This window comes from Artibeus jamaicensis, unplaced genomic scaffold, assembly GCF_021234435.1.
Source record: "Artibeus jamaicensis isolate MK-2021 breed Jamaican fruit bat unplaced genomic scaffold, CSHL_Jam_final contig_415, whole genome shotgun sequence".
Lineage (NCBI taxonomy): Eukaryota > Metazoa > Chordata > Mammalia > Chiroptera > Phyllostomidae > Artibeus > Artibeus jamaicensis.
In genome coordinates, this window is record NW_026521823.1 from 23,320,281 (window position 1) to 23,464,459 (window position 144,179).

Sequence of the window (144,179 nt, forward strand, 5' to 3'; positions counted from 1 at the left end):
AGTCCTTTCCTCAACATTATGGGGACTGGAGCTGGGGAAGAAGATGAATCTTGAAGCCAAGAAATGACCCAAGCAAACTGCTGGGCAACAAGGCCCACGGAGCTGGATTTCCCCAGACACTTTCCTTCTCTCCTCATCTGCATTACAGGAATAAGGAACACAGCTCCCCCAGAAATCCCCACCTCTGAAGGCGAAGTGGAGCATCAGCTGCTGGCAAGTCCAGAGAGTCCAGGATGCCTCCTTCCCCTGCTTCTTTCGAAAACTGATGGCCAAGTTGGGAGGAGAGGAGTGAGACAAGAGAACGAGGCGGAGTAATGACTCCGGAAGCCCCACCAGTATGTTTTTTAACAGAAACGACTATTGGACAAACTCGCCAATTCAGTCTAACTGGCTTTATCACATGGTAAAGAATTGTCCCTCCATCTCTTCGTACTTGAACTGGAAATCCAGCCAGACCCACGGCATAAACCACAAAGAGACATAATCGGTCCTTCCACCCTCCACAGGCCTTGGAACTAGCAGTAACGTCGTGTGGATGGCTGTTCCCACACAGAAAGGTGGGCCTGGAGTTGAGGATTGTTTTTTTTTTTTTTTTCCAGTCTGTCTCTAAGTGTATTGAATGCCTTAAGGTGCTATGAGGGGGAAATGCAATAATCCGATTTGGAAGAACCAGTTTGGAAATGGAAGTGAAATGTTAATGAGAAAGGCTCAGAAATTAATGTTTTGGGGAGCGCCTCCCAGATTCGGCAGCCTTCCCGTGGGATTGGTCGTTCACGGGCGCCGCCACACTTCCAGGCTGCAGGCCCCCAGCAAGTTGGGGCAGGAACTCCGCCTCCCCCTCCCGCGCCTCTGCAGCGCTGGAAGTTTGCTGCTCACTAGCGACCCCTCCAGGTCTCAGGGGGCAAACGAGCTGACGCAGGAGCTCACGCGTGACTCACCAGGGAGAGGGGAGCTTCTGCCAGAGGGTCGCCCCAAGGGGACGTCCCACTACCGAGCGCGGAAAGCCGCTCCCCGGGCCTGCGCTGCCTCTAGACCCAGCATCAGTGCCCTGCTCAGGGATCAAGCTCGCGAGCAGCCTGGCAGTGGACTGCGGGAGACAGCGGAGAGAGCACCCCTCCCATTACCACCCTAAAAAAGCCGAAGTTTCCGGCATCCGAGCATAACTGTGCAGGAGACTAAAAACACACGAACACCAAACTTAGGTGGAATGGAAACATATACGGGTGGGGCTTTCGGAGCGGGGCTCCCAGGGAGTGAAACCCAGCGCAGAGTGAGGGCAGAGGCAGCGGGGACTCAGGGGCCCCTCCCCTTGTATTGGCTACGTTGGGCTTAAAAATCTCTCGGATATGAGGTCGAACCACCGCGACGGTTTCAGACACGAACACTCTTAACACTTTTTTTTTTTACATATTTCCCAGTTATTGAATAGCGCGCGCGCGCACGCACACACACACACACACACACACACACACACACACACACACACACACGGGCCCTCCAGCAAGAAAGCAAAAGCAAAAACTAAGCGGGGAGTTGGCTTGTGTTGACCAGGGCCTGCTCCTCCCGCAGCCAAGGCGCTACCCGTCTACACCCACCCACCCCGCCTACCGACAGGGACTGCGTCCACAGGACATACCTTGTAGGAAAAAGCATGCGTTCAGTTGTTCAGGTCTCCGAGGCCTCAGTTAGCCCAGTCACACCACCAGCGGACAGAACTGGCTCTCCAGCCTTGACTCCTGACAATGTCTTTTTAAGCACTTGCCACACCTATGAGGATCCTTGTCGTGTCTCCTTCTCCCACCACTAAACAGGGCAACTAACTCTCCCATGGACTGTGCCCTTGGCCAAAGATTTCAGAAAGATTCCTGAGTCTGAAAGGATATTCACACCCAATGGTACAAGAAGTGCAGGACAAAGACTTTCAAGTAATCTCCAAGCACAGTTACAGTAGAAAATAAAACTAATTCCCTCAAACATAACACATTGTTTCCCTTAACCATCTAATACTCAGGATGGTGATATGGATTTCCTTGGACTTGAGTTACAGTGCGGCAGCAGACTCAGCACTGCAGTCCTGAGACCGAAGTGCCAGCCATGATTTCTCCTGTGTGTGTTGTTCCTGGGGCCCAGATGAAAAGTCCTGCCCACGAGGAACTAGAATACTGGGTGGCGGGGGGGTGTCAGGGGGGAGCCCATCCATGAAGGAACTCTTTTAAGATTTTTTTAAAAGAGTGATTTTAATAAAGTATTACAATTGAGGTTTGTTTCTAAAGAGTGGGTTTGGTATTTTGTGAGTTCTCTCTCTCTCTCTCTCTCTTTTTTAATTCGCGACTAGCAGTTCAGGTTGTTAAGTTTCCAAGCAGGAATCAGCTTAAAATGCATGGATTCTATTATACGTCCAATTTAATCACAAGGTATTTAAAATAGACATTTCCATCTAAAATCCAATCAGAAATCAACACAGTTCCTCCAGGCATTAGATGATCATCTCGATTTTGCATTTGTAAACTGGGAGAAATAAATGTGGCTTGTGGATACCAAGAGGTCAAGTACGGCTGCTCAAATATTTTTCTTACAAAATGACGGATTTATTAGACAAATAAGTAGCCCGGCTGATGCAAAACCCCCAGTGATTGAATTTTGACGTTAAGTCAACAACAACTCGAACTACATCAGTGCTTCAAGATTTAGTTATGATGGTAGAGATTACTGAACAAATAAGAGCCAGAAATGAATACAAATTTCCGAGGATCTGCCCCTGGCACCTCTTCTTGACATTCTCTCCATATGCTCCCCCTATTCAGACTGTATTATAATTAAAGGACTTGCCTATGCCTGGCAATTGGAAAAGAACTTTAAAATAATTAGGCATATTTTCCTGTTTAAAAAAAATAGAACAGGCTCAGAGAGAAAGCCAATTGAGTTTCATTATAAATTCCTTCCTGGCCTGAAAGTCATCCACTCTTACAAGGGAAGGAGCATGCAGTAGGTGTTTAGTTTTTTAAAGATCTTACTTTCATTAAGAGTTTTTGGTAACCTACTCTTCTAACCTTTCTTCTCCCTTTTTCTTTAAAACACCTCTTTTTAAAAGAATAGAGGACTTTGACCAACTTAGGATCCCACTCGCAGGGCGGGGGGGGGGCGGGGATCTGGACCCAATACTAAATAATTAAATTGCCCATAGAATTTCAGGAGTATTTAGATTCCACTTTTCCTGGGTCACAAACTCCCCTCCTCCCCACTGACACCAGCCCCAACCCTCTGTGGAGCTGGCCGTGGTGCTGAAAATCCTGCTTGAATCTTGTGAAAAGAGGACATCACTCATGGAGGCTTTTTGCTTCTCATGAAAGGAGGCTTACATAATCGAGATTACATTTAAGCATAGAGCAGTTCGTTTTTCACATTTTCATGAATAAAGGGGCTAATCTGCTTCTAGAGTGCCTTTATTTATTCTATGTGTGACTTCCTTCCTGTGGTGGAATGGTGACTCAATTTACATTTAAGTCTTGTTGAGCAAGCCAAGAAATCATTCCTTCCACCTTTTTCTCTTATCCGCAATTTTCGGCTACAGTTTAGTTCCTCCCCTAATCTATGGAAATGTTTATTTTGCTATATTTGATTTTAGGTTTTAAGCTGATCAAGGGCTTCAGACAATTTATTTTTGTAGCCAGAGATTTGCTTTCTGGGTAACCAGGCACAGGCCCCTAGAGGCAATAAAATGTACGAGATTTTCTTTTATCCCAGGTTTTATTTAAGTGTAGTAATAATTGCACTCTGTAAAATAAGTTGCCCATCGGGCTTCTCACCCACTTTCTCATATTCCCCTCTCACGTTTGCATATACTCATAATTTCTATAGATGTTTTCAGCATGCTGTTTTTTAAATCATTTATTGTATTAGTTGTTTTCCTTCTGGAAATACAAAATTGCTAACGCTAAAATAAGCAGTAGTAGAACTGATAGGCAGAAAGAGATGTCTCATAATTAGTTTGCCACTCCCCAGGATTAAGTAATAAGTTGTGCGATTGAAGCCCTTCTACCAGGGAGGGGAGTGTATTCCTCTACTCTTCTTCCTTTTTAAATAATGAATAGTACTTTCAGTCCAACAATGCCTCTGTTTACAGTTCGCCTAAATTTGTTTCTGGATTTATATTTCAATATGCTCTTTAGGATGCAAAATTCCTGTCAAATTAAAGAGTGTTCATGTCTTGCCCGCTTCCAGCAAATCACTTGCAGCACCTAATAAATCCAGCTGGGGTTCCTTCTATAGCCCGATGCTGCCGAAATCATTATTGTCCTGCCTTGTTTCATGTCAGAGACCTCTTCGCCTCATCTGTCATGAAACCAATTTCACTTTATTTACATCCATTTGCTAGTTTAATTACTGTGCTGATGAATTGCCTGAAGGAATTAAGTTACGAGTCTTTGGCAACCCAAAGCGACAGATATATGGGCTACCTTTTAACTACAGGGGAAGACATGAAGGCTGGTGCGGCATGCACCAAAATTTAAATGTAATCAGTGTTTCTCTCTACCCACCTACTCCTGAAATTCAGGATGACCCTATCTTTATGCGTTCATCACCTCCTGGACAAAATATAGTACTTAAGGACCCCTCAGAGTTGCAGATTGGCTGCCGTTCTCTACAATACAATTCTTCATTTTTAAAAAGCATTTTGTATTACTAAAAGAGTGACAGATGATTTTCTAACCAAATCAAGTAATCTAATGTACTGGTGTTTTTAATTACAAGTACCTACCAATATTAACCTTTGCTTATAACTGAGAACTTCTATGTAAACAGAAATAGATGCTTTTGTGAAAGTAAAGAATATTTAATAGATACAACCTAACATACAGTACAAAATACTCCACTTCTATATTATAAATAATGTAACAGACGTCAGTTATATAATTTTTATCACTGAGCACAGCTTCACAATTATATTCTTTAATGTATTTTTAAGTCATAAATAAGAACATTCTGCTGCCTCTCTTGGTTACAAGTCCAGCATAACAGAGCACTGTGAATCTGAGTTAATGACAGAAGGTCTGTGATGTGGTTGGATAATCTGTGGCTCTCATATGTAAGTAGTCAATCATCTGCATATATGTGTTTTAAACCTAACATCAATAAATTTTCACTCGTCCCTTTATCCTACAAATGAACTACTGTGATATAAGCCTATTAATCATGACATTAGTAAAATCACACCTACTAATCATGACATTAAAAATATCATGTTCAAATTTCCTAAATGTTGCTAGTGCTAGACTTTAAAACTGATCATTGATAACCAGAAGTTACATTTTTACGTGGCTCATCATTACTCACTACCAATTAAAATGACAATAAGCCTAAGCTGACCTGGGTGTCATATTTTCTCTATCCTCAGGTAGCATCAGGGTGAAACAAATGCAACTTTTAAATCTAAGTGCTACATATTTTCCTTTCCTTGGTGGTTTCTGAGAGTTTCTGACATTTTAAAATCAGCACTTTCATTTGATTTTCCTAAAATGGTGAGTTTAAGGCACATGACAAATAGATTGAACATTTCAAGAAAGAATCTAAATCTTCCCCACCCCCCCCATGTGTCCAAGGCATGAACCAGGCATCTGCACAGACCACAAGCCAACCTGGGATAAACAAGGAGTGACTTTGTCCCTGGCTGATATGAGCCATGCACCACCAAGCCAGGTGCAACTCTCCCCAGATCAGGGACATAAATCTTTTTTTATAGACTTAATGTACTTATTTATACCATGTTGAGCACATAATTACTTCTAAGGTTGTGCAAACTTTTTAAACTATTATCTAATGGAATATTTTTTACACATTCAGGAAAGGGCAATAAATACTTCTAGACAAAACAGAAATTAGAAATATAGGTTTTTAAAAATGTTTTCTCATACTCTTTCTTCCTAAAAGAATTAAATACTTTTTGCACCCTGTAGACTCTGCAGTTTCATTCATATAACCAAGGTTAAAGGAAGGGACAAAAATGTAAACACTTTACCATCAGAAGAACTGCAGGTGCTGAAAACTCTACTGTCAATGTAGATCTATATTAACAAATTACATTTTCATTACAAATCCTCCAGGTGCCTCCCTCCACACCCTCCTTACATCCTCTAAAACCACACACGCCCCACCCCCACTACTTTTAATAAAACTCATGTACAAAACAACCTTCTTTACAACAACAAAATTTTTTTCTTGTATCAAAGAGTCTTGCTTATGAAAGTTTTTCAATAAAGGACCCCTAAACAGGAACCTCCAGGTAAAATTTCCTTCTATTTTAACAGAACCAGATATTATTTCAATTCTTTAGCAGAAATTGATGAACAGCCTTTAACTTGATAGAAAGGAAATCTGTATTGGCTGAGTCTTTTCAGCTATATTTATTCACTTATTGAATAAGTAAATGAGAGTGATGGGGGTTTCAAATGCTTTTTCTTTCCTTCTCCCCCTCCCCCACTGCCCTCATTCTCCCCCCTTTCTAAGACCCTCTTCTCCCTCTCCAGCTCTTTTTGATTAATAGATCCATGTGGCTAACAGCCTGACATATGGTGTGCGAAGCAGCTTGAGATAGTACCTAAGGCATCCCCTACGGCCATTAACATATTAGGGGCTTCTGTGCAGTCAGACAGCCAGACCTCATCCAGAGCAGGGTGTTTCCAGCACCCCAGAGCTGTTTGATGGAGGGTTTCAATAATGCACCCGTCTTCAATTTTAAGGGAGCTGCTTCTGGTGCTGAAACACTGCGACAGAACGAAGTTGAGAGAGACTCAGCTCCCTTCACCAGCAACATTAAAACAATGTGCTTACATCTGTTTGTGTGTGGAGGTGCAGCTTCACGCTCACACACACGCGCCAGCTCCTGAGTACTATCAGTAAACAACTTAAGGCAGCTGCCTGGATTTATTTTGTTTAAAATTTTATTTTGTTTAAAGTCCTCTTTATACAGGGAATACTAACAGTATAATACAGTACAGTTACTGATAGAGATGATTTAAAAGCAAAAACAAAATACAGTGTAATTTAAGAAACTGCTGTGAATCACGTAGCCTGTGTTTCCCTAGTGGACACAATTAAGTGCATTTTTTTTTTACATCTGTAGCCTCAAAATAAGAAAAAGAGGAAGAAAATAATGAGAAGTTTAACTTTAAAAGATTTTATCATATTTTAGATGCATTGGCAGATCAAATCCCTGGAGAGTTTTCTATTTTTTGATCTACAAAAACTGAAAGTTTACAAGCAAATAAAACTCTTGACAACAACTCAGAAAAGTGAGGAAAGCCTCTAGTGTGTACACATATGCCTATATGTGTAATGCACACACACATGTGTTATGTATAAACTGGCAGGGGAGATGATAATTTAAAATCAAAGCGGACATCCCACTTGAAGCTTATTAATTCACTTTAACGTCGTGACTGAAGCTGGAAACTCACTTTCCCCAGCGTTCTCCTTCCAGCCTCCTGCTGATAAACCACTGTACCCCCTTTTGAACTACACTCTGGCTGTTTGCTTGGCAAATAAATGATGTTCCGCCCTATTAAACCTTTTAGGCAGTTTCATCTTCCGGATTTCTCAAACACAGAACTAATAAGGAGGTGCTTTGATGCTGTTTTACTTTCAAACTATAGCCTTGAGGCGTTAAAACGTGCAAAAGGTAAGCGAAAAAGTAAATTGCCACGAGCAAGGCGCACCCTCCCTTTCAAAATCGCTCCGACCCTCTGCAGCGCACTGCGTGGCAGCCGAAAATCGCCTGTTCCTCTGCAGAACTGCGTCCTGTCGGCAGCCTCTGGGGTTCTGAACCGGTGCCACGTTACCAGGGGGATGAAGAGAGAGGAGGCACTTTTAAGTTTAAAAGCCCTGGGATCCCTTGGGGGCGGGTAAAGAGCGGAGGTAGGGAAGGCGAAGCTTCCCAAAAGTTGATTCTAGGCAAACAAGCTACAGATAGAATGTGAGGATTAAGAAATGGCAACTTGTTTAAGCAGCCAATAATGAAACTTCTGCATAAGGCGTGGCGGCGGTGCGGACAGAGGCTCCCCAGCTGAAAGCTGATTTCAAACCTCTGGCTCAGGTTACACTTTCGGAGGGATGACCCTCGCGCTGCGCGCAGTCTCGCCGTGCACACGCTTGATCTCTCCTCCCCGCAGCCCTCTCCGTTCCCCGTCCGCCCCTCCACACACAAGTACCCTTAGTTGAATATAAGCAAATGAAACCACTGAAACGTCTGCTTTCCTTAAAACTAGAGTGATACAGTCTCCCGCTCAAAGGCGTCGAATTTCCTCTCTAGGTACATTTTCAGAAGAAATGCAAAACCCCGGGAGATACCTTTGCCCAGCATCATATGGATCCTACCTGCTTTAAAAAAAAATGCCTGTATTTACATTGCTAACTCATAAAACACATTTTAAGTAAGATAGTTGAGCTCCAATATCAGCCTCAGAGCTCCTTGTCACGTTCTACTTCTCTCTCTTTCCCTTTCATCACAGCGCTTTGGGAAAGTCGCATAAGTGATCAAAATTAACATAAATCATTATTAGTTATTAGGATTTGCTCTAAATTACACTGAATATCGCACCAGCCCCATCTGCCGCCCCTGCTCTCGCAGCAATAGATTGCAGATAAAATAAATGTCCTTACCCCATTAGAAGGTTCCTGTCTCTGTAGCCAAAAGCCAAACAAAAGCAATAAATACCGGGCTTTTCCTCTGCACTATTCAGCTGTGACTCTTTTCATCAGCTCTTCCTCTAGAAAAACTCGATAGCTGCCTGAAAATATTGCATTTTATATCACCAAAGGGCGATTAATATTGCATTAACTGTATTTAACATTTTTAAGCGCAAGTAATCTACAATGAGTTTGTTTCTATTATTAAGTACAGGGGATATCTGAAGTACAGCAAACTACTTAACATATCTGTATGATCCTATTATTTGTCTCACACTTTGCATTTTTTTAAATATATATATATATAATGTTAGAGTGCAGCGCGCCACGTTTGAAGTGGCAGCAGCCCTGCTAATGGTCTGCTTAAACTATTCTGACACTGACTGGAGACAGCCAGGTCCCTGCCTTCATTAAATGTTTATTGTCAACACTGGGGGAGGGGGGAGGGGGAACTGGTGTAAGTGAATTTCCGCGGCTGGAAATTGTCAACACTTTGTTTAATTCTGTTCCTTGCGCACAAAAGTTTGTTTGCGTTACGCTGCACTGAAGCCAGTAGTCAGTGCAGTAGAGCTACCAAACTTTTGTTTGTAATTCATTTTACATAATCAATGCAAGGAGTCTCTTTCTCTTCCTTCCCCATCCCCGCCTTTTCCACTTTTATTTCCAAGCTCTTTTTCAGCTTCCTTTCCTTGGCTCAACTGGAGAGAAGTGACCTCCGGGGGCCTTCCGGCTGGGAGCAACAGCTGGACGCGGGTGCTTTCCACCCCACCGCTGGGTGTGCAGGAGCTGGGTGCTGGCCTCAGGGCTTGTGCGTTGCCAGCTTCTCTCCCACCGAGATACCCCTTCTGCGTTTTGCGATCCAGGATTCTACTGAATTTTGAGGGACGAAAGCCCTGTGGTCAGCCCTCCCCGCGCTCCGGGTATAAAATCCTTGCCTGATAAATTCCAATCCACAGCAAGGCTTTGGTGACGTGCACCTTAACCGCAAGACTATTATTGCTCCAAATTCCTTTTCAAAAATGTAAACCAGTTTCGAAAGTTTTGTGGTGTTTAAGGTGTCTGTTGATTCGGGCAAACTGTCAGGAGAGGAGTATTTTCAACCTCTTTGCAACACTGGTCCCTGCACGCTTCTCTCGGGACATACTCAGAGGCACTTACGGAGTGGGAGGTGACCTCCGCGAGCGCCTAATTAGCAGCTGCGGAACCCCGGCTCACCTCTTGGAGGGGACTCGGCGCACACAAGGCGCATGTGCGGGCTCGGCGCGCTCCCAGTGCTCCGTGCGCGCCCCAGCCGCCCCGCGCCCCTAGGTCCGCGCTCCCGTGGCAACACCTGCGCACGCGCAGGAAGCACGGCTGGGGCGCCTTGACCAGCGTAGGGCTTTGGCTGCTCCGCGGAGTCTTGGCTGAACCCGCAGGCGGGTGGCTGCCTCGCGAGTGGTGAGGAGCTGCCGCCTGGAGCAGCTGAAGCCTCCTAACACGGAGCTTCTGGGCGACAGCGGAGGGGCGCAAAGCGAACACAGCAATGCCGCTTGGCCGTGGTTCAGGCTCTTGGGGCTTTGGGATTCCCCGAGTGGACGGCCCTGAGTGGGTGGGGGTTCCCGTGGTCAAACGAGCACCCTGCGTGGGTCGAAGGAGGGCGGGTCTCCTCCTGGCTGCAAATTCTGACCCAATCAGCTCTGCCTGTGGTTTGAAACGGCACCCGCCAACCCACCCGCCCCCAAGCACGCAGTCTCGTTGGGGAGACTAGCAACCTGCGGCCGCCGGGCGAGCAGCAGACCCACGAGGCTGCCTCCGAAATAACTCCCGGAGCCCGAGCACCGCTTGGCTGCTCGAGTTTCGAGTTTCGAGGCCCTTCCCGGCCAGCGTCTAGCCTTGTAGGTGCACCAGATTTCGGGGAGGTGGAAAGAGAGGGCGCCTGCCCCCCAATCACAGTGACTTGGAAACAATTAGCAAAGTTTTTAATTAGTTTCTTGTTAGCATTCATTTTATTAATTTCCAGAAGTCTCAGGCCATGAATTATTCAAAGGGCAAGCCAACCTGAGCCATGCGGCCGCGCGCCCCGCCGCTCGTTCCAGGCCCGCCCCAGGCCGAGCCGCCCGCCCGCCCGCGGCCCCGGAGGGTGGGAACCAGCCGCAGCCAGCGGTGGTGGCGCAAAGGTTTGATCAAATATTAAATAATGTAATTATTGCGACAAGGCTTATCTTGCAGGTGGAAAGAATCCCCCGCCCACACACACACACACACACAGCCCGTGAGAATTCGAATTTGAATGCGATTTTTTAAAAATCAATTAAGCTTGCGGTCTCCTTTGAAACCTCCCAGACTTACTGGGTAGCTGTCACTGAGGGGGTGAGGCCACGACGGCGATAACACGGATGAGCAGAACCATGTGAGATATTCGCTGTCAACACCTTTACCACCCCGCTGGCCACCAAGGCCAGTTTGGGCGGGGATGGGAGACTGCTTTGCGCCAGGGTCAGAAGTTGCAAATCCAACCTCATGGACTGGACTACGAAAGCCCATCCACGTGAGAGATGGAGCGGAAACGCTTCGCGCAAGGTTGGCGGGGGAGGCTGGGGCCAAGGGCGGGGGCTGATCAAGACAGTCCCGGGCTCAGGGCGACCTGCCCTGTCCAGGCGCAGGCACTTGCAGGAACAGGGCCAAAGTACTTTTTCACAAGAAAGTAAAAATCGATACAATCACGGCAGTGGGTGCCTACGGTTTATTTACGAGAGTGTAGTCGAAATTGAGAGCGATTTCCGAACACGCATGAAACAAAAATCTATCCAGAAGTTCGCAGATGTGTGTCGAGGACACCATTCCTTAGACACACAGAAAGAGCAAGGCCCAGAGTGAGGACTGGGGAAGAGAAAATTTAAAACGAACGGAAGGCACAAACTTGGCAGGTGTCTTTCAAGTGTCTTATCTTTCTTTTGGCTTTCCTACGTTCTTTCGGCCTGGGTTTCCCGAGAAGCTGAAATGCAGACGGAAAATAAGTCTCCCACTTTCTCCAATTTATTTGGAGATTGTTGTTTGAAATAACCGGAGGCACACATGGCAACAATTCCACCCACTGCCTGGTGCTGCGAATCCGCTCAGAGTGTAATTCCACTCTTCAGCACCTGAAAACTTTGAAAGCCTGACTACCTCTGCGTGGCAAGCCTTCACACTCTCCTCCAGGAGGACATCTGGGTGCCTGCTGGTTCGTTCACGGACTGACGGCGTTGCCTTAGACCAGCCGTACTACTCCTGCCGGCGGTATACAGATTCACTCACCAGACAGTGAAGCGTTTACTGTTTTGCACAGTTTCCTACTACAGAAAATAGGAAACTCTGCAAAGCATGTATTCTCATAATCTGTTTTATTGACATAGTGCTGTCTTTTCGTTTGGTAAGGGTTTTACTTAATACAGAACAAATGTTTACATTCTTATTACATACACTGGCCATATTATATAATACAAAGGTATTTGCAACATTTCATTCAGGGGGTATTCTTTTTTAAGCAGCCTTTGTAAATCTTTCCATCTGTTTATTCCTGGTTCTCCAACAATGAAATTGGTCATACTTTTCTATAAAATAACGTGGGTTTTTTTTACAAATACATTTTATTAAAAACTGATGACATTTTGAGTCAACAACAGAAAAAGTCAATTTCGATGGACGAGATCTATTTTTTTAAAATACCTCTAAATGCTTTCTTTAAAAAAAAACATTCACACCTTTAAAAGCACAGCTTTTTAAATGCACTCTTCTTTTTGGAACACCCAGTGTTTGTTTCACAGATTTGCCGGTGAAATTAAAAAGGTCTGGCTAGTGTCACATGACTTCGGAAGACGCACTCCCGGCTCTGAAGAGACTCCGGACACTTGGCATGTGACCCAGGCCTAGGCCACTACAGAATGAATCTCTGGTCCCTTTGGAGCAAGAGGTGGCACACGACCTGATCCAGATAACACAGGCATTTGTCATGGGGGTGGGACAGATTAGTGGGTCGTGTCTGCGTTCACTACCTTCCAGAGAAAAGTCATTTAGTAACATTTTTTAAAGGAATGTTTTTAGGCCAGACAAAACATACAAACCTCCAAAGGTCTCTCTCCCTGAACCTCAATTTAAATATTTTTGGGGGGTGCCTGGTTGTTTCTGAGCTTCCACCACTCTGAAGTGAAGGCTGTAGTTTAAGAGTTTCTGCAGTTAGAAAAAAATGTTTCTGATACACACAGGCCACTAATATAGAATTCATTTTTTATTCAGAGCACCACTTTTCACATGAGTCGTCTGAAAGTGAATTCTGATTCAGCAGAAAAAATACATCATTCTCACCATTTTCCCTCTTTTCATCCCCCTCTTAACAACCCCCCCGACCTGTATTTTTGGTTGAAGGCTGAAGTGAGTCTCCTTTGCTGACCAGCTCTACCAGGACTTGGCCTAACAGACACAAAAATGCACCCAAATGATAAAACTGCTCTTCTTTCAGTTCCGTTTTATTTGTAAGTGTACTGGGACACATCCCCCTGCTGTATTTTGGCTCACAGAAATGGTTCTGATAGAAGTGGGAAGGGGGAAAGGTAATAAGAGCAAAGACGTCGTAACCCAGGAGAAAGCTCAGCAGACACACATGGACAGGTCGATCGATCCATGAGACATTTCAGGAATAACACGGGCGGTCTGTAACCACTGTGTGTGTGTGTGTGTATGTGTGAAAGAAAATATTTACAATAATCTTCCTTTTATTTTTCCTCTAAATACAAGAATATGACAAGAATGCTGTGTTTTCGGTGAAAACAGGCAGTAGACTGTGAAGTCACACCATCCACAAAACGGTCTATCAGAAAGCTCGCCCAGTTTAGTGCTCGGTTTCAAATGCATAGAATGTTTGCGCTGCAAACAATGATATACAACGTAATTAAATAAACAATGTCTAACCAGAGTGAGACCTAATTGTGTTTCTTTCCACACTCTTCAGATCATGCATGATTTTAGTATTGTTAAATGGCAGGGTTTTATTTTTCCTCAGTCATTTCTTCTGTTTTCAATTTTTTAGTTCTTATTAAAGGATGGTAATAAACCATCTCCACATGAGATCAAAAGAGTATCTTGTACACCACGCAGGCATTTTACCTAGCCACCTTCGACTGTCTTTCTCATTTTTGAATCCATCAGCAGTTCATAAAATACCTTGATTATAACTATGAAATACTATACATGATTTCCTATTAGGGGGGCTGGTAGTGCAAATTAAAGTTCTTGCTACCCAACATTTATCCCCAGCAATAAATTACTTTTGAATAATAATAATAATAACAATAATAATAATAATAATGAAATACAGTTATTCTGCTTCCCCCCCAACATGCAGACCCTTTTGAAACAATGGAGGACTTTAAATCTTTCTCTCCTGTGGGACTTGGTTGACTTTCCACACAGTCGAGTCCTGCTGCAGCTGAAAGCAGAAACTTCTCCAGGTGTCAACAATTCCGTGTTCTCCAAGGGAGAAGGAAAAGGGACCTAGAAGCACTCGATGGGCCTTGTTCTGTGGAGTAAAAGGGGCAGAGTCTCTCTCCTAGTGTTTTCCACCCGTCAGTCTATTTGAATCAATAGGAAATAAAATTCAGTAGGTAGTTTAAAATAAATGACACTCAGAGAAATAAATGAAGGGGTTAGCAAGTGCTGAGTGTGGGAGGGGAGCTGGTTTTGAAGTACTTTTCTAGATCTTAGATCTAAGAGCAAAAACAAAAAGAAGGGAAAAAAACCTTGTTAAAAAGTGTCTTACTCTCCTAGAATAAAATGTTTCTTTTGAAGCTCCTAAATCCTGCCTTTTAGTCAACTCAAAGACTATGCCTCCCTCTCCCTAAACACCCACCCAGCTGGACTCAGGCTACAGGAACACAGAGCCCAGGTCACTGGAAAAGGTGGGCTCCGTCTAACAGGTAGTTAAGCTCCCCACACCCTTTCAGCTGTCCCCCCACACCCCCTTTCTGGTAAGGGGAGAGCAGCATCCACTCTCTTTGGAACCCAGAAAATAAATAAAAGAGGACGTGGGGCGGGTAGAGGTGAGGCTCAGAGGGAAAAAATAAACACACACAACTAGCTGCACTTCCCAGCACCTCACCTTCAGTTGGTTCGGGATTTCGTTTCTCAGCTCATGTGTGTGGGGTTGGGTCAGTGGCAGTCATGGTGGTGGCTCTCGTCTCTCTTCCTCAGGGGAGGAATGAAGCTGCAGAATACTGCTCCCTGGAGTTAAATTCTAAAGCATGTTTTATTTGCTTTTGTTCTGTTTTGTTTTAGTTTTTCTTTATGTGTTTAGTTTTGGGTGGTTGGTAGGTTTGTTTTTGTACATCGTTCCTTGGTCCCCGGGAGATTTTGATAAATGTCTCTGGTCCGAAACAGTCCATTTCCCTACCCTTTCCGAGTCTCCCCCCTCCCACCCCAACCCCCAGCACCATCCTGCTCCTCAAAACCCTCCTCCAGTCTCACTTTCCTTCCCCCTAATCCCTGCTCACCCAAATGCTCCCTCTTTTCCCGCTAGCCTCTCCGGTGTCCACACCCAGCACCCCAGTGCTCGAGGCTGGAGGAGGGTGAGCGCAGGAAGAGCATAAAGAGAACGCTGGAAGAGGGATTCTCCAAATGCAAGCAGGATAACGCACACTCCAAATCCGGGGGGGAAGTAGGCCCGCGAAAAGCTCCCCTCCCCGACCCCGCAAGGCCCCTTCAGCTCCCCGATCTGCCCCGCCGGCACATCCCACCCCCCTCAGTAAGTGGCGGAGAATTTCATCCGCTTCTGCTTCTGTCTCTGGTTGCAAAACCACACCCGCACCACGTTCTTTTTGAGGTCCAGTTTCTCGGCGATGGCAGCGATCTTCTCTGAAGAGGGCCGCGGCTGTACTGCGAAGTAGGCCTCGAGGGAGCGCTTCTCCGGCGCTGCGATGGAAGTCCGCTTGCGTTTCTTCTCACCGCCGTTGAAGAGCTCGGGCTTGTTCATTTTCTCCCGCTGCGCACCCTCGGCCTCCTCGAGCCAAGCCTGCAGGATGGGCTTGAGCGCAATCATGTTGTTGTGCGAGAGCGTGAGCGACTCGAACCTGCAGATGGTGCTCTGGCTGAGCGAGCCCACGCCCGGGATCTTGAGGTTGGCCAGCGCCGAGCCCACGTCGGCCTGCGTCACGCCCAGCTTGATGCGCCTCTGCTTGAAGCGCTCCGCGAACGCCTCGAGCTCGCGCGGGTCCGTGTCCGAGTCGCAGATGGACGCCAGGCCCGCTGCGCCCACCACCGCGGCCGCCGCCGACGCCGCCGCCACCTGCCCGGCCGCCGCCGCCGCTGCCGCCGCCGCCGCGCCGTGGTGTGCGGCCGCCGCCACCAGCCCGGGGTGCGGCAGCCCCGACGGCATGTTCATGGCGGCCGCGGCCGCCGGGTGCGACAGGTGGCCCAGGCCGTGCATGTGCGGATGCGGGTGCGCGGAGCCGCCCAGCAGCCCGCCGCCCGGGCCGCCGCCTCCACCCCCCGGGCCGCCGCCGCCTCCGCCGCCACCGGGGCCGCCACCACCGGGGCCGCCGCCGCCTCCCGGGCCACCGCCACCCCCCGGACCGTCGTGGGCGCCACCGCCGCCGCCCGCCGAGCCTGCGCCGCCCGCGCCGGCCATGAGCGCGAGCGAGGGGGACGAGATGTGGTCCAGCAGGTCGCCGGGCTCGAGCGCCTGGTGGTGGTGGTGGTGGTGGTGGTGGTGCGCCAGCGGCACGGTGGACGTGGACGTGCACGGCACGCTGTTCATCGTGTGGTACGTGGCGTCCGGCTTGAACGGGTGGCTCTTGCCCTGGGACACAGCGATGTCCACAGCCGCCAGCGCCTCGGCCCGCGCCAGCAGCGTTTCGTCTAGGCTGGCGAAGAGGTTGCTCTGCAGCTGCAGGCGACACAAACCAAACCAAAAAGAAAAACCACAAAACCGAAAAGCAAAACACAGAACAAAACAAAACCACACACAAGCCGGCAAGCACAACAAGTAAAGAACAAACACAAAGCAACCAAAACAACAACAACGGGGGTGGGGGTGGCAGAAACCGGGAGACACGGAATGGGGACACGTTGGGGACGAAGACGGGGACAGAGGAGCAGGGAAGGGAGCGTGGCGAGGAGTACAGACGTGGGGAGACGGGGACACAGGGATACATTCCGGGAACGAAAAAGGAAGGGAAAGAAGAAGAAACGGAGATGTAACTCGCATCCGGAACCCGCGTCGCGCACCGAGCACGCAGAGATCGCCTCTCCAAGGCGAGAAATTAACAGAGAAAGTGGAACAAAGTCGAGAGCCGTGGCCCCACCGATCCCCACTTTGACCGCAGGTGCCCGACACGGAGGCGGGGGCGACAGGAACACGACATTAAGTGCCACTGTACAAAATGCGCCAAGCAGCGGGATTCCTCTAAAAACCCCTGCCCGCAAGTGCCCGCACCGGGACCTTTGCGCACACCAGCACCCGACATGCAGCGTCTCCGAGACGGGGAGGGGGCGAGTCTGCGGGCCGGGGCCGCGAGCGCGGGGCGCTTACCGGCGGCGTAGGCAGGCAGGCCCGCCGGATGGCCTCGGAGCTGGAGTGCAGCGATGGGTACTTGTGCTCGGGGAGGGTGGGATGCATGGCAAAGTGAGGCTGCTTGCTGTTCATGGACATCATCTTGATGGCTTGGCTTGTAAATCCACAAACACTCCGAAAGTCCCCGGGAAAGTGCGCGCGCCGGCTCCCCCGGCCTCCCTTTGGAGGCTGCAACCGCGGCGGCTGCCGGCTCGGAGGCGGTGGCCGCGCGGGGGCTGCTGCTGCCGCCGCTGCCTCCTGGCGCTCCCTCTGGCCGCGCAGAGCGCCGCGCACCGGCCTCGCGATCCCACTTCTCCAAGAGCTCTAGCCCCGCGCGCGGACGGGATGGACTCCTCTTACACCTGAGCCCCACTTCTCGCGGCCGGGCCGGGGAGCTCTCGCGAGAGCTCGCGGCCCCGCCGCGCTGACGGGCAGCAGTTGTCCTCGTCGGGGTGACGCGCGCCCTCCCGCTCGGCGGCGCCGGGCGACTGCGCGCGCGCGCGCGCGCCAGCCCAGCAGCGACCGGCGCGTGGGAGCCGCTCTTATAGTGACCACCAGCAAGGACAGCGCAGGTGATGCACCTGTGGCTGGCCGGGCATGCGCACTGCGCGCCGCACCTTTCCCACCGCGGGTCGGCGGAGATCAGAAGGGCCAGCTATTGTCTGCGGGTGGCACCTTCGCAGCCGAGCAGGGCGAGAGGTTCGCACGCAGCCGCTCGGGCGCCCCTCTCCTCGCGGACCCCGCCCCAGCGCGAGCCCGGAATATAAGCGCGCTGCTTTGGCACACCTCCTCCCCGGGATGTCTAACAAGCTGTTATATAATGTATACAGCGGGGCATTTGTATGTTAAATTATGCCCGCGCATTCCTCTGTATACAGAATAAATCACAGCACGGGAATGCAGAAGGTGCTGTCTTTGGCTGCAAGAACCTGTTTCTTTCAAGGTTTATAAACACGTTCCCGGAGAATAATCGCGGTGACAGACGTTCGTTTGAAGCAGTCAGACGCTATTGATTTCCATATAATTTAATTTCCTTTGCGCACTTCGTTGCTGTTGTTTCGGTGACTGGAGCCGTGTCAGGCGCCGACAGTGACAGCCACTTAGGAGCCGCAAGGAGCGCGCGCTTCCTCCTCAGGAATGGCTGTTAAAATGAAACTGTGCGTTTCTCTTATTCTTTGTCTCCTTTAACCGAGTTCAAACCCGCGTTTCGAACGAGCTCTGGGTGATCTGAGGCTTCTAGTAAACAAAAGGAGAAACAGTTAACAGGGTGTTGGGACCCTTTCCTCTCCCCCGCGTACACACACACGCACACACGCACACACTTTATCCTGAAAGCTCCAGGAAAAGGAAACCGCTTCAGAGAAAAGGGAATAAGATGCTGAATAGAGAACTTTCTTTTCCTTCCATCGTTTTGGCTTCTCGGCCATGGATGTCATTTTCTTCTGTAGGAGACAGGAGTAAGCCAGTTTACAGAAAAGCGTGATTGAAACACTTATTCAAACCAATTTGAAACAACGGGCCCAAGCCCTGGTCCTGCTTTTACAGTACTTATTTTTGTTGTTGTAAAGTCAAACCCTAAGAAGAAGAATAAATCAATTACCCATTCTATTACACGGCCCTCAAGTGGCGGGCAGATCAAGCGCCTCCGCGGGGACCACGGTTCAGACGCCAGAGTCCCCGGGGAGGCAGCGCCAGCCCGGGGTGATAATACCGGCCCAGATGTTGTCACATCTGGGGCGGGAGAGCTGCAGAGGGGTGAAGCGCTGCTCATGGGAGGCAGGGATCAGACAGATGATTTTTCTGGTCTCTCCCACACCAAAGAGATCTGCATTTCCACCAAAGAGCAGCTCTCGTTTCTACAAACCTAAATTTACGTTGGCGTTTATTTTATCTTTTCTCTGGACAAACCGCCTGTGTAGTTAGTATACCCACTCGCTACTCAAATTCCAAGAAGATCCCACAGGCGTCACCATGCCTTTTCCTTCCTTTCTTTTCTTCTCCCTCTGGCCCCCACCCCCGCCCCCTGCAGCCGGAGAGGGGAGTAAGAGGGATGTTCATTTGCTGGTGCAAGAAGGAGCCGCGTTGCCATCCATTACGCGGTCCCCTGGGAGTGCTAAATGCAACTTTATCTCTACGAGGAATGGACTGCGGGCAGGACATCGCTGGAGGGAGCGAGTGAGTCCCACGTAGTCCTCGCAGCGAGTGCCCAGGCTTAACCTAATCCTTCCTGACACCCTTCGAGGCAGTTCGCTGAGCTCTCCCTTGGGGGGAAGAAAGGGCCGCGCGGAGGGCGAGCCAGCGGTTGGATGCTGTGGAGCGCCCCAGCCCCCAAGGGAAACGCTGGCCTTTAGGGACCCTGAAGAGTGCAGGGGGACAGAAACGCAAACAGTAGAGATTCGGGCCCTGGGACCTCCAGAGCGCGAGGCGAAGCCCAGAGTACCCGAAGCTCGTCTCGGCTTACCTTCCACCGCTTGGAGGGTACCACAGGACCCTGCGGGGAGGCACCTGGCTTAAGGTCAGGAATTTACTGACTCGCGGAGACTCCCATCTTAGCTTATTGGACATGGGATCCCTACTTTTTGCCCAGAATATCTCGCTTTTTCTGGGGCTAGACACATGAGGGCTATGAGTACAGTGTTCAGCTCACTCCCCAACCGATTGATTGGAAGTCCATTTAGGTAGGGCACATCTGTGTTCATCAGGAGGCTTAGCAAGGGGCTTGTCAGGCAGCAAACATGCTCCATAAGACAATGCTCATGTGCAGGAAGGAAGAGAAGGCAGATGGGGAGGGTCAGAAGCAAAACGAGAGACTTCAACAAGCCAAGGCCAATGGGGAGGAGACAAGCAGGAAAATCACTGAAGGGGTCTCCTTTCGCCCTGCAAAGGAAACGGAGACTGGGCCACAGGGGCGTGCTGTCCTCACACAGAGCCGTAAATCTTCAGTCTAGCCAGTTCTCTTTCCAAAGTCAGTGATTGCATCCTTCCCTCATTTACTTTCTACCTTACCCTGCTTCCTGAAATGCATGCTGAGCATCAGTCCCGGCCAGGGCAAGATCGTGGAGTTACAAATGAGGTACAAAATATGGGTATCTGTCCTTCCAGAGGTGGCAGTCCCTGAGAGTGAGGGAGCTACAGGCGAAGAGGTGTTTGTGGTGCAGCGTGACAGGTGCAATGAGGGGGTTGTGGAGGAACATGGAGTGGGGTGGGCATGATGCTTTGGAGAACTGTTCTCCCATGTCCCTGCTGGGCCTCAGACCCGGGCCTGAGGGTGGAGCACTGTGGTGGGGCCGAAGGCAGCTCCTTGGACCCTCCCCAGTACTTACCCCCAAGGCAGTGGTGAAAGGAAGGGGTGGTGGACCGGGGCTGGCCCACCAGTGCGTCACTGCTTTGAGCTCCCTGTTTGGCAGTGCGGTAAGTTGGTGGCCCCTGACCGTACTAATGATGCCCGCATGGGGTGTGAGCCCTGGCATAGATTCCTGGGCAGGTTTTCCCCCTCCTTTTTCCTGTTTAATGACCAACCCAGATTCCTCTCTCCCTCCAATTCCTAGCTTTGCATTTTATCAGGAGGGGATAATGAATGCACAGCTATTGATTTCCAAGGAATTTCTGCCCCCCGGGGATAGAGAGTCTATCATCTGGATCAGAGACACATCTCTTTCCCTTATTAATTAATTCTCTCCTCCTTCGGCAAGCCCACTTAACATTGCCTTTGGCAGAACCTCTTTCACGAGCTCAGGGAGCAGACACTGGGTGGTCGGAGTGAGGACCAGAGACGGAGGCGCTGTGCAAGGGCCCGCACCGTTGGAGGTGACGTTCGCCTTTGACCGTCGAACCTCCCCAACCACACACACACACACACACACACACACACACACACACACACACACACACACACACACACACACACTTCGGGAGAGCGTTCCTGACAGCTGCTGGTCGCTGAGTTTGCCTTTCCCCTTCCAGAGGGACTAGGGGGAAAGTGGCCGCTGGACTCTGGAGCCGCTACCAGACTCTCGACGCCAGGTCCCCTCTGGCAGTTGCCCGGGGTGGGGAGGGGTCGAAACTAGGCATTCACTGCGTGCAGCTGAAGCCCTCCGAGCTCAGAGTCAGCAGGCTTTAGAAGAGGCTAGGTTGTGTTGGGCAGTGGACGGGGGAGGGCAGGAAAGAGAGAGTTTGTGGGAAACGGGGCTCAGTTCTCGGAAGAGGGGCTGCACCTGGGCCGCCCCGGTGCGCACCTGGGTGGACTCTGTCCGAGGGTGCGCTAGCGGAGGGGCTGGTGCGGCACTTTCGTTTCGACCCCAGGCCGCCGGGGCTGCTTTGATTCTCGGTCTCAGCGCTACCCCTTCCTCACCCCGGCCCAGTCCTTCCCTCGGTGAAAAGACTGGGCCCCTCTCCAACCCTGCTGGGGGCCCTCGGACCTCCTTACAGAGCCCACAAGGCGGCAGCGCCCTCACTGTCCGGTGTTGGGCAGTGGCACTGCCTTTGGCCACCCGCAGAGCCCAGCTCAGCCCAAGGCGCGCGTCCAGAGTCACGCTCTTGCTGGCAGGGACTCAGAGATTTCCTGGAGGCCGCTGTCCTTCCTTTCTACCCCGTCCCTCCCGCCCTTCCCGGGGCCCCTGGTCTCGCTGGTCTCCTGGTCTCCTGGTCTCCGTCGGTCCCCACGGTCCGGGGAGGGGCAATGAGTTACTGGGGCAAGGGGGTGGTCCCCTGTAAGACGCTTAGCCCCGCATTCAGACTGAGTTCCAGCCGGTGGAAAAAACACTGTTGTCCTCCTTTGGTCCGTTTAATCCAATTGCAACTCCCTAACTGATGCCCTTGCAACACGGACGATGCATCCCAATCAAGTTCACTGTGGGTCATTATCGCTTTTGGCTCCGCATATGTAGAATTCTACGTGCAGGGATGGACAAAAGTAGATTTACAGCCGTTGCTATGGGAAAAAACGCAATAATTAATAAATAATAACACAAGAATAAGCTGTGTTTCGAGTACTCAAAACTGTAAACCTACTATTGCCCACCCCTTCATAGATCTCCCGCTGATCTCTCCGCGCACTTGAGACCCACCCACCTCGTGAAAACCCTCCGGGTGATAACAGGACCACTGTAGCTGCTGCCTAATAGGGGCGCGCCTCCCCCGCTGGCTCGTGGCCAGAGCCAGCGTGTTCGTCCCAGCGAGCCTCGTCCTAGCACGAAAATGCGCGGCCACAGGCCCTGGTGGGTCAGGTCCCAAGAGGAGCAGAATCCCCCCTGCCCGGACCAGGCTCCTTCCAAACTGCCAGAGCGCGCTGGTCCGAGGCCGGGTCTCGAGCTTCCCGGGACAACAACGACCACACCGACTGGACACCAGACGCTCCCGCCGAGACTCCGCGCGACGAGATCGAAGTTCTGTCGCCTCCCCCCACCCCCACCCCCCAGCCGCCCGCCCGCTGCCGCGACCGGACGCGCGCGCGCCCCGTGGGAGGACGCTCCGCTGGCGCGCGCGGACAGCAGAGGGACCCCCGCACCGCCCCGGGGGCCCAGTTCCCAGGAGGGAGAGGCGGGCTCGTTGCCCTCCGCAGGCTCAGCTCTGCCCGCAGGAGAAGGGTCCTCAAAGGGTCCGGACGCCGCGGAGGAAAGCGCGAAGCCCCGAGTCCCGACGCCGGAGTGCGGAGCGGTCGGGTCGCCGCCGCCAGCCGCCCCTCCTCCCGCCGCCCGCACAATTCAGAGCCCCTTGCGAGGGACTGGGAAATAGTTGCCTTGTCATGTAATACATTGCCTGATTTATTATAAAATTTTAACGAAATCATGCATATTTTAACAGCCTTTAATCACTGCATGAAAATTTAATTCATGGACTGTAGCGCGTTTAAATAAATGAAGTGTTAATTCATTAGGATTAATTAATTTGTTAAAGGATTGTGTGCAAGGTTAAGGTGGAAAGAAAACTCTTTGTTGGTTTCGCGTCTTAATCGCCAGGTTCGTGCGTGGTAATAAAATAAAAAGAAACTGCAGAGTCCGTCGTTTCCTCCGGTGGGGACTGGGCGGGACCAACTGAAAGCGCCCCCCCCCCCGCCGCCCCCCAAACGCTGGAAACTCCGGCCGCAGGGGCACCGGGCGGGTCTGCGCTCCGGGCCGGCCAGTCGGGGGGAGGCGGGAGCGGCGCTGGCGGCGGGACAGGGGAGGGCTCGGGTCGCCGCCAGGGCTGGGGTCGCTGGAACCAGAGGGAGGGAAGCCGCGCCGAGCCCGGGCTGGCGGGCCAGCCCTCACCCGCTCTCCCCAGCCCCCACTCGGGCACAGAGATGACCCTGTGAGTGAGGCAGGTCGTGCCTTCTGGCCTCCCGAGCGCCGAGCCTCGGCTTAATGGACAGATGATGGGCCCGTCCTGCCACCTCCCGCCCCTTCCAGCGCCCAGGGAGTCGCTGTCTCGCCATCAGGCCGCCGGCCCCGGGCGAGGGGGAGCCGGGAGGCCGCGGGGACGCTCAGAGGGTGGAGGCGGGGCAAAGGCAAACTTGCAGGCTCAGGCTGGAGCCTCGCGGAGCCTTTTCCCACCGCGCCCAGACCTTAGGGAATAGTTCCTTCTGCACCTCCCGTGGGAGCAGGACGAACAGGCGCCCCGGGCGGCGCGGCGGCCCGCGGGAGAGAGGCCCGCCCCCGCCGAACTCGCTTTCCTCCTCGAAGACCCAACGCGAATAGAAGCCCGAGCTTCTACGCACTTGGTTAACCCAACGAACATTTATTAGTGGGGTCTGCTCTGCGTGGAAACACGGCAGACCTAGGAATCCACCGTCTTTGAAGAAGCAGCGCTTCGATTTAGGTATTCTAGACAGCCTCTCATCTGAAACTGAAAATCACCCCAGCCGGAGTTCCAGATGAATTCTTAAAAGAATGCTGCATTTAATAGATGCTTCCTCGCTCAGAGCTGGGTTCCGAGAATTAGGCAATAAAACGTTCACTATGCACTCTGAGATCACTGCTTAAAAGGTTTTCTCGCTGCCAAGTATTAGAAGGATCAGGTTACACCATGAGAGGCCTGGGCTGGGTTTCCGGACTCCCACAAATCGGAAGGGAAGACCTTCTTCGGAGGCTTTGGGAAACCTTCTGATCTAATAGGCCACATTCAATAAAGTTAAACTGTTAATCTCAGTGTGACGTTCTCTACAATATCATTAACAGGGGCAAAAGCAAGGGAAAACATGTAATGCATGTATTACTGTGAAGAACTGGACATGTAAGTATATGCTAAGAAGTTCCTGCAGCAGTTAGGGTTCAGGCCGAACTTCTTCTCTCGTTCTGTGTTAACTTTGGTTGTTTCAAACCGAGGGAAACACAGAAGAGATTACAGAAAAACAACGCAGATTTGAAATTAAGGGGCTATAAATCTTAAAGTCTAACATTTTGAGTTTTGGTCTCTCTGCGTAATAAAACAGGAGACTTGTTTTGGATGGGATGAAGAATTTGAAAATTAAAAGATAAAGAATAAAGGTCATGTCAAAATATTAGCATACGTCGTTAGCCATCGCATTTCAGAAAGATGAGCAGTCGACAGACAGATGCTGTTTTTATTTATAAAGACGTGAGCTGATGCGTGAGTGTTTGCGTCCTTCGTCACAAGTGCATCCTGGACTCACAGAGCCTTGGTGCTGTTTTCAAATCCATCTGAATGTCACTTAATGTGGATCTTCTTAAAAAGTGGCGCCCACTCCCATCACTGAGCTTCCACTTGCTAATTAAATGTTACTTGGAAAAGAAACATGCTAGTATTTCCAAAATATGCTTAAAAGAATCCTTGGAAACTTCATGCCCACTCACTCCTTGGCCTGGACGCGTGAGCGCTGGTGCGTGTGTAAAGCAGGCAGAGGCCCAGGCCCAACGCAGCTCTGGCCCGTTCCAGCTGCGCCTGTGATCGCTTATCTGTGAACCGGGGGTGACAGCTGGTTCACAGAATTTGAAGAGGATTATGAGACAGAGGCTAGCAAATTACTTGGTTTCAGTAAAAGATAGGGGCTTTTTTAGTGTATGTATATAATAGATATATTTTTAAAATGTAAGAACACTCTATTTTTCATGATACAGATTATGCTAAGACAAACGAGGGTGTGTGATTAAAATCCTGCCCAGGTTATTCCCTTCAACTGAGGAATTACAGGTTTGATTAGGATAGGAAGTACTGCTGTGGGGAGGATACAGCAGTGTTTCTGGAGCGGATGGGAAATAGGTCCTCTATAGACGCCCTCGCCCCGGGCAGGCTTAGTAAACCTGGGTAGGTGCGCTGGATTCCATGGCAGTGTCAGAATATGTCTGGATTCAAAACTGACACATTCATGGTACAGAAGAATTATACACAGAGTACAATAAAAAGCTTACCCTCGAATTTATTCTGTTCAGAAAAAACTTGAGATTTCTACATTTAATAAAATTTCAAATGTATAACCACATTGTCAAAGATGTTTAAACTGCTAATACCCCTAAAAGAACCCATTAGCTTTTAACATATCAGAGATAAAATGACACACAAATACTTACTGAAAAATATGTATGACTAAACAAAAAATGTTTTATTAGCTTTTTAAATGTTTTATTTTGGCTTGATTAGTGGAGGGCATGATTCCCCAAATCATAAAAATGATTTGTTATACTTCTACGGTTTTGTTGACTCCTTGAAGTCTATTAACACAGGGGTCAGCAAATGTTCCTCTATTTTAGGCTTTGTGAGATGTACGGTCTCTGTTGCAACTAGTCCATTATGCAACCGCAGTGCAAAAGCAGCCACAGATACTATGTAAACAAATGAGCGTAGCTACATTCTAATAAGACTTTACTCAGAAACAACGAAATCTGAGTTATAATTTTCCTGTGTTATGAAATATTCCCAGCATTAAAAAAACAATTAAAAAGTATATAAACTAGTTTTAGTTCATAGGCCTTTCACAAAAACAGGTGTAAGCCAGATTTGGTCCATGAGTCATAGTTTGTCAATTGTTTTTATTTTTTTTATTGTTGTTCAAGTACAGTTTTCCGCCTTTTCCCCCTTGTCAATTCTTATAAAAAATGGTAAGTCTGACTGGCCTTTATAGGCTAAGTCAGTATCTGAGACAACATCAAGGATTACAGTGCTCATGACACCCTTTAATTCAGTTCCCACAGAAGAGCATGCAGTATTCACGTGAAACAGCACGGCATTGATGTAAGATGCTCAGTGCATATTTGCTAAACAAGTCATTCCATACAAATCACTTTTAAAAGCCTGCATGGGCGTACCAAACACATGTTTGGTAATATGCTTTTCCAGAGCCTACATTATAAATTGTGCTTCGCTCACCTCTTCTTACCCCCCAACACTCTTCACCAAAAAAAAAACTTGTCCTATGTAAAAGATATTCTATTGGCCAATTGAAACTTCTTTTTCTTATGTAAGAAAGACAGTGCAAGCAAGAATGCTACCATGCATAGTTTTCACATGCAAACAAGGACTTGATCACTCCCCAAAAGCTTCCCCGGCAAAGACCCGCAGAAGTGGAGCCCGGACTGGTCAGTGAGAGCTTCTGCGCATGTCTATCCGGAACAAGAAGGCTACCATGTTGAGGCCCCTTGGAACCCAACTGTTCCATGTCTTCCTTCCAAAGCAGACTCAATTTTTGATTTTTCACTATACTGCACACAAAAAGATGAGCAAATGAAAGGTATCTCACATAAAACAAACATTTTTATATAGAAATGTAATCTTTCATAATAGCAAAAATGTTTTTTTACAAAAACTGAACAAGACACAACATTAAGGATGAAAATATACACCTAAAACCAAAAAAGAAGTGAATCTCGGTCTAAGGTTAGAACGCTATTTCTCCATGATGGCCTTGCATAAAAGTTAGGGCACCACTACACTTAAATAAATGGGAGCAGGCAAAATAATGCCCAGCCTAGGAAAAACTTTAAAGAAACACAAGTGTCTCCTGGGCAGTGTGTAGACAACACTTACAGTGTTATTTAAGAAATCCTGGTTCTGAAGACAACTGAGGCTCATTAATAGGCCTGTATGTAATGGTTATAACCATTATATCTAATGGTTATTGAAAAATCAAGACTGGAAACAAAATATATCCAAACCAGATACATGTAAGAGTTATTGAAAAGAAACTCTCTGCCTATCTTCTGGTCAAAAAGATTCCCAAATAAAAATGAAAAAGCACAAACTCTTCACAATGAATAAGAGCATTTTCTGGGTACACAGCCAGGGATGTCCAACCTTTTGGCATCTCTGGGCCACAGTGGAAGAAGAGTTGTCTTGGATCGCACATTAAATACACAAACACTAATGAAGACTGATGGACCAAAAAAAAAGCTTTTAAGTAAATTTCCGATGTTGCGGTGGGCCGCGTTCCTGGCGCTGCAGCCCATGCGCTGCAGGCCATGGGTTGGACACCCTTGGCCAGTACAGGCTAATCCACCGTATTCCAATGGCACTCGACTCAGAACTATCAATTCAAAATCAAAGAGAACCTTTACGAGGGGAAAAGTAACTTTAAACATTTATATTGTTCTAAGGACGAAAATATAAATGACACCTTTCTAATGAGTCAACTTTTAGTTGCTTTTGAAGGGCTGGCATTAGAAAGGCTGCTCTGAATTTTCCTTTTTGTTGATTGATTCACATTTTTATTTCTCTTCTCAGGCACGAAAGCAGCAGACCAAGGAGACTGAAGGTGGTTATGAAGACCATGCATCTCTGAGGACATCTTAAACAAAGACGAGCCAAAACTTTGATCTTCAAATAGCTGATGCGCACCACTCAACAGAACACCTGGGGAAAACTCAGTCTGAAACAAAGAGCTTGGGGGTTTGATTCCATTCGTTCCTGAGTTAGAACTGGGGTGGAGTGGGAAATCTTCACTCATTTCTTGGTCAGGTGGAGAGAGGAGGAAAAAGGAAGAGGGTTTCCACTCATTTCCATTTTCTGACTGATCAGTAGTTAGAGGACCTTTGGAAAGGTTTGGCTTAGTTCTTTCTTCCACCTTGCCTGGTTCCTCCAGAAATTCACTGCCTTGGGGGGACTTCAATACCCCGTCCAAGTCCAGTGGCTTAAAACCGTTACTACAGGGGCTCTTGCTGTTGTCTGACTCAGACATCATCGAATCCAGCTCAGAGATTTTGTCAAGGTAAGCCGCATCCATTGAGGCTTCGCTGGATGTTCTTGTCCGATTCATTTCCAAAGAGCGAAGAGAATTCAGCCTCTTGGATAAACAGGAGCCTGCTTTCTCACTCAGTTTTGAAGAAATTTCTCCAACAGTATTTGCAATTGTGTTCCCCTCTGAGCTTTCAAAATCCAAGCTCTGGGCATAGCTTGTGGAACAACAATCCCAAAACCCTGCCTTTGGGGAAGTAAAACATTCTGATTTCTTTTCAGTTTCGCTTTTATCATCTTCTGAAGAATCTTTACTACAGGCATTTGGAGAATCACAAAAATCATCAAACACCAGTTTTCTGAGATGGCGTGAGTGCTTTTTGGCCCCTCCTGCTTTGACCATAGAGCTCTCTCTGTTTTCTGGGGCATTGAGCTGAAGGCAACTCAGGGACAAAGGCGTACAAGGAGCTGGAAGATCATAAAGTTCATCTTTGTAGGGTGCACAGTCACTTGGCTTACTACCCCAGTCTCTTTCCAAGTAAGTATCCATACTTGTATCTGTCACACCTAACATTATTTCCACCTGCTTTTGATATAGGTCTTTGTTCTTCGAACACTTCAGGTCTGTTTTGCTGGCGCTTTCCTGCCGGGCAGAGCTGTTAGAAGGCTGTGCCAGGTGAGAACTCGAGGTCGATGAGCCAAGCTGCTTTCTGGCAGCATCACCTTGATTCTTGGACGGCACATCCTCCTCACTGCCGCTGCTCCCCTTGCCGTCGACAGAAAGTGCTCTCTGGCCAATGGAATTCAGAGCTTCCTTCTCTCCACTGGAATTTTTTAGCTGTGCAATCTGAGACTCTAGTTCCTCTATATACTTATCACTTCGTTCCAGGGCTTTCTTGAGGCGATTGGTTTCACGTTCGTACTGTTCTACTTTGGACTGAAGAGCAGCTACCGTAAACCTTCCAAACCTGCAAGGAATGGAAGAACAGTTAACCTTCCAGTTCAAGCTTTCTTCTTTCCTTTTTTTTTCAAAGTTTAAGAATGCTAATTGTCTCAGCACACTCTAATTTCACACAAGTGATACTTCAGACCACTCAGTGAAAGGGATAAAAGCAATGCCAGATATAGCATCCTAAAAAAAAAAAGGGTTTTCCCACTATTTAAATAATAAACATGATAATAATGGCGAAGGATCTACTAGAATACTTTGTGGTCAACTCAGGCCAGTGGTAGCAGAGAGGCAGAAACTCACTGGAGATTTCCCTTCCAAGAGCGAGCTCTATCAAGTCAGCTCATATAAGCATGAAGAGTTAGCCCCTAAAACAATGGCAAAGATTTATGATAACATTTGAACAGTGGTCCACATCTTGAAATATTTACATTCAATCATTTTCCTATCGTGCAGCAGTGTTTTATAATACATTTCTTATACAATGTCACCTTGTCAAACATAAAATGCCAATTTGAAATTTCAGAAATCTTAGCAGTCGCAGCAGGGATGGTTTTAAATACTTATTTGGACCCTTTCAATTACAGCCACGCGTGATCTGAAGCTTTTACTTGGCCTTTCTGAACACTGGGCTTTAATTCATTTCAGTTCTACTTATTTTTGGCATTTTACAATTTTGTGAAACATCAATCTCATTTCCTCCAACTTTGAAATATCAAGTCAGTGCTTATGGTTCCAATATGTTACATATAAAAACTTCTTCACGTTTTCGGAGTAGCATTCTGGAGAGCCACCGAAAAAGAACACATCAAAAAGCCATTCCTTTTACTCGGGATCATCTGGTTTTCGGTATTGCCTTAAGACTGGGCACTGGGCTCAGCCCAGAGAACAAGTTTTGAGGACGTAGCTTGGGCTGGTGGGCGTCTGGAGCATGAGATACAAAGAGCGACAGACTCTTCCAGCTTTAAGGGACATAAAAGGTCTCCTTAAACCCCATCGGACCACCAGGAAAATTTATCTTTCTGAAAACCACTTCGAAGCCTTATATTCTAACACCCTAAAAAATAACTTCGCTCTACAAAAGTTCTTTTCTTAGTCACTGCTTTGATTAATTAAATATTGATCCATGAAGAATTCAGGGGTTGTCTCTTTGGAGGAAGGTACTGGAAAAGGTGACTTCTTGAAATTGATTTTATCTCAGGGTTTATCTTTCTCTTTCTTTTTTCCCCTAATAAGAAGAATAATTACAATTAATAAAACACACTAAGTGTTAAAAACAACGATCAAAGAGAAGGAACCCACAGCAGTAAGTGCACCTCTCAGTCACCACCATGCGTTCCGTTCTGTGGCCCCCACTCCCTGCCCACCCCCTCCTACCACCTCCTCCTGCACGGCAGCTCAGTGCACTCTCCTGCTCGCCCTCACTATGATCCTGGCTCTCATCACTAAAGGAAGAAAGCAGGGGCAAAAGTAAATATAGATTCATAAAATCTCAAGGTTAGAGAGGGCCTTAAAAGACTTGTTGCTGAATATTGATCTACTCACTGCAATTAACTGAATTCTCAGAAAGAGCCTACTCCCTTCAACCTCTAAAAAGCAAAGCAAAAAGCCATAGGTACCATGAAAACAAAAGCAACTACAATAATGAGCCCCCCTGTTTTAAATACAAAATTTTCTACTACGACTATGAGTATTTGGTTGAATGAAAGATGGAAGTGTTTCCTTTGTTGAAGAAAAATATTTTGGTTTACAAGTGTCGTATTTAACAGAGCTATAGTTTCTGTAAGAAAAATTTTAAAAGTGGACAAAGCTCTTTAGTGCATTCAGCACAAAATCTGAGTTCTTGATGTAAGTATTCTGGAATAATCAAATAATCCACACATTTTTAAATGGAAAACTGTGTAGCGGTTTATTTAATGCACACGGAAAAAGTGATAGCCTTAAATTTGCTTACCAAGATAAAATGTGTTTTCTTAAGTACGATTTTTATCCTTAGCTGAAAAACAGCAAATGATTTAAAATCAAATAATGTTACTAGATAATAAGTTTGTTACCAAAAGGAACTCAGAAGCTTACATAAGGAAAGATGAGTGATAAATAAGAACCATTTCTTAAAATATTAGCAGCTTCTTATTTCAGGCTTTAGCCTAGAATTTCAAACATAATGCCACTGTAAGATGCTATATTTGCCCCTATGCGTTTTTAAAAAGAGTTTAAAAATGGTTCTGAGTCGAAGTCAAAATGATAGCCTTAACCGTACTTTCTGTGTGACTTCTGAAATGCAGCTGAAGGGCCACGAGAACCAGCGGCAGAGGCCAGCCACAGAGCACCTGTGAGATCACGCACGCAGAAGTCACCGACGAAGCTGGCTGTTGTCCGAAGGTCACCGCCCTCAAGTCCCCAAAGTCCCATTTCCATACTTCCATGATGGTAAGGGACAAGTGAACAGAAATGCACAGTGAAAGCATGGAACTGATCAGTGAATTGATCAGTCCATGTGATTTATTCCTCTGCCATCTCTCTCTTCCCCATTAGAGTACAAGCTCCAGGAAAGCGAGGAGTTTGACCATCTTACACTAACTGCTAGCTCCCTAAAACAACTCCTGGTACACAGCAATCCCTCATTAAATATTTCTTCAATGAATGTTACTTTTTTCTTATTTTAAAATACAGCAATGCTGCCCTGGCTGGTGTGGCTCAGTGGGTTGAGCGCCAGCCTGCAAAACAAAGGGTCGCTGGTTCGATTCCCAGTTTGGGCGCATGCCTGGGTTGAGGGCCAGGTACCCAGTTGGGGGCGTGTGAGAGGCAACCACACCCTGATGTTTCCCTCCCTCTCTCTCTCCCTGCCTTCCCCTCTCTCTAAAGAGCAGTAAATAAAATCTAAAAAACAACAAGGAAAAGACAGAGCCCGCACCACAGGATAAGCCAAAGGTCCTTGGGCCTCTTTTATGTGTACGTATCATGAGTTACTGTATTACCACACTAAATGTTTAATACATTCCACTGTTTTCTTTTTACTGACACCAAGGAAAGCAACAAAGTATGACATATATAGAGTGTATATGTATACATTTTTTATATATGTATATATAAAATATATATACATATTTTTTCACCATGACTTGCAATTATACAATGCTCCATCAAAAAATAAAAACAAAAAAACCCTTTCACTTTCACCTTAGCAAAAGAAGCAAATAGATGAGACTCCTGATGTAAGTAGCATGAATTTTTAGCTTACCCTAGATGCCTATATTAAATTTGGCAAAGAGCAATTGGTCATAGCGAGGTAACAATCAGGAATGCATATATGGTGCTAAACTTCCAAGGAAGAAGACGATGAGGATGAGGGCTTATTTACTTTGGGTTTTAATACTCTCTTCTTCACACTAATGCCAAACACAGCATCAGGGTACATGTCAGTAAATGAAGCAATGACAAGGGGGCCGGAGCCGGAGGGGTTTCTCACATCATTTACCACACTTCCTTTTCCTGAGTAAATTTCAAAATGGGAGTATTTTCATAAACATTCCATTAGAGACCAAAAGGCTTTGATTTTCCAAGTAGCAGTGATGGCCAAAGGCTTCATGATGTTAGAGAAAACATCGAGAGCAATGTGGGAGCTACAGCTAATATCGGAATCCAGAGAAGCTTAAAGGATTTTCCATCTTGCAATGTTCGCTGATGTGTACATTCTGGTTGAGGGCTCCCTTGTCCAATAAGCTACGAAAGAACAAGACTGCCCTTGCCCCGACTGGAAGTAAGAAACATGAAAGTCCTATTGGTTTCACCTGTGAGGCACTGTAACTATTTTAAGGGCATCTCCAACAAAAAAAGTTCCCAGGACCACATTTACTTATGGCCCATCACACAGGAGGAACAGAATTATGTTTGAAGGGGGTCAGAAGAAGGCAAATGTTGTAAAAGAATGAACGCCAAAACCAAGCATCAAAAGAACTGACAGCTCCTGCTATGCTGCCATTAACTGGTTGTGAAAACAAGGAATTTATTTTTTCTCTCTAGGGCTCAAAGGCATCCCCAACAAAAGAGAAAATGCAGCAGGCGCAGCACGTTGCTGAGACCACCACACTCCAGAAACATCATCTCGAGGAAAAAGGGGGACGCTGCCTCCCTTGCACCTTTTACACCTTTTCCTACTTGCTAGATAAAGTAATTGTGAAACAAAGTGAAAGCAATCTTTGGATCTGGACCAGCTTTTGCGATCTAGCCTGACAGATCTTCAGTGTCAATGTCCTTGCTCTACATGGTTCTCATATGTGCAAATTTCAGTTAGCAGTTTGATTAAGTAACACCAGTCATTCAACAACATGGTCAAGTTACGGCCAGCTTCTCAGTCCACAAAACACTGTAAATAACAGATGTGTATTACAATCAGTGACCAATCAGATCACTTGTTTCAAAGTCTGAAAGTGACTGGTCACTGTGATCTGTCATTCAGTTCACATACAGATGGCAGAACATGTAGTTATGCTGTAATAAGACATTTTACAAAAATGGATAATCAAAAGACAGAATTAGCCTACAAAGCTGAAGGTGCAACAAAGAAAGAAAAAGTGATTAACACCAGAAGTGAAATGAGAATCAAATGTAATGTAGTTATAGAAGATTAGCTGATCATGGGAATGTTGAAACTGTCACCATTTGAGAGCTCCTAGACATACTAGAGGAACTTGGGAGAGGCAAATTTACTGACATAAATGAGCAAAGTGGTTGGGACGAACAGACTAAAGATATCTAGAGGAAGTGACAAGCTGGCAGAAAACTTCACGTGAAAGCACCGTGCAGACATTTCACGGCACTGAAAGGACGAAGGATACAGGGCTGGGAGCTATGCAAACTTGGGAGTACGACAGTTCATTAAAACATCAGAGAAGATGCTAGTTTAATATATAAGTTACTCAATAAGGCGGTGAGCACCATTCAGATTATTCTCCACATTTTGTAACAAATACATTTTTTAAAGGTTTTATTTATTTTTAGGGAGAGGGGAAGGGAGGGAGAAAGAGAGAGAGAAACATCAAGGTGTGGTTGCCTCTCACATGGCCCCCAGGGGACCTGGCCCACAACCTAGGCATGTGCCCTGACTGGGAATAGAACTGGTGACCCTTGGGTTCGTAATATGTGCTCAATCCACTGAGCTACACCAGCCAGGGCACTCCATAATTTTTTTTACAAAGAATTAAACACGGCTCTGACTGGTTAGCACAGTTGGTTAGAGCATCATCCTGATACATCAAGGTTGTGGGCTCAATCCCAGGTCAGGGCACGCACAAGAATCAACCAATGATGCATAAATAAGTGGAATAACAAATCAATGTTTTTCTCTTTCTCACCCTCCCTCCTCCTTCCTCCCTCCCTATAATCAATCAATAAGATTTTTTTTAAAAAGGAAAAAAACTTTCTTAATGTTTGTTTTAAACAGTACTATATAAACATTAGCTTACTAAATAAATATTAGTTTTACTATTTTTTCATTTCCATATACATTTATAGCTGACAGGAATAGATTTAATGTTTTGACAAAAATTGTTAAAGGTTATAGAACAATTAGATTTTCCACATTGATTACTAAGATTGCTTTGCACCGTTTTAGCTTAAATATCATTTTTATGCTCCTATACATTGTGCAAAGTGGGATCACCAGTGTTAATGTATGTGCTGCCAAAGTGAGCACAGGATGGCCTGCACTACAGTAACAATGGCTGGCGTGTGCGAAAACCACTAAGTTCATGTGAGTCTGAAACGCTTTTCTGAAGAGCCACCACACACCCTAGGAAAGAATGACCCATCCACAGAGTGGACTGTATCGTGGAGTTGCCTGTCTGCACAGCTGCAGCTGTCTACCTGTTCATTCCCACTGGAAAAGTACGTTCTTTATGTTAACCATGAAGAGAGGTAGAGATTCAGAGGGAAGAACTTTCCATTGTTCTTTTCCCTTTCCTAAGAATTTTCTCCTAAAGTATAACCCACTAGTTAAACATTCCTTAAATCTGCAAACCCTTCTTTGTGATTACACCTAACTTAAGTGAGTAGCTTGTAAAATGAGCTTTTCAGGAACTTGACTTCTGATAGGAGTGGGAAGCAGAAGGGGAGGTCCCAGGGCCATGCTCCGCCTTGTGCGTTGTGCACAGGGTGCATAAGGGGGCATATTTCAGGGAACAGGGAAGACCAGGGCTGTACGGAGCTCAGAACGGTATGCGGTGGGGGGGCCTGTCTCGCTCACCTGCTTCCAAAGAACTGTCTGTGCATTACCACGCCAATTTCACCCTCATGTCAGGAGCTGGGGGTGAGGGGAACATGTCTTCAAACGACTAGGGACCTTTAAGAAGCAGCCTGTGCGTTTTTATCCACTGCTGAGCTAGATGAGTTGCCAGTGTTTCCTCAATAGAGTTTTTTCTTTTTAAACTTAAGCAGCTATGAAAATGTTATATTCCTAGAGAATTTGTTATTCACAAATGTACTGCCTATGGCCAGTTCTGGTTATGTAAGTTGGTTCCACAACAATATATTATAAATAATATGGAGCATACTCAGAGAGAAGAGGAAGGCATTCTTTCCTCCTGAAGATGCAAGACAAAGTTTCTGTTTCCTGTACTATAATGAAAAAAGAAAAGTGAACCTTGGATTAACTTGCCAAGAGTATGTGCAGAAATAGTTAACAGCAGTGTGACAAATATCGATAATGATGATGACAATAATAATAGCAGCAGCCACAACTCACTGAATGTTTACTTACGCCAAGCTTGTTGCCATACACTTGATATATATTTTATTTAATCTAATCATCATGTCAGTTGTTTGAAGCAAAACCTGTTATTCTTTTTTTTTAAAAATGAGAAATGAGAAGCTTTAAAAGGCTGTCTCTTGTTCAAGGTTATGCAGAAAGTGAGCAGCAGGAAAAGGATTTGAATTCAAGTCTGAATCTAAAGACCATGTCTGAACCCATGTGAAGGGTATGGACATGAGACCCCCTCTTAAGCGATGCCAAAACCTATTTATACTGTGGCGTAGTATAAAATGCAAACTCAGATTACTAAGAACAAAGTCTGTACACATAATCAAGGGACCAGCATCACTGCAATATTTATTAATACACACATTGGCTAATAGAAACATGGAGAGAAAAAAAGATGTGGGAAGACAAGACAGGGTCACAAAGTAGATATTTATCAAACAGCAACTATGCTTCAGACTCAAACTCAAGAATATTTTGAAACTTCCAAAGATCACTTTTTTAAAGTAGCCTTGCAAGAAACTATAGCCCAAATAGATCATCCTGGCAAATGCCAACCCCCAAAGGGTATGTATTTTAACCAGAGATGGGAAGACTAAATTTGAACCAGAACTATGAACTGAAATCTCCAACTTTAGTCGCTAAATATAGAAAGTATATACCATCATCTCATCAACCTCATGCACAATCAGCAGGCATCTTCAACTACCAGGAAACTATGCTACTTAGGTGAAGTAAGCAAAAACGTAAATACAAAAATACAAGCTATGTTACGTTGCATCTTTGCTTAATCACAAAATATAAAATGCTTCAATATTTGTAGGGGGAAAAATGCTACAATTTCCCCCTTAAAGACAAAGTCCACATGCACCGTGGAATGAGACAAAGAATTGGGGCCCTTGAAAGCATTCTTCCTCCACCTACCAAAAGCTGTATCAAAAATTAAGGTAGGATTTGCTTTTCCAAGCTTTTAAATGGAGAGCAGAGTTTAAAAATAAGAGCTTATATTATTAACCCAATTTCAAGAAAAGATTTGTGTGCATGTTTATTAATTAGGCATTTGTAGTAAAAAAAATGTAGTGTTGAAAATTCTTGCAAAGATACCTAGAAATTCTTAACAGAAACACCTGAAGTGTTGAGCAGTACGTGTAAACTGGAGAGGAACAGGTTCTCTTTTGAGGCAAGTCTCTAACAAGGCCGGACCCATGTATATATACTCACTTTTTCTGTGGGATGAATTCCATTCCATTTGAGAAGTACATTTCATTACAATTCCTTGCAGAAATGCCCTAATTCTCTGACCAAAAAGATCAGACTTGAAGTTTGCCTGACATTAATGGGGATCCTAGTCTTTCAGAGAGGGAACCTTACGATATGCTATGTTGTATCTTCTTTACAGTTCTAAGAGGAACAAAGGACTTACATCTTTTTCCAAAATACAGTATTTTTAACAACGAAATCTCAATAGTGTAAAAGAATACAACTACTGTTGAGTGAACAAGTGAACTTTAAAATCTCTGGACTAGTATCTATCTACATATACATTTTTCTTTATAGTTAAATCAACCTCTCTCAGCATGAGGAACAATTGGAAATAAAATAAAACAAAAGACTGTGATCCAGCCACCCTGTAATTATTACTGAGATGACAGTCATTGACTAACGTATGCTGAGGGGCTCTAAGGAAGGAAAACAAAAGAAGTAGGAGACACTATCCTTTTCTCAAGCAGTTCATACTCTTTCTGACAACCTTACTGCTTAGTCATTAGCATGCACTGCAGGCTCCTAAAATATCTTATCAATACAATAAAGACAAGTTGACAGAAAACTGCAATAACTGTCCATCCCCAATTAGCCGAATATCCAGAGAAGGGCCCCTCGGGCTGCCGAGGGGCCTGAGCACAGCTGGCTGTCACTGTCTGGCCCCAGGGTGTCATCAGGCTCCCCTGACAGTCTACAAGTTCCCCTTCCGGGAAAACCAAGGGGCAGAGCAGAATCACTCATTGGATCAGGCTGGGGTCAAATACCAGAATCATGGCATTTGTCAGAGCAGACTCATGAGAAACAAAAAAGGCCACAGCAGGTCAAGGAGGGCCAACAGCCAAGCCAGCAAGACCAGAGGTGCTCCGAAAAAGCCGAGAGCCAGGAGCAGTGGCGGTGGTATAGGCATGTCTTAAAACACAGCTTGGGAAGAGCAGACCTGTGAACGGGAAGGGGCCACGGCTCAGAGTCAGCAGGGAGACAGACAAGGGCAGGAAAACCCGGTTCAAGAAAGGAGCCCCGGACAAGAAACCTTGTCCAGGAGCCAGGCAAGCCCTAACATGGCCTGCAATTTTCTCTTTCTAACTCCGAATCTCCCGTACAGCTTAGGAAAACTTCGGGAAACCCCTCTGCTCTCCCTGTTGGGGAGAAAATGCCAGGAATCTGATTTCCTGCCCTCTTAAACCCTTCATGTTTTAAGTTTCAAGAAAGCTCAAAACCTTAAGTTCCCGGTCATTTCCGTCTAAGTGGCAGTATAGAACATTAAAGTATAAGGACTCCTTCCCTCTGCCAGGCCCCAGAGAAGGCACACAGGTGCACACATTCTATTTCATATACATTCATATATGGATGCATTTAAAAATGTCTGAGCTCCAAGGAACTGAGAGATTAACTGAGTGTTAGTCATGGACCTGGTCAGTATACAATGTGATCTTTAAAACAATATGACAGAACAATGATGGGAAGAGCAAGAGGAAGTGTTTCAGCTGTCTAGGGACATCATGGAGGGCCTCACAGATAAATGACAACTGGGCTAGATCTCAAAGGATGGGTAGGAATTAACCAGGCAGAATAAAAAGACCAGGCTGATGGGGAGGACCAGGGCAGGCAAAGGAAAAGGCATGAGCAAACACACGAAGACATGGCAGGGCACGGCCAGCCGGGGGGCAGCGAGAAACTCAGCGTGGCCAGAGCAGAGAATGAGAAGGGGGAGCCTGGAGAGGAGAGGAGGAGCCTGGAGACGAGACGGCTCGGCTAAGGTCATATTAATAAGGAGTCTCACATATTACACTACGAAATCTGGGTTTTAGTTTGCAGGCCATGTGGAATCACCAAAGCTTATTAAGTAGAGGAGTAAGTGGATCAAATTTATATTCTGGAATTCAGGCGACAATGAAGAAGACGCTTGAGGATTGAGAGTAGAAAAGAGCAAGCAGCTGAAAAGTTGTTAAATAGGCTAAGCAAAAAAAAAAAAAAAAAATCCCGTGGTTCTAAACTAATGGGGATGAGACGACAGATTACAAAGGCATTTAAGAGGAAGGACAGATGGAGGACATGGCCCAGTTAGGTGTGGGACAAGGACAGGGGCGGAGCGACAGGAAGCCTGCAGTCTCTGCCTTAGGCACCCAGATGAGTTGTCAAGTCGTGAAAGAGGACAGGAACAAAGCAAGGAGATAAACAAGCTGGCCTGGGGTGGGTAATGGGCACAATTATTCACACACACCCCTACCAGTTCTTTGTGCTACGAGTTGTGCCAAAGACATAAAATCCTTTTCCTTAATCCCCACAATACCACATTATCCGTATTTCACATAAAGAAAATGGCTCCGAGGGGTTAATTTATTGAATGTTATTTATCTATTATTTAATTATTCAACAAATATTTATCAAGTGTCCTTTAGGTGCCAGGGTTTTCCAAGAGAAGGAGATGGCAGCTGGGTCCTTACCCTCGTGGGGCTTAAAGTTTAGAATGAAGGGGGCAGACAACCAACAGACTGAGGGTTAACCATGGGCTCTAAGCGCATTTCAAGTTTCCACTCATTTAACTTTTCCTACGAGTAGGGAAGCACTGTTGTCCCCATCTCACAGCAGGACAGAAACTCACAAATCATTCCCCGAATGATTTGTAAAATATATCTGCATAATTTGAAGGCTACATCAGAAACGAAGGCAGTGTTTAAAAGCATTTCTTGACATCTAACCAAGTAGAAAGGGGACATAATTGGTCAAGGGGAAACAATTTGCTCCCTAACAAAGGGAGCAAAACGGTTTTTATTTGCTTGCATGTACTTTTAAACTCTTGAATCTTCATATTCTTTTCACTATAAACAGAAGTTCTCCTCAGATGAACCAGATCTGGGTATTTTCAGCTGTGGTCAGCTTCTCTGAGTCCCACTAGGGTTTGGTGATGCAGAGTAAACAAGGCTATAAATCAAATGCAATGCATTTAATACCTCAATGCATTTGCAAATTGATCTGAAACAGGGGTCAGTTCAAATCTTTTTTTTAAGTGAAACTGTCCCCTCCCCATGAAGGGAAGGAAAGGAAGTTAAAGGCAGCAACTCCTAAAGTTCTGTGGGATTGAGACATGCGGCTGTTTGGTAGAAATAGAAGCCAGGCTTCTTCCAGTGAGGTTCTTAGGTACCTGTCAGGCTGCAGCCTTGGGTATTTAAACACACACACTGGCGGGCATTAAATCTGAAATCTGGTGGGCAGCCTTTCAAGAAATAAAAGCTACAAACAAAATAGCTTTGGTTCCATTCAGCATGCTGTGGGAAATGGCTAATGGACAAGCATTACTATGACCGGCAAGGCGAGCTGCCAATAAATGAGAGGAGAAGAGGTTCAAAACCACTACATAACAGCAACACTTCCTAAGCTTACTTCACTAATTTGTCAAAGTAGGACATTATCTAAAGTGAAAGCAAATGAGGTTGGAGTACACGGGGAAGGAACTATTTAAAAGTAAAAGTGATGCTTCTTTTGCTATTGGTCGGTTACCTCTGTTTTGAGCAATTATGGTTTAGTGCCACCACCTTCCAACACTACATTTTGTTTACTAAGGGCAATACTGTCTCCTTTTCAAATGACAAGCAGAGAGCTATTTCTGGTAGGAAACACCTCGACTCTGCCTCGTCTCTCCCCACGAGGAAGAGAGGAGGTCTGGCGGTCGGACGGGAAGGAGGTGTGCTGATGTGCACGCCTCAGAGGGGGAGGAGGACCACATTCTTTTCACTTGCCATTTTTCTTCCTAGAAGAAGGGAAACCTTAAGTGCTCTATCCCCCATCTTTTCTCTATCTTCAACTCTAAGTCTCCGCTGTTTCTTACAATTTTAAACAAACAAAACGTTAGTTCATACTTGCAATCTCTTACATTTTGGAATGGAATGAAAACCATCCCATCACAATGGAAGAATGGAATCACTTAACAGTTCCAATCAGTCCAAAATCCAACAATTAACACCTTAAATTCTATTTTGGTAGGCTTTGCCATGTCTTCTGTGAAAGTACAGTGGTTTTCAGGGTAATGGAACAGAGAGTGTGCTCTGGGGCTGGACCACCCAGGTTCAAATCCTGATTATACAACACACTGGCTGTAGGGATTCCAATAAATTAATGTAATCTCTCTCTGCCTCCTTACCTGACAAAGAGAAAGCACTACATGAATGTAACGAATACTATGATTATCTCAGAAAACTTCTAAAGGACATTATGTTCCTCTCCTTACTCTTTGTTAGCACTATTAAGCATTTATATATAAAACCAAATGAAGTTCATCAGTTTTAGGTCACAAAACAATGCGCTTGCTAATTAGAGAAGGAAATTAGCCTTAACTTAGATTTTACCAGTAACATAACTACACACTTGACTTTTAGAGGCAAGACATTCTACTGGAACTTCCATGTTTCGAGAGTTAAATGAAAAATGTATACGAGAACAGCTTATTCGAAAACATTTATATAATCTGCAACACTGTTCTACGAACAAGATACATACTTCTGCGGTGATCTGTTATCCACTTCTGCCTTCAGTCGTAAATTCTCCCTCACCAGGCCACCATTTTCCAATTTCAGTTTTTTATTTGCCTTAGAAAAAGAATTAAAAATAATTAAGCATAAGCTAAAATAAAAGTCCCTTGTAAAATTTATAATATGAGCCATCAGTATTTTTTAGAGTGTACTATTAGAAAACTGACTGCTGAAACATGGCCTTTAGAAACTTAAAGTCACCACTGGGAATGACTTACAAAACTGTGAACAAAACCAATCCGTATTCCCCAAGCACTTTGCAAATCTCCTACCCAGGGAAATAAACGGGGCTATGCTAGTTAGTCATTAAGGGACTATACTAATGGCATTTTTTTCCTTTTTCACATAACTGAATATTCTAAGCCTGGTAACATTATACTACATGCAATTATTTGCAAAACTAATGCCAAGAGTTAATTCTTAAGCTGTAAGATTGATTTTTGGTTGCTACTTAAAAAGTTTTTTAGTGAAAGTGAATCTGATATGATTAAATCCCTTGCTCCCCACCCCCCCATTTGCAAAGAGCTCTCCCAAAGTCCTGGCTCACAACTTCTGGGACTCTTAAGACCGAGTTAATATTTTCTAATAAATTCTATGGATTCTCTTTTTATTTAAAAAGACCCCTAAGAATAATTTTCTCTTTTGAATTTTTGGTATCTAATGATACCTAAAAATTGTTTAACAAAACATCAATTACTGGAAAATCTAGAAGCTCAATGTTAGTTCTGGACAACCTGAAAAGTTAGGGTGCCTAGATTTTAGGGTTTTCTTAAAAGTGACTCCCTTTAACTTCTCTAGTCATTGGATTTGTGAATTCCAAAGAAAAGTAAAACTCCCCAGAGTAGAAATCAATCTCACTCACCTGGCAGGAGAAATTCTTTGTTACACTAGAACATTCTCATTTAGAACAAACAAGGCATAAGAACTGTTACCAACAAAGAAGACTTAAAAACATATTTCAAAAATCTGACCAATGTTTTTGACTAAATTCCAGAACTTCTGTCTGTATTACTTGCCCACCCAGTGCCCCAAGAGAAGGACAAGAAAAGCAAGGCAGAGAACTTCTTTGGGGCACCAAGCCTAACTCTCTCAGACTCATCCTGGTTCCTTTTGGGCTTTGAACACGCGCTTGGTTTCCTGGTTGTCAACCAAGCAGGACAGTCGGGGGTTAATTCTTTCAGTGACTGATAAACCCCATTACTGCCCCTCTGAAGACAGAAGGCAAGTCATTTACTTCCTCGTAGACACAGAGGATGAATTAAGCTCTCAAGCACAGCACCACAGAGGAGGAGGCACTTAGTGAATGCTTTCTGATGGGGATAGGCTTAAATTAGAACCTCACTTGAGATTACCTTTCGCCAGCACTTCTGTGTTGTATCACTACGCTTCAAGGTCTCTCCCCAGTCCTGTGCCTCTTCAATATTCTCTTTATGGGCTGGCTACTTGCTCAACCACCAGGAGACATTTTCAGGTTCAGAAAGGTCAGGAGGGTAAAGATTACAAACGGCAGAGTTCTGCCTATTTGTTGCATCTAAAAAAATAATGAAGTCTTCAGCTATTTTGCGTTCTCAACACTGACTGGGTAATGTCGAATCATAATGGTTCGACACTCTGAAAATGGGAGGAAAAAAGTCCATTTCACTCATTCTAAGGAGTCCTTTATTCTGAACCTTTTGTACTCCTGTATTTGATTTATAGTATGCTATTAGTTTGTTCTCTGTAGTGTGTCTTTTTAAATTCGTTTATGCCCTGGTTTACTGCCTAGTACTACCTAGTATCACCACTAGGCATCCAAAATGAGCTTATTAAATATCCCACATAACTGTGAGGTCTCAGGGTAGCTCTGGGTATTACCTGTAACATGTGGCATTTTTAAAAAATCAAAGAAAATCTGAAAACTGTGTTTTATGTACTCACATCCCCTACCCTACTCTTAGGAGCCCAGAGTACAGTTTGCATTCCAAGCCTCATGCTTTAAGAAACATTTTTTGCCAAAAACTTAAATCAAGTTTAATCATTATAAAGGAAACCACATAAAACCTACTGATGGCTGGAGAAGAAGGGAAGCTGGAGGGGGCATGGTAGGCCGATGGACCCACAGCTTCCCGCTGCTCTCCTTTTGTGCCCTCTTGTCATGCGGATTAACGTTGGCCATCAGGATGAAGAAGCTCCACACTCCCCCTAAACTTGTAAGAAACTCAGTGCGATGATGTCCAAACCCAGTTCCTTTTTTTCCTCTAAAAGCATCAAGGGCTCTTCTTTCCCTTATCTGGACCTTTTCTAAGTCCAATCAGCACTTTTTTTTTAGGGGGGGGGTGAAAATAGCTCAGTATTTACATTAAGTTATATACATTTCTCTGCTACTTAATCTCACTAAGATTTGAGCGAGTACGTGGTCATACTTTTAACCATCATATGGAGCTCATTAATGATTTTAGGGGGCAGTTTCGGTAACCCAGCACAGTGACAGTATTTTAAGGAAATGTAGATAGATTAAAGGGGTGGCTGTGGACCGTGAAATCTCCCCATTCAGCACAACCGGACTGGACTGTGGATACACTTGAAGTCTAGCTAACGGATGGGCCCTTTGGCCAACAAGGCTCCACAGCACTTGACCGTAATCTCCAGTGCTGACTGCCTGTACCTCATCTCCTCTCCTAGACTGGAAGACCCTAGGTTTGGCTTTTCCACCTATGCTTTCTCTACCTTGTTGAACAGGTGGAAGAATAACTTTTAAAAATGAACCCGTTTCGTAAGGCACAATATTATTTTGCATAAAGTAGTCTAAAGAGCTACAACCAGCTGCCTTAGAATTAGCCATTAAGCTTTTAACTATTTACAATCTGAAATATCAGAGAATGGTAGCACTAGAAAAAATATGGTCCAAGACTTTCATTTTATAGGTAGGGAAATGACTATGTATTTGTTTTTACGCCTACAGAGCAGTCCCTTACAGAAGCTTATTAAAGCAAGGTAAGGTAAACCACAAAGGGGAACAGAAACACATCCCTTAAATGGATGCCACTCTCCCACAAGAAGATGCAGACTCATACAGAAGCATTACAGTCTCCAATTATAGGCACAAATGGAACCACCTGATATTTCTTGGCAGCTAATGACATTTAAGGAGAAGAAGTTTCCCTATCGCTTACCGATGCTCATTCAGGGATTTGTCTCTCCCCACCAAGCATCCAATGAATGAGTCAAGATACATGCAATTTATACATTGGAGGGTACTTACACTATTACAGAATTTTAAAACAACTAAAATAGAATATTTTAAAACTACATATGATAGAATTTTATTTTTTTGTTTATGCAAACAAAAGGTGGTTTTTATTTTTTATGAAAATAAGACACCAATAAAAATATACAAAATACAGGAAAAAACTACACATACTAGAATTTTAAAAAGAATCACAACCTACCTCCTTTAACTTGTCCACGTCATCTTTCACTTTCTCGTAGATTTCATTAGCTGTCCTGAGTTTCTTCTCCCACTCGACCACAGTTCCTGGCTCACTTTTACTTGAATTATCTGCAACTGGAATTTTGTCTTCATTTTGGCTGCCCTGCATCAAGGTCAAAGGATCTAGAATAGTCTTGATCTGTGACTCCAGGCTGAGATTTTTACTCTTAAGCTCTTCTACCTCTCTCTGCAGACAATCTATTTCATCCTGAAAAAGGGTTGTGGAGCCGTTAGGTAGACAAAACAGTAAGCACATACATATGCTAACCTGAGGCCAATGTGCTCTTTAATTTTATACTCAAAATTCCGTAGATACAAAGGTTCTTTATGTATCAAAAAACAGTTTTGTAGGCGGAAAGTCACAAACAGTTGAAATTCTCCAAATGTATTTTGACTCATAAAATCCACTATTCCCACTGTTTTCATTTAAATTCAGTGACAGCCCTGGCCGGGTGGCTCTGCTGTTCGTATACCAGAAGGCTGCAGGTTCAATCCCCCGGCAAGGCGCATATGGGAGGCAACTGACAGATGTCTCTTTCTCGCATCAATGTCTGTCTGTCTGCCTGTCTCCACCCCTTCTCTCTCTCTAAAATCAATGAACATATCTTTGGGTGAGGATTAAACAAAAAAAATTTCAACGCTAGTTTGTTGTTTTAAAAAATAAAATGTCAAATCTTTGATTCTGTCTAAGATATCCAGGAACCAAAGTTACATGAATTCAACAAGAAAGCTGATTCCTCAGAACAAAATTCTAAGGCATATTTAATTGCTTTCCTTACTGAGGGAAATTTAAACATACAGTGTTGATGAAGGTAATCTACTGTACTTCTGTTTGGCATTTATATTTTTGCTTCCGCACTGAAAGTAGGAGTAGAAACCATACACTGTTCCCTTCCACTTCCCATTTCCAAATGACACCTGTCGCTGACCTTCACCTTCCCACACTCTGGTGCTTCAGTCAGCACCGTGACTACTCCCAGTGCACTTCCCCATCCAGAACTGCTGACTGTCTTAAATCGAATTGTTAAACATTTGAGCTAGAATTCTTTCCTGTGATACCATTTATTCATCTATAACGCAGTTCTTTTAAAACTAAAACCATAAGAAATTCTGCAATTAGAAAATAACCTCCAGTGATTTTTTAAAAGATTAATCTGATTAGTACTTAGTATGATAGGTATTTATCAGGTTGGCCAGAAATTTTTTGTTTGTTTTCCATACTATTGCTCTAGGAGTGCTTAGTTGTCCTTAACTTCATTTGAAACTATTTCGTTAAATCGTATTGTGACAGCTGTCATATCAGTGTGCATTTAAAATAAAAGTTATCAAAACTGGTGAATTTTTGTGCAGCCATTTTAATATTGAAGACGGAAGAAAATATACATTTTCAGCATATTATGCTTTATTATTTCAAGAAGGGTAAAAATGCAACTGAAATGCAAAAGATTTGTGCAGTGTATGGAGAAGGTGTTGTAACTGACAGAATGTGTCGAAAGGTTTGCAAAGTTTCTTGGTACTACTGACATAAAGAAACAAGTAATTCTTTGCTGTGGGGCTGTCTGATGCATTGGAAGATGTTCAGCAACACCCCTGGCCTCTACCCACTAGAAGCCAATATCTGGAGATAGCCGACATACTCAAAACATACAAATCAATAAAGGTATTGGTTAAAATGGAAAATGTGTCTTTTATTTTACAAAAAAAATTAAATGGACTTTTTGGCCAACCCAATATTAAGTATATAAGAATACATTGTAGCCTGGCTGATGTGGCTCAGTGGACTGAGCACCAGCCTGTGAACCAAAGGGTCACTGGTTCGATTCCCAATCAGGGCACATGCCTGCATTGTGGGCCAGGTCCCCAGTGGGGGGTGTGTGAGAGGCAACCACGCATTGATGTTTGTCTCCCTTTCTCCCTCCCCTCCCCTTTAAAGTAAATAAAATCTCAAGAAAAAAAAATACAGTTTAGAATTAACATAGACAGTACTATTTACAATTTTAAATTACAATACATTTCAAGTTAAATAGCATTATAAAATGATAAAATCACTTTGAGTATATTAATGAATACATAACTATAAGCAGAAAAACACATGTCTGAATGAACATTTAGTCATTTCTTTAAGCCCCAATTTATTTCAAAAAAAATTTGAAGCAGCTAAAGTAGTTTTCATGGGTTGTCCAACCTGCATGCAGCCTAAAACAAAATCATAAATTTACTTAAAACATCATGAGATTTTTTTTTGTTTGTTTTCATTAAGTGTGTGGCCCAAGACAACTCTTCTTCCAGTGTGGCCCAGAGACACCAAAAGGTTGGACACCTTTGACTATATATAGTCAATCTTCATACTTTATATTAAAAGAGATAAATAATATCCTCCCTTCAGTCAACATAAAAGAACTGGGCTTAATGTTTACTATTCAAAAGTGTATGTATTTCATGAGCAGGTAGCTAATTTGGAAAAATTCTATCACCGCGTTAAAGCACCTTCATAGAAAGAAAGCGGCTGTATGACCTCACTTACATGTGGAAGGTGGAGAAATCAAACACACAGAAGCAGAGAGTTAGCAGTGGTGGGGAGACAGGGGAAATGGGAAGGTCAGAGAAGGGGGGCAGGTGAACGGCACAATGCTGCAATTCTGTAGGACAATTAAGTTTAGAGATCTAATGTACAGCATGATGACTACAGTTAGTGATACTGTGCTGTTCACTGGGAATCTGCTGAGGAGACGGCGTGTTCATTAGCTTGACTGATGTAAAGATTTCACTACACACGTGTATCAAAACATCACACCGTACACCTTAAATATATACAATTTTTATAAAAAAATACTATATTACATGCAAAAAAAATTAGGAAATACAGTTTTTCAGGCCAGAAATCTCTTTGCCGGTAGCTGACACAGGTGCATTTACATTAGCAGAACTGATCAGCTGCACAGTTATCAGCGAATTTACAGGCAGAAACAAAACCAAAGCGAGACTGTAGTCACGCTTTACCAGAGTACTCACAGCGCCTCCTTGGGGCTGGAAGACTGACTTGCAAAAAAGGGTTTCTCTTATCTCCCAACTTTCTGAGGGTGCAAATACTTACAAAATGATGTGTCTACTGAAGACAGAGTTTAAATTAAAGGAAAGGAAAAAAAGGAAAGGCTTCTATCGGTTCCTTACCTCTTATTTAAAATAGGTTAAAAAAAGAATTTATCAAATAAGAGATTTTTAAATTAGCATTTAAATACAATTTCACTGCATGTTAAATCTAAGAAGTTCAGACTGAGACAACTCAATTTTACCTTGAATTCAATGCTATCATCACTTTAAATTTTAGTTATTATTTACCTCATATTCTTTGTGGAGTAACTCAAGTCTAGTTTTCCGAAGGTGCTTCCGTATTGTATGGCTTAGCATAGGTTCACTTTCACTTGTCCCTCCTACATGGGGGAAAAAAAATCTAACTTTTCATTCTAATTTGGGCAGAATGAAAATGGACCTTTTTCTTGCTGTTTTATACAGTTTCCCAGCTTAATTTCTACTTATATACACACTTAGGGCTGCCATCCAAGCCTTTTCTCTACCTCAATGCTGAGAAAGGACAAATATCAAACAATACCACAAGTACTACCTTCAAATAAAACATCATGCTGAGTTTACTTACCTAGGTATCCTATTATAGTAAACTTGTTAAAGGTAAATGCTGTATTTTATTAATTATCACAACTGGACTACTGTAAATTTTGAATACCAGACAATTCTTAAATAATCATAAAACCATGATTATATTTATATTTAACCAATATATTATATAAATAATGCATCTATATTTCCATACATAATTATCAAATACATATTATCTGTATACCATAACATATAATATATACATTATGATAAGCTTTATTACAATCAATTTATTCAATCAAACACACCTAATTACTGGTAACACACTGAAAAGATTCAGGTGGCCCATCACCGAGTCTAACAACCGAGCCACCATGGACTATGAACCACAGCATCACTGTGTGCCAATCACGGATTCTTCCTGAGAGCTCTGCTCCTACACTCTGGCGACCTTCTTAGCACCGTGGGAGCACAGGCACTTTACAGACGCTCTGTTTTAGGATGTTCTATCCAAGTGCAAGGATAGATGAACGATTTTATACTTGAAAGAATTTATGACGCATCACTTAGATATGAATGAATGAGTGCATGAATGAAGGCAAAAGAAGGGATGTGAAAAGAAGCTGCCAGAAAAAAACATTCAAATTCTTTCAGTATTCTAACCCAGCCATTTTCAACCTTTTTCATCTCATGGCACACATAAACTAATTACTAAAATTCTGCAGTACACCAAAAACTGTATTTTTTGCTGATCTGACAAAAGAAAAAATAGGTATAATTTTGATCCACTCACACTGGACAGCTATTGTGTTGGCTGTTGTCATTTTTTCAATTGGGCGATCTAAGGGAAAAGAGGTCAGTGCCCCTGACTCTTTTCACATATTTTAGGTATCACATATTTTAAAAATTCTTGTGGCACACCAGTTAGAAATTGCTGATCTAATCTTATAGTTTGCAAGAGCAGACATCCGGTCCAGGGACCAAACTAAAGGCAGAGTGGCTAGCATCACAGTAAGCAGCACAGCAGAGAAATATCCCTCTACAAGGCACCCAAGGAAGAACACGGAGCCATCTCTGACTCTTCCTTCAGGTCTCTTATTTCCCAAGTCCCACCAGTTCTTTCATTCTAGCATGTAGCTTCCCTTCCATTTCCATTGCTAAAATCTTATTTAAATCCATTTGCACTCATTTGGGACTAACACAGTAACTTCTTAAGTTTTCTAAAAAGTGATTCCTATATACAGCTATTGACAGATTCATTTTCAATTGTTCCCAAAGCAAAAACAAATAAAGATCATTTTAATTTTTGTAATCTAAGAGAAATGTCTTGTATTTGCAGAATAAAAACCCAACATGAAAAAAACTCTCTAAATATTTTATTTTTCTAGTTTCAGTTCCGCCCCCCTTACCCACATTATTACGGTGTAGTTCAGGTAAATGAATGTATACAGGTAAATGTTCCCTTTTCACCCTTAATCCACTCTCATATTCTCCCTCACCTGGGCAAGAACCTCCCTGTCACGTGCTATCTCCCCGCCGCAGCCCAACCCCTACACAGCATCACCAAGCAATGTTCCTCACGTGCGTTTTGGATCATGCAACTTCCTTGCTCAAGACCATCATGCCCATCTCATCCTTCCCATCAAAGGGCAAGTCCCAGACTTAATTTGTCACTCAAGATTCTCTGCACTGAAAGATCAATTTACCTGTTCAGTCTTATTTTAGTAGTCATACCCAAACTAGACTAGTGACGATTTCCAAGAACATGCCTTTTGTGTTCCTACCTCTAAACATTAGTTTATGCTACCTCTACTCCCTCTGCCTAAAATGCCCTCCCTGCTCTTTACCAGTTGAAATTTTATCCATCCTTAAACCTCCAACTTAAAGTCCACGTGCTTGATGAGACCTTTCTCAATGTTGCTACGTGAACTTTCTTGCCTGAACACTCTGGGCCTTTTCTTCGCCTTTAGCATCTGCTGCTTTAAACCAGTAATATTTTGGTGCACATGCACAAGCCCTACCAGAATGTAAGTTCCAGGAAGCGCTAAGATTTCTCATAAGGCCTTGAGTTCCTCAAATGCTTCATTGATAGATGATACAAACAGCCAATCCATCCAGTATGATGCTGGTAAAAATAACATCACTGAACACTGTCTATTTCAGTCTTCCTCCAAACATGCACTCCTTACAGATTGTTTCAGATCTATTTCTTTGTGTTTATAAAATAGGCCCTTACCAATAATCTCTTTGCAAGGATTTTCAGGCGTGATGGGGACTCTGCAAGCTGGACACTGGCTATTATTCTTCAACCACAAATCGATACAGACTGAACAAAATACATGGTTGTTGATGCATATGACAGGCTGGCGGACCTTTAAAAAAAAAACAATACCTTTAGTACAGGGCAACGGTCACAGTCAGAATCCCAACAGGTTCCCACAGAGACTGAAAGTGTGGACAGGAGGGGTGGGGCACAGACAGGTTTACAGTCATTCATACGGAAAATATAATAATATATAACAACACAAGAATAAACTACGTTTCATGTACTCAGAACTGTAAACCTACTTTTGCCCCACCCTGCATTATAAAATGGTTTTATTTTATTCCCAACCACTCTCATGTTCAAAAAGAAAAGACATGTTGTTCCACTAAAGCTGGGACATATTCAACTCTTCTATTTTAGAATTATGAAAAGAGAAACAGAATGTTCTTTAAAGATCATTTAATCCAAGCACCCATCCAATATTTGGATCCCTCCCTCCACTGATTCCACCATGTTACAGAGCAGCAGCAACCGACAATTGAGCACTGACATCTTACTAGAAAGTCTCCCAGACCAAACAGGCAGGAAACGACCCTCAAAGCCACGAGTGGCGCATAATCTAAACAGCACACAATGCTGAACGTATTTCATACACAAACCTCTGACTCCAAATAGCAGCAATAATGAACATTTATATAGTCATAGATTTTACAAAGGGCTTTCACATGCTTTTTCTGTTTTGTTTTGGTTTGTTTTTAAATAACCCTGTGAAGTAAACAGAGCAAATATACTTTACGAACAAGAAAACCCAGGTGTGAGAAACGTAGGCGGCTTGCTCAGGGTTGACTGGGTGTTCTGACTGTGTTTAGCTGTTTTATCAGAGGGGAACTGAGAGAGAAGGTGCTTTAGTTTTTACCTGACATTATACTTTGGTTGTTCACATATTCACTTTCTCTCTCTCTAGGGGGGGAAAGAAGAGAACTGCTTTGGTTTTCTACCCGATACTACATATTTGTGTACATGTATGTTGTCTGTCTCCTCTATTAGGATGGAGGCTCCATGGACACAAGAGCTTCCCTAGTTTCATTCATTCCTAAATCCCTGGTGCCCAGAAGACAGCTTAGGACACAGCAGGCACTCAGGGAAAGTTTGGTGAATGAAGTAATTCCTACTAAGACAATATTTAACATTCAATTCAAGTTGGGGAACTTGACAGAGGGAATAATGACTTAATGTTCTTCAAACAGTACAACTTTAACAAGAAAAACAAAAAAGAAATGCTTAGGCCTTCATTTGATTTACATGGTACTTTTACTGTGGGACTCAAAACACTTCGTAGCCATTTTCGGTACCTTTCTGTTGTACTAGCACCAGTACTACTGCAGAGCCCTTCCGCATCAGGGCCTGGAGGATCGAGGGGAAGCAGAGGAAGAAGAAGAGACGGAACCACCACAAACCGCTTTCCGCAGAGAAAAGGCTTGTCCACCTCAGTATGTAAGGACTCAGAAGACAAGTGTTCGTTTCAGAGGGGTCCCTACCCTCAAAGAAATCACTGATGTGTGTATGGTGGTCCACGCCAGGCAGGTATGAGTTGAAGTCTCACTACCAAGTGCTCACTCGTCTTAGTTTGCCTTCCAAAATGTAGATGCTCCCTTGATCATGAACACTAGCCTAAGAAATCTAAACAGAGAAGGTAATTCAGCATGGATTTAAGTTTCTTCTCGGAGAAACCAATTCTACTTCAGTCAGCTCAACTGACTGATCAGACTAATTAGAATAAATGACCATGAGGCACTCAAACTCTTCTTCCAAAGTCCCCGCCCAGCAGCAACGAGGACTCAGGCTTACCTGGAAGCATGGTGTTGTGGTTTATTAGCTGTATATTTGCTCATTTGGATAATCTAAATACAGTTCTCGGGCATTTGGTCTTCATCCCTAGTTCCTGGCTCACAGCTCCCAAACCTCAAAGAATTTTCTAAGTGATGAGAGCAATAATGGTGTCTCTTACTATGTTAATGAAGTGACTTTTTTAAAATAGAGAGGTGCAGAAGAGAGACAGAGAGAGAGAAACATCGATTTGCTGTTCCACTTACTTATGCATTCACTGGTTGATTCCTATGTATGCCGTGACTGGGGATCAAACCTGCAGCCTTGGTGTAGGGATACCACTGTAACCAACTGAGTAGCCATGGCAATGAGGTGACGTTCTTTTTAACATTATTTTGATTGCTGACACCATTACACCTGTCCCCATTTTCCCCCTTTGCCCACCTCTACCCAGCCCTCCCCTGCCCCGCTTCCCCCTGGCCGTCAGCACACTGTTGCCTGTGTCTATGGGTTATGCATTTATGTTCTCATGCTAATTAATCCCTTCACCCTCTTTCATCCAGTTTCCCCCTTTCCCGACGGGTGTCAGTCTGTTCCATGTTTCAAGTTGGGGCTGGCTGCCAGTAGAAGCCAACTTTGAGGTCAGAGATTGGAACTTTCAGTTTTATCTCCGGATTTCCAAAGAGGGGAGAGGGGCTTGAGATCGATCAGTCAATGGTCAATAACTCGGTTAATCGTAACTAGTAAAGAAACCTCCATAAAAACTCAAAAGGACAGACGGTAGGAGACTTGACTCGGGGTGGTAAACACACAGTATGATACACAGATGATGTATAGAACTGTGCACCTGCAATCTATATAACTTTATAATTTTATTAACCAATATCACCCCAATAAATTAAAATTAAAAGCAAAACAGAGGGCAGCTTGGCAGCCCTTTTTCAGAGCACCAGAGTGCTTCCACATGGCACGATAGGCCCCAAGCTCCAACAGGACAGAAATTCCTTTCAGGCTTCGCCCTATTTATCTCTTCATCTGGCAACTGACTCATATCCCTTAATATCCCTCGAAATAAATAGATAATCCGCTGGGTAAATGGGTTTTCTTGAGTGTTATGAGCTGTTCTAACAAATTAATCAAACCCACGGAGGAGGTTGTTGGAATCTCTGACTTAGAGTCAGCCAGCCGGAAGTACCTGCACTTGAGACTGGCTTCTGAAGTAAAGGGCCGCCTTCGTGGGGCTGAGCCCCTTCTTCACCTGTGGGGAGGGACTGGAGCACAGACAGGCAAATTCCTAAGAGGTAAAGAGAATGAGATCTAAAGCACAAGGGGGGGATTTTGGTTCACCCAGGAGCTAGACTCTGTCTTCCACTGTAACACAAAGGAAGACTGAGGGTATGAGGACACAAAGGCGGTGGGAGATCTGTTGACAGAAAGATTAGAGACTCGTGTTGCAACTGTTCTAATTGCTTACATTTCATCATGAAGTATGAGGTGAGGTTACTGGCCGAAAGTGAGAAGCGGAGAAAGACATCGACTTGAGAAAATGGGAGAAGCCAGCAGCTGCCTTAAACAGTGAGAAAGTACACGTACAAGGGACATGCAGCAGGACTGCCGAGCACTGCTGGGTGGCAATTTGAGGTCTGAGATTTTGACTGTAAAGACCCATTAACGTTAGGTGTGTATTTTTCTTACCAACTTTTAGCCACTCAGGTTCAGGCAGAAAGTAAAAGAGTCCCAGTTTTGCCAAGGAGGAAGAGAGAGACAAGAGACTGATGATAATAAATGACCACGGCTAATGAGGGAAATGAGTACTTGAATAGTAATGCCAGTGAAAGCGTGAGAGAGTCATTGAGTCCGCGGGTAAAGCCTGGGTAAAGCTGGCGTATTGCTAGAGAGGAGGTATGATGGGAAGAGGATCACGGACTGAAATGCTTGTAGTCAAAACCCTGAAGGTGGTGCAGCTGCCTTCTCTAATGTGCTGTCTTGAGCCATCTTATCTGACATGGTCCTATTTCTCTCTTAATCTCATGCATCATGTGGTGTCAACATATCTTCTATGGCGACAACTTCCGAGAATCCTTTGTAAGTGGACCTCACAAAGTGTCAGAGCGTAGGCATGGAGAAATAAACCTGGGGCCAACTCCAGTCTGCCGCTTACTGAGCTGCTGGACCTCAGTTAAGGGCTTTAGTTACAAGGGCCATCAGTTTCTGCCTCTGAAAACTATAGTTTAAGCCAGTACATGTTCCATTCAGGTGTTGCTTAAGAGTTAATAGTGTAAGGACATTCATACAAAGACTCCACATAGCAGTATCTCAAACAAACAAATGAAGAAGGAACAGCCCCGGCCAGGTGGCTCAGCTAGTTGCAGCATCCTACCATACAGCAAAGAGTTGAGTTTGATGCCCAGTCAGGGCACATACCTAGGATGTGGGTCCAACCCCCAATCAGGGCACATGACAGGCAAGTGATCAATGCTTCTCTCTCATACAGATCTCTCTCTCTCTCAAATCAATGGACATATTCTTGGGTAAGGATTTTTTTTTAAAGGAGGAACACAAAGTCACAATACTGTTATATCCACTTGCCAAGGGGCTAATCCAAATAAGGCTCTTGTAGCTGCCTCAACCATAATGTCAAACCCTGCCTCCTTCACATATTTGCTCCTCTCACACTCCCTCTTGTCTAAGTTTACAGAGCCACTCTCCTCCCACCCCACCCACCACCACCTGGGGGCTAGAATCCTCAGAGCTGTGTCTGACTCATCTTTTTTCACTTCTTGACACCTAGTCAGTCACCAAATCCTGCTATCATTAGTCAAGTCTAAGAAGCCAGAGATTTTAAGATGCACCAATAAGTATACTGAATGAAAATGCTGCCATTTACACCTCTAAGATGCCATTCCTTGTAAGCTACCTCCAAGTTTCAGAGGCAGCATAATGTGGATACACCAGAATAGCTAAAATACGGTTTATTTGCCTCTAAATGTTCTTTCACCTACCACAACGACCCCCTCCCAAGCGTCCTTTCTCCCTTTCTGGCCGTCCTTCATTCACACTGATGCCAGAGCTGCCTTCCTAGAATGTGAATAAGCAGCCTTCACTCTTCCTCTTCTGCAAAACAGCAGTTCTGCTTTGTGTGGAGTTCTGAAACTGAAAAAGCCAGAGTTCATGCTGCCTGTCACTACCAGAACCAATAAGCAGAGACAAGGGTTGAATCTTTGTGGGCACTTTATTCAGATGCCAGCCGTCTAAGACGTGGGTTAGGTACCCTCAAAAACCATCTTAACAACTCATCTGAAGCCAATCTTCTTCTTTAAATTTTGTTCTTTAAATTTAATCTTTATTGTATTTTTTCCACTACCATTTAGTCCCCTTATACTTCTCTCTTGCCTGCCCACCCCAGCAAACACCACACTGTTGTCCATGTCCATGAGTCCTTTTTTCTTTTTGATCAATCCCTCCACCCCCTAACCTCCCTCCTGCCCCCAATATTTTCTATAGGGAGAAGGAAAGGGTAGTAAGGGGTTTGAGAAAAGGCTAATCATATAAGAATACTGTACTGTGACAATTTTCCCAGTATTTCTGTATCTGCTGACCAACAATTCTTTTTCTGAGTCTGAGACTTCACTCCCTGGAACACAGTGGCTCACAAACTATCTCTATCCCATCTTCATCTCTTGCAGATCTCCTAAGGCACAAAGGTTCAATGGCTTGTTACCTCGAGTCACAGAGGTTGTGCATTCCAGTTCCTGGAATAACCGCTTCCCACGTGCATTAATCACTTAAGCCTATCAACTATGACTGAAGGTAAAAACTGTAACTCTGGGGTTCCCCTTCAGTTTTGAGGATAGCATTCAAGAGCAACATAATCTGGTTCTTAAACAGCTATTTCCCTTGATCTGCTATTTCACTACTTGCCATAACCTGCAATTCAACCACACAGGTCAACCTGATGCTCACCAGAAAGGATACCAATAGCAGAGGCTCCCTGTTTATCACCATTTAGTCCCCTTCTATGCCTCTCCCCCAGCTTACTGTGCTCTCATTTCTTACCTTGCTTTGTCCTGCTGGTCTCCAGCTTCCCCAATCGAAATAAAATCCCTTCCACCTTTGAAGATGAAAATGAAATGCTATCTCCTCTGCAAGGCCTTCACTAATCCTTCACAGAAGTGCCCAGTTCTCTGTCTGGTCCTCATAGGGGTACTGTTTGTGCACTGATTTAATTGAAGTTCTTCCTATGCTGTGCTGAGAACATTGTTTACATCCAGCCTTCGGGATTAGATTTCAGGATCCTTGGGGGCAGCAAAGTGACCTGTTCGTCTTTGTATTCGCCTACAGCACCTGACACAATGCCTCACACACTCTCAATAAAAGTCAATTTGGATATATTAAAATGAAAGCCTGAGATAATGCTCCTAAATGCATTTCAAGGAGCAAAAGTCAATGGCCACTGTGAAACTCAGAAAACGGAAGTTTAATCTCTCCATTTAATCTGTCAAAATGATACACAAGAACAAGCAGGCAGACTACTTGCCTCTGTCTACTGACAGCCATTGGCAATGTCATCTACAGGAGAATCATTTTCGGTGTTCAGTGTCTGGTACTGTCACTGTGCTGGACTTTTGAAACAGTCAACTGTTAGTTGACTAACAGTTGACTAAACAGTTGACTAAGTTGACTAAATTTAGCTTAGGAGTACAGAAACCTATATAGGAGAAAGAAGTACTAAACCAAATTATAGTACAGGTTACTTAGTCGACTGCAACCTACAGGAGCACAATACAAAGAATCTATTCCCTCTCTCAATTCCTGTCTACTCATCTTCCTCAATCCAGATCCTGCTATGTACAACACCAAACACACACATAAAGTTCTTTAATAAGATCTTCCCAAGGTACATAAGGTCATAATTTGCCTGTTATTAGATTCTGTATCTAATTTAATCTCAGATGAGATCTCTGCCAATAAAACAGTACTCTTACGAAATAAAAAATGCAAGATGGCAAGGGTAAGTGACATGTGCAATTCCAAACTCGTGTGGAGTACGCATGTTGAAGGGATGTCTTAGGGCAATGCCCCTGAGGCTATGAGGAGGAGGAGGAGAAAATACAGCAAGATATGAAAGTGGGCTCTCCCACTGGAATGGGCTTGTGTGTGGGGAGCAGCCCTAGGTGCAAGATGATTAACCCTCTAAATCTGTAACTTTTCCTATTTTAATAACACTGACTGTGGGTCACATTTAGCTGTCACTCATGGCAAAACAGAGAGATGGCCAGAAAAGTACTACATGCAACAACAATTTGGTTTCCCAGCTGGAATCTTAATTGAAGAGATAAATATTTGGAATTATCTGAGATTAAACTGGTCTATAGCATTCTAGTGGCAGCACCAAAATGTCACTGGAGATATTTTGGGCCAGATCACTCCTATATTTCTGCTAGCCCCGCTATGAGAACACAAATGTTCTTATATGTTTTTCTCAACATATGAGAACAAAATTAAGGAGAAATAGGCAAGAGAAATGTTATACATGAGTCATCCCACAGGCTGTGCACTTAATTTCTACAGGCCACACAGAGAGCTTAGAACATTGGCGAGGCTACTAAACATTTGGAGCCCAGAGAATCCACCTTTAAAACTGAGGCAGACACAGTTAGGAAGTGCAAGTTGTCTAAACTTTCCTATTTTGAATACTACATTTGTATTCAAAAGACAAAGGATTAACCATCTGCACGCACACTTAGACTATCCTCACTACTTTCCTCCCATTCTTCCCTGCCCCCTCTTCCCAATCAGCATCTACATTATTTCTTCACATTTAAGGTCTACCACGCCCCCATCTCCTTTAAAGTACTATGTATGTACCTTTCCCCCCCACCCAGTGACACTCTAGAAATAATGGCCCCTTCAATCTGTGGAACAATTAAAAGAGAAGATTGCCAATGGCAAGACTTTGGGACAAATGGTAAAGGCAGCACAAGAATGATGATCTGGAGGAGGCACCTGAAGGCAGATCTCAGAGGCAGTGGACACGCTGTGTCAGGGAAGGCGAAGTGGCACTGGGAACATGGTGCTACTGCAGGCCACATCATCTCCAGAACCCCATACATGGAGGTGCGTGGGGCAGAGAGGAGCAGAAGCAGATGAGACGTGTTTCAGCTATGCAAAAGGACCCAGTTAAAACCCCCTGAAAACCCCTACAAACTGTGGCAATTTCCAGAACAATCAGGTCCCACTCTGCTGGGAATGCAAATCTTCATCTAGTGAGTGCACTGGCCTCGCAAAGCACCTGGGAAGAACAGTCACGAGAAAAGGCTGGTTTCCTCAGTCTGATGACCTGCCTCCGTGCCCACAGTGGAGAGTAACATTTATTGAATAGTGTTATGTGCCAGATTTTAGGCTAAGCACGGCACTCGTACTGCTGTATTTAACCCTCTGATAACCACGAGGATGGGTGTTGAAACTATTATCATTCCCATTTTATAGGTAACTGCTCTGAAAGAGATTAAGTAACTTGTCCTATATAAGGTCATATAACTAGTAAGTAGAACGGCCTAGATTGGAACTCATGCAGTCTGAACAGAGAACTCAGGCCTAAAATTGCCATGCTTTTCTGCTTCCATAAGACAGAAACAAATGCCTATTTACAAATTGTTAATCTTTTATTATCAGATATCATTTTAGAATAAAGCTTAACTAATACAGGGAAATAAAAGAGATACCAAGTGTCTTCCATCCTGACTGAGCTAAAGTGAATTTTTAAGAAGGTACTCAAGACAAGTGGCAGCAATAGAGGTTCAAACACCAAAGAGTCTAAGCCTTAGTTTTCTTGTTTAAAAAATGGGGAAACCTGTCCACTCCATGTCATAGCCCTGGTGAGATGTGTAAATGGAGTAATTAAACACATACAAAAGCATCCTGTAATCTTCAAGTCAGTATATTAGGACTAAGTTTTAGCACACAAAAAAACATAGGTATGAAAAATCAACAAGACAGAACACATTTTCAACACAATTGCAAATAATAGCCTATTAACTAATGGAAAGTAGATACAACTATACAGTTAAGGGCAATTAAAAATTATTTTCCAAGGATCCTTTTTATCAGCCCTTAAGGCTACTGTTGGAGGAAATTCACTCAGAATTTAACACATCCTAGTGGGGATTCCATGTTAAGGGCCAAATGTAGACTGTATCAAACAAAATATCACCTCCTCCTCCCCCCAGCCACCTACTGGACAGTGGTAGCAACGCCAGTTCAAGTACCACCTTCCATGACAGCATCCTTCATCTCTCCAGTCGGAAGTGATCAAGCCACCCCCCACCTGTCTGTTCTCACAGCATATTTGCTACTTTGTTGGCATCTCACTGATTAGCATCCGGAGTTATTAACTGCTCCCAAGTCTGACTTCCTACTATTTCCTGAATTTAGTAAATTCACACAGACCCCCAAACACCTAATGCAGTTGATCACATTGGCCGGCACACAAATACTTGCTCTATGAAGTTTATATTTCATATATCTAAACCTGTGGCTGTAGATGCAGCCTGAATCTGGAGGTGAACACACACTCCACAAAGGTGACAACAGTTCAGACTGGGGGGGGGGGGGATTAATTGTTCACAGTATCTTCTCTCTTCTGGATCTACACGGCGAAGAAATGCTATCATAAAAACCGAATGAGAGCCACAAACGGAAAAGTGGAGACGAATGCATCAGAATATTTAAAATTCCAGATCGAATTCAGAGCTGCTTTTTCTATCGCTTCTCGGCCTTTTGGCCAAGGTCGAAGGCAGAACTACTTTCTCCACCTCATTTCAGGCTTTAAGCACCTCTTGCATCACAAAGAGAGGGGATTCTATCTCGTGACAGATCTATTCTCCGAATTAAAGGCCGTATCTCTCACTCTAAACACCATTCGGCGGCACGTGCTTTTTGCTTTTCTAATGCTGAACCTAGAGCAAAAGGAACTCAAGGCAAAGGAGAATGATCTTGGAAGTGGAAAAGCACTACAGGGCCGCGAACACGAACAGTCTAGCTGTGCAGGGGACGAAAGAATCTCAAGCGTGGTCTCCAGGAAATGTGCTTTCGTTGACTTCACCACGCGCGATACGGGGCTGCAAGGGGGCGTACAACGTTACTGCGGTGCTTTAACGACCAAGCCCCCGTCCACGCCGGCCTCGGCCGGGTGAGGCCGCCGGAGTGGCAGGGCCGCCCTTCCTTCAGACCCCAGGCCGCCGTCACCCCCTCCGAAAGGAGCACGGATGAACCCATCAATCACCGTGCGCTCCCTCGGTCCCCCAGGACGCAGCCTCCCAACGCCGGAGAGCACAGGTTGGCGTCTTCACCCGTCTCGCCGCTACACTCGGAGACCGCCCTGGACTCCGGCGAGCGACACCCGATCCCGTTCAGCTGCTGTGCCCGGAATCACCCATTACCTTCCCCAAGCAAATGTGGCACGTGATGGGCAGCGTGAGCGACAATGTAACGTTCTGCACGGTGTGAGCCATCGCAGCGTTCAGAATCCCGCCAACACGGAAGTCCCGCCGCCCGCACCGCCTCGCCGCGGCCGGGGCGGTGCGCGGCCGGCTACGGCGGCCCGGCAGGGCCACGGCCCGCCGCGACGGGAAACGGAAACGCGCTTGGGAGACGCGTGTCTCTGCCTTCCCTTCCACTTAAAACAACAACAAAAACAAAACCTCCCCCCTGTTCGGAAGCTTGAAGCTTCAAGATTTGTGAGAATGGAGGGGAAGGCAGTTTACTGCCCCCTCGATCCCCCAGGGATCAAGGATCTTGAAAGTTTAAATGAAAAAGTAATAGTGGTGAGAGTAGAAGAAATAAGAAAAGGCCATTATAAATCCCCTATTCTTTCCCGAATGGTGGGGTGGGGGAGAGTTTTCTGTTAAAAGATAAAGCCTTACTCAAGTCAGTGAGCAGGCGGTGCAGGCAAAACAGGAAAAGATCTCTCCATTTGAATTTTTCAAAACGACTTTCTGCCACTCTCAGCTCTCTCCGTGCTCGTAAATGGTGCAACGTAACTTAAATACAGCAAACTGCCACCGTCTCTGTTTCTGAAACGTTGCGATATATTTAATCTCAGCTTTCCTGGAAGACGCGCTTTCACTGCTGGCCCTCGTGGGGTTTCTACCTAAAAGGAGGTTTAAGGGTCTGAGACACAGACGCTTATTTCCATCCACAGGTGAGAAAGCTGCGAAGAGGGCGAACCGCCCTCGCTCCCCCAGCGCACTGGAGTTCGAAGCGTTTCCAAGACTTCAGTCAGGTGCGCGGTTGGAGATGCAATGTGTGCCAGTGCTGTTGAACTCCGGAGGAGAATGCTGGGAGGTTATGTCTCCATTTCCTTCAGACGAAAGGGAAAAACTCCGCAAGTTCCTAAATGAATCTTGAGTATAACACATTTGAAACTGAACTGCAACTTCGAGGGAGGAAGAGCCGAGGTGATAAATTTCTGCAAATTGAATCAATGAGGAAGGAAATTTCCAAGGACCAATGGAATTACATTTACTAATCTTTCGGGGAAAGATGCAGTGTAAGTCACAAGCAGCCGTTTCATGGTTAAAAGAGAGGGTGAAAATCCTTGTGGGGACAATTTCTTGGTTCTCTTGGCTTCAGAGGATTTATTTAACCTCTGCATCTTAGCTTCCTCATTGGTAAAATGTGTGTGTGTGTATTAAATGATGTCAGTGTATGCCTACTATCACATCTATAAAAGGAACAGACAGTAATGATACTGGAGCAGCTAGTAGTTCACTTGAAGAAGCCCAAGTCCAGTTCAGAACATGCTCATGGGTGACAGTGAGAATTCTTCCAACCAGCTCAGGAACTTCATTGGAGTCTATCACATGCTTGGAATTAGAGAACTGGACAAAATCGTCATATCGATTGTGTAATAGTCACTTTTTCACAGTTCCTGCATGAAAGTCATTTGGCTATTTCCTGGCCGTTTGAAGTCACATTCATATGAAGTCACATTCATATGGGGACATGCTTACTAATGCATCTTCACATTGCTGGCTTCAGACCTCAGGCTTCAGAGTGAGAAAGCTTCAGGTCATTACCCAAGGCCATTAAAGCTTCACCCTCTTACTGTGTTCCTTTCCCCCTACTGTTGTGTTCTGCTACATTCTCATCCTGCCCATTCCCTGTCCTCACCTTTCTGACACCTAAGGGGGTATTTCAGGACCTGTCATTCCCATTCTCTGAGTGGGATGTAGGACTGAGAATGTTCTGCCTCTGGCATCCATCCCTGGAAACAGTGTGGCAAAAAGATGTGTCCAAGACATTTTTTTAAAAAAAGACCTTTTCATTGGTGCTGGGACTAGTTCATTTCTTGCTCATCATCCTGGTGATTGGTGTTTAACACCTCAGTCACAAAGATAAACTTTAAAAAACACAACCTACATTTTAGGTAGAATGTGACAACTCTAGAGTGTTTCCAACATCTCTTTCCACATTTACTATCATGGTTACAGCTTCTCAGTATGTTTAACACTCTGTCTATATGTCTGTTTCTGTGCGCCGATCACATTGCATTATAGTGGGTTGTTGATGTGTTTGCCCCCACAACAAACTTTCTGTTTCTTGAGGTCAGGGATTGTATCTGATTTATCTAGTATCTTGTATCAAGTGACTATTTCACAGACCACATTTCCTTTAGCTACAAACTACTTTTCTTTAATAGGCCCAGGCTCTTTTAAATATTGCCTTTCCTTGTTTTTCACTTCAGAATGGAAGACTATTTCTTTTTGCTAAGTATAAAAATAATAAGACTCACCTTATGAAAATTAAGCCACCCAATCATGTATAAAATAATAAGTAGAAGTTCCTCTACACTCATGCCTCTCCTCTCCATTCTGTGTGGTAGTCACTATTAATATTCCAGAGCATACCCTTACAAACATTTTAATTCATATGTTACTGTATGCATAAGCACAATAGTATCATATATCTGTTGCTTACTAGTGCTTTGTGGGTGAGTGCACATACATACACCCACATCTAAATAATATTGTTAGCAATACCAGATGATTAGGACTCCATCCAGGTCCAGATTGATTCCAGGCCAATTCCCAGGCTTTGCTTTTAATAATGCAGATGGTTGAGGGCCAGGAATTATGTCTTCCCTCTGCTCTATGAAGAGGATCCCCCCTTTTTTTTTAACAAATAATGTTATAAATAGTCATTATTTGGCCAAAATTGTTAAATAATGTTGCCATTACTTTAACAGGAAAACAAAGATTATGTCTCATTGACTTTCTGCTTGTCACTTTCTCAAAGCCTTAGCAGCCTAGGGTGACCTGTGACCTGAGGAGTTCTATCAGACACCACACAGGGGACAGGCTAAACCTCCTAAGTCCTTAGAATCGTAAACTTCTAGAACGAGAAATGATCCTGGGGTTTTTCATGGAGGTCTTTCCTATCACAGATGAGGAAGTTGAGGCACAGATAAGGTAAACCACTAGGTAGCAGTCACATTGGAGCTACACCCTAGGTCTGTCTTGGACACTCTGGAATTGTTGGCCCACTGCCTTTGTGTTAAGTGCAAGATGTATTATTATTAATAAAGTAATTCAGTAATAAAAAGTCAGTCATAATTGAATTTCTTTTCTAAGAAAACCATCACATAGCTATGGAACACCTTTTACCCCTTGTTTAAATCAGAATCATTTTTATGATAAATTATTTAAAAGCAAGTTTAAAAAAATATAAAATCCTAAGTGCTATTAAAAATTGATTAGGAATGCATTATTCTTTCATTGACCCAGTTCAGATTGTTTTTTAATTTTTTTGATCAAAGCTAATAAATTTGAGTAGTTGTTTAGACAGACGTTTTGTAATCATTTGGTCATCAGTCAATTAATCACAACTTCATAAATATTGATTTCGGATTACATTTATTTTTCATCCCTGAAAGACAATCTTTTCATTTTGTTTTGTTTTAAATTTATACACCCCCACTTGGATTGTGGTTAACACTGAGAAAACTCATAAAAGTTGGATTAAAAATTAATCAGAGGTGCAGGCTCAGTCGCATGGATGTTTTCCTCACATGGTACCATTTTCTCACCGGCCGGAAATGAGCTAAAAAGGTCTGAAGATACATTTGTTATTACAGCAGAGGAACTTGGCTTTTCCTTGCACTTTTTTTTTAGAACAGGCGGTGGAAAATGAGCATTCATTTATTTAATGTATTTTTATTGAAAATATTAAGGAACAACTAAGTCAAAGTTCTGTCCTGAGGAGCTTGCATTCTAGTAGAAAAGTTGTGCTACATTGTCTTGGAACCAAATCCTGGTCCCTTAAGGAACTGCTGAGGTTTTAATGCGGGATCCACACATCAAGTTTGTGTGTGATCTCAAGATCAGGGTTGCAGAAGAAATAAACACGTGTAACTAGTTATAAGTTATTCCACCAAAATATAATTTTTATGTGCTCAGACACTGGTCTCAGTATATAGCTATAAGTCAAGGACCCTGCCTGCATTTATTCTTTCAACAAACATAATTTTTAAAGATTGTGTTTATGAATGTTTAGAGAGAGGGGAAGGGAGGGAGAAGGAAAGGGAGAGAAACATGGACGGGAATCGTTGATTGCTTACTTCTGGCATGCCCCCAACCAGGCACCTAGCCCGCGCACCCCAGGCATGTGCCCCAACCAGCAAATGCCTGGACTGGTGACATTTCAATCTGCAGGACAACACCCAACCCACTGAGCCACACCAGTTAAGGCCTTTCAACAGACATCTTATTGACTACCAGTGATGTGCCAGTCAGTGTTCTGTTACGGAACCACCGTATAAATGACACAACTCTTCCAACCCACCCTGAAATGATTATTTCTACAGTCATTTACCTTTTGGTGCTCTTATTGGTGGTTAGCCCCTGGGACTGGGACATAGCAAGTTATCACTTTAAATATTTTAAAAAGTTTCAAGTCCAGTGAATGTTTTAAATTAGGTAATTTAAAAAGGATATTTTAGTTCCATTTAAAGCTAAGCGGTACTTCACAAATGGTTGTTGCTAGAGAATAAATAAAGGAAATACCACCTCCGGGAATTATCCTAACGGGAACACGTGTAGGCTATGGGATTTGCCAAAGTAGCAGAACAGGATGCCTGCCTCTGAGGCCTTGACTCTTTCTGTCTTTAAGTTGCCTGACTGAACACATTGCTTTTCTTCCCACCCTTAGTTTAGGTGTGAGCACACCTTCCAAGGTGAGATCCTCCCCCAGAAGTCTAAGTCAGGCCCCTGTGTTCATGCTATTTACTGAAGCTCTATAAATATTTGTATTCTGTCTGAGGACACCCTTTCCACAAAATCACCTTGCACTTGGCAATGGCATCCTCAGCAGCTGGCTGGAGTCCCGCCTAGTTGCTTTACCTCTCTTTTAGGTAAGGCATCAATACCTCTTGTACACACTCAGCTCCCCCAGTCCTTGTTTGAGCAGTTGAGTCATTCACTACAAGTGTTATTTGAGATATGGCTGCATTTCCCCACACCACATCCTCAGCTCTTTGGTCTATGACTTTTCTTTTTTTGGCCCCTCGCACCGTTCATTACGACCAAGTCTCCAGTCTCATCTCCTCCATGTTGCTTTCCTTGTCTGCTCCAGCCTCCTCGTGATCCCCTTGCTTTTCAAATTCTTTATCATTTATGATCTAGATCAACAATTTTTCTACCTCATGCATTTACTCTTTAAATTCTTATTTAACATCTACTATGGGCCAAGCACTATGACTAAAGCTAAAATGTTGAAAGATCTGGCCCTGTCCTAGTAGTGTTTACTGTCTAGATGCAAGAAGGCAAGTGTATTAAGAAGTCGCCAGTTATACAGTGAGCTAATTCCTGCAGGAATAGAGAAGGAGAGCAGCTACCTCAGCCATGCCCAGAGGCATAGATGCCTCTACTGGGCTCTGCCTTTTTGAAAAACATCTCCCTAATGAGACTGAAGGCCCGTTATTCACGTGTGGCACAGTGCTGAGCACACAGTGAATCTCGGCAAACGGCGGCTAACCGATTGGCAGTCTATCCCTTCTTTAGCTCTACGTCTCTATCTTGTTCTATTGGTATTTCCATATCACCATTTTAGAATGTATGGCAACTTATTTGAGCATTTATTTTTAGAATTCTAAAGAACAAGTGTGTGTGTGTGTGTGTGTATTTTTATGTAAGAATGATGTTTTCCAGCCATCATTCAAATTTATGTTGCTTGGCAAGAAATAGAAAGATCTATCTAAAGTAGCAAGGTCATGGGCAAGAGCCCTGTGGGGTGCGCCCAGGGAACGGCCCCTTCTGCAATGCAGTCTTTAAATTCAACCCAGAGGAAAAGGGGCCTCCACATCAAGAACAGGCAGTGGATGATGTCGTCTCCTAAACAGCTGTGGGGGTCAGGGCATAAAAGCACCTTTCCCTCACCTCTAACTCTACCAACTACTTCCACTGTCTTCATTCCCCTGTCTTAGCCTACTGGCCTTCTGTTCCCAGAAACCTGAAGGGGCCTCTACACCGCCAGTGGACTCCTTCTAAGTAGTAGGTTCTGATTGCCATTCAAACAAGGCAGAACATTACGTGAGCACTTTTGCATTGTCACATCCACAAGACAATTCTGAGGCTGTGGTAATTTAACAGTTAAATAATCACAGTTGTCTGGGAACATTTTATCCAGAGTCCTCTCACTCTGCAGCGTGGCTTCACGGTGAAGGGGTGGCGGCTTTGCTAAAGCCATGTGACTTGGGAAGATACTGGGGGGGGGAGGCAAAGGCGTGAGCAAATAAGCACTCCAGCTCACCATAAATTAACAGAGTAATTGAATTTGTTTCTTGCAGTGGACAAGTATTACTGCTCACCGAGGCTGAATTCAGTAAGAGCTGTATTTGTTTGCAACAGCTGCCACAACCAATTACCAAAGCTGGATGGTTAAAACAATAATTTCTGTTTTTTTTTTAACTTGTTTTATTGTTGTTCAAGTATAGTTTTCTGCCTTTTCCCCTCACCCTTCTCCACCACCCCAGCCCTCCCCACTTCCCTCCTGTTTACACCTGCCTTGCTGTTGTCCATGTGTCCTTTATAATTAATTGTTCCTGCAAAGCCTTCGCTCTTTTCCCCTATAATCCCTTCCCCTCTCCCTTCTGGTCACTGTCAGTCTGTTCTCAATTCCAGTGTCTTTGGTTATATTTTGCTTGTTTGTTTTATTGATTAGGTTTCTGTTAAAGGTGCGATCACACAATATTTGTCTTTCACTGCCTGGCTTATTTCGCTTAGCATAATGTTCTCCAGTTCCATTCATGCTGTCGCAAATAGTAGGAGCTCCTTCTTTCTTTCTGGTGCATAGAATTCTATTGTGTAAATGTACCATAGTTTTTGGATCCATTCATTTACTGATGGGCAATTGGGTTGCTTCCAACACTTGGCTATCGTAAATTGTGCTACTATGAACATTGGGGTGCATAGGTTCTTTTGAACTGGTTTTTCAGGGTTTGTAGGATATAATCCTAGCAGTGGAATTGCTGGGTCAAAAGGCAGACCCATTTTTAGTTTTCTGAGGAAATTCCATACTGTTTTCCACAGTGGCTGCACCAGTCTGCAATCCCACCAAGAGTGCACTAGGGTTCCCTTTTCTCCACAACCTCACCAGCACTTAGTAATTTCTTATCCCACATTTCTAGGGGCTAGAAGTCTGAAAGCAAGGTGTCAACAGGGTTAGTTCCTTCTGAGGTCTGTAAGCAAGAATCGGTCCCATGTTTCTCCCCTTGCTTCTGCTAGTTTGCTGGCAACCTTTGGCCTGTCCTGGCTTATGACAGCATCACTCTGACCTTTGCTTTCATCTTCACATGGAGGGCATTCTCCCTGTGTGCATGTCTCTGTCCATATTTCTACTTTTTATAAGGGCAATTCTCATACTCCATCAGGGGTCTGCCCTACCTCATCTTAACTTCTTTAATTACATACATAATGGCCTCCTTTCTGTAAAAGTTCACATCCTGAGGTTATATGGGGATTAGGGCTCCGGTATGAATTTGGGGACTGTGGACACAATTCAACCTGCAGCTGTTGCCATGAATGATATTTACGGTGACATCCAGTTGTTTTCTGCCCCCTGAGTGCATAGAAGGCCCGCCCTGCCTGGCCCTCTCATGTGGTATCAGCAGCTCAATGCATTCAGCCACAGCTCTCATGAGCACAGCCCTAAGGGCCTCACACAAATCTCCAATCTTCTCTCACTGCAGTTACAGACTTCATGATAATACCCGTCATTTCTGGACTTCAAGAACTTAAATGGTGATTAGCTGTGGTAAATCCTAGTACTGTTCACCAAATCAGTGTCTCTTCCACATCTTGGAAAAGGATTCTATTTAGAGTTGTATTGAAGTTGGGCTCGACCAGTTAACTTTCTTTGGTCAATGAAATGTGGGCAGAAGTAACGCAGCTCTTTTCCAAGATGAAGCTGTAGGACCCCGCCTGTGCTTGCTTCCTCCCTCTCCTTCTCCTTTGCCACAGGTACTGGAAGCCTTTGGGCAGAGCTGCTCCCTAAGCCTGGGTCCTCCAGTGAAGACAACTGGAACGGAACTTCAGACCTTGTGCAACAGACTTGAAACGTGAGCTAGAAATAAGACTTTGTTGTTATAAGCCACTGAGATTTTGGAGTGTCTTTTTTAAATTTTTTATTTGAATAGCCACAAATCTTAGTCCTTCTTTACTGATAGCATAGCCTGCCCTCTAAGTGTTCATTCTGTGGGAGACTTTCTGGGCTGTCTGTGTGTGAGGATAAGCCTGGGCTAGCATTTTTGCAGACCACACGAGTCATAGAGCCAGAGATAACCCACTCCGTTCTCGCTTTCAGAGAGCTCTTGGTGTCCTAGTTGTTGAGACATCCTTCAAACCCTATGCCTTCAGGCTTTGCCTCAGCTACAGAGAAAGAACTGTCTCAACCAAGGTCATATCCTTCCTAGGTTGGCCCACATCTGGTAAACGATGGAAGTAGGGATATAAAGACCTGGCCAATGAAGAGCAACTCTCCTGGGCCACTTAGCTCCGAAGCTCCCTGTGGAATATGCCGAGGTGTTGATGGGCTTGCATCCCAGCTCCACTCTTCCTTCACCCAGTCCTACTTCCTTCCCTTCTCTTCTGCGGGCGTTGGTCACAAGGGCACTTCCTGGCAAACCTCCCTCACATTCAACACTGCAGCAACGTGTCAATCTTTAAACAAAATGAGAAGGGTGTGCAGGCATACACACATGTGTACGTGCTGATGGGTCCCTGTGCCTTAGTGGCTCCCCACTTTCCTCATCTTGTTCTGCAAATGCGCCATTATTGCTAATTAGCTGTAGTCAACTTTGCTCTTTCCGCCCTCAGAGTGTCTGTTTTCTTCCAGTGGATGTGTCAAATGCTCAAGTTTAACTTTCAGGGGCGACTTAGTTTCCTTGTTTAAAGTCATTGGGTATGAGAAGAACCTCTCAGAGGTCAAAAGCCTGGGCCACTTTGTTTTTGCTGGTTTTTATTTATTTTTAATATTCGTTAGTATATTAAAAATGAAAATAATGCCAGTATCATATCACAAATACTGTGCATTTTGAAAATTTACATTTAGCATATTAATTTCTTTGACACAAAATACAATACAATAGACTTTCATGTTGCCAAAAATAACTATAGTATTCATTATAGAATATTAATTCCTGCCACTATAGGTACAGTTATCTTATAAAATTATTGTTTTGTTTTTGTTTTTAATCTGTGGGTTTAATCGCCCGTTAATGCATCATAAAACCAATTAGTGGGTGAAAAGCAGGGCAACCAAGGTGTGAAAAACTCCTTCACCTTCTCTTTCTCCAGCCAGGGCAAACTGGCTGAAAATCTCTGTGTAGGATTTGTATTCACTCCCTTCCAGCCCACAGAGCCCCAGTAATTTACACTGATTTTCTCCATTTTTTCCATCTCCTCCCCTTTACCTCCATTTGTCCTGGCTGCGACCAACATTCTAAGAAACTTTCAATTGAACACATATATATAATTCATTACTGCAGTAGTGACAAATATTTTTTCGTGCTGGGCTGTAACGTAAAATAGATATTTTACTGAAGTTTATGGTAAAAAAGTTTGAGAAATAGTATCCTAATATAGCTATTTAGACTGAATGATGGATGTCTCCTTTTAATATCAGGTGTGTCTAAGATGAAGTATTTACATTCTTTTGAGATCATGTTAAGAGACAAAATTTAAGTCTTACCTTTAAGACTTGAGCCAAATGAATGCTCTGGTCCTCCCCTCTCCATCCACCCTAAGCAAGAAGGTATGTTACCAACCAAAGAAGCTTTGATGCTTTCATTCCCTTCCCTTCTCCCCTCCTCCTCTTACCTCTGTATAATGCTTATAGTTAAACATTATGCATTTTCAAAAAGTGATTTCTGCCTTATTGCCCTGGCTTTGCAAAAACTGAGGCAAAGCAAAGGAACGGGTCTGACTATCATGATGACTTCCTCCTCAGGCACGTGACTAGCAGAGCCGTAAAAGGCGATCGAAGAGAATAGCGGTTCAGCCCAGCAGACATCTCTGGAGTGTCTATTGTGTGTTTCTTCTAACAGCTCTGGTAGCCATTCTTCCAGGTTTATGGTTAGAAAATTGAGGTTTGGAGGGGGAGCCAAACTGCAGAGCTATTAAATGCCATAAATGGATTTTCTAACTCATGTTTCGGTGGCTGCTCATTCAGCAATCATTTGTCAAGAATACACTATGTTATAAAAAATGTGTATGATGCCTGGAGGATGTTATGCTGAGCAAGACATGGCATCTGTCCTAAAGGGGCTTGACTTACTCTGGGGCTAGAGATCCACTTAAACTCGATCAAATATTAGTAAGATAACATAGCCATAACAGCCACTGCTTATGGGGCGCTTATTCTGGGCAAGCTGTGAGGTCTACACAGGGCTGTGTGTCTGACCCTAAGGAGAAAGTCTCTTTCAGGATAAGGATCAGCTAAGTTTTTCCATCACCAGGAAAGAGTGGTTAGAATACCCAGCAGCCGAAGGGGCCTCAGAGCTGTGAGAACTGTGCGCATAGAGAGGAACTGGCTGGGTGACTGACAGCCTTCTGCTGTTAGTGAGATGGGTGTAAGGGTTTGGCTCTGTGACAGGTGAATGGCAGTCAGGAAAATTCCAGAATTCCTAGCTTGGGCAACAAGGGGGTGGTGGCGGTGAAATACAGAGGCAATTACTGAATTTTGTAAGTCTACTCAAGATTTAGTTTTGTGGTTTTAACATAGACACTTTCTTCCTGGAAGAACGAACACTATCCAAATGTTCAGTTTGTGTTTGTCGTGCATAACTAAGTTGTGGGAAAAGCTCAGAATTAAAATCAGGTGGTTTTTGTTGTTGTTGTTGCAGGAATTTATTTTTGAAAAACAAAATATATACATATATATGTATATATATATGTGTGTGTGTATATATATATATATGTATACTTTAATTTGCAAACCTTTCCATGAAGGACTCTTGTCTCTTGATTTAAAATCTATATCTAAACAATAATGAAATAGGGAAGTTCAGGTGTAGCATGCTCATATATTATCACCAGAAGATGCAATCTCGTTGAATGATAACAGGATGATGTTGAAAATGAGTTTTGAATTCATTGATGTTTGAGTAGCTCTGTCATTATTTTGTCATTTTAACCATTATTCAGATGGATGGATCTGCAAGGGATAAAACATTATTGTTTTAAAATAAACTTTTAAAAGTACAAAAGCACAAGTTTTTAGGAGTCAAAACTTATGCTAAATGGAAAACTTTAAAGTACTGCCTAAAGCCCTTTTTTAAACTGTTGAAAATGTTTTATTTAGAATATGCTCTGTTCTTTATGGAAACATGGAGCAGTGTTCTAGAAAAAAAAACAAGGCCTTAAAGAAATGTATAAATTCTGTATTCATACTATGTTTATACTATATGTGTTTTTATACTCTCCATTTATATACCTGCTTTATATACTTATAAATATCTATTATACAGAATTCAAATAATTAGGAAACTTGGATAATCACTATCAATATTACACAATTATAATTGAAAAACTTAATGATGATTCTAGGACTTGAAAGGATCTTGAGATGCCTCTAGAATCCTCAGGGGTATATTAAATTTAGTCAAATTTAATATTCTTGTTAATTAGATTTTATTATATTATTTGAATATCGGTTATCCTTCTGTATGATGCATCGTTGCTGTCATTTGGCCTAAATAGTTAATTGACTATGTTTTCATTTTCTGTGTGTGAATATTTGTGAAAAAGTAAGTGCTCCTTCAGTCATCGGCTGTGGGTATAAAAATGTGGCATTTAATAAATTCTCCCTTTAATACAAAAAGAATACAACCTATATGCTCTACTTCTGCCCAATTTATGTAGTTGCTTCTACATTTAATTTCTGAGGTATTTGGTGGGCAAAAAGGTGTTCCTTGGATTTATGAAAAACAATCGACATGTTGGGTTAGTGCATGGCATCAGTGAGCCCAAGTTAGTCCCTCGTTTAGCATTTTTGTTCTTTAACTCAGTTTGTCTCTAGTTGTTCCAAGTTCTGGTCTTTAGTGATGATACTTGGTTTGGCAGAGGCATATCTGGGAAGTCAACACTTGACAGAATATGCTTTTAAATTGTCACGAGGTTTGCAATTCCTTGTAACCGAGGCTGGGTGTTTAGATTAGAGAATCCATTGTTTTGGAGCCTTCTCCTTTCCCGCATCTCCGATTGAAAGGAATGATGAGAGATTTGTTCTCAGGATAATAACAATGGCCAGTGTGCGGATTCCCCCTCCTGGATTCCAGTCACTGTTAAGGGTTCTAGGGCTTCTGGCCACATGTATCAGAATAGTACAACCCTATGAGGTTGTTGCTATTTTACTTTAGAGAAAACTGGAGTTCATTCATTCATTTAACAAACACACATTGAAGGTTAATAGGTGCCAGGCATTGATCTGGGTTTGGTTACACAGCAATGAATAAGACACAAAGTCCCCACCCACTTAGGGTTTACATTCTGTCGGAGGCTCAGAGAAGCTTTGAGACCTTGCACGAGGTAGGACCTAGAACGTGTGCTACTACTACCTGCTGTTTCCATATGATTTTCTCAGTCACCTAAGTTCCAAGGAAATCCTCAGTCTATTGTGCCTTTCGAACCATAAGTCAGAATGTCACAGAATCTATTTGGTTCCACATGTATTTCTGGGTGTCTACTGTGCATGGCATAATGGGAACGGCAAAAGACTGAGAGTCAGGCTTCCTTATAATTGCGTCTCTGACACTATTTTGGGGCAAGTTCCCAAACTTCTCTGGCCTTACAGGTACTAGATGTGAAACCACTGGGTTACTCTAATTTTGTAATGGTTCTATGTGCCTGAAGTTTCCGATGCGGTTATAGAAATGTATGCACTCCAAAAATATATGCCAGATGTCGACTTTGGGGAATGTAGGCCTTGTGTGGAATTTTGCAGTTTTCAAAGCTCTATCAACACGTTAGCTGATTAGCTCATTGTTATGACCCAGTGAGAAGACGGGAAAATGATATCGTTTTACTTTTACATCTGAGAAAACTGAGGCTAAACGGCTGCCCTAGGACACAGAGTTGGTCAACATTGGGACGAAGACTCAAATTCTCACAAATTCTGCCCCAGTTGTCTCTGTTTGGAGGACAAGAGGGAGCTCGTCTTGGAAAGAATTGTTTGTTAATCTCTTAGTATATTCAAGACATTGTGAACAAAGATAAATGGAATATGGCCTTTTATCTATTCTTAAAACACTAGTAGTTCAACAGGGGAGAGAGGGAGGATAATATTTATACACAAATAACTCCTAAATAGAAATAAAATGGCAAGAGTATTAAGAGTGGCAAAGGAAACTGGATGGTGTAAAAGTTTTTTTAATGGGTATAAAAGAAACCTCATAGGAAAACGTCCTTCAAGCCTGTCTTTTAGAAGCATGTGGAGTGGGGGCGAGGACCTTCTACCTGGAGGTGACACATGAGTTAAGTCACGGAAACAGGACACACAAAGGCACGACCCACAGTGCGGTTCAGCTGGAGCGGAGGCTGGGCGAGGGCAGCAGTAGAGAGGTGGCTGGGTGGGCTGAGGCCAGTGATAGAGCCCCCAGGACCCCGGGCTTTGTTTTGTGAGCCCTTGGGAGCCCATGGAAATTTCTGACCAAAGGAGTGTGTGATCAGAGTCATGTTTCAGAAAACCTGACCTATCAACAGCGTGTAAAATGGATTGGATTGTGGAATAAAAAGGCAGAATGTATGCTGCATGCAGCCAGGACTATGAAAGATAAATCTCCATACGCTAGAAAAATATTGAAAGATATGCTGGAATTTCCTTGATATGGGCTTAGAAGAATGGTTGGGTTTGCTAATGAGAGGTTTTGGTAGATGGAGATGAGGATCAATGAAATTATAGCATTTGCTCTCATCAGGGCTCTGGTCATTTTAGAAACAAAAAGACATGTGCCCTTTGAACAGCTGAGTGAATAAAACAGGCGTGCCCCCAGAGTGAACCCAAGGGTTTCATTCAGTAAGCTCTGGAATCCACCCAGAATGCAGAGTTAAGGGCCATCTATTCCTCCCGGGCAGCATGACCTAAACTTAAGGCCAGTTTACACCAAGAGGGATGGATGCCTAACACCAGTCTGGGGGCCACAGAGCTAATTCAACTCTTAAGGAGACTATCAGACTTTATGGCGTTCCCAATAGCATCAAAACGTAAGCAATCGTTAGATTTATAGAGGATAGGAGGAAGAAATCCGACCAGATGGCTGGACAACGCACAGAAGCTCCGCCTGAAGCAATGTAGCTCTGCTGTAAACAGCTGGGGAACAGCTGCAACTCACAGCCTCCGCTGGCATGCTGCTGCCAGTGACAGGCCTGCTCGGTACCAGGGAAGTGACACGAAATCTGCAAGGCCAAACACTGGGACTTAGAGCCTTGCAGGCCAATCCCGAGGCACACACTAGAAGGCAGGCCTGTCTGCTGGTTGGCATGCTGTATTTCACTTGTCCAGGAAGGAAAAATACCAGTAGATTCTCCTTCTTGCTTCAAAAAGAAAAGGAGGCTTCATTTTGCATTTCATAGGTCTTATATGCCATTACTATCTACACAGCAACCCGCCTGCCATTGACAGACTTCAGCTTGTTCGTGTGTTTAAGAAATTGCCAACATGCTGTCCCCAGTGTTTATGACTTTACAGTCCCAGCAGCAGTGTGTGGGGACCCCAGATGCTCTCTGTTCTCTCCAATAGTTGGTACTGCTAGGCTTCTATGAGGTTAGTCACTCTCATAGGTGTGTAGTGGTAGCTATTGTGGCATTAATTTGCATTTCCCTAAAGTTGCCATCATATCACTCGTTTGGTGAAGTATCTGCTCAAATATTTTTCCCTCATTTTTAAAATTAGGTGCTTGTCTTCTCTTTTAGTTGTAAGAGTCCTTTATATATTCTAGATATGCCTGCAGTCAGACTCAGGCTTTGCAAATATTTCCCCCCATGCGTGGCTTCTCTTTTTGTTTTCTTAAGAGCATCTTTAAGAGCAAAAGTTTTTAATTTTGATGACGTTTTTGCTTTCAAGTTCAGGAGTGAGGCCAATTTTTTGGCCTGCTCTCAGCTAAATTTCAAGAGCTTTATGAGAACTGTCACCAGATTGTGAGATTACCTACAGCTGGCACTCAACCGACTACAAAGGATTTTGAGGATTTTCTATTCAATGAAAGCAGAGACCTTGAAAAGCATCTTTTTGGAGTCCCTTGTATCTCTTGAAAAATGTGACTAATGTAGGAATATTTGATTCTGGGCCTTGTTTTTTTGGGGGGGTAGCAAATTTCCTCGAAGGACACTTCATGTGTCTTAAAAGTATTGACTATCACCCTGGCTAATGTAGCTCAGTGGATTGAGCATGGACTGCAAACCAAAGGGACACAGGTTTGATCCCAGTCAGGGCACATGCCTGGGTTGCAGGCCAGATCCCCAGTTGGGGCCATGTGAGAGGCAACCACACATTGATGTTTCTCTCCCTCTCTTTCTCCCTCCCTTCCCCTCTATCTAAAAATAAATAAAATCTTACAAGATGTTTTTTTTTAAAGTATTGACTACTCTGATTCATTTGCATCATCACCCAAGCACTTTAGAGACCAGATTGCCTTTTGCCTGATAAATTTATTTGTTTATTTACAGAGGATAAGAAGTCAAAGCTAAGAACAACTGGCCTTAAATTCCAGAAAGATATCAAAAATATCCTTTGAAAAACTACAATGTTTTCTAAAAACATGTTCCTACAACAGAACCACCTGGGTAAAAGCAGATCTTTGTCCCAATCCCCTATTTTCTGCGTCACAATCTCTAGGCAGCAGGACTCCATGCAGTTCTTATGCACACCCAAAGTTGGGGACCATATCCGCCTCTGGGAAAGAAGGAGTTAAACCGCAGGATGCTCACTACTCAGCTGGATTATTACCTGCTCTAGGCAGGAATGCACCTAAGTCTGTTGGCTGCAGGCTACACAGTCCCCCAGGGGTGTGGGGCAGAAGCAACTGTGGATGGGAGGCATTATTTACTGTCTACTCTGCGGGGCCGAGAAAAGTGGATGTCATTTTACTGAAGCCAGAATGAGTGGAGGAGAATGGCAGAAGTCGTTTCCCAGAGGTTTGACATTTGTTTGCAGATGTATAACACATATTGAAGCATGGCTTTACATTTTTAAAACAAAATACAAACCTTCTTGTAAGCTGTATGGCAATTAGTATGTCAACACAATGACATGTATCATGAAATACAAAAAAAAAACTGTGGGCAAGTAGAACATCCCCTTCACCCACCACTTCGACCATCTAAAGCTAACAGGAATCTGCAACCACACTGGACGTACACTGTATGTAACTGTCCGCCTCCCTGCCATTGTCTATGTATTTCTCCCAAACTCTTATCAACATTCTATCCATCTTTCAAGGATAGACATAAACACCAAGCACCCTCCACCCCATGCCTGCAGCTGGACGGTTCTCTGCATCTTGCTCCTGTCTACTTGCAGCTTCTTCTCCCTGCAGAAACATTTCTTGCCCAGCTGCGTCTCCTCACTGCCCTCACAAAGCCGGGCACAAGTCAACATCGGGGTCCTTATACTTGCCATTTCCTCCCATTTTCTAAAATGCTTCCCTCATTCTACTATTTTAATTCTATCTATATTGTAAGATCAGAATAAATCGTGTGTCTTTCTTAAGTTCTTTCCTGACCACGGAAGTCTACCTTGATTTCTGCCTCTTTTGCTACTCCAACAGTCTGTCCTTCTTTGGTATTTTTCTAAAGTTGCATGATTCATCTCTTTTTATGAGTTTTATCTTCCCAACAAAATTAAGTTTCTTGTAGGCTGTATATATTCACTTTCTCCACATTTCTCTATAAGGCTATCTTAGAAATCTGGCAATTCTAATATTTGCTAGTGAAATTCAGTACATGAAGGGAAATTTCTAGAGGCTGCAGTAACACACAGAATTGTAGTCTCATTTGTAGGTTAGAACATACCTGGGTGACACCTGTACTTCCCATGTCTCATCAGATGCGAGCATCTAGGTGGCAGGGAGTCTCATATACACCTTTTGAATTCCTGGTTCACAGTAAATTAATGTCTATTGAACTGGAAAGTACTTTCTTATGACATCAAAAAACATGATATACTCAGTTCCTACCTCCCAATGTTCTTTCTTTCCAACCCCCTACCCTCAATGTGCTTTTAAGACTAGTATCAGTGACTAGAACTACTTGGAACTGGATGTACTTATCTCACACCATTCACACTTCTGTGTTCACACATTGCTGTTCACACCTCTGTGTTTTCCCTCAAACAGGGACCCCCCCCCCCCCCCGGAATGTCTTTCTAGCTTTCTTTACTTGGCCAACTTTAACTCATTCTTCAAGCCTGGTTCACAGTGTCCCCCAGAACCTCTCATCAGACCTTTAGGAGTGAAGTGGCCTCTCCTCTGTGTTTCTGCAGCACCCTGCACACCCTTCAGCCTCGATTGTATACTGTTGACATGTTCTGCTTATGCTCTTCGCTCCCTTGTTACACTGCACTCCCCTCCACATCACAGCTGCCTTGTGCTTCGAATGGGTTATTTCTCAACCTGACTCCTACCCACTCGCTAACCCCCACCTCACACAGAGTCTGGTGCACCATAAGCATTCATGTTTGTTAAACTGTTGGCCAGTGATTCTCAACCAGAGGGTGATTCTGTTATCCAGGGCTCACTTGGCAGTGCCTGAAAATATTTTTGATTGTCGCAACGCAGGGAAGAGGGTTTCTACTGACATTCTAGCAGGCAGAGGTCGGGATGTTTATTAACACCTTAAACTACACTGGACAGCCTTGCCCTCCACCCTGCCCTCCTCCTCCCCAGGAATAAATAATTGTACAGCCCAAAATGTTGCTAGTGCTGAAGCTGAAGCTGAGGAATCCTGGCTTAAATTGTAGTGTGGAAAACTATTGTTTGCTAAAACCAATGCTTTTGAAAATTTTGAGGCTATGCTCTCATCTCTATGTGATCTATTTATTTATTTTTGGGAAGACTTGGATACATATTAACAGTTGGGGATGAACTTATAACTACAGCAGCTTCTGAGAGGTTAGCCAAAGGCTTGGCTTTTAAGTGTGATCGGTGTTGGAAATCAGGAGTTAAAAGCTTTTGTTCACATGGGGTTCTGTAGGTTTACTCAAAACTTCTCTATGCACCTGTTTAAATTAGTTCCAGGTACATTTGAAGAGATCAAACCTGTGTGCGTGGAAGTCAGTCCCACGGGGATTCAGAATAGCCTCTCCTGGTCATTTATGAATTGAACTGGGGAACCTTTGGGGTTTTATGTACTAAATGCAGCCATGCTCCCACATAAAACTGCGGGGGGAATGGCACTAACGCAGGAGAGACACCGGTGCATCACTGCGCGCAAACGTGGCTTTCCGGGGACTTCAACTCACCTACTTAGACCAAAGAGGCTGTCAGTTAATCTAACAAACTATCCCTGTTCCCTGATCTTTGGGCCATAAAAATTGTTCATCTGCTCAGTCACAGGCCATTTAATTTTGGATGCATCGTTGCCAGTTGGTTACAGTAATTAGTATTCCCTATATTGTGGCAGCTTCCCTGAAGCTATGCTAAGTAGGGTTGCACTTTTGTGTGGAAACATAAGCTGGGCTGCACAAATGAGCCTGGCCACCCATCTTAGAGACAGAAGCCCTAACTATCATCTTCTTGGCTCGGGTGCCTCCTAGGCCCACCTGCAGGTCTTATTTACTGATTATTAATGACAAGAACGGTAGGCAGCTGTGAAAGGCACAGCATGGCAACTCAAAGCTGCAACTCAAAACTATCCTCCGTGGGACTGTAATTTTCTTGAATGACACCTGACTTCATTTTAATTTCTTTCTTTGCTCCAAATGCACTTGTGCTGGGGAAATGCAATAGAAATTCAATGAGCTCCAGGTTTCACAGGCAGACTTGCAACATTTGTTGGTGCATCTGTTAGTTTCCTGGCAGAAGCAGGGCATTTGGAGAGGAAATACACATTTGTGTTTGTTCCAGAGTTGGCATACAACCTGTAAGGTGATGATGATTCAGCAGGGCCCCCGGTGAAACACCAAACAACAAGGTTACCTAGTGGTTCATTAGTTGCCAGTCTATGGAGATCATATATTGTATGGGTTTAAAAATCAAATTTGACTGAATACATAAATGTTAATCTTCGAATAGTATTCAGCTTAGGAGCTTCAAATAGCGTTCATGCTTAGGAGATCAGATTTTTACTCCATTTTGGAGGGACATGGTATTCTGTGTGAAACACTGAACATCAATTGGCTTCATCAGGAATGAAAACTGGATTTAGTTCTTTGAAATGCACACATCTGCATTTCAGTTTGTACATCTGCAGACTTTTGGTTACCCGGGAAACCACCATGCAAGAGTTTGCAAGAAGGGCTCATCACACACAGCTTCATATCCAGAGTAATTTTATTTCTTTTTCTAATATGATGGGAAGTAATATTTCATCAGTGCAATTCATGTTTGCATGTTTAATATTTAGATTAATAGGACAAATACCTTGAGTGTAATTAAAAACAGGCCATGTTGTTTTCATCCTCTGAGTGATGCTAAGGCAATTACAGGACTTTAGTCTTGTCTTTTACTGCAAGGCGAAGTTGTTCAAATGATAAAAGTGTCTTAAGTCGAAATTCTTGGGGGTGAGGAACATACACATTTTATGATGGATTAATAATTTTATCCATATGCTATCCTATTTTATCGCCATATTCTGTAAGCACAGTGAACTCTGCTAATTAAAAAAATGATCTACATGACATAGTCTGAGTACAATTAATCTTTATTGGCATAAATTGTGAGGTAAAATGAAGTAAATATCACAAGGACAGAAAAAAGCTACTTTTGTATCTGGTGACAGGGAGCACAGTGAGAAATGGTGACGATGACCGACAAGATGGGCACAAGGGGTGTGCTTGCTAGTGTAGCTGTTTTGTTTTATTTTACCTTAATTTTTTAAACAGGCATTCACAAAGGATCATTTTCATAAATGTGAACGCAAGCACAGAAACTCACTAAGAACAATGGACGTTTGGGGGGAAAAAACTGGGCCCTAGTCCAGTAATTCCTCATTTCATTTGTTACCAAAGAAATAAAAAATAAAAAGAAGAAGAAGAAAAGCACCATGGAATACTCAACATAATAGCCACAGCAGGAGAAGCGACGAGCAAAAGAACTTTGGGACTCCGTTTTAGAAATTCCTTTAGACCACATCACAAGAGCTACAGTGGGCAGAGACGTGGGACAAGTTCTTATTGTCCAAGATGTCTTGCTGTTGGAGCAGGAATCTTTTTAAACCACACCGGCATAGAAAAGCTATGCCCTGCTTCCAATTGCCTTCTACTCCTATTCATTTTTTCCCCGTAAGGTAGCAAAAATAGTCTTGCTTTTGATAGGGGAGGAGGAAAGAATGTAAATACTTGTCTAAGAGTATTGTGGTGAATGGCCTTTGGAAAGCTTTATTGACAAGCTCAACTCAATTATAAATGAAGGGAAAGGCAAAGCGTCTGTAAAGGCAGCCTTTTTACTGGGGTCTCCCAGCAGGTTGTTCTTGTCAATGTCCAGAATGAATCCACAAAGTGAGGAATTCAGAGCCACTAAAAATCTGTGCTCCATCTTACCTTTCTTTTTTTTAATTTCATTTTACCTTTCTCAATGGCTGTGGAGGTGGGGTGGATAGTCTCTCTGGAGAGTGAGCAATTTCTTAGGTGGTTGCGAGGAACTTTTATTTTGGACAGGAAGGCTTTCCCTAGGTGAGTCAGTGGTATAGGAAGAAACAAGGCTTGAAGAATCTGAACCTCACAAAATTATTTCTTTGAATGGAACAAATGCACATTTCTTTTTTTTTTACATTTTATTTACTTATTTCTAGAGAGAGGGGAAGGGAAGGAGAAAGCGTGGGAGGGAAACATCATTGTGTGGTTGCCCCTCATGTGTCCCCTACTGGGGACCTGGCCTGCCACCCAGGCATGTGCCCCGACCAGAAATTGAACCAGCGACCCTTTGCTTCCCAGGCCTGAGCTCAATCCACTGAGCTACACCAGCCAGGGCCAAATGCACATTTCTTTTTGCTTAGTCTCACTCCTGTCTGTTGGTTAACAATAACAACTCACATGTCCTAACGCTATCTCTGTGAACTCTATCAAAACTGGTGAGAAAATAAAACGATGGCAATGGGCATAAAATCACATAACTTAAGAACTGAAAGGAAGCTGTAACATCATCAAAGCATAGAAAGTCATAATAAAAAATGAGTTCTTCCTGGGAAATGAGCAAAACATGAACTGTGCTTCACTGTGGCTTGTGTTCCAAACAGTGGCCAAGCTTCTTCTTCTCTGTGTGCTGCTTGTTCTGCATTGTCATTGATGCCAAGAAAATAAAGGGACAGTTGTAAGATAACTGAGGTCTGGTTTTCAAAAATTCTCTGAATACCCTATTCCTGCAGTTCAGAGGTAGGTCTCCTCTTGGCCCCACTTCCCATGAGGATGATACCGAATCCCAGAAGTTATCTTTGGAAGTTAAGCCAAGTCAATTCTCTAGTCACGCTGGGCGTTCACATCTAGTACCACATGGATTTGGAGTGGAGATGGGGGTGATCTATTAGTAAGAAATACAGTGGCACTTTGATGATGGCACCTTTTCATGCAAACTTAAGAGGGTAGTCAGCCAAATAGGATCATCTGGGACAAGCCCAACTTGCTGACTGTATTAAAATGTTTCTTGGATTTGTTTCGGTCAGGTGTGGTGAGGCCAGCAGATCAGGAGACGCTTGCCAGGAAGGAAGTAGCCTTTACAGTTCCCTTGAAACAGGAGGCATGGGCCACAGGGCCCCACAGAGAAGTGCCCACTGGTGTCTGTCCTGGAGACAGACTGGGCGGGGGAAAGCATGGCCACGAACTTTACTGTGGTCTCTGCAAGGACGACGAAGAGGGACAAAGTGAACAGTTTAGGATTGGCTCCTTTGAGTAATTTCAATAAGCTGGAGGCTATAGGAGTGGTCTAGTTGTCCCATACCTGGCTCTGGGGTGATTTAGGGCAGGACGAATAGTGGCTTGGTGCTTGAGATTCAACTAAAGGAAATGGTCAGAGTTCTGGGTTTTGAATGGGTTGACTTGTATATCAAAGGGGCTAGGAATTAGCTACTCTGGTAGGGGCCCTCCTGTGATCCACAAGGACCCCAGAACCCTAGAGCATATTAAAGATATGGAAAATAAAAACCATGATTAACACATTGGCTCTACTTCAGTTATAAAGTTCTGTCCTGTAGGGCTGCCCTTCCATCAAAGGTGAGATCGCGCGTTTGACAGGATATTAGTCTTTCAGAAAAACAGTGAAACCTTGACAACAGATGGTAGCTTTTTAAAAAGTGTTTGGCCAAATACCCCTCAAGGGAGTATAATAATAATTATATTTACTATTTATTAACTCATTATTCTGTGCCAGAAATTATACTACGTACTTAGCATATATTAACTTATTTATTTCTTTTTTCATAATGTAGGCATTGTTTATCTCCATTGCACTATGAATAAATGAAAGCTTAGAGAGGTTTAGCAACTTGTCTAGGACTACTTCATCTATAGGTAGCAGGAAAGCAATTCTTATCTAGTTCTGACCATCTAGTTACTATCTAGTTACTATCACAGTCAAGGTGTATGCTCTTAAGGTCTACACCCAGGCTGAGATTTCACAGAGCAGTAAAAAAAAAAAAAAAAAACCAAACGCTCAAAAAACACCCCACAACAGCAAAAATAAAAAGATTGACTAAGAGTTGCCAGCATTTTAATTTTGCAAAGCAAGACCGTTTAAGAAGTGGAGCAATGTCATTACACTATGCTAACAAAAGAAAGAATATTTGCCAAAAAGCAGAAATACAAAAGATGTAATCTCAGAATAAAGGCAACTATTTCCATGGACACAAACGCAGCTTTTTAATGAAGACTCACTGTGGTGCCCTCGTTTTCCTCCTGTCACCGTGGATGCTGTTGGACGGGCACAGGGCTGGCATTGTGGTGGGGCAACAGGACAGCACTGAGAAGTGGTGAAGGGCCCTGGCACCCACTGGCACAGCTCAGGATCAAGTGTCAGGCCTGCCAGGAGGCCGTCCCTCTGTGTTGCAAAGAGAGCCACCTAGTCAGAGTGGCAGATGAGAGCTATACTGCCCTTTCTATTTCTTTTCTCTCTTTTTTTACTTTTGTTCAAGTACAATTGTCTCCATTTCTCCCCCAGCCTTCCTCCCTACCTCAGCCATCCCCACCTCCCACCCTTGATCTCACCTCCCTTTGGTTTGGTCCATGTGTCCTTTATACGTGTTCTTAGATGAACCTTCCCCCTTCCCTGCATTATACCTACCATCTAGTTACTATCAGTTTCTCCTTTATTTCTTTTTTTAAGATTTTATTTATTTATCTTTAGAGGGGAAGGAACAGAGAGAGGGAGAGTAACATCAATGTATGGTTGCCTCTCGTGCATCCCTGCTGGGAACTGGCCTGCAACCCAAGCATGTGCCCTGACAGGGAATTGAACTGCAGTTGTTTGGTTTGCAGGCCTGCACTCAGTCCACTGAGCCACACCAGCCAGGGCTGTTCTTAATTTCAGTGTCTCTAGTTCTATTTTGCTTGCTTGTTTGTTTTATTGACTAGGTTCCATTTATAGATGAGATCATATAGCATTTTTCTTTCACCGCCTGGCTTATTTCCCGTAGCATAATGCTCTCCAGGTCCATTCATGCTGCCGTGAAGGGTAGGAACTCCTTCTTTCTTTCTGCTGCATAGTATTCCATTGTGTAAATGTACCACATTTTTTGGATCCACTCATTTACTGATGGGCACTTAGGTTGCTTCTAGCACTTAGCGATTGTAAATTGTGTACAGCTCTTTCTAGAATCACCATTTTCAGATGCTCAGAATAAGTTGAACATGGGATGAAAGGGATTTAAAGCAAATATAAAAAGAGGAGATGGATTTGGTATCTTGTGCAAGTGGAAGGTAGCAGGAAAAATGGTTTGTTCATAAGATAAAATTGTGAAAAGCTGCTGCAGACAAACTTGAAGGATGATTGAATAAGGACGCAAGAACTTTTTGCAAAGATAACTGGTGACCAAATGTTCTCTATCCTCATTAAGGACAAAAAGGGCACAATGGCTAAAATAGCATCAGGAAGGTAATAAATCAGACATGCAGAGAACATGATGACTTTAAGGTTCCTGAAAAATTGGAATTAAAAGTAAGAAGCCCTGTTCTGACTCCTTAGTCTCATTAATTCTTTGCTGTTGACCAATGTGAAGGATGGAACTCATTTTTCTGATCTCCTCATTGCTATTTAGAGCTGAAGCGGGTTCTAGAACACGTCTTTTCCGCTTGCGACATTCCTTTTTTTTTACTTTGATTAAGTAATTTTGCTTTTTTTTTTTCAGAGTCATTGTAGGATGAGGTGATGGAGAAGACCTGACAGCTGGTTCATGAGCAGGCTGGACGTGGGGAAGCCCGAAGCTCCGCACCCCCTCCTCTGTCCTCGGAATGTATCTCTCGCCCACTGTTCCCACACTGGGAGCTGTTTCAGAGACTTATGCTTGAAAGAGGAAGGTGTTGTTGAGACCATATGGACTGTGTACACAACTAAATTCTGTTAAGGCCCCTAGATAAAACTTGTAAGGTTCTGGTGGCCTGGGGTGGACAATAACCCTTATAATCAAGTTCCCTTGTTTATTTAAGCTGTCACCTACAAGTTTGGAGTGACCTGCCTCTTTCTCCACTCTCTCCCCACCCTCTGTATATGGGGGCCAACTTGTAAACCAACAAGCTGCAGGGTTGAAATAAGAAACTATTTTTTAGTTTGGGAAGATAAATAAGGTAGATTGAGAAGGGAGATGTCCTATGCAGGCCTCAGTTTGGCCTTTAGAAATGACAGTCTTACTATGTCTATGTACACGTAGACTAACATTACCCATGACTGTGATATTGTGTCCAGGAATATATAGCTCAGCAGTTCAGGAAAGAGCTTGAGTGGTGGTGGGGAGCGTGAGCTTTGTGATAAGGGTCCGGTGAAGTCAAACGCAGTGTATGATAGTCTGGCACTCAGGAGACCTGAGTTCTTGATTTTGCTTTTATTCCATCAGTTTGGGGAATGTTAGCTTTCTCTTTACACGTTCACACCTTTGCACTTGCTATCAAGTTATGGTTATTATGAAGGAAATAGCAGATATGTCTCAGGGTTCTTAAAAGAATATTCTTAATAACATTGGTACATTTTATAGCATGATGCTACCAGGTCCATTATTGTTACTCTTATGATAACCTGGCAGGGGAGATACAGTTTTCTCTACATTTTTAGAGGATGATTCTGAAACCCGGAAAGTTTAGGCGACATGCCCAAAGGGACACACTGGTGAAGATGGAATCGAAACCCAAGGGTGTCTGTCTCCAAAGCTTGTTCTTGTACACTACTCAAATGTGGGTAAGGACTACCAGGAATCTTTTTAAACTGTAGACTCTGGTTCAGTAGGTTGAGGGCTTAGCCTGCAATTCTGCACTTCTAACATACCCCTGGGGTGTTGTCCATGCTATTGGTCTCTGGACCACACTTTGAGGAGCAAGGTATTACATTGCTTCTCCTTAACAAGTATGATGGAAGCCTTAAGTTGTTTTCTTTCTGAACTTAGGGAGAAGTATTCAGCCTTTCACTATGAAACATGTTAGATGTAGTTATTTTGAAAAAAAAATTTTTTTATCAAGACAGTTTTCTCTTTCCCTATTTCTCTTCTTAGCAATGTTTATACACATTGTTTCTTTTTGTATGTGTGTTGGCTAAGATTGCTGGGTAGCCCTGGCTGGCACGGCTCTGTTGGTCGAGTATTGTCCCACAAAGCCAAAGGTTGTTGGTTCCATTCTCTATTAGGGCACATGCCTGGGTTGTGGGCCTGGTCCCTGGCTGGGGTGCATGAGAGAGGCAACCAACTGATATTTCTTTCACACATCCATGTTTCTCTCCATCTCTTCCCCCCTATCTTCCCTTCTCCCTAAACTAAATAAATAAAAAAATTTTAAAAACCAACAATGGCAGTGAGCATTTCTCTTGTTTCCGTGTCTAATTACCAAGAGTCTAATGTTTTATCATCTAGATTTTTATCATCGGCTCCAAAGATGAACTTTTAACCCAGTGAGACTGCTGCTTTCTATTTCTAGGGTACAATGAGTTATGATTAGCAATGGCTGATTCTTGACTTCAGTGTGAATACCATTAATTTTTGACTATGATCATTCTCGGCACCTAGACACCAGGACAGAACTCAAACTCGAACTGCTTAGTTTAATTTTCTAAGCACATCTTAGAAGTCTTTCAGGCATCAGCCATTGACTTGGCATTTCTCTCTAGTATTTCTGTACTCTTAAGCAGCAGTACATTCAGACCACAGAAATCAATCGAGACTCAAGCTGCTAAAGTTCTGCAGTCACCAGAAGCTTCAGAGAAAACAAAGTCCCTTGACTGTCAGAAGCTCGTACTATTTCCATCATTTGGCAGAACGCTATGTTGCCTGTCTTCCCTTGGATGAGGAAACTTTCAGAGCAATCATTCTAAGGCTTTTTGGGGCCCCGGGGCCACTCCTCTCCCCATGTCCAGTCTTTCTGGGACCTGCTGGAAACAATTGATTCAGAAATCCTGCAACCAGCTAAGTCCTCTTGATTCCTGCCCACTTGGGATTGAAGTGTTCTGAAGGACTTAGACAAGCTGAAGGTGGATAATCCAGTAAACCATCTGATTGACTCAGGAAACATTGCTGTACCTAGAAGGGCAACTCAGAATCCTGGAAGTTACAGGACCTGCTTTTCTGAGTGAGGGGTAAACAGTGAAGGAAAGGTCAAGGTAGCTCCCACACTTCTTTCGGACAGAAAGGGGGTTACTCTCTTTGAAAGTCGTCACAACAGGGAGGGTAAAAACAAAGATCAGGATCTTGAAAATATGGACTTCAATTATGACTGCAACACTTTTTAAGCCTTTGATCTTGGGCGAGTTACTTAACTTCTCTGTATCTCAGTTTTTTTCAGGTGCAAAATGGGTACAGTAAAGATATATCTTCTAGGATAAAATGAGAATATAGATATAGCTAGAGATAAAGACAGATATAGATAAAGATATAGATATTATATGTACTCTATCCATCTATCTATTTATCTATCTGGATGGATTTATCTATCCATTTATCTCAATTTAGATAAATTGAGACAGAGTAGGACAAAAGTAGGCTTACAGTTGTTTGTGAAACAGAATTTATTCTTGTATTATTATGTATTAATTATTGCATTATCTTTCATGTGAACAACTGTAAATGTACTTTTGATCCGCCGTGTGTATAGTATTAAAACAAGTGCATGGCACATGGGAAGCTATCGTTATTGAGGCAAACCACGGTTGCCCTGTATTTCTGTTTGTAATCCAACTCCTTTGACCTTTTAGTTAGCTGTAAATTCTCCCCAATCACTAGCATAGATGGTCACTTTTGGATTTCAGTAGTACATGAATTTTTATGTTTTGAAAAATCCTTTATATCATTTAATAGATAGAAAATACTCTATGCATTTTAGTACTAAGGTAGGAGAGGCTGTCAGAGTCTGACAGGCAGATACTATTTAAAGTATAAAGGACACATGGACAAAAACTAGAGGGGGGAATGGGGGGGAGGTGGGGAGGGCTGGCAGGTTTGGCTGGGATGGGGGTAAAAGACAGAAAAGGGTACTTGAACAACAATTCAATTTAAATTAATAATTAATTAATTAATTAATTAAAATCCTGCTTTGGAACTGGCAACGTGGGGATAAAGTCATGGGGCTAAGAACCAAAATCGGTTGGGTCATTCTACTGAGCTTGTCATTCACATAAACATAACAATTCAAAAGGCACTATGATACATATGTTACCACCCAATTAATACCTGTGCATTTATGACTACTCTCAGTAGCATTTTTTCGGATTTATCCTGAAACCCCCAGTGCCTGACTAGGACTGTCTTTTTCAACTGTACGCAAATGTAAATGCACGCAATTTGCATACACCATTGCTATTCACGCTCCAGAATGGGTTGCTGCTGTGGTAAGGTTTTGGGTGATTGATAAAGGGGATTTATGATCTCACTGCCTGCATTACGAGGGGTCTAAAGCCTTCCTACTTAAAGGTTGGTCCACAGATCAGGAGCATTGGCATTATCTGGGAGCTTGCCAATAACCTGGAGTCTCAGACACCTATGGAGACCTACCAAAGGAAGCCTGAATTTTACCAAGACCCCCAGGTAGCCACATGCCCATTACATCTGAGAACCAAAACGGTACAGTGCAGTGGCTCCCGGACCTTTCTGTACAGTCAAATCGTCTAGTACGTCCTTGCCCAGGTGTCCCACATCACGTAAACTGGAATCTCTGAGTGTAGAATCCAAGGCCTCTGTATTTCTGAAAACTTCCCATATGATCCTAAATATGCAGCCAAGTTCAAGAAGCAGTGGTCTCGAGACACTGAGAAATCGTCAAAGAGGATTCCTTCCACTTTTTAAAAATCTCCAGTTTCAAGCTGGAATTTGTGATTAAGAACAAGCTTTTTGTCTTGGCTGGAAGCCACTGAGACTAGGGAATAGAGGTTCCATTCTCTATGGGACTTAAGACCCAGGTTCCCCGGGGACTCAGGCATTCAACTCCATATTTTCATGATTTTAGAGTGCTCACAAGACAGAGTAAGTTAGATGTGGTATCTGCTGTAATATGATTTGTGTTTGACCGTTTCTAGCGAATGTCACTCAAAGGAGAAGAGTGACAAGTGATGTCATCACCATGTTATACAGTGTATCTTGTGTCTCTCACTGTAACCCTTCTTATTTCCATTTACAATGATGGCTTCCCAGAGTCACGGGAAGGTGCCGTGTGAACAGTGGAGAACCTCCACTCTGAGTAATCAGAAGGGAGGCCTTGGCTCAGCACCTGGGCGATGGACCTACATCCTAAAGAGCACCATGGGTGCTACCTTGAGAACCACTGATGCCCACAAAGTCCCATAAGTTAAATTTTATCCCTTCTGGGGAACTGCCTTCATTTGCATTGACTCTCAATGGCCTACCAACAGGCAGACACCCAGCTGCAGTCAGAGGTGTGGTTTAAAATAGAACCGTGCACTTAATGAATAACAAACAGTATCCACGGATGGATTTTGGTGCTGTCTCACACTAGCAGCATCTACCAGCCTGTGGTCCTGGATCAAGTAGGCGGGCAGGCAGGAACGTGGGTAAGGAGCAGAAGAGGTATGGGAGTGATAACAGAGCTCCTATTCAAAGCCTTGCAGACTTCTATCTGAAACCTCCCTTGTTCGTTTCATTAATGTGATTATCACCTTTTCATTTTTTCTTTTATATTCTCACGTGACTTGGATCATTAGCACATGCCCTTTGCAACAGAGCAGGCTGCCTTAAGGTGAACGGGAAGCATCAGGAGAATATGAACTCAGGAAAGATTCAGCTTTCGTGGCAGCCTTGCAGCTGAAAAACAGACATAGAAAAATAGAGACAATATCACAAAGAAGCAAAGGTATTACTGTTGGTTCAGGTTTTTGCAAATAATTGCCTGGACAAAGGCAATTTTTAACGTAGAAAAATGCCCTTTGGGGCTAGGGGAATAAAAAGGAACCACCTGAGATATTTAAGTTTAAGAAAAACACTGTTTAGCATGCAGAGTGGCAACTTTTTCTGCTGTATTTTAATGTATGCAAATGCAGTTCATATTGTAACAATTATCTCATGGCAGGTCTGAATGAAGCCAATGTAGGTGGCACTTCAATGCAATTTTGACTTGAAATTACTTCAGAAAATGATGAGTGCACTGTGTGCGGGCAGCAGAGATAGTGCAGGGAGAGAATATTGATTTTACACTCATTTTAAAGTAGGAAAAGTGTTGTATTCCAAATGATGTGATTAGGCAAACTATTAACAGCATAAAGCTCTCCATAAGATTTGCTTTTTATGTGTGTTGGACAAACAAATCAATATGGAATTCTATTGTTAGTCTACTGTATGCTTGCCTATTGGGGCATTATTTAACTTACATCTAAGTTGTAACTTAGGTATAAGTTAAATAAAATGGAGAAGGAGGGAGAGCTCTTGATCTTTGATACCCAACTCAGAGATTTTTTTCCTAAAACCATTAAAATTTACTTCAATATAAGCCACACATATGGACTGCTCTTTAATTTGATCATTAATCCTTTTTGTAAATCTGTAGTTGCAATCGCGTTGTAGAAATTCAGTTTACATGGAAGCAGTAGCGATCAAAGCCTGCAGATTCACGGTCTTGCTAAGACGTTTCGATGTCATCCTCAGCAACTAGTGAGTGTCCGTTGCATGTAGAACTCTTTACTTTGTGGAGGAGTCCTAAAAGTTTTAGAAACCTTGATCCCTAGCCTGGGAGGAAAAGAGGAAACTACCATCCATAGAGTGTCTCCTTCCCATCAAGCACTGGGTTATTTTCATGCTGCCCCACACAGCCTCTGAAGAGGGGGGGTTACTATCTCTGTTTACAGGTGGGAGGACTGAACCTCAAAAAACTCAGTTGTTTAAAATCGCCCAGTTTATTAAAGGGAAACCAGGATTCATACTCAGATCTCTCCTATATCAAAACCTTGCCTTTTCCATAAGAAAGAAATAGAACATACATTTAGGCATTTTGCCATGGTCAAAGCTTCTGTAGACTAATATATAAATGTTGAGAGGATGCTAGAAAAATCAATCTCAGTGTGTTTTAAGTGCCCTCTTCCGCCTTGGAATGTTGTTATTCCACTACTGTCTTCTGTCTTGTAGAGTGTTCATGCTAATTTAGTAACAAAGCTAAAGTATGACCATTTCTCTGAAATTATAGTTGTCAAAAAGCAGTTTCTATTTCTGACCATTCTTATGTAGCCATATCTTTTTGTTTTTATTCAAGCTTATGAAATATGGACTTTTAAAATAGAAAATTATGAAGAAATAGATTATTTCCCAATAACCAGTGGAAATACATTATTCACTATGAGGGCAAAATGGGATAGTGCTGAACTGACTCACATATATATGTGATAACCTGGTATTATCACAGCTCCTCTGCTTTTTCCTAAATTACTCACATCAACAACTTGGATGGACTTACGGACTTTGTTGACGTGATGTTGATATCTCTCACAAATGCTAGTAAGCCAATTTTGGGATGCCAATTCTTAATATTGTCTGTGTTTATAGATAAGAGAGAAAGAGGAGAACCTTCAGAGACAGATTAAATTAATCTGGGTCTTCCGTGGCATATCAGTTTCAAAATCATGCCACTCTTGTTACAAGCTGGCACTGTTTGGCATGGGCCAGAATTCCATTCAGTCATTTGTGTGGTAACATTCTCAATATCGCAGGTGGTGTTACCTTCCTATGTTATCCTAATGTGTGTTTCCTGTTAAATTAAATGATCCCATCTTTGGTGTATATGAAACAGTGAGGTTATGAAGGTGGGCTTTCTGTACCTCTTCAGGGTGTGGTCTCCTGCCGGGCACGGCCAAGAGGGTTTTAAAGAAACAGTTTGCCTCCTGTAGAATGATTTGGGGCCCGCTGAGCTCTTTACATAATAATCTACGACATCTAATCCATAAATCAATACTCATATTATGATCTGCAAATAGCTTTATTGTATTCCACATATGAAAACATAAACTTCTGATTTTTCTCTTTAAAAATCATATGCTGATTTGTCTTTTCTGAATTCATGGCATGGATCTTAACAGCACAAAATTATTTAAACAATTCAATATTAAATGACCTTGGAGTCAAATGAAAAACTAAGCAACAAAGATCAAGCATGTATTGCTTTGAAGGGAGGCTAGTTTGATGTAATGGGAAGTGATATTTAAGCTGCTGTTAGCTGAAGATGATCATGAAATAATTTAGAGAACTCTTAAATTTAAAGGTATCTTTTAAAGTATAAGATATATTTCTTAGGTCTGGAGCTGGGTCACTATACCCATAGCTGGAAAATTTAGATTCTACTTGTGATTCAGTTATTGTCTAATCACCAAAGCAACTCATTAAGAGGCTGTGCCAGGGCCTCTAGGGACACTTACCTGCCAAATATGTGAATCAGCCAAGTGTCAAGAAACCGTTGCTTGTAATAATATCTTGGCATGTTTTTTCCTGGTGTTTATTTCCTGAAACCTTAATGATACCTGATTTTGCATGGTACCCATTGAAATTACTGATAATATTAGACTTGTATTTTTCATTGGCAGCTTTTTGCTGTTGTTAGATGTGACCTCTGCTTCTAAACCTTAGAATTATTCCACGTTATGTGAATGCATCCTTACTGCTGCTATTCTTGTCGATGACTTAGTACCTGCAGTGACATTAATAGTTTTTACCTTTTTCCATTTCTCATTTGAAATTTTGACAGAAGGTCACCATTTCTCCTCGTCTATACTTCCCCGATTTGTCTTATTTCTCAAAACTTGTATTTTGTACTTTCTTTTTCCACTGGGACTCTTGTTGTATGGTTTTATTTACTTAAGAAATGGGTTCATATGTCAGTGCTTTCTTTTAGGGGCATGAAGCTCTGTAAAGGGCTTTACAACTTTATATAAGATTCTATTTTATGATATTTAAAATGTTTTAAATACAAGACAAGAAATGAGAGGTTGCACAAATTTGTTCTGGGAAGGAAAAAAATTGAAAGAAAACAAGGAAAGGTAAATAAAAGGGGGAGAAGGGAGACGAAGCAAAGAAGCTTTTGAAAATTTCGTTCTCTCTTTCCACATCAGGACCTGGTACCTTTGACATTCTTCTCCCAGGCCAGGGGTCCTATGTAGAACTTTTGTTGTGTTTTTAAAGAGGCTACAGGACTAGTGGGTGTGGTCAGTCACTGCACGCATTACAGAAGGAAGTGATATATTTACTAACCTGTGTCTAGTTAATCACTAGTCACAACAAAAGGACTTGGGACAACACGTGCTTGTCAGCCCTGTATTTCTGCTCTTTTGATGCCTTCGGTCTTTTCTTCTGGGTCTGGGAGGATGAGCTAGGTCAGGACAGCCAGGACACTGCTCCAAACACGCTGCCCCTCCAGATTCCACTGACATTGAAATATCAGGAGGAGGGAAGAACATGCCTATGATAGTGTCTGGAACACTATAAATATTTCTTGAATAGGGATTCAATATTTCTTGAATAGGGATTCAAGAAATATTTACTGAGTAAATGAATAACTCAAGGGCTGTGGGGTGAACCTGGAGTTATCCAAATCCTGGAGGAGGCTTAGGGAGGCAACCATCCTCAACTCTTAGCATGGAAACACCAAGGTGAAGTCATAATGAGATTGCACTTGATCTAACCTGTCGCTTACATTTTAGAAAATGAATATATACTTAACATGACATAAACAGAATAGGTTTTAAGTGTTCGATTCAATGAGTTTGACAATTATGTAGACTTATGTAACCACTGCCCTCCCAAATATGGATAATTTAATTATTTAGGAAAGTTCTCACAGACCCATTTGTACTCTTGAGTCCCCCACACCCACCCTGATTGTTTCTAAAGATTAATGTTGCCTCTATTTAGATTTCATGTAAATAAAATCTGGCTTCTATTTCAATATTTTTGAGGTCCACCTATGTTGCATGTATCAGTGGTCCTTTCTCATTTTTGAGTAGTGTTCTATCTGTTTGGGTATAGCTCAATATGTCCACTCATTCTTCTGTTGATGGGCATTTGGGTTGCTTTCAGGTTTTGGCTATCATAAACACAGCTGTGGTGAACATTAAAATCACCTCTCATCCCTAAATCCTGGCAACTACTCATATGCCCTTTATTTCTATTATTTTGTCATTTCAAAAATGTTATGTAAGTGAAATCATATAGTATATAAACTTTTGGAATTGGCTTATATGATTAAGATTACAATCTATTTTTTACCTCTGTATACTTAGTTTTACTAAACAATATATTGTGTCTGCCTTTCCTTATCAAAAGATATATGTCTATGATTACGTTTTGGCATTCCATGATATCTACGATAATTTAAATAGCCATTTTCTTACCATTGGATAGTTTTGCTATGATTGACATTACTGCAATGAACATCTTTGCATACACATCTTTCAGCACATTTCTGACCATTTCTTTGGGAATAGATCACTAGAATTAGTTATTACTTGAGCAAAAGGGTAAGGCTCTTAAAACTGAAAAACCGTTCCCATAAAGTTATACTAATTCCTCTGATAGGCATTATAGAAAAATCTGTGTGTTCTGGCTCCCTGACCAAGATGATTAATATTTGTTTTTCACTATGTGAAAACAATAGCTTACTGTTATTTCAATTTGCATTTTAAAAAATGACAAATGAGGTAGAATCCTTTCCATCAGACACATGAAATTCCTCTTCCATAAATTGGCTATTTGTCTTGTTAAAAGATAAACCAAGACACATGACATTTTGAAGAGTTTGTTTGGGCAAACATTGATTCAGACTGGGTAGTGCCAAACCGAAAGTGGTTAAGAATGCTCCATCAGCCTGAGTTCAGGGAAAAGCTTTTATGGAAGAAGACAGGGAAGCAAAGCAAGAAATAATTCAATTGGCTCTGTCTTAAAGTTACCTTATTTGGAAAAGCCTACCTGGCTGTTTGCAATTGTTGGCCCTTAAGTTTGGATTTTGCACCCTGAGGCATTTACAGGAATTGACTCAGGCTTAAGTTTCCTTTGGTTTCCTTACGTAAACTGCTAAGGCGTTCTTCGCCTCAGTTTAATGGCCTAGTTTAATTACTTTCAACGCGTCCACTTCTCATATTACTGATTCTCAGATAATGTTTTGCTATTCGATTTCCATGAATTCTTTACATTTAGAGAATTCTCCTTTTTTAGAGTGTCGTGCCATATATTTTTCCAAATGCATTTTGTGTTTTTTAACTTTATATTTTTGATAAACAGAAGTTCTAAACATAAAGGTATTTAAAATATATGAAAAATTTTCTTCGTTTTTCCATTAGTTTTATGGTAAGGAAACATTTCTTCCTTCAGAAATAAGACATTCTTTTTAACTTTCCCATATTTTAAAGTTTTATTCTTACATTAATTACTGACAGCAACTTAAAATATATCTCAGTATATGGGGTGAAGAATCCAAATACCTGTTTCAACATAAAAGTTAGTTTTATCAGTGACATAATTTGAATATTTCAATCATAACTATTTTATGATGCTTGTTCTATCACATATTAAATTATTACATTTATCAAAGTTTATATGGGTTGTCTATATTGATTCATTCATTTATTCTCTAAACTGTAAGTATGGTTTTTTACTAGCTGTTTTAAATTACATTTAAAAAATTTAAATATAAAAAACCCAAAGATTAACATAATAATCATTCATATTTCTACTACTCAGAATTGATATTGGTTGCTATATTTCATATTTGTATTGGTACAAAATTATTTTAGTGATTTTGGTTTTATAATATTTTATTATAATTCATAGGGCAACTTCCTTATAATGCTTTTTCCAAAAGTTCTTCACCTATTTTTACTTATTTTTTCTTTACATGAACTTTAAAATTATTTTAAGTTCTAAAAATTCATCGAAAGTGTTTTTTAGAATTTTTTTAATTCACAAAGTAACTTACAAAGAATTAATATTCTCAACCAGAAAAAGCATTCTTATTTTCTTCATATTTCTCAAGAGATACTCATAGTTTTTATCTACACAAATTGTACATATTTTGAATTGGATTATTTCTTGGTAACTAATGATTATTTAAATGGTGATATCTTTTTCATCCTTCTATCTTCCAATTGTTGATTGCTGGTATATTTTTGCATATTTATTCTAACGCTGAGTTGGGAATGGTTAGTTAGGTACCTTACCCAGTTATACAGTGGAGCGAAAAAATGAGGTTTTCACCCATGTCTTTTTATTTAAGCTAGAGCACTCTTGCATTCTGTCACGTCCCAACATTGGCAAAGACCCGAAAAAACTGGTGAGAAATAGGTTACCAAGCACTGTGTCAAATGCTGTCATGGAAAAACAATATTGTGCCAATCAGCCTTTGTATTTGAGGCACATTTTTTTGAAAAGAAAAATCGAAGTGGAAGACACAGGCGATTAATTAAAAAACCAGGAAAAAGATGGGCACAACTGTTTTGCAATAGTGATTGCTCAGCGGACCTCTGTGAACTGAATGACCGAATGTGAAATGAGCTTTTACTAGGTTGCCTGTGTTCGATGTTGCCCGCTCGGCCCCTTTTTGGCTGTGGGATTTTTTTTTAACTGCTCAGGCTTAGTTTTGTTTTGGCTTCTAGGCTCCCGTGGCTGCGTTTCCACCAACATTAAATAAACAGTCTGTATCCTCCAGCTGGATGCCCCGGTGCTGGAGGAATGTTTGTTGTTTTATTGCAACAAGTCCTAATGAAACTTGGTCCAATTACATAAACTTATTAAATATTATATGAATAACGTTGCCACCACTGCTGATGTATGTTGTGATTCATGCCTGACTCGACTGACAATAAATATCCATTCCCCCAGACAGATAAGCTTTTGCAGATGGCTACCTCTGTTCCTCAGCTGGCTGCTGTTCCCTCGGAAGGCTGTGACTTGGCTCCACAGCCTCAGAAACTACGATACAACTAGGATGCTGATGGAGAGCAAATGTAGAGCTGGGCAGGAAGGGAACATCTATCACAGGGTCAACTTTCCTCCCAGATACAGGTATACGAAGGAGATGCAGGCTAACATCAGGAGCAACGTTTATCTGACAGCTTTATGTTTTTAAACCCACACCCTAAGGGTTGTGCTCTTAAGGAGAGTCAGTCATCTCGGTAGAATTTACATGAATTACTTTCTAAGTTTTCCTGAGAGCTTCCTTTCAGAACATGCCCTTGTTATATTTTTTCACGTATCTTCAGTGGAGTCTCTTCTTGTTCCTTTTAGGATGGCTGTGATTTCTGGAAATAGCCAATATCTGTTGGCAATTAAATCTATTGGGTAAAATTGGTAGATAATATAGATGCCTAGATTTTTTATGATGACTGAGAAGTGCCTCTAGTGTGACAAAACTGGTTTTTATTTGGATTTTGAACTGGCTTTAATGGCCAAAACATAGTGACCATAAACTATAACGACAGCCTTGCTGGTTTGTATAGACTTAGAGGTTTATAATTCCTGCCTTTTTCAAAAGTCAAAACTCACTTGTAGGAATAGATTGTAGGTCACTTAGTTAAATGCCAATCAGATTATCTGAATACTTCCTTAGTGTGTTGTCAGGAAACTTCACCATGTCCTTCTGCTGCCAAATTCAGATTGCTTCCTATTTAGTTTTCTCCCTGTCCTGGGGCTTGATCAGACCCATTTATAACGGCCTCACACAGTCATGGGTGGAAGGGACAGTCTCTGAGTGTTAGAATAATTAATTGACTAATTGCTGGGCCTCTTGCTCATTTGAGTGGTTTGCTTTTCTGGAAAATTGCAGCCATTTTATTTTTTACTTTAGTATTATTTGATGAAACACAAATTTAAATGTATTATTCTTCGAGGGGCTATTCTCTTAACCTTATTTATAAAGAACTTAGGCCATTTAAAGTAACTTTGATAAACATTAAAGAACTAAGCTCAACTTAAAATAATTTTAAAAAATTACAATTTAGATTCAATATTACTTTGTATTAATTTCAGGTTTATGGTATAGTGGCTAGATAATCATATACTTCAAGAAGGGTTCCTCCTGATATTTCCAGTATCCAACTGGCACCATAAATAATTATTACAATATTATTGACTATATTTCCTATGCTTCATATTTCTGTGTCTATTTTGTAACTACCAATCTGCACTTCTCAATTCCTTTATCTTTTTCACCCAGTCTCCCAATCCCCTTTCATTCTGGCAACCATCAATCTGTTCTCTATAGGTATGAGTCTGTTTCTGTTATATTTAATTGTTTATATTTTTCAGAATCCATATGTAAGTGAAATCATATGGTATGTGTCTTTCTCCAAGTGACTTATTTCACTTAGCACAATACTCTGTAGGTCCATCCATGCTGTCAGAAACAGTAAGATTTTGTTCTTTTAATGGCCAAGTAATATTCTGATGTATATATGTGCCCTAGCTTTTTTATCCACTTGTCATTGTTTCCCTAGCTTGGCTATTATAAATAACACTGCAATAAACAGAGGGGTGCATATATCCTTTCAAATTAATGTTTTGGGCTCCTTTGAATATATACCTAGAAGTAGCCAATAGACATACGAAAAGATACCCAATGTCACTAATCATTTAAAAAAATGCAAATCAAAACCGTAACAAGATAGTACCTCACACCTATCAGAATGGCTATCGCCAGTAAAACGACAAACAACGAACACTGGTGAGGATGTGGAGCAAAGGGAACCCTCGTGCACTGTTGGCGGGAATGCAGATCAGTGCAGTCACTGTGGAAAACAGCGTGAAAGTTTCTCAAAAAGTTAAAAATGGAACTCTCTCATGGCCCAGCGATTTTAGTTTAGCTCAACCTTTTCTAAAAAAGAAGTCTGGATGCTCAGATTATGAAACCCAATTATCTAATGATAACCATAAGCAAGAACAGCCTTTAAAAAGAGGAAGCAAAGATAGACTGAAGAGGAATAAAGGGAAAAGAAAACGGTGGAGTCACCAGCACTGTAACAGCTGCCCCCGCACACTAAACGCGCACCACACACGCACTGTGTCTGGTACACTACCTGTACTACCTCAGGTAATGTAACTTGCAACTACTGTATCAGGTAGCTATTTCCCGCCCCCTCTTACGGATCAGTACATTGAAGCGTCACACTCGAGATCACTGGGTAGTAAGTGGCAGAGGCTGACTGTAAACCCTGTCTTTCTAACCAGGAAGCCCATTTTCCTTCCCTTATGGCTCACTTGATTTGCACGTTGGCTGGGGCTATAAAGGTTGTGTTGGCCTTTACGTTGGAGAAAAGAAAGGAGATTCTCCTTTTTCTACTTTAACTCGTACAGCTAATTTAGAACTTGGTTCCAAAATGTAGACATAGTATGAAACATAAAAATGCAATAACAGCTATGTTTGGGCCCCTGGAAAAGTCATTTAATGAAAAAGACGGAATTGATCTGCTACATACAATAGCACATGGAACGAGTTTCTTTATTAAAGAATAAAAGCACTTCATAGGCATAGTTTTGCACGATCTCAAAATGTGAGGGAGGTTATCTCTAGACAACATTACACACTTTGATATTCCTCCTCACTACGCCATTTTGACCTTCTGATGCAGCATTTACTGTGCATGTTGTCTCTCCCTCTGAAGGCTTTCTTCCAGATCAAAAAACGAGTAGCATGGATTATTTTGGTATGTGCATTGCTGATTCTCTGAGGCAGAAATGTTTGCTTTTCTGCAGTAAGGTCACTGGGAGACTAGCTCTGCACATAGAATTTCAAATATGGCTTCTGTACTCCATTTCTTGGGTAATTTACATATTGTTGCCGTATCACCTATTAGCTTTGCAGACAACACACACTCAAGTACAACAGGAAGTTTACTGTTGCCCAGTGACACTGGCTAAGATTTACAATAGATGGAAAACCACATCCCGGGGAAAGGCTGTTTTATAAGATTCTTGTCCTCTCTTTCTTTCACTTACATAGATTTTGGAAACGTCAAGAGTCTTTGCTTTGCTTCACTCGATTCTTTGTTTTGTATCCTCTTTCACGATAATGTCTTTCATCCCCTTTCTTTCCTTTCCACTTTTTTTGAAAGCTCATTTCGTAATATCTTATCATGCTTTTTTGTTACATTGTTTGTTTCATTGTTCACCTCCCCCATGAGACCATAAACTGTCTCTGTCTTGTTCAAAACTGTGCATTCACCACATAACCAAGCATCTGAAGACTCATGAGCTACTTGTGGAATGCATGAGTGAGTGTTAAGTGAGTGGTTGGCTTCAATGATTTAAATGTATTACAGATCACTAACACTTTCCCTCGGTAGTCAATCAGATCATCACGTTGTGAACACATGGTATCTTATTCTTGCAAGACAATAATCTGAACATGTAAATTAAGAGTATACAAAAAGACTAAGATAAACTGAGAAAGTGAGCAGAGAAAGAGCTCCCACATATGCAAATGGAGTTGCCATCTTTCCCCCCCTTGCACACACCCACTGCAAAGAGACTGAATCTTCTCCAGTTTCAACTTCCCGGTGCAGCTGTTCACCCCGGGGACTCTGTAAGCTTCCAAAACTGTGCAGCCAGGAAGCCTGCTGGGAGATTGTTGCCCACAGGGAAACTGAGGGGTAGTACTGACTCTGAAAGCCGGTGCCACTAGAATTTACTCAGATTTTAGACTTAGGATGCAGACACTGCCCACATCTTCCAAAAGACACAAGTTTAAGAGAAGGAGTCCGATCTAGAAGATAAGCCTACTATTTTTTTCTTTTAAATTAGAAGAAGATGGGTCATACTGAAGACCATGTAGATTCCTGGATGTTCATCTTTATCAGATTATTATTTAGTTTCATTTTCACATACGTTCTTCTTTATTTCAAGGTTTTTTGGCAGAAAAAGAAGGAATTCAAGAAACCTGGAAATATTGTTACAATTTTTAAATTCTTACTCAGAAATAATATGAACTGTCTACTTATAGTAAAAGACTGATATTGTTGGGTCAGCCTAATTTAGGTCAAGTTTATTCCTCCATAACATTATAATATAAGACCATTTAATTCAATTTAACAGATATTTATTGACAACTTTTTTATGGATAATTAAATGTGACTATGTGATTCATATAAACATAGTGAATATTTAAATAAAACTGAAAATGAGATGGATTGTTCAGGCCATATGCAGAGAAACTTAACACAACAAAATTGTAGGCAATATTTCTAAACAGAAGTCTAAGTCAAAACCAAGAACACTTTATGATAATCCTCTTTTTTTCAATTTAAATTTTTCTCTGATCAGTTTGTGACTGTTATTTCTCTTCCAAAGTCTGCAGGCTGAGTCCACAAATTGCCAACCCCACGGACCTGAGATACTTGGAAACTAACTAGGATGTTAAAATTTCAAATAGAGTTTGGATCTTCCATTTCCTTAGGCGAACAATTGCTCTTCTGTTGCCAACTCCACTGATGATTTTTTGCTTCTGGAAAAATTTGAAAAAAGAAGTTCCCAGAATTTTTTTAAGTCAACTTATAATACTGAAACTAGTTTGCAGGGTATATTACGGGGGGGGGGGGTAAAAGTAGGTTTACAGTTGTGCATATGTGAAACTCAGAATGTATTGCTGCATTATTTATTAATTACTGTATTATTCTCCATATGAACAACTGTAAACCTACTTTTGCCCCACCCTGTATAATAGTAGCTTCCTAAAAATTTCTTAGCAATGTGCAATGATAAAATAATAGGAAATATTTGCCTTTCTTCACTTAAAAGACAGAAACAAAAGAACAAACACTATTCAGAGAGAGTGGAGGAAAGCTATAAATAGCAACATTTCAGCTTGTTAATATCACCTGGCCCTCACAATTTCTAGTTAGTTGATACAGTTGAGGGACTGCATGATCCGAAGTCTAAAATCTGAAAAATAGTAACTGTATAGATGCGTGTTGGTATCGTGAAGCCTGGGGCACGTGGGACTAGGTGTTCCAAACGGTCTCTGCATAGGAAGTCAGACTCAATGAATTGGCTTGCTCTTTGAGACAGTCTTACTCTGCTGCTTTGTCTACCACTGTTGATCTAACAGGAATATAAGCTCTCAGTACTTGCATGCACATGACTAAACCAGCTTAGCTAGAGTGCTTAGGAACACAGTGGGCAGGGGCTGAATTGAGAACGAGTTTAGGTAGAAAAGAATAGTTGTAGAAAAAGATGAAAGAGCAGAGCTAGCTTAATCATTCAGAAACTGAGGGAGCTGCTATTGTGGTTTAAAGCCCACTGCATTTTTGTTAGGATCCATTGGTTGGGACAGCCTGAGGTTGGACTGAATGAAACATCATTGTGAAAGGCCTTTGGTAGCATGTAAGCATGAAGGCCCAGTGGGTGAACTTCCAAGAGGGCAGGGGGTGCTGCTAGAGATTCTGCGGATGAGGCTGAATTGCCTTATTTAAAAATTTTGAGTCAGACAAACAGTTCTGGTCTGCATTTTAGACTCTGGAAATAAATGCTTTAGAACCAAGATTGATTCTCAATGTACAGCATATGCTATTTAGACTAAACAAGTAACATTTTAGTTTGGCTTCTATTTTTCCTTGAGAATGTTGGCATGGCTACACAGTTTATCACAGGCTAACACCAAATTATTCTTGTGAAGTAGCACCTTGAAAATATATTACATAAAATCCAAACAAAACCACATGCCTTGAGCAAATGCATACTGATATCCACTTAATTTATTTTTTAACCATACATTTCTGCTCCACTTTAAGATCTGCTGGTTGGAGAGTTCTAAGCAGTACTAACCCCACGGGGCCCTTGTCCACCAGGTCTCTTCCTAGGCATCCTATGCAGGAAACTTCTGGAATGTAGACAAATGATGAGGTATGAATAGACCGCTGTCTCTGCCTGTCTCCCTCTCTCAATCTCTCTTTCTTAACTTAGTTCCTAACCAATAGATTCAGTGCTGGGTATAAGTAGTTACACAAGATTTTTTTTAACTTTTCTAATATTATTTCTAACGTAGAAGTAGATGGTGTATTTTTTTCACTAATTTCTATCCCTGGAAACCCATTCTCTTATTCATATGCTCAACAGACATTAAACATTTACATGCAGCAGGCATGTGGTAGAAATGGGGTCCAGACATGAAAAATCCTCTCTGTGCTCGTGGAACCCATACTCAGGTGGGAGAATGCCAATTCAGTAAGGAAAGTGCTACGCCAGATGCACACACGAAAGCTTTAGGAGTACAGGGAGAGCCATATAACTAAGCTGAGGGAGGGAGGGGATTAGAAATGAAAGGTCATGAGTAAGCTGAGTTGTTAAAGAATGAGGGAGCTTTAGTTAAGGTGGAGAATAATGGGCAGGGCATTTTAGGTCAATAGTAGAGCATCAGAAAAGAAATGGAGGCAGGTGGTAATGAGGCAAGGTCATGACGTACGGCTGAGGCACTGGCAGAAAATGAGGTAAGGGAAGATGAAATAGATGGCAAGGAACCATCATCTTGGGCTGATAGGCAGGAGTGTGGACTTTTACTCAGAGGCAAGGGGGACTGAAATCCAAACTAGTGGGCTTTGAAGCACTTTAAGTGGATGAGTGGAGAGATATTTGCATTTTCAAAGGTCACTCAGTTATGGTTAGGGGGTGTATGTTGGTTGGGGTCTCGAGAAGCTCTTTCTTTAAAATCAGTCAGGAGACATGTAGCAATTCAGCTCAGCTAAGAAGAGTTTTTGAGCTGAGGCACTAATAATGAGTTGCCCATAAAAGAGTAAGTGTGAGAGTAATTTAGAAGGATATTGTGGAGAGAGAATTTGAGATACAGTGGTGTCAACAATTATTTCCAGGTTTCGGGCTTAGGTAACCAGTGTTGCCATTTACTGAGATAAGAGCACAGAAAAAAATTTGAAGGGGCAAAATTCTGAGGATGTTTAATTTGAAGGTCTTTGGAACATAACTGGAGAAGTTCAGGAAGCATCGGAAGAGTTCTGTGGAGCTCCGAAGAGTCCTATGAGCTGGAGGAACCTTAGGGAGGGGACCTCAGCTGAGTCAAGCTGTTTACAGCCTGGGTGTGGTTGAGACCCAGCAAGAGAAGAGGAATATCCAGAGCAGTAAGAGCACCGCTCCAGACGTTAGGTTACCTCCTGTGTGATAATTTACTATGGATGATGCCCTGGTGGCCTGTAGGGACATGATGTTACAACATTTTCCCCATCGTATTGTGTTAGTTGGATTGGGTTAGTTTTTCTTGCTTTGCCATATACGCATTCTTCCACAAATCTGGGTTGTTCTTTTGTTTTCATGTCAATGCTTCTCACATCTGTCTCCCACTCTTATTTGATTACTTTTCCTAGAGCCTCCATTCCACCTCCAGTGACCTGTTTTCTTGATTCCATGGAGAGTGCAATGCTCTTTGAACTTGTTTTATGACACTGAAGCATTTGACCTCTGCAGGCAGCACTACCCAAGCTCTTCAAGTGATTTGCTAGTTCCACAAGTTGAAGATGTGAATACAAATGGACATTAACTTCTCCTTTAAGACTGTTTCTATAAGATTGGCATAGGTGTGCTTGCTTTCTTAGACGAAAATGATTCCAGTGAGAGCACCCATTCATAAGGCAAGAACATTGATTGATTTTCTTGGTTGTAATGTGAAAAGTTCTCTATAAACTCAAATTGTTTTCTTTGGGGATCAAAGCTGGTCATCCCTGGGATGGGAAGTTTCAGTCAGCATCAAGATAAATATCTCATAGCCATGTACACTCAGCCTCACTCTGCTGTGCCCTAGCCATCCAGAGTATGCTGATGGTTCTCCTCCATCCTTGACCGTGTTATCACTCCAAGGGGTTCAGAGAAGCTGTTTCTACTGTTGTCCTTTTATTCTAATAGCAATCCAAGTCAGTTTAGCATAACCGGTAGAGCGTTTACCGTGTGTAAGACATGTGCCAAGAGCAAGTGGTGAGATCCAAAAAGAGCTGATCTCTCTGTTTGGAGAGCCTCATAATGTCGTGGGGGACACAGGTACTTACACCCATGAGGAAAGGGTCAGCTTTTGAGTTTTTGCCTTCTTACCTGGGACCCACTCAGTTTTACCCAGTGGAGAGAACTAATTCATTTCATACTTTCAGACTAGGGCAGGGTCTCCCTGGCCGCCCTTCAATAGCAGCCTCCCACCCTGACACTCTGTCTTCTTTTCTGCTAAATTTATTTTTAGTACTTATTATCATTAAACAGTATGTATTTTGCTTATCCTTCTTATCTACTATCTGTCTGTGCCTGTGCCAGGAAGGCAGGGATTTTTATTAGCCTTTATTTGTTCGTGCATCCCCTGTGCCTCAACAAATATTTGTTGAATCAGTGAATTAATAATTAAGAGCATGCACTCATTCTTCCAATAAACACCTCGAGTGTGTCATGCACTTGCAATGACACGGTGGACAGGATTTTGTGATCCTGCCCTCGTGTGGTTTGCGTTTGCTGGGAGAGATGGGCATCAATTGAGTAGTCACATAAACATGGGATTGCAAGCCTTATTCCTGTACCCTGTCCTCATAAACCACATCGATAAGGTCAATAAAAGTGAATATTTCCTGGCAAACAGACCTGTTCAAGACATAATGAAACCCTATACTGCCCTCTTCCAGTCGGTCTAGTATTTGAAACATGAATTTGACAAAGAAAGGTAATATTCCATATGTAAAAGGCACTTTCTCACCTGTTCAGAGTATTTATCCAGTGGAATGTTGCCCGGATGTTAAGTGCTTAGCATGTGGGTGACTGCAGAAACATGCCGGACTGATGCATTTTCAGAGGACTCTCCTATCTCGACACATAAATTACAGGAACTTTTACTGCTATAGGAAGGGTATCAGATTTTTTGACATTAGTTGTGGACTATTCTAAGCCTACTGTGTCTTATTATCTTTCAAAGGAAAATTTAACAACCCAGTCTGAACTTACAGTTTCAAAACATACATGTTTATTCACTAAGTGCTTCTGATTGTTTTACCTTATCCTTTTAAAGAAGAATATAATTTCTTTGACGTAAGATTGAATTTTTAGGGGCAGATATAAGACCATTAATTTTTGAGGGATGATTTATAAAGGGTGTTAATCAGCAACTGTTCAAGTTCCCCTTGTATTTACTCACATAGGAGTGTGAATAATATTTGTCTGAAAGTTTCCTCCATGATTAACCTCAATCCTGTGATGCAGTTCCTTCTTGTTCAGCCCTTATAATAGGCGATCTACGGAGAAATCGTTGGTAAATAAAGTTGTCATATACATTGACAGTAATAACTAAACCAGCCCTGCCCACAGGCCCCTCCCCCAATTTTAGGGTTGCGGAATTAACATAGCCCATTTTTAAAAAAGATCTCAATACATACCAGCTGCAGTCTTTTAATGTCTCATATCATTTTGTTAGCACAATGCCTGCCTACGTGAGCAAAAACATGGGAACTGCATCCTAATGCAGTTGACAAGATTTTTTATTTTCATGATTACTTCTCTGCCTTTTTTTATTTTGCCTGCAGGCAAAGGTTGGCATACATGTCAAGAGAATGTTCTCCAGCTGGGGCCTGCAGTACAGAGAATTGCATACACCAGAGGGCTCATGGGACTTGAGGCAGATTATTATGGTAATATTGGAGGCTGCTGTCCTCTCCCTCCCACAGCTGGGCCGCCTCTCTCATTGTAAGTATTGAAGCAATATGTTTTGCAAATTATACGTTCGGAACAACAGGGACCCAGTAAAGTGAGGAAAAAGAGAAACATTGCAAAATGTTGCCTTTAATATTATATTTTTCTTGTTCATCAAGCAAAATAAATTAAAGCTTTAATTTTTTGTAATTAAATGAGGATCATATATTGAAAAAAGGGCTATAAGAGTAAAAACGTAATATTGATTTTATTGAGAGTTTTAAGAAAATATCGTTACAGAGAGATTAGACAGTAGTCTGATTCAAGAGAATCATGGTAAGATTACATAATAGCCTTTATTATGGATTTCAAAAATCCTTTTGAGTCCAATGAAGCTGGGTTAGCAAAAACTGCACAGAAAATATCATTTTAATTAGTGCTAATGTGATCCCGTCATGGTCCAGCTGTTTCATGCAGGACGAAAATGCACGTTACTTTATTAGTGATGCATCTTAGAATAAATGTCATTTCTGATTTCAAACATTTGTTATAATGCACATTTTAATACAATAGTAGAGCAACATGATTGATTTGGCAAAATGAGGCATTGGTTACATTCAGGCAAAAGGGCTTAAAAGCCCTCTTAATTGAGGAAGTAATGCTTTTCTTCTGTTTGGCCTTCCTTTCTGGATACATTAATAACAAAACAAGAGTCATATTTCTATTTCCATTGCGGATTTTGAAGACATATGTAATAGAAAGTTAAAATGTCAATAATTCACAAATTAGCACTTTTTCTCTTACAGAGCACAAAGTTTCCCCCCAAATTTAAAGTTGTAGGTTAATTTTAACACATGCTGTTTGCTAACAGCTTTGTGCTGTTTTAGTTTTCAATAATTAATTTAAATTTATTCATTAGCAAACATTTTCACGTCTTTCTTGATAGAGAATCTGTGACTCATTCTTTTGGGTTTAGTTTTCTTTATTTCAGTCAATCTAACTCAATTTCTTCATTGGGATATGAAACCCTGCTTCCTTAGAAAGAGAGCTACCTTCCGACTAAAAACACTTAAAAGAGTATGGCTTAAATCTTTCCCTTAACTTTAGTACAATTGAGGCCTCTCCCATAACACTATAATATTAAGTACAGAACATTTATTTGCCATACATGTTCTAGTCCTTTGCCACAAACCTATGAAACAGCTCACCATGTGCAATCCTGTGTCAGACTAATATATTTACCCGCCTTATTTATTTGAGATCATGCCAATATATTTTATCTTGCTATTGATAGAGGTGTCCACACACAATTTACTCCCCTCAGCTAGATATTCATTTAAGAGGAATTTACTAAATAAAAGGCTGGTAGGAAATGATCTTCAACATAAATGTCAGCCTCTGTGATGTTTAGTGAATTATAGCTATCATTTGGAAGTGGGAGTCACGGGGGGAAAGCCAGTGATTCTCTATTGTTTTTCAGCATTGTTTCTCATTATCCCCATCACTGTCTCCGTGTTTAGTCAAAGAACACAAACACTCCGCTTGATTGACGTTACCAGGGAACTTATTTGTCTGTTTCAATCCTCTGCTGCTTGATGCAGGACTACACTGTCCTACTGGCTTTTTAATTCTTCTTGTCACTGCAACTCAAGCAAGTTTATTCCTTTGAAAGTCTGAGATCCTGAACAAAAGCAACTTTTGATTTTATAAAGTAGGCACTTTTCTCAAGGATTTCTTCCTGTGCTTTCTTGGTGTAGGAAAGCCTTTGTAGGCAAAACAATTTTATAATAAGCTTGTTTAACTCTTAGGCAACTGGTCCTTTTGAAGGGGACCAACGGTGCTTGCACACGCACATGCACATTGTTTTTCTATACATAGCATCATGCTATAGTGAGTGGTGGTGATTCGAGGTTTTCTTGTGATTTTTCCTGGTGAGAGGATGTAAGCACCATGGAGCCAGGAGAAAGAACTAGGGACGTGCTTCGCTGTTTCTTGGATCTACTGGTTCTTGCATCGTGGATGCAGTGGGTGCTTCACAACGATGAGTTGGTGAGATAACATTCCACATTAGACACACTCTCCTTAGTTTTGCTTCAAACGTTTAGTAATGTGGAAGCATGCTTTGGGGGGGTTCATGTATGGCAAGTACAGGTGTTCGTCTGCCTGACAGCTCTGCCAGCCCATCCCTGCTGGGAGCCAAGCTGAGGAAAGTGAAGGCCAGCAGCGGCTACAGGGTATCTTCTCTCCTTCTGCCACTAACTAGAGATACCTGTGGACAAAACTGGGTCCATACCCAGGTTCGGATTTCCGTCATACAGGAGACAGGCCTCCCATAAGACCAGGCCACTATGCCAAGCTCACATGGAGAAGGAGGTGGCTCCCAGTCCTAGCACACAGGGCTGGTGGCTTTCAGAAATGCCGCTGTGGGGAAAGGTGTCTTGCTTTTCCATTATACCTGAGCAAATAACATTGAGAGGTTTCTGATGGCGTGAAGATCACCTAGGAATGAAGGCCCAGAACTGAGGTTCAAGCCACTACATTGCAGCCACCTCCTCAGGGCCTTATGCTGATTTCTCTCTGCAGCCAGTGGGTGCTCCTGCCACAGTCTGCTGCTGTAGGTTTAGAGAATCAAGTTCTTTTACCAATCACACGAAGAACACCCAGTTCAGAGGAAAACTGCAGGATGCTAACTTGCACCATACACAACGCTTGAACCCTTTGTTTTGATACATCTCTGCCTCATTAGCATAGCTCTGTGAAGGCTGAGTGGGTATGTGCCACAGACATAGTGGAACTTGACACTACATTAAAGATATTGAAACTTAACCTACATTTAGTTTATGAAGCTACGGAAAATCAGAAGGGCAGTGTAAGGGCCGCAAAAAGGTATGTGCATGAGGGATGGTATCAAGACTATTCATCCAACCCTTCCAAACCTCATCAAACTCTACAATGAAGCATTAATTTGCAATATTCCAGTGTGGATAAAGATAGGGTTGCAGAGTCAGATGATCTGGGCGTACACCTGCCTTCTGTCATTAATGGCTGTGTGGCATCAGGCACGTTGCTTTTATTTCCTAAGCCTTAGTTTCCTGATCTACAAAATGGAAATAATGATAGAGTCATCCCTACAGGATTGCGAAGATCAAATGAGATGATTCAAGAACCTATAGGACAGTGCCTGACATATGCTGGCATGTTCCATAAGTGTTATTTGTGTTAAGAAAAGTCCAATATAGTGTCTGAAAATAGTAGATCCTTAAATGTATGGTGAATAGAAGGTTATACCATCTTTGTTTTCCAGCCTTCTTCAAGGCTGTTCTCTATCTCCATCTGTTTAAAGACTGACCAGATGTGGTTAATTTTATTACATAGAGATTCTATTTTAGAACCTGGACAAATTCTGTCCTATTAGGAAATGCTGGGTTTTTTTTTGTTTTTATCTTTTTGGGTTTTTTGGGGGGGATGAGAGAATAGTATTTTTTTCTCCTTGGAAAGGAGAAACTTGAGCAAGGCCCTGCAGTGTTTGGTTGTCCATCAGAATCCAGGTAGGAAGTCTGTTCAAATGGCCCAGCCCATTCCCCCAAATTCTGACATTCCATCCACCCACGCCCTCCAGAGCTCCAACACTGAAATGACGGGGTGCTTGTGTCCATCTGCATTTTTAACATAAATCTTTTCAATTCTTTTGTAAGTGATTGGGAAATAATCAAGTGACTTTCTTCTTTAAAGTCTCAGAATAAATTTAGCTTTGTGTACCTACGCTTTTGTTGTATCAGAGGCTCCTTTGAGAAATTAGTAGCAGACTATCTTAGCACATTGAAATTACATTTTGAAATGGGCATTTCTAATATTTAGTATATGTAAATTATGTTATTCTGTGACTGGTGTTGTAAGAGGGAGAAACCTACCCATTCTTCCACATTCATGATGGTTCTGAGGATAGCCAACATGGGATTCGAGAAAAGATTTCTACCTTCTTCAGGTCCCTGTTTATATATACCCTGTGAAAAGTTTTCTTGAGGGACTTTTATCTTCTGATTCTTTATCAATTTTATTTCTCTATGTATTATGTGGTGCATTACTGCTATTACTATTATTTATCACTGCAAAAGACAAGTATTGTACTTTCTTTTCCTGGACATTTTGTTGTGTGTATTTAGCATGAACAGTATCAAAATTTAAATATTTATGGTAGGCACCCTTTTCAGAGGTATTTTTCTTTCCCTTCTAACTACTTCTAACACAAGACGTTAAAAAAGAATATGAGAAAGTTAAGATAGTATTTTTCTTTATTGGTGTTTTCACGCTGTTTCCTGGTTGATTTATGCCATTATTTAATGCCTAAACATGAGACCTGATAAAATAATAATGCAGAATTCTATATGCTTTGCTTGGTTTTTATTGTATCAATTTGTATTAGAATACGCTAAAATATTTAAAAAATAATAATACAAAAATTAATTAGGTCTGATGAACACTGGGGTGTTCATCTCAACAGGTCTTCAGTGACTGTGTTTTGGTTCCAGTGTTTTGCACTGTTGGTTTGGAAGAAATGAAAACTTGGTTGGAGGGAGACTGAGTATCAACAGTCACATCCTCTCACTCCCGAGTGTTTTAATATTCTTCAAGGGTCCCACAGAGGTTCTATGGGTTATCCAAGGGCTTGTTACTAGTCAGAGATTAGTCCACAAGTATTTCTTACAGGTTACCAAGTGCTTTCCACCTGATTATCCAGTGTACCTCCACACCAGCTCTGTCAAGTAGGAACACAGCTTCATATTGAAAAGACTAACTACTAACCCGGTAGTTAAGCAATACCAAAGCCTCATTTCAAATTCTGAATGCATCCTTCTCCTACTAGGTGGCAGGGCCTGTGCTAAGTGTTTTATGAATATTCTCTGACTTTCACACCAGTTCTGCCAGGTGGTATCGCTGTGCTTTTAGACGTGATCGGATCAGAGCTTAGTGAGGTCATGAGGTTTGCCCAACACCAGGCAGATTGAGGTACCAGGACTGAAACAGGGGCGTGCCTGATCACAGGACTGCATTAACCCCCATACTGCCTCAGTGCCCCTTCTACTGGTTTCCAAAAGAACCCTCACCATGTGTAATCAACGTTTAATTCTTCCAATCAGCCACCACGTACCAACATTTCTCAGATCGACAGTAAGAATTTCAAAGGCATTTGAGTTAGCTCCTGTTCTTTCATATGGGTTAAAAAAAAAGACAGACATGGAATCTTTTATTAAGATTTATCTTTAGCTATTTAAAAAGCCTAAAGAAAAAGTTCTTTTAAAATCTACATAGTAAGGCACATTAGTGAATGTTCCTGGTGGTACATTGTCTCAGCTAAGGTGAAAGAAACAGACTTAACCTGTAAAAGAGAAATGCAAATGATTCATTAGCACTACTTGTCCTGTTCTGCAGGGTACGGACAAGGGACAGTGGAAGGATACATGCAGAATGAAAGACAACATGCTTATCATTGTGATATTTATAAGGCAGCTGAGTAGATCAAACCTACATGTATGTTCACTGTACATGTTTATACCATAAGAGAAATCCTGCTTCTATTTGGGCATTTTATATTTGCCATCTCCTTGGTACAATCTGAGCTTCATGATTGTGTAGAACACCTATCACTGGAAATTTTAAATAACCAGAAAATACTTCTGCTCTCAGCCAATATATAGATGAACAGGGATCAGATTTATTTTCCTACCTGAAACCAAATGAACCAGAAAAAATATTTGAAACAATGAAAGACAAAGGCCCCTAAAAGACAGGAAACTATCTGCATGGAGGAAGTTTCCAAGCTAGAGCTCAGAAAAGAGGAACCCAGGCCACAGCTTGTAGACTCCCTGAATTGAGACAGAGCTGTGAGTCTGGGTGGACCAAGGCAGCTGGACTTCACAGGACAGAGCATTTGGGATCTGCAGAGGGTCCTCCTTGACTATTGAGCTGAGCACTGATCACTGCATGCATCTGAAGAAACTACCCTCAAGTGGGAAAGGACCATAAGAAAGGATTGGAGGGGGAAATGCCTTGAATATCCACAGGGCTGGAAACAGTACCTGTTGCCACCAGTCACGGGGAACTGGTAGATTATTCAGAAGGGATTTACCTCAGCAGGGGGAAAAATTAGCCCTACACTAAAGAGAGCTCTGATTTCAACTAACAAATGTTAAAATTAAGACCTGGAAAGATCATACTGTTTTCATTTGACTTAAATTCATTCCAAAACAAAGCTCAAAAATGCTTGGTATTTTTAGGAGCATAATATGTCCAACATCTAACAAGAAAAAACTTACGATGTCTGGCATCTAATCAAAGATAAACAATCCTGCAAAGAAACAGGAAAATATAGCCCTTGATGAGGAGAAAAATCAATGAATCAAAACCAACCCAGAACTCACATATGTGTTCCAATAACAAACAAGAACATTAAAATATGTTTGAGAAAGTCAAGTTAATTGACCATATCACATGGAGGCACAGAAACTCCTGGTGAGGTTATAAAATGGTACAACCATTTTGGAAGAGTTTGGTGGTTCCTTAAACAGTTAAACACATATTTTTCCATAAAATCTAGCCAGTTACCTCCCATATGTTTACCCAAGAGAAAAGAAGGCATATGTCTATAAAAAGACTTGTATACAAATGTTTATTGCAGCTCTATCTGGAATAGCAAACATAAAAATAATTCAAATGTCAATCAACAGAGGAATGGATAAGCAAGTTACGGTACGTCCATGTAGTAGATTATTACTGAGCCAAGAATAAATGATTAAAGTATGTAACAAAATTGATGAATCTCAAAATAATTATGTTGAGTGAAATAAACCTTCCCACCACAAAAACGGAGTACACACTAAGTGATTCCATATAGTATAACATAGTGTATGATTTTATTTACAGGATTTTGCAAAACTAGGTTTACAGTTATAGTACATAAACAGTTTATTCTCATATTATTATTTATTAATTGTATTATTTTTGTAAAGAAACAACTGTAAACCTCCTTTGGTTCCAACCTGTATTTGACACTTTAGAAGTTTGTAAACTAGAGTAACAGAAGTCAGATTAGTGGATCCTACATGTAGGGGAGAGTCATAAAAGGGGATAACTAACTCCATTGTGGTTATGGTTTCATGAGTATATGTTTATATATATATATATATATATATGTTAAAAGCTAGTACATATAAAGGCATTAATATATAAAATATCAAAATTATATCAAGTTATATCAAGTTATAAATTCTAACTATATGCACTTTAAGTATATGTCAATAATACCTCAATAAAGCCATTAAGAACTCCCAGAACAAAGACATAAATAAGGCTAAAATATATCAAGAACATAATCATCTGAAAAAAATCAGTATTTTAGTTGTCTAGCACTTTATTCACTCATTCACATTTTTCCACTTGACAATCTTGTCCCCTTCTCAGAAATTCTTTTAGTTATGCTTTCTATTTATAAAAGTGTCTTTACAATCTTTGATGCCTGGTCCTATAAGTGACTCTTGAAAAATGTGACTTTTGCCTTTCTTCTACTTTTCTGCTTTTGGAGTTCTCATTGATTCTGGTCATTTCCCTGATCATTCCTAGATATTATTTAGATATTTTTTAGGCTTGTACATTAAAAAAAACACAGTAAAATATTTATAAACTTCCACATTTTGAGGCACTTCCTGATGTTTGGGTGCTATGTATTATATTGGGTATACTCAATATGTACTCATTATTAAAGTCATTGATCATATTAATTAGCAGATGGAGGTCAAGAACGCTAAATACATTCCCTCAGGGCAAGCAAAGACCAATGAGAGAGCATGCAGAGATATAGATTGGTTTCAGAAAGCCTTCAAGGTATGTAAGAAAATAAATACTACAGTTTTTTCTTATTAAACCAGTAAGAATAATATAAAGCAATATTCTCAAACATGGCTACATATTAAAAATAGTTTGGAAGGCTTTAAAAAATATCGATGGCTGAACCCAGCCTGGACCCATAATTTGGGGGTCCATACCCAAAGAGCCCCCGGCTCTTTGCTGGTAGTTTTAATTTTCTTAGATGATTGTCATAGTACTGCCAAGGTTTAAGAACGATGGGTATAGCTGTGCGGATTGTGGGAATTGGACTGCAATGAACGTCCTCTGGCACGTGCAACCTGAGTGACCCTGGGTGAGGTATCACAAAAGTGGTGCTTAGCTCTGAATGCACGTTGGAGTCAAGGACAGAGTTTGAGAAACTGCCATTGACTAGGTCACTCCAGGGACGTTCTGATTCAGTGGTCTCAGCTGCAGCCTGACCTAGAGTTATTAGTAAGAAGCTACTCAAATAACTACTATGCAGCCAAGGTGAAAACTGCTGTTCTAAGATGAGCTTTCTCACCTATGGTGTAGAGATTATACTTCAGTTTGTGTGTATGGGGGTGGGGGGTGGCATGAAAGGCTTTAAAGAAAGCTCATCATATAGCTGTTTGGTTTATAGTAAGTGAGCAGTCAATAAAAGGTCTTTATTCTTTTTGTATTTTCTAATATTCCTAATCTTTGGAAAAGTGGGATCCATACAAGAGAACTTCTTTTTTTTTTTTTTTTTGAAAAATTCAAAAAGTATTTATTCATTTATTTAAACAAAAATAAACTCATTGCATGTTAATTGAACATTACCCCCCTACCCCCCATCCCCACCATCAACCCCCCTTTAGTTTATGACCATGTGTCTCAAGTCCTTTAGATTCTATATTTCCCATGCTATTCTTGCCCCCCCATCTATTTTCTATCTACTGTCTATGCTACTTATTTTCTGTACCTTCTCCCCCCTTCTCCTCCTCCCACTCCCCTGTTACTAACCCTGCATGTGATCTTCATTTCTATGTTTCCACTCCTGATCTAGCTGTCCTTTTAGTTTGCTTTCGTTTTAGGTGTGGTTGTTAATAACTGTGAGTTTGTTGTCCTTTCCCTGTTCATGTTTCTTTAACTTCTTTTTCTTAGATGAGTCCCTTTAACGTTTCATATAATAAGGGCTTGGTGATGATGAACTCCTTCAATTTGATCTTATCTGAGAAGCACCTTATCTGTCCTTCCATTTTAAATGAAAGTTTTGCTGGATAGAGCAATCTTGGTTGTAGGTCTTTAGATTTCATGACTTGGAATACCTCTTTCCAGCCCCTTCTTGCCTGTAAGGTCTCTTTTGAGAAATCCGCTGACAGTCTGATGGGGACTCCTTTGTAGGTGACTGTCCCCTTAGCTCTTGCTGCTTCTAGGATTCTCTCCTTCATTTTAATCTTGGCTAATGTAATTACGATGTGCCTTGGTGTGTTCCTTCTTGGGTCCAACTTCTTTGGGACTCTCTGAGCTTCCTGGATTTCCTGGAAGTCTATTTCCTTTGCCAGATTGGGGAAATTCTCCTTTATTATTTGTTCAAATAAGTTTTCCACTGGTGGCTGTGCCTTTCCCCCTTCTGGTACCCCTATAATTCGGATGTTGGAGCGTTTAAAGATGTCCTGGAGGTTCTAACTTATGAAGGTTTTGCCAGACTCTGGAAAAGCAGAATCTATATGAAGATTCTAATCCCATGAATGACTGTAAGAAGGGATATTATTTTATATAGAATAGGGTTGAGGCATAATGACGCTTTGCCAGTGTTTCAGAAGTCAATCTTATTGCCTTTGAGGAAGAAATATGAGGTCTGTCCAGAAGGTATCCAGCCATGTACTGTGAACAATAGAAGCATTTATTGAAGAGGATACAAAATACAAGAAACATTGTACACAGGACAGTGATGCCTCAGTCTCCTTCAAAGTTGGCACGTTGGGACCTCACACAGTTTTCCCAGTTGCCATCAGCTGCCCCGTCATATTTCCCTGAATTTCACTGGAGGATTGAAATCTCTCCTTTTTCAAAGGCGATTTCAGTTTTGGGAAAAGCCAGAGGTGTCAGGCACCAAATCTGGGCTTAGAGGGCCTGAGTCACCTGGGTGATTTGATGTTTTGCCAAACACTCTTCATGAGACATGATGGATGAGCAGGTGCATTGTCATGATGAAGCTGCCAATTTCCAGGTGCCCATAGCTACGGCCTTCTGAATCATCTGAATCGTTTCTGTGGAGGATGTTCAAAGCTTAACACAAAAATCGATGTAGATTCGTTGCTCTACTTGCTCAGTCATTTGGAATGCAACGGCCACACAGTACACCCACTCACTCAGTGGCATCTACCGCCCCCACTGAGTAGTACAGTGAATTCATTATTATTCATGCATGTGCATCTCAGTCCACTCTCTTCAGCTGCCAGGTTACATTGATGTAGCACAAACTGTTCTTGTTTTATTAACAGTGGCTGGACTTTTTCCAGACAGACCTTGTGTATCTTATATGAAAAGTATTGGCTTGAAATGAGATGACTATAAGGGCCAGGGAAGACTGATGGGTTTGCATTCATTGCCAGCCTCACTCAGGAGCTGGTTGGAATGAGTTAGCTGATTAAAAAATTCTGATTTTTATTAAAGTAAGATTTTATGTTGGTCAGTGATTTTATTTTGGTTGTTAAATATGATGTTTTCCTGTTGAGAGAGAAAACTCACTAAAAGCTGAAGAGAAACTGTGTCTCATACATGCCCGGACTTGAGCACATAAATAAAAGTCTGTGCCAAGACTCCCTGGATCGACTGAAGTTGGCTGCTCCCAAACACTGTAATGTGAAGAGCCATATGCTATTAGTCACTGGCTATTATCACCATCATCATTTATGCACCCAAGCCTTCAACACCACATCAGTCCCTTCCCCCAGCCTCTCGCCAGCTTAGTCTCTCTGAGGGCAAAGTATTACTTTGATATTGGGATTCTCCTAAGATCCTACATCAGCTTTCTAATCCCATCAAAATAAACTTTCTAGCTTGGGGAGCAACACCAGCCTCTAACTCCATAATCTAATTTCCCTGCTTCCCAAGACAGCCATGTTCAGCCTGACACACCTACTGATATCACCTGTGAAGGGCCATTAGTGGCTCTTATGTCCTCACCGTGTCCAGTCATGGTGTCTTTGTCCCCATGTGACTAATGAGAAACTTGAGAATCAAAATTATTGAACAATTTGGCCAAAAGCATATAACTAATAAGTGGTAGAACTATAGCTTATATCTGGATTTGATTCCAACGCCCAGGGTTTTCCACTGTTAGCATATCACACGCTGTAGGTTTTCCCTCACCAAGTGGCATGAATTAAATTCTTTGAAATGGTCATAAGGATTCATGGTGTGCTGCCCAACCAATCAGGCCACTTGACCATGGTTCAGCTGGATATCTCGATCTTGATGTGATAGAAAGAAGAGGTCAAAATGGATTCAGAGATTTTTGGCCTGAACAACTGAAAGTTTGGGGATTGCCATTCACAGAGATGGGGAAGGCTGAAAGCTCAGAGTTTTAGGGGGAAGATCGGAATTCAGTTTGGGGCATGTGGAGGATGAAGTGTGTCAGTGGAGATGTTTAGTAAACCATTGGAAGTAGAAATCTGGAGTTTGAGGAGAGATGCATTTGGGAATCAATAGCAGGGCTGGCATTTAAAGCTAAGGGGTTGGGCGAGAGGCCAAGGTCAGGGTCCTGGGGAAGAGGTACAAGAGAGATGAGGAGGTCTTCATAGAGTTTGCTTTCTAGAATATGTGGAGGCGGGTTCCTGCAGTTTCCATCTTGGCTGATTTAATTGGATTTCATCCATTTTTTAAAACCCATTATCTGGCTCTATTACCAGATGACTATTCACTGATTCCTGAAACTGCATAAATAGTTAACACCAACATAAAAAAAATAAATAAATAACCATAAGTGATTGGGCCCCATCTATGAGTTTTGAGAAATCCCCTAAACCAAGTAAGATGTATGTACAATGTTGAATGGAGCCAGAGAGTATCCCCTATGCTATGTGGTTCATGTAACATTTTTTTAAGTATTTATTTTTTTATTTTTAATTTATTTTTTATTGATTATGCTATTACAGTTGTTCTATTCCCCCTTCATTCCCCTCCACCCTACCTCCCCATCCCCACCATTACACCCCCTTTAGTTTATGACCACGTGTCTCAAGTTCTTTAGATTCTATATTTCCCATACTATTCTTGCCCTCCCCCTATTTTCTACCTACTGTCTATGCTACTTATTTTCTGTACTTTCTCCCCCCTTCTCTTCCTCCCACTCCCCTGTTGCTAACCCTCCTTGAGATCTTCATTTCTATGTTTCCACTCCTGATCTAGCTGTCCTTTTAGTTTGCTTTTGTTTTAGGTGTGGTTGTTAATAACTGTGAGTTTGCTGTCCTTTCACTGTTCATCTTTTTTTAACTTCTTTTTCTTAGATAAGTCCCTTTAGCATTTCATATAATAAGGGCTTGGTGATGACGAACTCCTTGAATTTGGTCTTATCTGAGAAGCACTTTATCTGTCCTTCCATTCTAAAGGAAAGTTTTGCTGGATAGAGCAATCTTGGTTGTATGTCTTTGGATTTCATGAGTTGGAATACTTCTTTCCAGCCCCTTCTTGCCTGGAAGGTCTCTTTTGAGAAATCCGCTGACAGTCTGATGGGGACTCCTTTGTAGGTGACTGTCCCCTTAGCTCTTGCTGCTTCTAGGATTCTCTCCTTCATTTTATTTAATCTTGGCTAATGTAATTATGATGTGCCTTGGTGTGTTCCTTCTTGGGTCCAACTTCTTTGGGACTCTCTGAGCTTCCTGGATTTCTTGGAAGTCTATTTCCTTTGCCAGATTGGGGATATTCTCCTTTATTATTTGTTCAAATAAGTTTTCCACTGGTGGCTGTGCCTTTCCCAGTTCTGGTATCCCTATAATTCGGATGTTGGAACATTTAAAGATGTCCTGGGGGTTCCTAAGACTCTCCTCACTTTTCTGAATTCTTGCTTCTTCACTCTTTTCTGTTTGGCCATTATTTGCTTTCTTCCGGTCCACTCCATTGATCTGAGTCCCAGTTTCCTTTTCATCGCTATTGTTTTCCTGTGCAATTCCATTCATTTCAATTAGTTTTGCCTTCATATATTTGTCTAATTTGTGGCTATAATCAACCAGTTCTGTGAGGATCCTGATCACCAGCATTTTAAACTGTGCGTCTGAGAGTTTTGCTATTTCTTCATCGCTTAGATTTATAGGCTCTGGGGCTTTGAGATCTCATGTAACATTTTGAATTAGCAGCATCTAGGAGCAGAGATGATTTTACCATACTATGGCTTCTCTTGTGTTGAAGCTGGTTTTTTGGTCCCTTTCAATTATGGAGTCCCTAAACCCAAGCTTTGTTTAGGCTTGGAAGACAATTCCCACATCCACAGGGAATTTTTAAATTAAGGGTTTGAATATTCCTGCATACTAAAAATGGTGCTTTCTAAAAGCCAGTGAAAACATAAATTATTTCTTCCCGTTTTATCTCTCAAATGATAATGTAAGGACAAATACAAATTAAAAGTAAGAGGCTTAATTCTCCCTGCTGAAAAATAAGAAAAAAGATTTCCTTCCCCTCCTTTTGTCTTTGAGCATTTTCTATAGAAAACTTGTCATTGTGCATACTTTCTCCTCTCTTTGAAATGTATGTAGATTCTTTTGAAGACTAGATTGGCATTTTGTCAGCTCTTTGACCTGCAAATGTCTTTCTCAGGGGCCGGAGATCCCGTTCTTTGAAGCGTGAACATCAACCTCCCCGTTCCTCTGGAAGGGTAGGAGTTTTACTTGCAGCCAGTGCACTTCTCCAACTGAAAAATTCACCTTCCACCATAGAGGCACGAGAAGTTTGTTTTTCCTTTGGATAGTCAATTAGTGAACCCAGGCGGTCACTGCAGTGACCAGGTACAGTTGGAACAGTTTAGGTAGACAAATGGTGCTGTCAATCAGTCCTCTGATTTGGGGACTAGATATTGCTTTTCTTGAGAATGTGTATGTAATGGGTTTTATCTGCATGGCTATGTAAAATGGTTAGATTTCTTTTTGTCTTTGCCATTTCTTCACACATTTCCAGTGATGCACATCACGCCCTGGTTTAACACTTGTTCAGTGATGAAAGTGTTTTCTTTCTCCACTGCCTTGGTGGAGAGGATATCTGGATTGTGAAAATTTTTTTTTAATTATATTTCCCCAATATTAGTTTCTAGTAGAAAAACAAATTACTGACATGCTCCAGTTCTCTACAATTTCCTTTCAAACAACCTTGGGTGATTAATTTCTGTTGGATATTTTAAATCACTTTTTGCTTTTAACAGTAGAGTCAACATGTGAAGACTAAATTCTTCCACTTCTAGGGATAATTCCAATCACTGTATTCTTTACATAATTAATTTTTGGTTCTTTAAAAAATGTTATACCCGCATTCTAAAAATAGTCACTAAGAGATTTAGAGCCATATTAATGTTCTGTTGCTGTATGTATTAGTTTGCTAGAGTGGCCATAACAAAGTAGCACAGGCTGGGGTGACTTAAATAGCAGAAATTTATTTTCTCACAGTTCTGGAGGCTAAAAATTCAAGATCAAGGTGTCTGTAGAGTTGGTTTCTTCTGAAGTCTCTCCCCTTGACTTGAAGATGACCACCTTCTCCCTGTATCTTCACATGGCCATCCCTTTATACGTGTTCTAATCTTTTCTTCTAAAAATAATGGTTATTTGATTTAAGGCCTATCCCAATGATCTCATTTTAATTTAGTTCTCTCTTTCAAGATACCATCTCCAAAAATAATTATATTCTGAGGTACTAGGGGCTAGGACTTTAACATATGGATTTTGGGCAAACACAGTTCAGCTTATGCCAGCAAACATATTCAAGCTGCCATTCAGGTTGTGCAAAGGTAGTTTGATCCAAGTTCCTTGGAGGTCAGAATGTGACTGCCATTTAAAATAATCTTTATGGTATTAACATTCAGCATTCTACTTGTTTTAGTTATGAGAAGCAATATCTCCAAATTTATGCATAACATTTTTTTTCTAAGAAAACTGGGTTGTTTTGAATAGTTACTCATTCTTTCAGAGGGAGAAAGTGCACTCAAATCTGTTTTGCAACCTCAAGTTGACATAGTAAATTGCCTCCTAAACATGGTAGAATGTGATGTCTTTTTTGTCATTCCACCCTAAATCACACGCATGTGAAGGGAGCCCCTAAAGGGTAATTTTGGTCACTAATTAAAACTTAATCCTCCTGATGTTCACTATTGTGTGGGAAAAGAGATAGGTGTACACATTCTCTCACCTTCTTCCACACTTGCATTGATGATAACATCGGCGCAAACCCCCAAAACATTTTGGTGACCCACCTAGTGACTTGCCACCAGTCCTGACCCTTGGAGGAAGAAGAAGAAGGATGAAGAAATGCTAAAAGCTGGCCATATTTTCCCCTCAGATATTATATTTGTCTTCTTCTATTAGATTTATTTTTGGCATGCAGAAGAGCACATCCATATGGGGAACATTTTAAAATTGCTTGTGAAGAGCAGGCTTATTTCCAAGAGGAAATGTAACCTTGCCTTCATCTGGCATATCAGATCAATGCGCTGTGAAAGATCATGTTCAGTTACCTCATTTTTTTTGAATTAGAATTAATGGCTCATTAGTCTTGATCATATCAATATTATAACACCACTTACATTTGATAGAAAAGGAAAGAAGGCTGATGGAGTGCACTTATTCCCTTTTACTCTCAGTGAATAGACCATGTGCCAGCCTCAGGGAAAACCAGCCAGCTCTCGAAGGTGGCCCTTTTCAAACAGTCCCCATTTAAGGCAAATGCGGACTCTTTTGTAAGAGGCTCTTGGAAGAAGAGTTAAAAGGCTCTAAATGTTTGGGGTCAGTTGGGACATATATCAGTGTTTTCCCCACTTTAGGAAGCAGACCAGAGTCAGGGAACCAGACACCCTCAGCATTTCTTTGGCCACATGTTGGACCATATGTTGGAAACTAGAAAAACAGACATTAAGTATCTTCTCTTGAACATCTCTCCCATGAGGCATTCCAGTTACAGAGGAGCATGCATTTCTGCAAGTCTGAGAGAGAGAAAGAAGAGAGAGAGAGAGAGAGAGAGAGAGAGGGGAGACTTTTGTGAAATAACAAAAAAAATATTGCCAGGCATATGATTATGTTATTTAAGATTTATCCCTTTCTAATACCTAAATTAGGCCAAACCAGATAGTAAACAAATGGGCTCTAAAATTAAAGCAAAGCAAAAAAACTTTATGGATAGGATCTTTCTCTCTCTCTCACCTGCACTTTTCTGCACCTCCCAGCCCCACTGCTTCCTTCAAGGCACATACCTTTGCCTCCTTTCTCCTGAGCTCCAAGGCCCTTCTTTTGCCTGTGTAAGCATTTTCTGAGTCCATGCAGACCAGCTGGCTCACTTCTTCTGCCTCCGTAACTTTCTACGTAAACTTTCTCTTATGAGTAGGTAAAACAAAAACAGAGAAGCAAAACCAAACAAAACTTTATGGACAGAAGTCAGGACTCTGACTATACTATTGACTTCATTACTACCTAACTGCGTGATGGTGGGTCATGGGGGTTTGTTACTGTAGCTTGGACAGCATCTTTTTTTTTAAGGGAATTGTCCCCTTCCACACCTCTGCCCTGGCTGGGCTCAAAACCTATGGTACACATGAGTTAGTCTCTTACCTCCCTAGCCAGTGATGAAGACGTGACCACACCTGTCCAATTAGGGTCTTTTGTGGGATTGTGCAGGAACTATCAGGAAAGAGGCACTTGCTTTTCACTGGGATTGTGAATTGAAAGGATAATCTAAACCAGTAGTTGTTGGTTTCTCTCTTTGTCACATAAAGGCAGCCCAGAGGAAGGTTGGCCTGAGTAGCATTCAGGGAGAGCTGGAGCTGTTTAACCTGTCTTTGCATTCCTGGAGGTAGTCGCAGTCAGAATTTCTTCTGACTCCAGGCTGTACATCCCCATGCTTTCTGATGGGACTGCGAGGTGAAACCTGCTTATTATACTTTGTCTTTTTAGATTCACCACTCTGAGCTCTATGGTTCTCATTTATGAAGAAATATAGTCAATTTAGTAGATTTCTAAGTTCTTTCCATCTTTGAGTGTTTTAAGACTCTAAAAATTTTTAGACATTTTAGCTGATAATTTGTTGTGATAGTTATCCTCATAGAGAGATAAGTCTCTTAAAATGCCCTAAAATTTCTATCCAAATTCCCTCCAACTATTTGTAATTTATGATAATTACACATGGGATTAAATTCATATTAACAATGGATGAAGTGTTTGATGAGAAAACTAATACTATGAAAGGATCAGAAAGCATCATTTAAAACCCTTTAAAGAAGACAACTTTTAGAAGGGAGAGAGGCCTGACTACTAACATCTATTTGTGACAGTGTGTCTGCATGTTAAACTTAGCTTTTGCACCTACTTGAAAGAAATAAAACTAAATATTTTTCTAAAAACTTAATCATTAAGATTAGGAAATCATACTAATTATTTTAATTCTGTCCACCAATCAGAGATACAGAGTCCAAGTCATTTTGCAAACATCCTTAACAAATTCTGCCTTTTTTCTTTTTTTTTTGGTTTGGTGGCATGACTACATGCTAGGAAAGAAATAGAATTTGAGCAGAGAGCAATTTGCCTCAAGAAAAGGCATACAAGAACTTGCTGGCATCAGTAACAATTAATCAGCATGATTAAAAAAATAATTAAAGGGCAGTGTTCTGATTTTAGTTTTCTTTCATTGCTCCCTACCCAGATTTATTAACCTTAGGGACAAGGCTGAATTAAGAAGAAACTAATAATAAACATTTTTTCCTCTCTTATCCCTTGGAGAGGCTCACAAAATTTTACTAAGCTAATTTTTATATGGAATCCAGTGCAAATAGAAAATCCTTTTGACAGCCCTGAAAATATGACATTTCTCTCTGCAGAACAGGCTCAAAATGCAGTAGCACTTAACATTTGTAGCGATGGAAAGCAGTTAATTAGCACACTTACCATCTCTTCTCAATAACTGAGTACCTTGATTATAAAATGAGGAGACGGGTCATCACCATGGGGGATAAACAATACGGGTGTCAGGATCATAGCTTTTGACTAGACTGCTGTAGAGGGGCCCCGAGGTTTTCCACCTGGACTACCAGCTCTCTTCAGGGAAGGACGTCATCTCCACCTCCTTCAGAGAACCCCAGGGAACCTGCTTTTACGTCCGATGTGCTGGTGACTCAGTGTTGTGTGGTGCCCTGAGAGTGCCTAGCCTGAGGTTTTGGAAGGCTGGTCTCACTTCAGCTGCGGGGTCTCTAATGTACCACTGGGAGCCAGCCAGGAAGAGAGAATCTATTTTCTAAAGCAGAAGTGACTTAGGAAATCCCTGATGGGGAAGTTCATCTCTGACTGTTTTGGAAAGTGTTTTCCAAGGCTAATTCCTAAGAGTAGGTTCTGCGGTTTGAGTGGCTAGCTGAAGATATAACAGATGCATCGGCTGAGGAGTGAATGGATATTCATGCGCGATCCACTTTGTGTGGCTCTGAGCAAGCAGACACAAAGTGAAGTGACCGCGTACGATTCCTAACGACGTATCTGGCAGGCTTCCTTTTCATGGGCAGAGGAGGGGCTCATCCCACAAGAATTTCCGACTGATACGTACCCTGGGTTGGTCAATAGTTCTTAAACATCAAGGTGCATAAGAATCTGGGAGCTTACAAAATTATCCGTTTCTAGGCCCCGTCCCCAGGAATACCGATTCAGCAAATCCATGGCTGGATTTAAGAATCTGATTCTCACTTGACGTGTTCACAAAACATTGCTTGTACCCTAACCCCATCCTCCTAAGTGCTGTGTATACAAGTATAAATTCCTCACTGAGAATCACTCAGTCACAATGGCCAGGTGGGTCTCAGTAGCCCACACAGGCGACACAGGTGATGGCAGAACCCCATAGAAATGTAGACAAGCAGGCACTGCTCAGGGACACATGGCCAGTCAATTTTTGGTACTGTGGGCAAGATTTAGATATGAAGGAGTTTTATGAAGAACTTAAAGAGTAACTTGGACTTTAAAGAAAATCATAGCTGATCCAACCTTCCAATATTTTTCCAAGGAGGCACATGGGATACATAGAAACTAAGTGACCAGCCTCCAATCACTCAGCTAAGAGTTGAAGGGTGAAGACTGGAAGCAGAGACGTCTCACTGTGTCTATGAGCTGCCTTTGGAGAGACTGCCCTGGATTCAATGGAAACAGGTACACAGTCCTATCAAAATGACATGGGGAAGTGTGGCTAAATATTAATACTGCTTTTAGATTTGGGTTGACAAAACAGAAGATGATATGTCAATATTTTTCAGTGGCATGTAGAGAATATTCCATATATAAAGAAGACTCTGCCAGGATTCTAATCTATACATTTTCATCACTTAAGATATATATATATATATATATATAATCTAGTAACTAAGAGTTATTGCACATGAATTATATGCTTAACTTTTCACATGAATCAACTTATTTAATCTTCTTTAAAGAAAAGACTCTACAAGGCAGGTAATGCTATCCCTAATTTACAGATGAGACAACTGAGACACGAAACAATTAAGAAACTCGCCCCAGTTTGCATAGCTAGTAAGTGATGAAGTGCAAATGCAGATCAAGGCCGTCTGCCCCTCCGGCCCGCTCTAAACCACTACTCTCTGTACAGAGGCTTATAAATCTGCAGATGACGGTTTCAGTCTCGGAGAGGCGGCAAATTACTGGATGACAGGAATAGGAATTAGAAAAGGTCTTGGTGGACTGAAACTAATGATGTAAATTAATAAGGACAAAAGTAAAATTCTACACGTAATTTACAAGATCAGTTGCACACATATGAGGATGCTGGTAAGACTTGGCTTAAATAAAATTCACGTGAAAAAGACGTAGGGGCTTCAGCTAACTTTGCATTTCTATGAACAAATAATGTAAAGTGGCTGTCAAGAAGCTTATGCAATTTCAGGCCTAAGCCAGAACAAGGTGGATGAGTCCCACTGCATTTTAAAATTTATTTATTAATTTTACAGAAAGAGGAAAGGAGGGAGTGAGGAAGGGGGAGAGAGAAAGAAACACTTATTTGCTGTTCCACTTATTTACGCATTCATTGGTTGATTCATGTATGTGCCCTGACTGGGAATTGAACCCGAAACCCTGGCAATAGCAGGATGATGCTTCAACCAACTGATCTACCTGGCCATGACTCATTTATTTTTCCAAGGAAATAAAGACCACTAAATTGAATTCAGAGGAAAAGTCTTTTGTGTGGCAAAGTGTGAATTTGTCATTTTGGCAATCCGGCATCTGTTCCTTCAAATTTTCTCTTCTTCTCTCACCTCCTTTCTCTCTCTTAATAACAACAATCCTATTTTTCCGTATGGAATTACCCACCATTACTCATTTTCTGTGGTCCTCATGGAAACAAGTGTCGATCAGAGTACCCTTCTGTCCTACTTTTCATACCTGCCCCTTGGTCACAGGATGGGTCTGTGTCCCAAACTTGGCCTTCCTCTACATTTGGGGGATTTTTTTCTTGAACAGAGTGATGTATGAGAAAAGAAATGGTTGCCACAAAATAACTGCAACACCAACCTCTGCGGGAATCTGTGCACTCCTCGCCAGGATTTCTGCCCGCTGACCTGGTTCCTGTGTTCCCTGAGGCTGACTGCTCGTGCTGGACAGGTCGTGCCGGTACATTTGCACAGGTCATTCTTCATGATCAATCGGTCTATTTATTCAAATAACATTAACATTGAGGGTGCAGCCCAACAAACATTGGTTTCTTCTTCTCTTCTTTCTTCTTGTTCTTGTCTTCTACCTTCTTTAGGGAAATGCCAGGAGAGAATATGAACACAGCAAGTGATTTCTTGGCAAGTTTAATAAATGGAATTGTGTATATGAACTGTCTCAGACCCATGGGGCCACGTGTTTCACACCACATGGGTGATGAATTCAGTGAGAAAGTGTAACTCAGGTGCCAATTGAGGAAAGAAGGAAAGAGTTATCAAGGCAGGCACAGTACTTTGGATAAGAAAAAAAAACCCTAATTGAGAAGAAAGAACCAATAAGAAGAGGTAAAATTACAAGAAGAAGAGGATGTTGAAGTGAATTAAAAGAGGTTTTACTTTTTTAGTTTACCAAACCCTTTCACAGATTTTCTTTCTTGGTTTTTGTGAGCTCTTTAAGGCAAGTACAGGTACCCCTAGTAGTGGACAGGCACCACAGGGGAGGAAATGTGATTGGTTCAAAGCCCCGGAGCTGCCAGGGCGACATGGCTGAATCAGGCATTCACGTCCTCTCCTCCTCCCAACATCTCTTCCACTCCCACCGAAACTCAGGCGGCTGTGTTCTGGTCAAGTCTGGGGTAGTGACACAGGGAATCAAAAGATGAAGCCACGTTCCTGTGAAGGCTGGAAGGAAGGGAACATAGTCTAGTATTAGCTGGAGACCGCTCGGAAAGCAGAAGGCCCCAGAGAAGAAATGGTGCTGAGTGGAGTTTGTTTTAAGCACCTGATTCCTGCTGTGAACAGTGATATGTGGTTGTTTTATAAATTAGCCACATTTGAATTCTAAATCACTGTAGGTGCAGCACAGCCTTTGATATAAGACTGAGCTTATTTTTCAGCAAACAAAATAATTGCTCAACATTGGTGAGTTGGTGGGAGGGGGTAAGGGGGAGCCAGCTTTTTGAGGAACTGTAGCTGCGACCCAGGTAACAGTCTGAGTACCTGACAGTGAAAAATAATGGAATTGATAAGTGGAGTAAATCTGATCCCCGCTATTTTATGTCAAGTTGGTAGAAGACAAATTTTTATGCAAGGATGCAGGAAAGTAATAAACCTGCTTAAGGAACAAATTTAATGGTTGCTCAGCCTATATATTTCTAATAATTGTTTATACTTTTAATTTAATACTATTATTTCTAGCAAGAAGCTTGTTTAAAGTTGTAGAGAGATTGGAATAACACTTAAGAATCAGAGTTTTCCAAAAGGCAGTTTTCAAGGGAATTCAATGTGGCTAGATATAATTCTGTCGCATTCACTTCTTTGTCTCAAATATGTTTTGGGAATAAATCTTGAACAAACTTCAATAGCTCTCCTTCATTCTCCTTCAGGGATGTGGGAGTTGAAAAGGGAGGACGGATAGGACTTCATTAATTTGTCTATAAGTTATTTTTTGGTTGATTACTGAAGGCATCTCCACAATTTATATGCACACATTTAGCTCCAATTTAAGAAGTTAAAATGCCCACCCTTCACTTGATGGTATTTTCAAAAATCAATTGAGTGTTTGAAATAAGTGAGTGGATTTTCAGGAATAGTTAAATGAGGCACGAAGCCATCAAGAGAATCATTGCTGGCTGTCCTTTGGTTCCTGAGAAATGAATATGAACTTGGCTAGCTGTATCATCACACCTTCCAATGCAATATCGCCTCTCCATGTCCTCCGGTTCAAAGTCCAGAATCAAGCTTTACAAAGCAAGTTTTGAAATCTGTTGGCAAGCCCATAAGGAACGCTTCGGCCGCCATTGCTTAGGCTCTGCCTCTTGTCTCCAGGATAGATACAGCCCTCTGTCTCCAGGGCTGCCAAGTCAGCACTTTGCTGGAGCACTTAGAAAGGATGGCATCCCACCTCTCTCCATCAAAGACAACCGAAAGCCCTAACTACTGGTAATGGCATGATGGGGGGGATGTGAGAAAGGGTCTCAGGAAATTCTTTCCCAGAGCCAGTCAATATGAATGTGCCCTGTCTTCCCCAGTGAACGGTAAAGCTCTGTCACCGGGATTCTGCGCACTTGCGCTATTAATACCGTTGGTGCTCTCACGGCCCTCCCTGCATGGGGATCCAGCGCGACCAGTGCATTAGGCTCGCGGTGGAGCCGACTTAGACAGAGTGTCTGCCGGGCAAAGCACTCCAAAATGTTCCGCAGGAAGCAACCCCGCACTGGCAGGGAGAGAGGAATGGATGGTCTCCTTCTCGAGTCTCTGTTTCTATTATAAATTAGATGCCTACTTTAAAAATGAGTGAAGTATAAATAATTAAAAACAAATCAGAGGCCTTTATTACCACCATTGTACCCGGGGTTTTGAAGATAACTCACGTACCCAGCACATTTATGGATGCTTGCCCTGCCTTGCTCGCTTCTGTTTCTCTCATAATGATGTGTATACTAAAAATACAGACAAACAAAATAAAACAAAATAAAGGAAAAAAACCCTCAGGGTGATATCCAGTCTCATGTCACTTGCCAGTCCCAGCCACAAGGGAGCCAGTGTTCAGTCTTGAGACGATCTGCCCAGATCTAACCTGAGTCCGTCTCCCTCATCCTCCCGAAAGGAACGGGTCACTTTAAAACCACAGTGGAAGGGCCCAGGACAGACCCCCCATTTGCTTCAGGGCCCTTGGAAGCACGTGTTCACCGACTCATGCCTGTTACTGCTTTCAGCGCTGGTAGAGGTATGACTTCATCTACATCATTTCCTTGTGTTTGCAGTGTGATGACCATAACCTTGACCATCCTATTATTGATCATCTTTTGTCACTAACCCACTTAACCTTGCTTAACTCAGGTTCGTTTCTATGGCAAAGTGATCTGACCCCATTTTATGAATAAAATGGTCTTTCACTGGGAGAGATGGAATCTAGTGGAAAATTAGTAAAAAAATTAGTAAAACAACTGCGTCTCATGTATTAAAATATTTCACAGGCTTAGGTGAGAAAGAATGGAAAACTAGAAGAGCATATCTGAGTTGTAAAGCCTTTTTGAAAGCTACTGGCTTGAATTATAGCAGATATATTTGAGAGCTGTGGCTCAGGCAAAATACTGTAAGTTCCCAAACCTGACTACGTATCATATTACCTGGGGGCCTTAATAAAAACACAGTTTCCTGGATTCATACTGGGAGATTCTGCATCAGGAAATTTGGGTGAGCTTAAAAATAGGTGCCTAGGGAATGATTGCTGAAGAGGTATTAAAATGGTAGATCTGTAGTTAACACTTGTACTTTAGCTGTTTATCTGAAATAAGCCAGATCAGATAGGGCCAAAGCCTGCAGTTAGCCTGGTGTGTGAAAGTAATTCCAGTAGTGATTGGAAGATGAAAATTATGGCGGTTTTTGTAAATTGTGGTATATTTTTATTTCTTTATGGAAGTTTTAAAGAGTATGAAGAATGGCACTGTGTTTATTTACCAAAAGGTAGTTGATTTGGTAGCTGTATTACCAAAACAAGAATCTCCCCACAATCTCCTGATGAAAGTTTTCTATAAGTGTCCAAAGAGCCTTATTCAAAATAAAAATGTGGAAAACAAAACTGGCAACATTCTTGCAGTGTAGCAGATCTCAAACTTTTAAAGATCCCTTTGCATTCTCAAAAATTTTGGAGAACCCTAAAGAGGTTATTTTTTGGACCAGTAATATTTATGGATATTAACCATGTCATTAATTAAAACCAACAACTTTAAAAATATTCTAATTCATTTAAAAATAACATAATGAATCTATCATGTTAACATAGATAACATTTGTTAGGGGAAAATAACTATAGTTTTCCAAACAAAAAAGTTTGTGAAGAGTAGTATTGTTTTTGCACCTTTGCAAACCTTTTAAAATGTCTGGCTTTATAAAAAGCAATTGCGTGTTCATATCTGCTGCTTCATTCAATATATTGCCGCAGGTCCTTTTGATTGAAGCACATAAAGAGAATGAAGCTTTACATGTATACGCAATCAGAAAAGGGAGGTCACTGTGGGTCCCAGGAAAGTGTCTGAGGGACTTGGGCTCCTCAGTCCACACTTTGAGAGTGACTCTTAAACTATCTCAACTCCCTGACCATGACAATGAGCTGGCGTCATCAACTGAAGGCACATGGCCAGGAGCACTGTAGTGGCTGATGTGAATCACAAGGGTTTAAGATCTAAGGACAAAGCACACTTAGGCTGGCCGGGAAGAAACCATGAAGAATAAAGAGGTCCTGTTCTGGTGTGTGGTATAAGATGGTGACCTAGTTTCATTTTTTTGCATATACCTGTCCATTTATACATATAAACACCATTTATTGAAGGGACTGTCTTTACTCCATTGTATTTATCAAATATTTATCAAATATTAATTGATCACAAAGAAATAGGTTTATTTCTGGGCTCTCTATTCTGTTCCATTTATCTCTCTGTCTGTTCTTACACCACTGCCAGACTATTTTGATTACAGTGGCTTTGTAGTATAGTTTGATATCAGTATTGTGATCCCTCCAACTTTGTTCTTCTTTCATTCGAGATGGACAAAAGAATTAAATGTAAGTCATCACACTATAAAAATCCTAGAGGAAAACATAGGCAGTAAAATTTCATATATTTCACATAGTAATATGTTTGCCAATATATCTCCTTGGGCAAGGGAAATAAAGACAAAAATAAACAAATGAGATTATATTAAATTAAAAAGCTTCCACACAGCTAAAAAAAACCATCATCAAAATGAAAAGGGAACCAACTGTATGAGAGAACATATTTGCCAATGATACCTCAGACAAGGGTTTCATCTCCAAAATATATAAAGAACTCGCATGACTCAACACCAAGAAGACCAATAATCCAATTAAAAATGGACAAAGGACCTGAACAGACACTTCTCCAAGGAGGGTACAAAGATGGCTTGTGGACACATGAAAAAGTGCTCAACATTACTAGCCATCAGAAAGATACAAATTAAAACCACAATTAGATATTACCTCACACTGGCCAAAGTGGCTATCATTATTGAGTCAACAAAGAAGTGCTGGTGAGGATGTGGAGAAAAGGGAGCCCTGGTGCTCTGTTGGTGGGAGTGCAGACTGGTGCAGCCACTGTGGAAAACAATATGGAGTTTCCTAAAAAATTAGAAATAGAACTTCCTTTTGACCCAGTGATTTCACCGCTGGAAATAAACTCTAAGAATCCTGAAACACCAATTGAAAAGAATTTATGCACCCCAATGTTCATAGCAGCACTATTTACAAGAGCCAAGATTTGGAAACAGCCTAAATGCCCACCAGTAGGTGAGTGGGTAAAAAAACTGTGGTACGTTTACATGATGAAATACTATGCAGCACTAACAAAGAAGGAATTCCTGCCTTTTGCAACAGCATGGGTGGAACTGGAGAATATTATGCTATGTGAAATAAGCCAGTTGGTGAAAAGCAAATACTATATAATCTCACTTAGAAATGAAATCTAATGAACAAAATAAACTGATAAGCAAAATAGAACCAGAGGCATAGAATCATGAAATAGACTGACAGCTATAAGAGGGGAATGGGGAAATGGGGACTGACTGAAAAAAGGTGAATGGATTAGTCAAAGAACATACATGAAGGAACAATGGACATTGGTGTGGGGATTGACCATGGAAGTGGTGGGCAGGACGGGTGGAGGGGAGCAAAAGGGCAAAAATTGGGACAAGTGTAATAGCATAAACAATAAAATACTAAAAAAAAAAAAAAAGAGGTCCTAGAATGAGGTGTGCTGTGGCTGTTGATGGGGTTTCTCCAGGGGTGAAGTCTGGAAGTGTTGTTGCCTAACCTTTCTGCTGTTTGACACTTTGAGAACAGCTCAAGCCCACTGTCACAGGCATTAAAAAAAAACTCTGTTTTGTCTCTCTGGGGCATTCAGATGACTCTGTAAGCCTCGCTCTCCTGCTTGACAAGTCTGAAATGTCTTTCCGAGGTGTTCTGGGGTTGGAGCCTTTTATTCAGGTAAGTAAAAGATTCTAAGCTTTACTCAGCCTAGGGAGTTTTTCGCCTTTTTTGCCTCTTTCAGAAAGTTCATAATCTCTTCTATTCTCAGCAACTATTCTCCTTGCTCTTTCTTCTCTATAGATTAGACAATTCTGTCCATGAAAGAGGTATTAGATTCAGTTCTTTTACAAGTCTCATAGCCCTGGGAATCTGGCTATAGGATTGATCTAATCTCATCAATTCTATGATCCTTCTCTCCAGTTTCTGTCTTAACCTTCCAAATCCAGTAATTGAATGGCCAACCAATTTAGGTGCAAAGTCTATTAAGGAAGGACTCTCCTATGACATGAAGCTCCAGAGGTTCTCACAGATGGGTTTAAAATTTCTTGGCTCTTTTCCAAATTTTAAGTTCATATTCTAGATTAGCTTCAAGGTCAAAATTGTGGTGTGTGGCTAAAGACATCTCCCAGGTGTTTTCTGGTTGTTTGTAAAGAACTTTGCACATGGACATTGCACTCTGATTGAACTTGCCTCGGACTATAATATGAGGATGTCAGCCCCACTGAAGAGCCAAAGAAGCTTCTCTTTCTCTCCACCACCTTTCTTTCTCTCTCCCACACCACCCAACCTCCCCCTGCAGATAGATGGCCAGGATTGCCTGGGGCCAACTCCAAACTCCCAGGTGAAACACGTCTGCATCTCAACTCTTGCCTTTTCCTGCAAGTTCCCAAAATTTCTAAAGATGGAGCAAGTCCAGTGAAAGGAGTGGAGGTTAACCTTCTGTGACAACATCTTTCTCCTCTCTGCTCTGTCTTCTCATTCACACCCACTGGTATGTTCATCGGGAAAAGAAATTAATGTTAATTCAGTGCCTCCTATGTTCCAGCCACCTCTATAAACATGATATCTCATTTAACCACAAATAACTTTACAAATATTTACTTTTGTAGATAGATAAGCAAGTAGTGAGCAAAGTCATCAAGGTTTCATCAGACTCCAACATTCATGCTTTTGTAATACTCAGCACTGCGCTGCCTTAGCCCAGGAATGCCCTGACCGGCTTCTTCCCAGAGGCAAAGTTGGCCACATTTGAATCAACGTTCTCATTGTCTCAAATAAAAGTCATTCCTAACCCCTATCAATTCTCCCTTGTCAAAATCCTCATAGTTGTCTCGATGCACCACAATTCTACTTTAATTGTAATATTACTTTGGGCTCTTATTCTGTCTCTGCTGCCTTCTAATGATGGCCTCTCACTGGTCCCCCTTACTCTACTCTCACCTTCTTCTGGAACAGCAGACTGTGGGGTGAGTGGTCAAGGATATGGGTGCTGCAGCCAGATGACCTGGATTCGAGTCCTGCCACAGTCAATGGAAAAGAAGCTTGAGAAACATGTTGGAGGAAGACAACAGAGGGAATTAGCATCCTACCTACAGCCAACTAGCACTGATAGACATCTCTGTGTAGCAAATTCTTGCTTCCATGTTTTTATTCTTCACATTGAATTCCCTGCACATTAGAATTCCATTCACTCATTCATGACTCCAAACTCAAGGGCATCCTTTTCAAAAGGGCTTCTCCAGTCTTCTTAGGAGGAAGCAATCTATTTACCTTGTGGAATCCCATAGATCTTGTTTTGTACCATTCTTTTCTCATATCACTATGTCTTATTATCAGTTATAGTTACTTATGTATTTATCTACCCAAATAGAATGTAAGCCCCTCCAAGGTAGGGACTGTGATGTGTTAATATTTGCACTTCTCAAGTGTCTATACAGTGTCTTGTTCATAAAGAATTCAATAAAAATTTTGTCTGAGGGGCTGGGATGTGAGTTGTGTCTAATAATAATAACATCTATTCACTGAGCTCTTAATGCCAATGTGGGGAGAGCTTTATATATATTGTCTTATTAAATCTTTGGCCCTTTGTGGTACTTATTAATCATTCCATTTTTTGAAAGATTTTATTTATCTATGTTTAGACAGAGGGAAAGGTAGGAATAGAGGAGAGAAACATCAACTGGCTGTCTTTTGCAAGCCCCCAAGTGGGGGCCAGCAACCCAGGCATGTGCTGTGACTGGGAATTGAACTGGCGACCTTTCACTTCACAGTCTGGCACTCAACCACTGAGCCATACCAGCCAGGACAGTCTTCCCAGGAGAACATCAAGTCACAGATAAGTTAAATAATTTGCCCAGGGTTGGCCCAGCTGGTAAATGTTACAATCTGGACTTGACCCCAGGGCTGATAAACTCCAAGTTCACGCTCCTATACACTGCATTAGAGTACCCCTCTGGTTGTCAAACAAAAGCTTTATGGAACTGGATCAGTGCATGCGCACACGCGCACCCCTCCTGGTACCTAATTGGCCAGCGGGCCTGCTGCCTGCTCAGCAGTCACATCCTGTACAACCATAGCTCTGTCTTAGCTGAGAAGTACTTCCTCCTTTACAGGGAGGGTGAGTTCTAAGGGCAGTCACAGGGAGACCTCTCCTGCCAGCTCTTCTTCTAGGGGCAGGACCTGAGCTTCACGACTCTTGGTGGTGAACTCTCCAAAGAATGTGTCAGCATTTATGCCAGGCTGATTAGCATGCAGCAAACAAATCATTCACTGCCTAATGTGCAATGCATTGTAGCTTATTTGATAGCATATTTATGCACACATCTTCAGAAACAATATTCTGTAAATCTTGTCTCAAACCCTTGGGGAGATATTGGTCGTAAGCAGGAAATCAGCAAACACATTGATCCTACATACTCTCTGATGTTAGTAGTCATCATGAAATTGAATTTCATCTTAACATATTAAAATCAATATACAGTGTTCAGTTTAATTTAGAATGTAAATACCATCAAGGGTTTTCAAGACAGGGAAAATAATAGTTTGTAACTCGGATATGTATGTATCATTATACAGGCCATTTGCCATTGTTTAGAATAAGTATGAAACCAGAATAGGAAAATATCTATCAGCCTATCAGAGTAAAGGGGAACTCAAGTTCTCAACTGATCAGAATCAGTAGCTAAAAAGAGATTCTCATTTTAAACTAGTGTGCAAAGTTTAGCTTTCTTCATACTTTTATTTTAAAATAAAATTTTGCCTAATATGGCATTAATGGTTTTTAATTCTCTACGCAGTGTGTCAGAGCATTACCTTGTGAATAATTCCAGTGAGACAGTACTGACAAGATTTACAGGAACAAGTATAAAGGACACCTGGACAAAAACTAAGGGGGCGGAAATGGGAGGGAGGTGGGGAGCAGTGGGGGGGGTGGGCTGGGGTGGGAGTAAAAGACAGAAAACTGTACTTGAACAACAATTTAAAAAATAAAATAATGTAACCTTTTAAAAAAATAATGGTGAATTACTGTATTAAAAAAAGGTTTTTGCAGCATGTTATAATACCAAGCAAAACCAAAGCCAATTCTCCCCGACATCATGTGGGCCCCAGTAATACTCCTTATTTTGGGATACGGGAATGAAGATCGGAGTGCAAGGGCTTCCAAATTCTCTCACCATCTTGTTATGCTTCCTCCCCCGAGTCTGCTCTAATTTCCTAGGTAAAATAACAAATAGTAAGTACTGTGATTGCTGTTGTGTATGATTATTTTATGTTTATTGAAGAATGATGATAGACCAGGGATGACATTAAGTTCTTTACATCAGTGGTTTTAGTTAATAATGTAGTTGCTATTATTATTTCTGTCTCATAGAAAAGCGACGGAGACTTTGAATGGTAAAACTGCTCATCCAAAGTCACACAGATAGGTAACCATGAGAACTTGAACTCTAGAACCAGTGTTCTATTCACGACTGGCCTAGAAGAGGTAGCACTGCTTCCTTGGAGAGTTATTCTGGGTTTCCCAGGGCACAGGCTAGTGAAGCAGACACTGTGACTCTTAGCAGCAGGAGTTTCATGGCTAATACATCCTTCCATTTGCATCACTGCTGCTCCTTATGAATGCGGTTCTCCTGCTGGAGCTCTTTCAAAGACCTGAGAGGCTGGATGGAAAGTATAGATAGTCAGTCAGGTCATTTTCCGAAGTGCACAGCTGTATGAGTCAGCCTGGAGGCCCATTCATCTTCGCTCTCCCCCAGACTGGCACACGTGATACCCAAAGAGCACGCAACCTGCCAGTCCAAGATGCTTATTGCCTGTACTACCTAAGCACTCTGAAAAAAAAAAAAAAAATCCCCTCAGTGGTATTTAAGTAGTCCCACTGTTATCCTTAAAAGAATATATATTACCCTCCGGTTTCTGGATTCCTGGTGGTGATTGAGTAGGGCTGCACTTCCAGGAGCCACTTCTCAGGTTAGGATCGCAGGGATGTTGTGAGGTAATGTCTGGAAAGCACTTTGAGCTCCTTTGAGAAAGGTGCTCCGTCAATACCATGTATTATTATTTATTGTCAGCGGCAGATGCCTTTTGTTTTCTTCCCTGGATACAGTGGTGCTGCGGCAGCGGTAGCATTTCAGAGGGGAACTGTTTCAGCACCCGGGGGCTTTGACTGATAAGGTGCCAGCCACATCAGGGATACCCCTAGAGACAAAGGATTGGTTTAGTGGCACAAATGAGGGGGGACAGACCTGCAATTGTACAAGCCAATTGCTCTCCTCCTAATGACCAGAAGCTATGCTTTCCTTTTGATGGGAATTGAATTTTGTGGGGGAGGCTGGAGAGACGATAGATTTTGTGTATCTGGCAATAATGAAGCACTCTTTAAAAAATCAAAGTGTTCAATGCAAGTAGCGTGTGAGCTGGGGTTCTGTGGCTCCCTGCCCAATTTTATTTGTAAAATGTCTGCACACCCCAAATTGACCCGGTTGAGTTCAAGTTGACCCCTTCGTGTCCTAAAATAAGCCTCATCCTTCTTGGCTGCTACTGAATTCAAGTCATCATTTTACTCCCAGCTCAAATGCCATGATTTTCTTCTGCTTAAACTTTTTCAAATAGCTTTATGGTGAAACTGTGTTCCCCACAATATTCATATGCCAAAGTTCTAATGCCCAGTACCTCACAATGTGCCTCTTTGGAGGCAGGGTATTTAAAGAGGTCATTACAGTTAAATAAGGTCATAGGAATGGGCCCTAATCCATATGAATGGTGTCCTTATGCGAAGGGAAGGTTAGGATGCAGACCTACACAGAGAGACCATGTGAAGACCCAGAGGCATGGTCATCTACAAGGCAAGGAACGAGAACTCAGAAAAGAAAACCAACCCCGACAACACCTTGATCTTGGACTTCTAACCTCCAGAAAACTGTGAGAAAATAATTTTCTGTTGGCCACACTGCCCGTGGTAATTACTGTGGCACCCCCAGAAAATTAATATAATACTCAAAAAGTAAATAAAGAAAAAGACCACATTCTTACAAAATTTTGCTACTGAAAGTGTGGTCCATATACTAACAACATTGGTATCACTTTCATTCACCTGGTAAGAATCTGAAGCCCCACTCAGAGTTTTGGAATTAAAATATGCCTTTTAATAACATCCCCAAGTGATGTGTATGCATGTTAATATATGAGAAGACCTACCACTGAGTGGTTCGGTTTGACTTCAAAACCACCTCAAAACTTAGTAGTTAAATGAGCAACAATTTATTATTTCTCACGGTGCTGCGGGTTGTTTGGGCCATTGCTGCATTTGCACGGCCTTTGCTAAGCGACCATATCCCTTGAGAGTTCTATAACTTTTCTTTTTTGCTTTCATTATACCTGTTATATGGTTACGTTATATTTATCAGCAGTGGTACAATTTTTTTATTTGTGGTGCAAATATAAAATTTCATTGTGAAATAAATGCACTTCAGAGAAAGGAGTCAACGCAAAGCAAATTGTGAAGTAAATAATGTTATAGGCTACATGAGGCTACGGCAAAAAACCACAAAGTTCGTGGGTGAAGTACTGGAGTCTGAGAAACATTCTCTTATTTTAAAATTTGCAAATTATGCAAGAAGTCAAAGGCCCGCCCTCCTCCTTTCAGTACATGGTAGGGAAGTGGAAAGGCGCCAGGACCATTAAGCTATTTCTTCTCCGTGCGATCTGGGAGTCACGTGGGGGTGGAGGGCGAAGGTGAAAAATGCCTCCTATTTCCCTTCTGTGTTTCTTTTTACCCAGGATTATTATGGTAATATCAGCACCTGACATTTACGTGGGATTTCATGGTTTGCAAAGCTCTCACATGTGCTCGATGTCATTTGATCTGTTGAGCATTTGATGTATGGCATTTTGTCCTATATAGGAAGTGAGCAGAGTGATCGCTTGTCTTTGAAGGAGAGAAAAGTCTGGCTGTTGTTGGAGTCATTCTCCCCCTAGGAGCACAGCGTCTCCCATATGTATGGTTTTCTATAAGGCCCACACTGTTCGGTGGAGGCCAGCTGTGTCTTTGGCCTCTGGGACTTGTTGAAGGAAGCAGAGTCAACATTTACTGCCCATTTTCCAGGGAAGAGCAGGGCCAGTGGGTTGAACTGTATGGCAGAGACTGGTTGACCCCAAATTCAGGACCACAGCTTTGTCACATCATTGACTCTCGTAGCCCTGCAAAAGACGGCAATATTGCCACAAAGTCCTATGCCCTCTCCATTCCTCCCTGTCCTGTGAACCCGAATTCAAAGCATAATTTCTTTCTCAGGTCCCTTCAGGAGAAATTTCTCTCCCGTTTTCTTAGAGTTTCTGAAACTTTAAGGGTTGTCTATTATGCTGTTTGTCTTAAGCAACTTTGTTTCAGAGCTCTTTGCTTTGTGTCTACTTCCGGCACTAAGGAGCAGTGGATGCGAAGTCTTACCTGTGTTTACACTGACCACAGCCCCTGGTACTGTGTTTTGCATGTGGCTGATACTGAAGGAGGCTTTGTGTACTTGAGAACTAGACCAAGACACAAAATATTAGCGAAAAAAGAATTCTATACATGTTGTTTTGCATACTTTTTTTGAGAGTTAGGTTTTTAAAATTATAGTACAGGTATAAGACTGTTGTGGTCCAATTCACATTTTAAAATATTTTCTCTCATCACCTGTAGATGTGAAAGTTTGGGGCCATCTAGGAGCTATGGCCATTCAAGTACTGCTATTCATTGGGTCTTTGAAAAGATTATTTATCTTTGATTTTAAAGTGTGTGATTCTTATTCCTCCATCAAGTTTTAAAAATGACAGGCATATATTTGTGAAACAGTCCTACTTTTTAAAAGGAGATACGCATGGATTAACTAATGATTTATTCAGACACTCTTGTAATTAAAACTATTCCAGATAATATCACTTAAGATTTTAACAGGTGGAGCTAATACTATATGTAGCAATTTAATAATTTACATGACAAGTATGACTGGTTCAACATTCAAAATAAAGGCTACTTTACAGCCATAGAATTTAGCAGTTGCTTTTTAAGTTTTCTGCAACTGAAAGTTAAAATTATTAATGCTTGATCTCTTGGTAATGCTACAGAACTTGAGCTTAAATCCCTGTGAACACTTGGTTACCATCTCTATTGAACGTGCACTAGCTCTTTTTATCCCAGATCCTAAATTTACTTTAGGAAAGTGTCGCACATTATATAAAGGCTAAACAGCACTTCTGATCACATGTTAAACCCTGGGCATATTTTGTTTATTTGTGTGATTACTCCTCTTAGCTGTGAGAATTTGTAAGTGCAGGTATAGGAACAAAGTCTGTACATATAGTATATTTGTTCCATATGTTGACTTAAAAAAAACACATATGCACATGTTCACTAGCAAGACGATGATAAGCTACAATCGGTCCCCGATGTGACCTTTTCCAGCTTTCTGTGACAATGCCCACAGAGAGCTCAAGAGCTTTTAAAAGACACAGGCTCTTGGAAGCTTCCAACATGTGTCAGGAGGAACTAAAATGCACGGAGTCAGGAAGAGCTACTGATGGACCCTTCAAAAAACAAAGGAAAGTGGGTTAAGATGCATATGTTTTAGTCAAAATTAAAAGTATAGTAAAGGGGTTAAGATGAAAATTTTGAAAGGCTTGAACACGCCTGAGAATTAAAGCTAACACTGGACCAGATGGCCAAGTCCAGGAGGACAGCGTCTTGCCATCTGGGGTTTGCAGAATGTGCTTGAAGCCCACACTTGCAATTCGAACCTGAACAGCACAGCTGGCCAGCAAGGAGGACAGAGGACACACTGACTCTTTCATCAGCCTGCCTCTTGGATGAAGAAGTTGGAGCAGGTGACCAGCCGTCTCTCATCTACTCTTTAGGACGTATCTTCCCCATTGGCCCAAGGAGGGGCCACTTCTTTTTTTGTATACTGTTGTCTTTAGTACCCAATATACCCAGAGTTGAATCGTGGGTTAATGCACCTTGGAATCTTAGAAAGAATTTTGTTACTAGGTAAAGATTAAATACACCACACACACTATCATTTTGGAAACTGTAATTTGTAAGCTAATCAGGTCAAATGCTCTCATCATAATATAATAATACATTTTATTTAAAAAATTTAAGTAGAAAAGTTCAGGCATTTAAAAGCCAAGAAAAATTGCTTTCTTAATAACTTTTAAAGTATACAAATCAATAACAAAGTTGAAGATAACTCCAAAACATACAAATATAAGAATATTGTATATCAGAATATGTGGTATATTTAAAGATATGCTCATAAATTATCAGTTATTAAAAGAGAATGTAAATTATTCAATCATTGAATTCAACAGTTAGGAGAAAGCAAATAAAACCTCACAAGGAAGGTGAAAATAATGAAACTAATGGCAAAAATTAATGAATTAGAAAACAAAGTGTATGATTGGAAAATGAGTTTAAGACCTGGTTTATTTTTTAAGAAATTCAAGAAACCCAGTAAGTGCTTAACAAAGCTATTAAATAATTAAAGAAATAAACTACAAATATATGCAATTAGAAATAAGAAAAAACTATAATAACTGCCTTCATGAGTATGATATGTACAATTTAATAATAATAATTTGAGTCTAAATAAAGTCTATGATTATTTGGGAAACATGTGATACATACTCCAAACCAACTTAATAGAAAACTTGCACAGATAGTTTTTAAAAATCATAAAAAACAAGACATTCTACTGAGATCATTGTGCTGCTTATAATTTCAAAATCTGCAAAATTTATTGAGAGGAACAAAGTATAGAGCAAAGGTGAAACTCATTCAGGCCGACAGGATTACGACTCGTGCAATCCCAGGAGCACCCGTGGAGATGAGTCTTGGGCAGCCAGGACTCCTGAACGACTATGATAAACAGAGCCCCCTACTGACCCCATTGAACATATAACTTCAGTGAGAAATAAACTTAAATTTTGTTAAGCCATTGATATCTTGAAGTTGTTTGTTACTATCTCATTTATCTTGCCTGATACTGCACTAATATAAAAATACATTCAACAGCATAGAATAAATAACTCTAAAATAGGCTCATTATCTAAAAGAATATTGTATGCGATAAAGTGGGACAGTCACAAGAATTTGTTAAGTGGAAAAAATTAAAATTTCAATTCTCA

General features: G+C 42.0%; 2 protein-coding genes and 1 non-coding gene across 4 annotated transcripts; all 3 read right to left on the bottom strand.

Annotated features, from left to right (window-relative positions):
• Positions 1–5,587: 5,587 nt before the first annotated feature.
• LOC119034521 (small nucleolar RNA SNORA48) lies at positions 5,588–5,723 on the bottom strand. Its single transcript, XR_005079579.1, has one exon. It is a non-coding gene; the product is annotated as a small nucleolar RNA SNORA48 (small nucleolar RNA).
• A 9,710-nt stretch (positions 5,724–15,433) lies between these two features.
• Positions 15,434–17,540, bottom strand: POU4F1 (POU class 4 homeobox 1). The gene is made up of 2 exons (XM_037145190.2): positions 17,222–17,540; positions 15,434–16,576 (listed from the first exon to the last, which is right to left on the bottom strand). Exons 1-2 carry the CDS (start codon positions 17,342–17,344, stop codon positions 15,434–15,436), a joined length of 1,266 nt encoding a protein of 421 aa, XP_037001085.2. The 5' UTR covers positions 17,345–17,540.
• Positions 17,541–25,625: 8,085 nt separating this feature from the next.
• Positions 25,626–62,436, bottom strand: OBI1 (ORC ubiquitin ligase 1). 2 transcript variants are annotated; one of them, XM_053665626.1, is made up of 6 exons: positions 61,936–62,436; positions 51,155–51,290; positions 48,643–48,734; positions 45,263–45,511; positions 41,803–41,891; positions 25,626–29,310 (listed from the first exon to the last, which is right to left on the bottom strand). In XM_053665626.1, the coding sequence occupies exons 3-6, from the start codon at positions 48,709–48,711 to the stop codon at positions 27,798–27,800; spliced, it is 1,920 nt and encodes a 639-aa protein (XP_053521601.1). In that variant the 5' UTR covers positions 48,712–48,734; positions 51,155–51,290; positions 61,936–62,436; the 3' UTR covers positions 25,626–27,797. The 2 variants fall into 2 exon arrangements, with proteins under 2 accessions (XP_053521601.1, XP_037001065.2); XM_037145170.2 differs by lacking the exon at positions 61,936–62,436 and adding an exon at positions 61,453–61,604.
• Between the last annotated feature and the right edge of the window lie 81,743 nt (positions 62,437–144,179).

Bases quoted from the DNA above. Each gene is read 5' to 3' on its own strand.
- POU4F1 (XM_037145190.2), bottom strand. From the start codon at position 17,344: ATGATGTCCATGAACAGCAAGCAGCCTCACTTTGCCATGCATCCCACC. The intron at 16,577-17,221 runs GTAAGCGCCCCG...TGTCGCCTGCAG, and splicing joins CCTGCCTGCCTACGCCGCCG to CTGCAGAGCAACCTCTTCGC.
- OBI1 (XM_037145170.2), bottom strand. From the start codon at position 61,524: ATGGCTCACACCGTGCAGAACGTTACATTGTCGCTCACGCTGCCCATC. The intron at 51,291-61,452 runs GTAATGGGTGAT...TTTTTTTTAAAG, and splicing joins GCCACATTTGCTTGGGGAAG to GTCCGCCAGCCTGTCATATG. The intron at 41,892-45,262 runs GTAGGTTGTGAT...TCTTTTTCTAAG, and splicing joins ACGTGGACAAGTTAAAGGAG to GCAAATAAAAAACTGAAATT.